General features: G+C 37.1%; 9 protein-coding genes and 2 long non-coding RNA genes across 18 annotated transcripts; 3 read left to right on the top strand and 8 right to left on the bottom strand.

The window, feature by feature from the left end:
- The first annotated feature begins 5,627 nt into the window (after positions 1–5,627).
- Positions 5,628–7,654, top strand: LOC137711012 (uncharacterized). The gene is made up of 5 exons (XM_068450207.2): positions 5,628–6,122; positions 6,237–6,335; positions 6,429–6,470; positions 6,571–6,700; positions 7,299–7,654. The coding sequence occupies exons 1-5, from the start codon at positions 5,640–5,642 to the stop codon at positions 7,475–7,477; spliced, it is 933 nt and encodes a 310-aa protein (XP_068306308.2). The 5' UTR covers positions 5,628–5,639; the 3' UTR covers positions 7,478–7,654.
- Positions 7,655–7,816: 162 nt separating this feature from the next.
- LOC137707900 (pyridoxine/pyridoxamine 5'-phosphate oxidase 1, chloroplastic) lies at positions 7,817–13,530 on the top strand. Its single transcript, XM_068446844.2, has 14 exons — positions 7,817–8,342; positions 8,441–8,638; positions 8,744–8,782; positions 9,116–9,283; positions 9,391–9,496; positions 10,012–10,175; positions 10,324–10,566; positions 10,668–10,756; positions 10,968–11,018; positions 11,129–11,219; positions 11,447–11,551; positions 12,605–12,675; positions 12,896–12,991; positions 13,230–13,530. Exons 1-14 carry the CDS (start codon positions 8,202–8,204, stop codon positions 13,294–13,296), a joined length of 1,629 nt encoding a protein of 542 aa, XP_068302945.2. The 5' UTR covers positions 7,817–8,201; the 3' UTR covers positions 13,297–13,530.
- Positions 13,531–25,556: 12,026 nt separating this feature from the next.
- On the bottom strand, positions 25,557–29,142 carry LOC137707919 (transport inhibitor response 1-like protein). Its single transcript, XM_068446866.2, has 3 exons — positions 28,067–29,142; positions 27,236–27,758; positions 25,557–27,156 (listed from the first exon to the last, which is right to left on the bottom strand). The coding sequence occupies exons 1-3, from the start codon at positions 28,690–28,692 to the stop codon at positions 26,386–26,388; spliced, it is 1,920 nt and encodes a 639-aa protein (XP_068302967.2). The 5' UTR covers positions 28,693–29,142; the 3' UTR covers positions 25,557–26,385.
- Positions 29,143–35,124: 5,982 nt separating this feature from the next.
- On the top strand, positions 35,125–39,771 carry LOC137711162 (GEM-like protein 1). Its single transcript, XM_068450373.2, has 4 exons — positions 35,125–35,691; positions 35,849–35,950; positions 36,907–37,178; positions 39,228–39,771. The coding sequence occupies exons 1-4, from the start codon at positions 35,358–35,360 to the stop codon at positions 39,423–39,425; spliced, it is 906 nt and encodes a 301-aa protein (XP_068306474.2). The 5' UTR covers positions 35,125–35,357; the 3' UTR covers positions 39,426–39,771.
- A 4,432-nt stretch (positions 39,772–44,203) lies between these two features.
- LOC137717101 (zinc-finger homeodomain protein 2) lies at positions 44,204–45,361 on the bottom strand. Its single transcript, XM_068456411.2, has one exon. It carries the CDS (start codon positions 45,147–45,149, stop codon positions 44,331–44,333), a length of 819 nt encoding a protein of 272 aa, XP_068312512.2. The 5' UTR covers positions 45,150–45,361; the 3' UTR covers positions 44,204–44,330.
- A 9,617-nt stretch (positions 45,362–54,978) lies between these two features.
- On the bottom strand, positions 54,979–55,793 carry LOC148690419 (uncharacterized). Its single transcript, XR_015956543.1, has 2 exons — positions 55,360–55,793; positions 54,979–55,234 (listed from the first exon to the last, which is right to left on the bottom strand). It is a non-coding gene; the product is annotated as an uncharacterized LOC148690419 (long non-coding RNA).
- A 5,524-nt stretch (positions 55,794–61,317) lies between these two features.
- On the bottom strand, positions 61,318–63,465 carry LOC137716507 (serine/threonine-protein kinase-like protein At1g28390). The gene has a single exon (XM_068455966.2). It carries the CDS (start codon positions 63,040–63,042, stop codon positions 61,504–61,506), a length of 1,539 nt encoding a protein of 512 aa, XP_068312067.2. The 5' UTR covers positions 63,043–63,465; the 3' UTR covers positions 61,318–61,503.
- Positions 63,466–93,119: 29,654 nt separating this feature from the next.
- LOC137711289 (uncharacterized) lies at positions 93,120–94,252 on the bottom strand. 2 transcript variants are annotated; one of them, XM_088685139.1, is made up of 2 exons: positions 93,996–94,252; positions 93,120–93,866 (listed from the first exon to the last, which is right to left on the bottom strand). In XM_088685139.1, the coding sequence occupies exons 1-2, from the start codon at positions 94,148–94,150 to the stop codon at positions 93,356–93,358; spliced, it is 666 nt and encodes a 221-aa protein (XP_088541265.1). In that variant the 5' UTR covers positions 94,151–94,252; the 3' UTR covers positions 93,120–93,355. The 2 variants fall into 2 exon arrangements, with proteins under 2 accessions (XP_088541265.1, XP_088541266.1); XM_088685140.1 differs by having other exon boundaries at positions 94,022–94,246.
- Positions 94,253–114,147: 19,895 nt separating this feature from the next.
- Positions 114,148–115,790, bottom strand: LOC148690418 (uncharacterized). Its single transcript, XR_015957216.1, has 2 exons — positions 115,285–115,790; positions 114,148–114,481 (listed from the first exon to the last, which is right to left on the bottom strand). It is a non-coding gene; the product is annotated as an uncharacterized LOC148690418 (long non-coding RNA).
- A 1,099-nt stretch (positions 115,791–116,889) lies between these two features.
- Positions 116,890–129,229, bottom strand: LOC137707953 (protein ALTERED SEED GERMINATION 2). 6 transcript variants are annotated; one of them, XM_068446914.2, is made up of 20 exons: positions 128,947–129,229; positions 128,766–128,834; positions 127,291–127,368; positions 126,671–126,805; positions 126,473–126,580; positions 126,197–126,325; positions 124,391–124,506; positions 124,180–124,297; positions 123,581–123,686; positions 123,170–123,315; positions 122,868–123,038; positions 122,664–122,774; positions 121,490–121,601; positions 120,262–120,614; positions 119,362–119,452; positions 118,819–118,914; positions 118,658–118,728; positions 118,433–118,560; positions 118,001–118,105; positions 116,890–117,255 (listed from the first exon to the last, which is right to left on the bottom strand). In XM_068446914.2, the coding sequence occupies exons 1-19, from the start codon at positions 129,016–129,018 to the stop codon at positions 118,024–118,026; spliced, it is 2,292 nt and encodes a 763-aa protein (XP_068303015.2). In that variant the 5' UTR covers positions 129,019–129,229; the 3' UTR covers positions 116,890–117,255; positions 118,001–118,023. The 6 variants fall into 6 exon arrangements, 4 of the variants coding, with proteins under 4 accessions (XP_068303015.2, XP_068303009.2, XP_088542921.1 ...); XM_068446908.2 differs by having other exon boundaries at positions 118,001–118,111; positions 128,947–129,223; XM_088686795.1 differs by having other exon boundaries at positions 127,291–128,101; positions 128,947–129,172.
- Positions 129,230–135,780: 6,551 nt separating this feature from the next.
- On the bottom strand, positions 135,781–139,239 carry LOC137707968 (transcription factor bHLH145). 2 transcript variants are annotated; one of them, XM_088685917.1, is made up of 4 exons: positions 139,001–139,239; positions 138,135–138,839; positions 137,814–137,963; positions 135,781–137,710 (listed from the first exon to the last, which is right to left on the bottom strand). In XM_088685917.1, the coding sequence occupies exon 4, from the start codon at positions 137,691–137,693 to the stop codon at positions 136,614–136,616; it is 1,080 nt and encodes a 359-aa protein (XP_088542043.1). In that variant the 5' UTR covers positions 137,694–137,710; positions 137,814–137,963; positions 138,135–138,839; positions 139,001–139,239; the 3' UTR covers positions 135,781–136,613. The 2 variants fall into 2 exon arrangements, with proteins under 2 accessions (XP_088542043.1, XP_068303027.2); XM_068446926.2 differs by lacking the exon at positions 137,814–137,963 and having other exon boundaries at positions 139,001–139,164.
- Positions 139,240–144,179: the final 4,940 nt, after the last annotated feature.

Below are 144,179 nucleotides of genomic sequence, written 5' to 3'. Positions count from 1 at the left end.
CCCTTTCATATTACCTTCTTATATTTCTTTAAAATGTTCTTAGGGCTTTAAGCCATCTTTCATTGTACTTGTAAGTCCCTCATGTATATAGTGAAATACAATGAAAGCAAACCCCATTGGATGTAGTCGATTTGGCGAACCACTTAAATCATCTTGTGTTGTTTATGCATTTACATTTGGAAATCATTGCAGAAGCACTTCCACCAAACTATCGAAAATCTCTATTTATTTCCCTTGAGAATGATGTACAAAAAGTGTGAGACAAATCTCAGAAAAATACATGAGACCTTACCCAACAAATCTCTCAATCAATCTACCATCATTTTCATTTATCAAAAGAAAGATATCCAAAAACTAGAAATTCGTCCTGCCTATTTAACAGACTAAAACACCATCATCCATGGATTATATCATAGCACTCTACCATGAAATATCCAAATTTCAGGAAAATCCAACGGTGTGATCGTCCAATATATTTGAAATACCAACTCAGTCTCTAATCCCGCAGAAAAACTGGACAGCCATGTTATGAGTACCAAAACCCCATTTTTTAGAGCTCTGATCAAAACACTTCCTTCACAAAAGTTGTTCCTTATCATCTCCTCCATAACATATCCAAAAACCACAGCAATTCAATCTATGTGCTGACTTGTACCCTAGTTTGAACGGCTGATGTTCGGTTAAGCTAGCCTTCTCTGCCAACCTCTTTGCATGGCCAACATCTCCAGTTTCTTTCTCTCCCTTTCATGGAAGTTTTTCAGCAATCTGTCTCCTATTACATATGTAGAATTTCAGCTATTACTCTTGTTACTAATCAAGTTGATTTATGTTGAAACTTGCAGATTTGTTAGATAACATGTGAGTATTGATATCTATATGAACATGACATATACATAAACATTCATGTAAAGAAAAGAGTTGTGTTGTGTCAAGTTCTCACTTGTGTAAGTGTTTGAGTTGTGGAGATACTCAAGGGCTGGAGAATGCCTTGAATATAAATAATGAAATCTTGTATATGTCAGGCATCGGTGGAATGGCTTGCATATACAATTGGGTGTCGGGAGAAGTGCTTGTATAATAAAGTGGAAACTGAGAGTTTAATTACAAAAATTGGGTTTAAGGGATGAACGGGAGTTAACTCATATTATAACGTACTCGGAGCCAAATGGCATAAGCATGGTATGGGACATGCAGGCTTGGGTGCCTTAGGTATATGTTGACGGGATTAAAAGGGGGTGAGTACATTCATGCATCTCATTGCATACATTTTATGTATTTTCAAGAGCTACTCATTTCAATTATTATTTTTGTTGGTACTTTTGTTATGAATTAATTTTGTGCACTATAGTTATTCTGCTACGTATTCGAAAGATTTTATATGTTGTACGGTGAAATCGTTGTAATTTAATTTTATTTTCCCCCATATCTTGGTTGTAGAATTTATTTCTATAGCTAAGATATGGCTTACACCCTAATTCATGGATAATCTTTATTCGTAGGTTGGGGCGTGACAGGTACCCCCACAAGCCGCTGCACGCGCCCTCACGTGCTGTCATGGGGGGACAACTTAGACTGCCACTTGCCGTCACCCACCGAGTTGGGTCACCGGAAAGTTGGCCAAAAAAGTCGCCACAGTACCTCCGGTGGAGGCTCGTGTGCTCCACACACCGAGTTAGGTCACCGGAAAAGTCACCAACGCCGCCATGGATGGCGGATGAGCACAATACCTTTGGTGGAGGCGCATGTGCTCTACACGCCAGCCAAGACATGCTCCTACGCGGAGGTCCACGTGCCGACTGGGTTTTGGGTTTGGGGCCGGTTCAGTTTGAGTTTGGGTTTAGGCTTAGTGGGTTTGTGTTTGGGCTAGGTAGCCTAACCCAAAGGAATCTAGGTTAGGCTGCAAGGTTGGGCCGGGTTTCAACTTGGGTTTAGATATGGGTTTAAGGGTTATTGGGTTGGGTCGACCTGGTTTCAGGCCAAGGATTGGCCGATTTTTGGGCAAGGTTTCAAACGCTCATAACTACTTCGATACTCAACCAAATCGAGTGATTCAAAAATGAAAGTTGTAGTACTCAACGAGATGAAGAGCATGGTGCTTTGCACGATGACTAACTCGTTGTGGTTTGGCCGGAAAATGCCTTGAAAGTGGCGGTGCTTGTCGAAAAATTGGGAAAAGTTACTCCGAGCTATTTTCTGCGTTTAACACGTATGTACAACTTAAAACAAACTTTTATCTAACCTTAAAACATACCCCAAAGGTTTCTAGAAGCTTACCTAAGTCGAAAAATCCTCAAAAGCCACCGGGGTTCACGTGGGGAGTGTGCACTATGACCCCACTGGCTCACCAAACAAGGCAAGAAACGGTGAAATGTAAAATTATCAAATTGCCCTCGACGTTCAAATTGCCCCCAAAGGTTTCTAGAAGCTTACCCCTGCTTGCATTGTCTCCCAACTTTCTCCCTTTTCTTTTCCTTTTCTTTTTCTCTTTTCCTTTTTTCTTTTCCCGTGAACCCTTTCACTCTCCTTCACCTCTCTTCCGTTGACCCTCCCACTCTCAAATCTCCCTCTTTTCTCCTCCCTAGGCAGCTGACAACCACCACTAACATTGGTAGCAACTGCAGCCATCCATCCCAAGCATTGCCATTATGCTTGTGTTTCTCCGGCGAGTTCCCTCCATCTCCGATGAAGGTAAACTCTTTAAAACCCCTTAGATCGTGTTTTAGTATTAGATTAAGGTAGTTTTAAGTGTTGACCACATGTGGACGCAGGGAAGACCCAAAGGAAAGCACTGTTCATTTTTTGGAAAACCCAAACCGTGGCCGTTAGGTTATTTTCCAGTCAATTTTTCGACGAGCTCCTACCTCCGTTGAGTCTCAAAAGGGTATATATCTCTTCCCTACATTTCTAAATTTACATAGGATCTTGAATCACTCGATTTGGAGTTGTATCGAGCTCGAAATGAGTTTTGGAAGTTAGGGGAAAAATCTAGAAAAACTACTAGAATCTTGAGGAAGGCGAGTACACCTGTACTCGCAGTGCGTGGGGGGCTGTTATGCTCAGCGTGTGGAGCACATGTGCCTCTACCGGAGGTACTGTACTCTGCTGCCGTGTTGGCGTTTTTCCAGCCAACTTTCCTACGACCCAACTTGGCGTGCCCTCATGGGGGAACTTAAGGTCCCTCAGGTTTTTCAACATTCCGAATCCGAATCCGCCGTCCGTTTTCTCAAATCCTATCATTTTAGTAGAGTTTTTACAATTGGTCCTTTTATGTGCTTAGGTGCTTTTGTTAGTGGTGACCCCATCTTCTCTAGTTTGCACGGCTCTTCAACGACGGAGTATTTATGAGTGGACCCTTTCTCCAATTGCATGATTTTTATTAAAATACTAAGCTTGCATCCACGAAAAGCATGATTTCATGATTATACGTTTTAGGCATTAGTTATGATTTATCGAACTTACATTTTATGAAAGGTTACGAACTACTGTTTTATGCCCTACGAGATATTATGGATTTACGAGTATGATTTAATGATTTCATATTATTGATTTATGATGATGCTTGAGATAGAAAGTTTCTATGGTTTCAAAATATGATATATATTTTTTGTGCTTACTTAGTGGGTAATCATACAGCAAATACACACAACATGAGTATGTATTTGTCTATGGCCATAGGACACAATTGATGAGTAGTGAGATATTTTATGACATACCCCCAGCTTTACTAGCAACGGCTAGTGTTAGTGTTTTATGTATATTTCTTCTCTGGCGTAACCCAGAGTCGTACAGCTTCACCTTCGGATGATAAGACCTACCATATTTCTTCATTGGCGTAACCTAGTGTCGTACAGCTTCACCCTCGATTGATGGATATACCTTCGGATGATTATGATACCCTTAGTTAAGCACACTATTTTATGAATTTGCCTTTGGGCAACTATGTTACCTTTATTGAGCACTGTTATATATATATATATATATATATATATACACACACATGTTTTACAAAGGTTTTTTATGGCATGTTAGAGTTTTCAGAAAAACCCATTAAGTAGTATTATATGTGTTTTCAAAACAGGGGGTTAGTATGTTCAAAAGAAAAATGATTTTACTTAGTTCTATTATTATAAACTTTGGTCCACTCACCTTTAGTATTGCACCCCCTTCAAGACTTAGAATTGAGGCATACAATCCCAGTGTTGCGGCACTCCCGTTTCAGTATACTCGAGTCCTCTCGGTATAAGACCCATTTCTTTGTAATCATACCTTGTTATAATATTTCTTCCATAGTATTCCTGATTGGTTGTATGCTCTGAATACATTCCCACATTAGCATATTCCATTATATTTAAATTTGCATTTATTTACGTTCGTTTTTTATTCATAACTTGCATGCATGTTAAAATGGTTTCGTCACCCTCAGGTGTCGGCCAACACATGCCCATCCTGGTGTTTGGAGAATGTCGGGATCGAAGCGTGTCGATTTCAGTCCATTATTTGGTGCAACATTATACTAGATGGGATTGGAATGGACTTAAATCTAACTAATTAACAGCTGAATCTTCTTTTCCTCAATTTTCTTCAATTTTCTTCGTAAATAATTAGTTTATCATGATCAAAAGGGGAAATCCATATGAAAAACAAGAATATTACAATATTCACCAATAATTAACAAATTTAATACCTCAAATAAGCATATTTTAGGCTAATTGTAGACCAAATTTTCGGTTAGTATCCTAGATTCAGAAAAATAAAAGAACCCATGTTTCAAATTCGAAGAAAGGAGGGTAATGAGGGAATTACCTTGACCAAAGAAGAGATGATTGAAAAAAAAATGATGAAAAGAGAAAATCAGATGATAAAATCGGCAAAAGAGAGCTGCAGAGAGCTCGCGAACAAGAAAGAAGCTCGACTGCTTTGTAACCCACCTCAAGCGAGAGGTTATGAATCTTGTCCTTTATCGGACTCACATGCCGGATCCAAATCCAATCGATTTTACATTTTAGCGCATCAAATATGGGCTACGTTACAAGTCCAATTTAAAAAAAAATTAAATTTAAAAGGTTAAATTTGTGAATTTCCCTATAGCGATTGTTGGGGTTATGAACCTAATTCAATTGGAAGACGAGCTCTATTATGCCGTCATCGCCTAAAGATTGTTTTTGGAGCATGTTGATTAGAGATTGATTAATGTCGATAAGAAATTAAATAAGATAACAAGTATCACAATTCACAAATCACAAATGAAATAAAATTTTGATTACAAATTATATTGTATACATAAATTTTGAAATCTAAACTATTGCACCTCACAATATAGCAAAAAAGAAAAAAATTTAAAGGGCTAAAGCCGTTTAGTAGGCCAAAATTGCCCCTAGCCATGTCATGGTTTGTGCAACTAGTAAACGACCATGCCGTTGGTTCTATGGACGGGATTGTAAAAATTAGACAACTATAGGGTTCAAAATGTAAAAATGAACTTTAGTTTATGAGTACTTCCATGGAAATCCAACCAAATATTAAGGACCATTTAATAATTTTAAGTTCATCCTTTTCAGTGGCACACATGGGAGAGCGGGCATGTAGTTTTTGGCCACGCGGGGTCAAATCAAAGCTTTTGCGTTCTCTGTCCCTTGACGATGACGTCATCTGGCACATCAAACACCGTGGTCGTTCACATTGAATTTGACCGAGGGAGATTTCCACCCGACGTCGTCAATGTCAAAACTGCCCTCCAACCTGCTCCTTTTAAATCCAGCCAAATTCCACACGCATTCCATCCCTCCTCCCACACTACCGGAGCTGCCGAGAAGAACAACAAAAGCCTCGTCGACCGGTCGGAATATTCTTCCTCTCCTTATTATCTCCGAAAAACAGCAGAAAACATGGGGAGCCAAGGAAGCGGAGAAGGCGGCGGGTGTTCGAGGAAGCCCAGGTTTCTGTGCCTCCATGGGTTCCGAACGAGCGGGGAAATAATGAGGAAGCAAGTGGGCAAGTGGCCGGAATCGGTGCTCGAGAAGCTCGACATGGTTTATCTCGATGGGCCCTTTCCGGCCCAAGGTAAATCCGACGTCGACGGCATTTTCGATCCTCCTTATTACGAGTGGTTCCAATTCAACCAGGTAAAAAACAAAAATTCAGATCCCAGATTCTTGTTCTGCCTTTTTTTTTCTTTTTTTTTTTTTCTTTTAATCTTTTTGTGGAATATAATTTTTTGTTTTTATTTTTTTTTACAGGAATTTTCAGCGTACACGAACTTTGATAAGTGTCTGGAATACATAGAAGATTACATGATTAAACAGGGACCGTTCGACGGCCTTGTTGGTTTTTCCCAGGTATTTATTTTATTAACGCTTTTAGCCACTTGAGCTATAAGTCGGTTATAATTTACAGTAATGTATTAAGTAGGTATTGATGAATCAATGCAGGGAGCAATACTGTCGGCGGGGCTGCCGGGGCTGCAAGCGAAGGTAGATAGAAAAGAAGCAAATAATTCAAGTTTTTAATATAATTTAAAGAAATGAAAGGTGACGAGGGAATTGTGGCGGTGTCGTTTTGGTTTGGTTGCAGGGTGTGGCATTGACTAAAGTTCCCAAAATTAAATTCCTGATAATAATCGGAGGGGCGAAATTCAAGTCACCGGCGGTGGCTGAGGATGCTTATTCGTGTCCTATTCAGTGCCCATCCCTTCACTTTTTAGGTATATTTCGTTTCATTTATTTGCTCAATTTTCGAATGCACAAATAACTTTTGTTAGGTACAAAATCAATCAACGGTTCAAATTCGTTCGAATTTATTGGTTTGATGGGTTTTATATTGTAGGACCTGTTTTAATTAATTATCTAGAATCGGTTAGGCGTGTGGACCCGGATTTTATTAATTTGTCAATTCTTATATTTTATAGGACTTATTTCAATTAACGGTTCAAAATCGTTGGCTTATGCGTACGGTTTTAATTAGTTGGTTGACTGGGTGTGAGTGTGACACATTTCGTTACCCAACAATTAACAGGAGTAACATATTATTGCAAAACGTGGCCAAATTTGTAATGTTATTAAATGAATTTAATTAGTTGGTTGGTCGCATTTTCCGTTTCCATTGTTTCCCTTCATTTATGGGTTCTACATTGTAGGACACTGACTTGTTCTAATCAACGATCCAAAATCATCCGTTAACGTGGACGGTCTATCCTCCACTCGAGAGAATCGCATAGTTAAACCTACTTAATATCTAAAATCATCTACGGCCTTAAGGTGTTCGTCTGTGGATTATTTACGAGTGTGTTATATGTGTTGCAGGGGAGATGGATTTCTTGAAGCCGTACGGGCTTCAACTGTTGGAACACTGTGTAGATGCTTCGGTGATTCATCATCCAAAAGGCCACACTGTTCCGAGACTTGACGAAAAGGGTTTGGATACGATGATGAACTTCATCGACAAGATTCAGAACATATTGGCGGGGAAAGACCAACAGTGACAATAATGTCTTAATCTTTGCAGCAAAACAAAGTCCTACGTATTTTTGTGGATATTATATATTGATTTTAAGCCAAATTAGTTTCTACGTAGAATGTGTGTTATAATTTTTTTGGAAGTGTATCATTGGAGTATCCCCATTTACAATTTATCTCAAATGACCCAATATGTTATAATATGTCATGTTTTGACTCTAAAATTACACAACTATAACTAAGAACTCAATATTCAGGCCACCAACGCTAAAAGAAACACTATAATTTCACAATTACAAACTTTCCAGTAATACAATATAATTGCTTAGCTACAAATAATTGAAATCTAACTGACATAAAAGATTACGTTCACAAGAACTAAAAGACACTGTAGGAAAAATCTCATCACTATGATGATCTTGCAATCGTTGACAAAAAGCATGAAATGTCGAACTTACTATTTATAAGTCCTTTAAAATTACAACATTCAAGGATTCGAGTTTGAGCAACCACTAGGAGGAAAGAAGTAAGAGGGATTGTCGCTGATCCAAGGGGCAAAAGCAAGGGTTTGTTTTAAGATATTAGGTTATTTCCGTTAACTATGTGTCATTTCAGAGATGTTGTGCCCCTAAAACCCGACACTCGCACGCACACTCTCTCCTCTCACCAGCAAGAGCTTGAAGAAGAAGTGGTTGAAGTTCTGCCAAGAAAACAAGCTTTGCTCGCAGGCGCGGTCGCGGTTGCAGTCCAATGTTGTCATTGGCACGCAAAACCAGAATAATGACACGTGTCATCTTCCTAACCCAATTTGGGTTAGTTACCCAATCACTCACTTCCAATCCCATTTCGAACGCTTCCACCTCTTTCTACAACCCTCTCTCCAATGTTTCCGTAAGCTTCTTACTTCTCTGTCTCTGTCTCTCTGTCTCTCTGTCTCTCTCTAGAACCAACAATTCAGTAAATTTATATCTGTATCGTTAAATTTCCAGGCCTTTCTTCAACCAGTGCTGAGCCCTGCAATTCATGCGTTTTGTTCGAACCCCAGCAGCGCAGCGGGAGTTGGGTCTGTAGGCGCAGTACCCAGCATGCAGAATCCGGAGGATATATCCTACCTGACGCAGCGTGAAGCTGCTGAGATCGATGAGATCCTCATGGGTCCTCTCGGCTTCAGCGTCGACCAGTTAATGGTCAGTCACTCTCCCTTTTCCTTTTTAAAGTAATTTTTGTATGATGGGTTGGGTTCATAGTCATTTACTGACAATCCCAATTCTGGGTTTTTGTTAATTTTGTAGGAATTGGCTGGTTTGAGCGTGGCCACTTCCATTGCAGAGGTAAAGCTTTTCACTTTCCTAGCAGTTTTCAATGTATTTTGTGATTAATTGAATGTGAACTCATTGTTTTCGGATATTCGTATGCCTCTTGTTTTTGGGCTTTCTGCACTATTTTGATTGTTCGTATTGTTGTTGATGATCATGTACATTTACCCAGCCGAACTGTGATCGTTAATTTACTTATTTACTTTCTGTTGAGAGATGCAATGAGATTATTTCATCCGGGTATTCTGCAACGCTCCTAGGTGCAAAAAAATGTTCATTCAGGAGTGACTGAGGAACTGCATTTGGGTTATATGGTGCTTCATATTTGTTTCTTAATATATTTGGCAGGTCTATAAACCAAGTGAGTATAATCGAGTCCTTGTGATTTGTGGCCCTGGAAACAATGGTGGTGATGGTCTCGTGGCTGCTCGTCACCTGTATCACCTTGGTTATAAGCTGTCTGTTTGTTATCCAAAGCGTACTGCTAAGCCTCTTTATGCTGGTCTTGTTACGCAAGTATGGAATACAACTCAAAGTTAAAAAACTCTTGAATGTGGGATTATATTATAGATACATGTATATATGGGGGCTGTTGGATTTGTCTCATAATGATTATTTTGCAGCTGGAATCACTGTCAGTCCCCTTCATCTCAGTGGAAGATCTGCCGTTGGACTTGTCAAAGGACTTTGACATTATTGTAGATGCAATGTTCGGTTTCTCATTCCATGGTAATTACTACTTTTTTCATTTTAGGCAAATTGACGTTTCTCTATGTAGCGTGGATGCCAATACAATTTTGTTGATACAATCACTCTGATTCTCCTTCAATTGTTGTCTAAGTATAAGAACTGACATGATAAGTCGGAAATACTTTACATCCTTAACATTCTAAACATATGAACAGTGGAACCTAAGATTACATTGCCCTGCTCTCTGGCAAGATAATGTCTGGGTTGTTATTTCTATCCTAAATTGTCATAGAAAATACCAAATTTGCTCAACTACATAGGAACCTAAGATTAAATCTGACTGCTCAATTTTCTCAGATAAGCCATAGTCCTTCGACAAAATCTCAACTCAACAAATGATTTATCAGTCTTTGCTCCTTTTTATTTATGCAGGACCCTGACATCTAACCACTCAATAATTATCATCCTGATTAGAGATTCTTAACTTGATGTTGTGGTTTATTTTTGGCTGGGTTATATGATATCTCTAACTGCAATACTTTGTAATACTTCAGGTTCCCCAAGGCCTCCCTTTGATAACCTGATCCAAAAGCTTGTTTGTGTAAATAAATATGATCAAACTCGCGAAAAGTCTTCTGTTATTGTCTCCGTAGATATTCCATCTGGGTGGCATGTTGAAAGGGGTGGTGGTGTCGAAGGCATCAAGCCTGACATGTTGGTATGGTTTAGTAGCTCTCAACCTAGTCTTAGCTACAAATGATTGCACTTTGCGATTTGTCTTTAAAATTTATATCTATTTATATGTACATGTGTATTTCTTTATATACAATAAGCCATCCTGTTGATGCAAACTTGCTACTTTCCAGGTTTCTCTGACTGCTCCAAAGTTCTGTGCAAAGAAATTTTTTGGTCCACACCATTTTCTGGGTGGTAGATTTGTCCCACCATCTATTGCCGATAAATATAAGCTTCGCCTTCCACCATATCCAGGCACTTCTATGTGTGTCCGTATTGGAAGGCCCCCACAAGTTGATATATCAGCTCTAAGAGAGAACTATAGTTCTCCTGAGTTTCTTGAGGAACAGGTGGAGGCTGACCCCTTTGATCAGGTACAGGTTCAGTGTCTTAAGTCTAGCTGGTTTCAATTATGTCAGATTTAGTTGCAAAAGGTGCCCCTCATTTTTACAGTAAGCCCTTAATTATTTTACAGTTCCGCAAATGGTTCGACGATGTAGTGGCTGCTGGATTGAGGGAACCAAATGCTATGGCATTGTCAACGGCTACCAAGAATGGAAAAATGTAATATCTGTTTCCTATGTTACTATGTCTCATCTATCAATAGTAACTTATGTTTCATATGTGCTTACATGTTATACATGGCTATTTTATTGCTTTCACCATAGTCCCTAAAGTTTTGTTCTCTGCATTTTTTGTTTTGGATATTAAAATGATTTTTCTCATGCATGTATTATAACCTGTTATAGTTAACATAGATTAGTTTCTTCTACAGCTCATCCCGAATGGTATTGCTCAAAGGATTTGATAAGAACGGTTTTGTCTGGTTAGTATGCATCTGTTATTATTGAGGCTGTACATATATCAACAAGGCAGATTATATTATTAATGAAAATGCTTATAATATTCTTAATTCAATGGTATTAATTTGTGCAGGTACACAAACTATGAAAGTCGAAAGGCACATGAATTGTCTGAAAATCCTCGTGCATCTCTTCTTTTCTACTGGGATGGCCTGAATCGGCAGGTAAACTCTGTTTTTCACTTTGTGGCTAATGCTTTTAGAATACGGAGCCTATAGTGCTTGTATGCATAGGTCAACCTACTTTTGTTTTGGCCTTACATTGGTTTGTACTTTGTAGCTTTCTAATAAATATTTTAGCGATTGACATAAAGAAAAACTGGATGAGGGATTGCTGTTTTGATGATCTGCTTGTATGAAGATTGTCTCATAACACCATCTTTGGCTTACAGGTGAGAGTGGAAGGGTCTGTGCAGAAAGTTTCTGATGAGGAATCTGATCAATACTTCCATAGCCGTCCGCGAGGCAGTCAGATTGGAGCAATAGTTAGCGAGCAGGTTTGTCTCACTCGATCTTCTCTTATATTAATGAATTCACTACTCTTGATAAGACACGTTCTTTCTCGATTGCCGCATAAATTTTATATAGATTTTGAAGGCTCGCAAAATTTCCTCGAGAATCAGTGGCAAGTTATATGTGATAAAGTTTTAATTGATAATATGGGAAGTAATTTCCTCGCACCTATTATCTACCCCTACATACCCTGTATATTTCTGGCCCTTGGATTGAATGAATTAAGGGAGAGTCAAGGGACATAAATAATTAGGAAGATAGACCCTATCGTAAATAAATTAGGAATTAAACCATTGTGGTGGGAACTGTTAGGAATTGTGCCCCAAATTATAATTTTTGTTAAGTCGTCGTCGATATGCTCCCCGTGAGTCTCACATACAAGGCTAAATTAGTCACTTTCCATCTGTTAACGCATTCCACCTCTTTCTGTTTCACATTGGCAAAACGGAGAACTCTCATTTCGCCTCCACTGCTAACCCACATCTCACAGACTTGCAGGCATGTAAAACGATTTTGGCTGCAAATTTTGTCTCTCTGCTGCTGCTCTCTTTATGTTTCTTTGATTTCCTTTTGGGTAGGAGAAATTTGAGTTCAAAACCAAAACATAATTAGGTGGCAATTCTTCCAACTGAATTCATTAATACCCAAAACAAAGAAAGAAAGAAACCCAATTCATCAAATGATCCAAACAATTCAAATTGTAAAGTAACTTCTTTCACTGAGACTCTTCTGTAGGTTTCTTCATTTTTTGTTTTCCATTTTCCAATATAAATTTACCTTACATTATCAAACCAAATTAGTGTAATTGCACGGCCAGTGGTAGATTAGTTGTTTGGTGGAATTTTAAACCTATCAGCAAGACTATATTATAAAATTACTTGAATAGTAGGAAAGATTACTCAATTTATGGGAAGTAAAAGGTGAAAGATTTACGGTTTGATTATTATTCGTACTATTATTCCATTTTCTCTCTCCATTTTACTGATACTATTAATTTTCTCTAAGGAATATAAACAATTGGTATATTCTTATTCCAGAGCACTGTTGTTCCCGGAAGGCATGTTCTGTATGACCAATACAAAGAACTAGAAGAAAAATTCTCTGATGGGTAAGTAATACAGATATCTAATAGCTTTATGCAATTTTCAGTTATAATTGTGCTTGCTCCAGTCCCCTATCACCATCTTATGTGCCGCGTGGATCATAGGTGCTGCTGTTTGCAATAAGTTTAGATTCCTGTCCGAACAACCTAAAAATAGATTGGAAACTAATTTGCATTCTATGTATGTACTCTGAAATTAGATTCCACTTGTTTTTTCTTGGTGCAGAAGTTTAATTCCAAAACCTAAAAACTGGGGAGGATACAGACTTAAGCCAGAGCTGTTTGAGTTTTGGCAAGGCCAAAAATCTCGTTTGCATGACAGGTGGTTTCTATCCACTTTATGATGGCTCGTTCTTTTTCCATTTGTTTTGCTTGAGTGTCGACAGATAGCCTGTAACAAATGCATGGAGCAGTTATGGGCTGACAAAGGAATTACAAAAAGAATTTGTCTTAGCTCTGTTTTAAATAATGATGTGATGGAACAAGAGTTAACTATATTGATGTGCTACTGAAAGGAACAGAACATAGCTCAAATTTTTCATGTTTTTTCTTCTTGATAGGCTGCGATATTCTCCTGAAGAGATCAATGGACAACAAGTGTGGAAAATTGAGCGGTTGGCGCCATGACAACTACTGTCATCATCTTCATTGTGAAGTTCCATCATTCAGGGTATTGTATATTACATAATTACTACCCCTGTTAGTTTATTATTGTTCTCCTTATATTAGAAACCAACATGAACGCTTGAATATATTAAACATGAAACTTGGGTTGGAGAATTGTTTGCCAACGGAGTATAGCTTGTCAGTTGTCACTTGCAATGCAAAATCCATATGCAATTGAATCTTTTTGGATTGTTATACCATGCTTTAGCATAGTGCTTCCCTTGATAGTGAAATAGATTTGTTACGGGGTCAGTATCGAAATTGGTGTCAAAATCTTTGAGATTATGTCATTGCTTTGGCAGCCATTTAGTGTCAAAACGGCCACCCAATTGCAAACTTTCTTTGTAACAATGAATATGATTGGAAGAAACAGCTCAGTTTATGGTCTTCAGATAATCCCTAAATCTTCCAGTCCTAGCTAAAGTTCATGTTTCCTCCTGATAGTCTTTCGTCTAGCGCCTTAAACCAAAGTATTGTGTACTACTTGTTCTACATGTAAACTTTGGATCAGTTTAAGCCGTAGCTCAACTTTTTGTTCCTTTTACATGAAAATTAAAGGGCCGATCCTGCACTTGAATGCAGGAACGGTATCCGAATGCTTGGTGGAACCCTTTTTTTTTTTCCATATAAAGGAGGCCAAAGGGGAAAGAAGAGATTCGAACTTAAGTATAGGGTAAATTGTCACTGTCATCGGAGTTACTGGAACTGTGAGCTCTCGCGCAAGTTGGTGGACTACGTCCACCATGTCTTATGTAGCAATTCTAGGATAAGGCAAGCATGGGCGGCGACAGAAACTGTGAGAGAGTTTCAACTTCCGTTGTCTCCTCACAAAAGTTTGTCGAGGCTTACATGTGGTGGCCATCATTGGACACGGCCACCCTTCATGCGGGCTTGGCCGCATTTCTGTGGTAGGAGTTCGAAGTGTGACAGTTTGTCGCATGCAAAGATAGAAATTGCTTTTGTTAGTGGATCAAAAAGTTGTACTGTTTTCATAATTGGCTAACAAATATTTTGCCCTTGATATCTACAAGTACACAGTCTGGTTAAATTGGAGTCTTAATCTTTCTAGCTTCAGTTTGCACGTTGGAACTGCATAATTAATACAATTGTTGCAAGCGGTCGATAGCCCTGGTGGTTAGGGCCTTCCTCTTCAACCTACCGCTTCTCAAGCTCAATCTAGCCGTCTCATCTTAATGTAGTTTAGAATCAGAATATCACCATTATTAAAAAAAACTTCTTTTTGCTCCTCCGAAATTTTAAAACCCTTCTTAAAATCCCAAACTTTTTATTTGTTTTATGTTTGTTTAACGCATGCTTCTTCTCAATTATTTAATTACTCTTGCTTTTCAAAAGTTGGAGACTTATTTGGCAGAAACTTTTATGGGTACATGAATGTAACATGAAATAGTGGACAATGAATTATTGAGACATTTCCAAGCGTAAACACTTTAAAAATGCTTTAAAGCTTCCTGCCTTTAATTTGTAGGCCTTTTCTTCATTATATTCCTTAGATTTTAGGGTGGTGGTAGTAGTAGTAGTGTGATCATTATTCATGACCAAATCGGGATCCACCGTGAAAAAATTTCAAAAAAGAAACTCAAACTCAAAATTCTTTTCAAGGTTCTTTTGACCAGCTGAAAAAACTGAAGCCTGACGCTTCTTTATCTTTCAAATGCCAATTTGATGGAAGGTGACCACCCCACTCACCATTTCTTTTCTAATATGTACCGGCGTAGAGTATGCACTAGAATAACATTTGTTAGATCCAACTATCCATTGTTCTTGTGCACGTTATAGACCGAAGCAAAACAGGATTTTTCGCTGTCGTGTATATACATTCAACGAATGCAAAACTAACTGTTCAAGGGTGATGTTATCCGTGCTTTTATATCTCACACATCCTTTGTTAAATTATGTCATTTGATCTTCTTTAATTTGTTCGATCTCACGATCAGAATTTGAGAGGAATTTTTGTAGAATGTAAAAGGAGGTGTGGATATCACCACTAGTATCAAAGGTGATTATGACTCCAGAGACAATTTGCCCTTAGTCCAACCCAAAAACAAAAAGGAGACTATGCTGCAACCGGTTGTATACACAAGAGGATATATCTTGGAAACAAAAGGTTTATCGTTCATGTGGCATGTTACACATCGCCAAAATATGAGAAAGATCCTAAAGAAGTGGAGGTAGGGAAATATTTAAAAAGCATTCTAGAGGAGAAATGATTAGAAGATTCCCTCCCTCTCTCTTTCAAATCATGCATCTAAAAAGGCCTGGGCCTCATCTAATATATTCCACAAGTTGGCAAATCTATCTCGTCAAACTCATCGAACGGCCCTTTGAAAAGTTTAATTAAGGCTACAAGATAGATCTATTTGAAGACCATTTGACCCCACGAGAACGTCACTGTTAATGATCCCATGGGCAAGAGAGAAACTGTCTTGCAATTAATATGTTGTTTTAGTGGCAATACCGAAGACATACATGATAGTATTCAAATAGTATATCAATCGTTCCATTAAACGGTTGTCGCGCAGTGTTAGCAGTTGTAAGAGAGAATCCCTCCTCAAGTGACCCATTTATGTTGATCCAATTGGTCCATTTGCAATGCCAGTGGCCACGTCCTTAACCAGTTGATTGGAATTCGAATTGCCGAGAATGATAATTGTGTGTAAGCAAGCACCTATGGGATATGGATAATCCCTTTTATCTAGTTGGGAATTTTTATAAACTTTATGAAGCGTTTTTTAAGCATTTTTCAGTGCCTTTTGGGGCAAAAAGAATTGTTTTAGGCCATGTTTGATTGAGGAACATGGGAAACGATTCCATAAATTATTTTCCGCGTACAAAATGAAACACGAAAAGAGATTAGAAATGTATTATATAATGAATAGAAGACATGTATGATGACTTGTAAACGACTTATTTCAAGTAGTTATTTCCAAATCTCTCTCACATGTTTTTGTAATGTTGAATGCTCATGAAGGACATTTCTAATCTCCTCTGTCTAACATTTTATAGTACATGCCATACTGTATTGGCCTCAATCCCTTAAGAATCCCCCCCCCCAAACATAGTCTTTAGTGTGTTCTTTAAAACATCTATCTCTCATTTGTTATTTTTAAAAAAGATGTTAGCCAAATCAATATGCAAGCACTTGTATTTTGAAGAGTTTTTGCTATATGCTTCTAAGAATTGTTATTAGACAAAAGTGAATCAATCAACAATGGCCAATCTTGTTTTTAGAGAAGCTAAAAATGCTTTCTAACAATTGAAAGTGCTTATGTTACATTTGACTGTAAAAACTTAAATGTGCCTATGGTCATAAAAAGTGTTTTCTTTCATGAATAACTTGGATTTTCAATAAAAAAAATTTGACGTATTCTTAATAAAAGAACTTCAAGTAGAAGCACTTGTGAATAAAAGTGTTTCCTATGCTAATCCCGAACAACCTCTAAGTCTTAATATGAACTCACTCTTAGTTTGGTGGTATTTCTTCTTTGAACTGTAAAAAAAAAATTATCTAAATTGAAACCCCTCCTCCCCTTTTGATAAAAAAAATTATATTGGAGCCTTGAACACAAGTATTATAATAATTTCACTACATATTTATACCACATTTTCAAACTTAGTAAGATTTACCGCAGTAAAAATTAATGAGAATTGAATGGTTTTTATGATTAATATATGGAAAGCCAAATAGAATCCAGATGGATGGTAGTGGCCAATAGCTTAAATCATGATTGATGGGTTGTGGATTTTGTGGATTTTATGGATAGGTACTACCATTTCTTGAGCTTTCAAAGGAGTTGAAACTTTTCCTTTCAAATACCTTTTTGAATGTACAAACCATGACATCCAAAGTGGGGTTCAATCTTATCTCCAATACCAAATTATATGAGGGTGCCCCTCATCAAACACAAAACAAAAGAATTGAAGAGAGGGGAGGGGAGGGGGAGGACCCCCGACCCCCTATTGTTTCTAGAATATATGAGAGATTGCTACGTACCTCGACCTTCTCTACCTCAAGGGGTATTTATCTTCACTTGTAAATGAGAGGTCTTAGGTTCAATTTTTGTTAAAAGCTAATTTGAACTATATTATTACTAACTCATTGTGAGGCTAAACCTACCCCTCCCCTTCAGTGTAAATATATCATGTGTTCACAAAAATGACCACTATATATAATTACACACACATATATATTGTTTATTTTCCCATGTATTATGACCTTTTTGATGAGCAATATAGGAATATTAACAGTGAACAATTTGACTTGGCTTGGTCTTTTTTGGAATTATATTTAGTGACAATGTGTACAAATGCTTGTGAATTATTGCAGGATGTCACTCCACACTTTCTTGCTTCTTCCACAGTCTCTTGTGAGAGAAATATAACTGAAGTTTAATAATAACCCCTTTGCTTTTTGGAAAATCCTACTTTAAATTTGGTGCTTGAACCTCCTTCAAAAGTACATTATTGAGTACGAATACCCACAAATGACTTATCAAATGCATATTTAGATCAATCACATTGTTTAGTAGACTCTCGAAATAATTATGCACCACTCATTGCGTCAAAAATGCACTCACTCGGTGACGATACTGACATTTTATGTTCACATTCAATAGGTTGATATACCGTTCAAATAACTCTCAACATACCTTCAACTTGATTCTCTTTTCGTCATTAACCTAAAAAAATCTCTACAATTAGTCTTTGTGTACATATTCATGAGATAAATTTAAACTTATAACGTTTGAATTAACAGCTCGCTCTATGCTCCCTTTGTTTAAATAAGTCATCCGTGCGGAGGTTTTTTCTTAAGTAGTCTCGATCTAATCAGTAGTTAAGAGCTCCTCCGTATATTGAAGTTTTAGTATCAAAGTGTATGCATATGGGTGCTTGCAAGAAATGCAATATGTTCTAATTACATAAAATTGTAACTAAAATAGTTACATATGATTAATTCTTGCAAATTAATTAAAAGCCAGAAGAAAACTATCAAGTGGAAAAAAAGAAGAAGAAAACTATCAAGTCATTTATATTTTGTTTGTCTGAAATCAAGTCACTTATATACTGTCTCTATAATTAATCTACATCCAAGTGAAGACTGAAGACCTCAGCCAGAAATTAGGTTTACATCAAAACATAGTTTGTATTTGATCGCTACATATGCCCACAGAATTTCAAAGAAAATTGGTTCAACATCCATTCCTTCACTTTGGAGTTTGGATTTGGCTTCCACCATGTTTGGCCACTGTCTGTGTCTTAGCGTTCACCTTTTTATATATACATGTTGCACGTGAATACAGATAGATGTCTCAGAGTTTTTCCTATTCACATGCAACGTTTTTGTATAAAATAGTAACCTCTTAAGTGACAAACAGTGTCCAAACCAAACATGACATATGCTGCTAAATGGTAAGATGTGGAAACCAAATCCAAACTCCAAGTGAGGGAATAGATGTTTAACCAATTCTCTTTTAAATTGTGTGGGCACAACAATCAAATACAAACAAATTTTATGTTTTGATGTAAACCTAATTTCTGGCTGAGGTCTTAAGTCTTCACTTGGATATATATAGATTAACTATAGAGAAAGTATGTAAATGACTTGATAGCTTTCTTCTGGATTTTAATTATTAATTACAGGGAACTTTAACGAAAAGCTTATGGTACTGTTCACTTTAACGAAAAATCATATTTTTACACTAAAAAATCAATCTTTGTATTATTCACTTTACTCTTTATTTTTTCCTTATCGTTAAAACTCAAAATTTTCAAACTATTTTCATTAATTTTCTTTTAATTATATGTAATTTTTTAGATACAATCATATATCTGTAATTAGAACGTATTGCATTAATTGCTTGCATGCAGCCATGCGTGAACACTTTGATACTAAAACTTCAACATACGAATAAGGAGCTCTTAACTACTGATTAGATAGAGACAATTTTAAAAGGATAAATCTCAGTTTACTACTTTTAAATTTCGTGGTTTTTAACATTTGGTATATGAAGTTTTTTTCGTCCTATAGGTATACCTAAAGTGTTAATTTTGGAACAAACTCATACATCCTTTAGTTTGGCTATTAAGTCTCCTGCTAACTAATGATTTGGCGTCCATATGGACAATGATCGGACACCACATGAAAATTAAAAATTCAAAAAATAAAAATAAAAATTTGGTCGTCTTCTACCTCCCCCGACCTTCCCTTCCTCCTTTATCCCTTTATCCCCATTCTCTCCTCTGCACCAACCCATCAAACCCTCCTCACCTCTCCTCTTCGACTCGTCATACATCCACCCTTCCCCCTCCATCTTCGACTCCACCCACCCAACCCTAACTCCTTACCATCTTCCCAAAATCATCTCAGCCAATTTCCTTATCGCCAAAGACAAAAAATTTGGCTCTATCCCATTTGCTAGATTTTCAAGAAAAGCTGATAAAAAAAAAAAAGCTGTATTTGAGTTCTGAAAAATGGCACCAAGATTGCCATTTTTGGAGCTGGAACCTTCGTCAAGACCCAATACGTTCCAAGGCGCTATGAGATCTCCAACCTCCTTGTTCTTCGCAGCTGCCACCCCCTCCCCCACCGCCGCTACATCTCCAGAACCTCGCCAAAACCCACTTCATCTCTCCCAATAAACCTGTTTCTTCCATCGCTTCCAGACTCCAATGTCTTGTGGGTCAAATATTTCGTGTTGCTGGAGAGGGCTTTTGGAGGGTCTTGGCGAGGGTTTTGGTGTCCCGAGCAAAGGCGTCGGAGATCCAGGAGTAGGCGAAGGTGTTGGAGAAGACACCAGAACCAGTTGCAATCGGAGGAGCTCCGGGATCCAGAAGATCGGCGGCGAAGGGGTTGTAGTTTTGGTTAGCACCCTGTGGCTCTCCACCGCTGTTAAATCAGGTAGATAGGGGTCGGAGGTTCGAGCTCATGAAGGCCGTTGAAAAGAAGAGGAGGGTTGGGTGGGTGGGTGGATGGGTGGAGTCGAAGATGGAGGGGGAATGGTGGGTGTATGACGAGTCGAAGAGGAGAGAAGATGAGGGTTTGGTGGGTTGGTGCAGAGGAGAGAATGGAGGGATAGGGGAGGAAGGGAAGATCGAGGGACGTAGAAGATGACCAAAAAAAAAATTCAATTTTTAATTTCTACGTGAACCTCTTAAGGCACGTGGCGTTTAGTTATTGTCCACATAACTATGACGTGATTAGTAAACGAGAGATTTAACAATCAGACTAACGGATGTATGAAACTGTTCCAAAATTAATATTTTAGGTATGACCTGGGACGAAAAAAACTTCATGTACCAAATATTGAAAACCACAAAATTTAAGAGTAGTAAACTGAGATTTACCATTTTAAAAAATATCACAATGAGCAAGCTGTAAATTCAAGCATTATAAATTTAAATTTTGTACCAACCCCTATTAATTTTAGGGGCTTTTCAATCTAAGTCAAAAAACATAGGTAGTTTTTTAACTAAGTCTAGTTATCCAATTACATATTTTTATACCAATTTTGCCCTTTTAGATAAAAATATTTAAATTCTTTAATTTTTGTATCATTTATTCAGTTTTTAATTTTGAATATTTAAATACTAACTAAAATATTATCTAGTAACCACCTAATGATGTTTACCTACAAACCGATATAATTTAGTATCTACCTATTGTATAGGAAGAAAAATACTTTATACCAACAAAACATACGTAATCTACTGCAAAACAAAAATAAACTACCTATTGTATAGGAAGAAAAATGCTTTATACCTACAAAATAGATATAATTTACCAACAAAATAAAAATAAACTACCTATTGTATAGGAAGAAAAATGCTGAACCTTCTTGGCAGAACATTAGAATAGAAATATGATATAATATACCTCCATTAAAGGAACAAATACTAAACAAAAAAAAGGAACAAATACTAAGTTTCAGTTTACCTTTATGATACGCACAAAAATATAATAGAGCAAATATAAATGCATGATACTGTATTATTGCTTGCAATTGATACTGTATTGCCGAACGAATATGTAAAAAAATTGTGAAAGCTATGTAAAAACTGAAATTGTCATGAAGGAATTTGGAGGGAGGAACACAAAATATCACCCATGAAAGATGAGAGAAGAAAGCGGATGATTGATTCCATGATCTAACAAAGGGAATTGTTTAGAAGAAGGAAAAAAAAGGAGGGATAAAACAGACTGGGGGTTGAGATTTTATTGCTATAACTAATCCTACAATTAAGGGATTAGTTAAACCACAAATAATCATATAATTAAGAAATTTTGAATATTTATTACAATTTATAAGTCTAAGGGATAAATATGGTACAAATTATAAATAAGCTTACGTGGAATATCAATTATTGGACCTATTTCAATGCAGTGGACTAATTATAGTAATGGCTCACAAAATTGAATCTATATCAAATTATCCCTTAATTTTAATAATATATAAATATTAGTTTAACTGTCATTCAAATCAATAAATAACCTAGTTGTTGTTCAGGTAAGATGTCGGCAAACGCATTCTTAAATATTATAAAAGAGCATACCCTTTAATCTTATTAAAATTAAATTATCAACTCCATGATCGGATCCAGAGTTCAAGTCTTATTATATTGAAAGTAATTTACAACTGGAAGCCTCTCGGGAACACTCCTAGTTGAATAGCTTAAGTTATCTTAGTAAAACCCTAGCAGACATGATGCTCAAAAATTAGATTGCCATACTTTTACTTAGTACTTTGGATCTTTAATATTAGTCACAAACTCATCTAACTCACGTTTGATAAACTTGGTTAAGTACCAACTCCTCGAAGGTATTGCAAAAGTAGCAGTCGGATGTTTAAGATACTATTTGGTTCTAGACTCCGTCTTATAATTTCTATAAGCCAACACACCTATAAGCCAACACACCGCATGTGGATGTAAATTTCTACTGTCACTTTCTTTGATGAAAATATATCTGTAAAATAATAACACCTTTGATTATGACCAAAAGCCTCCCGTGCCCACGATAAATTGGGGGGAGGGGGAGAAGGGCTTTGGCCGAAGAATCTCCAATGTTAAAGTTAGAATTCTAAAAAGAATGTATTTAAGAGGTTGTGGGTAGCATATAACTTAGCATTTTAATGAGATAAGTGGTGTATTTATAGGAGGGTGGCCGGCCCTTTGGGTGGAGAATGGTCGGACATATATGGTGGAATCAGGTGAATTATTGCAAGATATTATGTGAATCTTGCAATTATCATGGTAATTATTCCCTAATTAAACAGGAAGTTTTGGAGATTACCTTATTGAATAAAATCAACGAGGGAATGATGAGGGGAATTTGAATAAATTCCATAAAAATCACCCTTGACTCTTCCTTGATGAGCCGTTATTATTCATTAAATGCGCGTGGAAAATCCTTCTTGTTCAAAATTCTACGTGTCGCTCGAAAATTTTTGAGATTATTTTTTTATTCACCCCGCACATATATATATATATATATATATATATATATGTCCATGTTAGTAGTGTTGAGACTGTGAATTTCATATCAGAGTGAGTTCCTCTTCATGTGCTTATAAGACTAAGCGTCATCGACGGTGTAAAACTATAACCTTTAATTGATTGTTCTTAAGAGCTTTACTAATTAGGGTTCTGGAACAGGTCCGATCCAGAAGAGCATGGTGGACAAACCATAAAAACAAAAATAAAGTAAGATTAGTTAGAAAGTATAGGGCAAAACTTAATCAAGTGGTGCAAAAAGAACTTTAGTGGTTGACCTCGTGCTTAGTTCAGCAATGAATGTGCTTAACACAAATAAAGTTTTTTATTTTTTATTTTTGAACCGACGGTATTATCTACACTAAAGAAGATAAATGTGTGCTTAATCTTATAATGGAGTAACAATAATGTGATTTAAATTCATCTTTGACGAGAATCGAATCTAAAACCTTTCACTTAAACATAAAATTATCAACAAAAAAATTAAAAACTAAGAAAAACGCTAATTCTTTTGGCTTCACCGACTTTTATTTATTTTTTCTTTTTTCCATCACAAACAGACCAAGAGCACACCCACAATCACATGAGTGTGGAGTGTCGCACACTGGATTCCAACACCTGCCAATTACAATTAGTTGTTTTGTGCGGTAGCTTCTTCTCTGCCTTCCGAGTTCCGACCACTCCCTTAATAACAACAACAATGATATTATTGTTAATAAATGCATGATTATATTAATAACTTGTAACTTTCATTATTTATTGTTGAATTAATTGGTAAAAACATTAATAAATGGTATCCCAGCAAGCTCTCATGCCGTACACATGACCCACATACTCAATCATCAGTTTTGTGGGCCACCCTCTTGTTTAGGTAATTTCCTCACCAATTAGCCTCAAAGAGTCGAGGGAAGCTTACATAAAATTGGGTCATTTTTAGTCAAAGGCTATAGGCCACTTTTAATTTAAATTTGCGGAAAATCCTGTTCCAGCCAATGACGAAAATGAATCTGATAAAAAGAATTAGGAACCCCAACAAGTGCATTCAAACTAAGATGGAAAGATGTAGGCCTACATGGTTGGAGATGGAAAAATTCAGCCTTGTAGTATTCTTTATCTCTCTATAACTGGAGATGGCCTCACAATCATTACGATATTTTGGGACGGCTAATGCATTGTAATGTGAATAAATACTTATACATAATAATGCATTATTAAATTCAAACGTCACGTAACAATGAATTATAAAACATTTACATAATAATACGTTATTAAATCAAAAGCTACTTAACTATAAACTAATTCTACGTAAATATTCTTAAAAAAGAAACGACAAGTCTCGATTGTCCTCGTTGCCAACCCGTACTATTATTTATTTATTTATTTTTGTGTGGGTGTGCTAAGCAAATGGGTTTGTGTGCTTATTTGATCGAGGGCCATTTAATTTGGTGAAGTTTTGTGTCTAAAAAGGTGATGGGGCTTGATGTGTGCAAGTAGGTGAGATGGGTCAATCACAAGGGGTCGTTTAATGCAATGGACGGTTGAGATTGATTGATGTGTCACTCCTCGTCCTTCTGTGAGGTCCCTATCAATTTTTTTTTCTTGTTTTTATTTTTTGGGGTCTTCACTTTTTCTCTGGGGACAAGGATGGTTGATGGAAAAAGGAAAAATAAAGGCAAACTTAGAACGAATGATATAATCAAAAAGCAAAGGTTATCAAAATAAAAGCAAACTTAGAACGAATGACACAATCAAAAAGCAAGGGTTATCATTCTTTCGTTCTTTGGCTGTCACTATTCCCACCATATGCTGCATTGTCTTGTGGATAACCCAATGTACGCAAACTCGATCTTCTTTTATCATTTGCACTGGAGGAAAAGCGTCTATACATGAAACTCGTTTATCCTGAGCAATCTGATCCCAACTGACCGTCATATATTATCGTGATCTATCAGAATGACAACTAATAAAACCAAGAAACCAATTGCCTTTTGTATGAACCCTAAAATAAGTGAGAGTTCAGCTTCAAATGCCTTGACACGAAAGTAAAACAAGCTTTGCTTGGCATCACATTAACTAATTTTTACTATGGGTTTGTCTTTGATAGTTCGGACTATCACTTTTTCAACAATTGAAGTTTACCGTTTAATTTCTTAAAGCTAACGATTCAATTTTCACTGTTTATTTTCTAAACTACTAAGTATTTCCAGAAGAAAAATTGAAGTTTACCAATCACTTGTTCAATTGCAGAGTCAGATTCCAACTTCGCTTTTACCATCTTGCTAGATGGAATACCAACAAAGAAGGCACATAGATTTTTTTTTTTTTTCCTTTTTTCTTTTAATTATGAGATAGAGAAATTAGAGAGGAGTTGGTGAGTAATTAGAGTTGGCTTGCTTTGTAACGTAATCACTGGGGAGTGACAAGTCATCAGATGGAGGGCCCCACTCTTAACTATATACAGGTCAGCGCAAAACTTATTCCTCAGGCAAATTGGAGCAACGAGCAAGTAAAGGTTTCTTGTACGGCAATTTACGGATTAGGGGTTTTTCCTTTGCACCTGAGATCTCAGGACCAGGTTCCCGACCGACGGTAGCCGCCTGATATCACTCGATCTGGGGGTGGGGTTTTAGCCGGAAACTCCCACACCGCGGCGAGTTCCATCGATACACAAATCATTTAGGATTGCGCTGTCAATTGATCATTACACATTCAAGGAAAAAAGAATAGGCAAGACATGGTCCATGCATATTTTGGCATTTATTAACCAGATGATCGACATTTGCTAACAATAACAATAATAAATTCAACAGTCAGGTGCTACAACAACACATCTGAAAGAAACTAACACTTCGAAACTGAGAGAGAGAGAGAGAGAGAGAGAGGGGCAAGAGAGAGAATGAGATAAGATTGTATCAGTCTACAGCTTAAAAACTAAACTACCGTCTGAATCAAAATAAACAGACTAAGCTCTCTCTCTATCCTTTACTTCTCTACCGGCGGGGCACCGGAGAGGAGCACGAAAATTCACTCTTTCCAGTCGTCCGCTTCGAGACCTATCTCCATTTCCTCAACAAAAGATAAACAATATTGTTCATCTGAAGATGGATAGCTTGTCAGTCTCTAATCAGCTTGAAAACCTCCCTTCGCCCCTCCGGCAGCCTTTGTTTATGATCAAATGAATATGGAAGCAAAAACAAACATGAAATTTAGAAGCGTACCAATACAACATTTGGGTAATCCAATACCCAGCAGAGCCATTGATCCTCAGCATCAGCACCCCTCCTCCGAGTTCTCTGGAAGAACCAAAGCAGAGACGAAATGCGGTCGAAAGTGCTTTGAATGCCATTGCAATTGTGGCACCTGATCGTCATTGCAACAGCCCCAGGCCAGGACCGTAAGTTGTTTACTCATCTTCGTTCAAGAGCCACTGCAGGAACCATCTCACGGGTTATATAATAGTCACCCGCAGAACATTTTTCCCCCAACAAACATCCGTTTAACTTGCGCAGAAGCCACCACAGTAGAAGATGAAACAGCTTCAAGCTAAATGCCAGGTCTCAGGATATCAACAAATTGCGGAATATCATCCCTGGGACCCTCAAGGGATCGATACATGTATAGTATATCAAAATTATCACCCATTTCCCCCCCTTCTTCACTCTTCATCACTTCAACCACGAGACGAGGCAGTTCTCGAGCAATCGCCCAACAACCTTGAAGTGTTAACGAACACGAAGACATCCAAAGAAATCTCATATTGTAATAGTGATGTAAACCAGAACGCAATGCTGTATCCCCAAATGGGCTGTCCCTTATTTCAAGCTTTTGCAATTTAGGGCAGCCCTCAAGCAAGTATTTCAGCCCTGAGTCACTATCGCCAGCAAAGGCAACTGAAAGAGTTCGAACCAACTTTCCATATTGTCCAATGTAGCTGAATGCTCGATCGGTCAATAAACCAGACACAGCAAGGCGGGTAAGCTTCTTACAGTTCATAACTATTGCTCCGAAACCTTCATCCATAGATTCACCAGTAACATGGTCAGGCCGGCGGCGCCCCATTATACAAAGACGAAACACCACAAGTTCTGAGCAATTCTTTGACATTGCTATTACAGCTGCATTTGTCATTCGCTGACAGAAATACAAAATAGACCGCAGTTTTCTACAACCCTCAGAAATTGCTTCGAGACCCACCTCAGAAACAGGGCCTTCTGCATCCTCCTGAGCATTAACAGGAAAAACCCGAAGCTCATGCAGTTCCTTGCAAGTTGCAGCCACTGCCTTAAGTCCTTCATCACATATTGAATCGAGTACCTGCACAAAGAAATCAATATTAAAATTCAAAAGTCAATTGTCTCCAGAGTGTTTACATATTATTACACAGAACGCATACCCAGAAAGACTGGAGTTTGTGGCATTGGGATATGACTGGTTTAAGTTGTTCCGCTGTGATGTTTGCATAGCTGAAGTTCAGAGCGGTGAGATTACTACAGACAGGGTAAATTACAGGAATGTAATCCAGCAAGATGTCCCGGAACCCAGATAGACAAACTAACGATTTGCAAGCAGCAAAAGCAGAGACATAATCCAGTTCTTGATCACCCTGATCCAATTCTTGATCACCCTGAGCCATGCCCTCAGCTAAATTGAATGAGCCCGTTCCTAAGTGTGTCAGTTGAGGAGCTCGAACCATCAGGCGGTAAAGCTGCCCAATTGAAACATACCGGTTCAACCTCAGTTTCTTCAGAGAAGGTGACCTAGCCACTAGATTCTCCAATGCCTCAAAATTTACATGGCATTCCACACAATCAAACATCAGGGATTCGAGACAAGTTTGACTCTCCGGAAAACAAGATATCCAATCTACATCATCATCCATAACCTCGGTTTCAGTCAGATCGAGCACTCTAAGCTGTCTGCAAAATACACACACACACACACACACATTAACCTCACTATTCGATTCCCCACTGCAATTTCACATTATTCCACTTCATTGATTCAAATACTTCATATGGAACAACGACAAAGCATAGTATCCAAACAAACCCCGAAACCCGAAATAGATCTAAAAGCATTAATCAGATCCAAACAATAACACCCATTAAAGCTTCAACCTTTCTACTTTAAAACCCATATCACGGATCTAACCCACCATTGTTTACACTAATCAAAACTTAATTAAAATATTGATCTGAAACTAATTAAGATATTAGCAAAGTACCTGCACTTGCTAGCGAGGACGGCGAGCCCACTAGTCCCGAACCCATCGCAGCAAACTAGGACCAGCTCCTTGAACCCAGCAAACGACTCGGCCAAGAGGGCAAGATCGTCATCCGTCACGGACATCCGCTTCAGGCAGAGCTTCTCGAGCCAAGGGTACGCCTTGGCCATGGAGGACACCCACGGTGCCAAGTGAGCCCCCCAATTGGCCGGCATGAGGTTGAAATCGGCGAACCGGGGCTTGCCCTTGATGGTCACGGCCCGGACCCGGGTGAACCGGGCCGTGGCCCGGCGAGGAGAGACAGCGTAGCAGTTGCCGATGAAGAGCTCGGATCGGGTGAGGGCCTCTGCGCGGTACCAGGACTTGCAGACCAATGAGGCGCTACTGCGGTCGCGGCGGGAGGTGAGGAAGCAGAGGACGTTTTCCAGAACATTCTCGAGGACTTGGTCCTGGTAGGGGACGGTATACTCGACAGAGGTACCTACGCCGGAGCCGGATACTCCGGAGCAGTTGCGGGACTTGCTGGAGGGGATTGGACCGTCGATGAGATCCAAGGGGGGAGATCGGTCGTCATCCTCGGACATTTGGGATGAGGAGGATGAAGGTATTGATGGGTCCTCACTCATAAAGCCCTTCCTTCTCACTTCTCTCTCTCCTCTCTCTCCTCTCTCTCCCTCTTAACAGACTCTGAAACTGGGATGGTGATCTGAGTTTTGGGTTTTTGATCAGATAAAAATATCAAAAATCGAATCTTTTTCTTCCTTTTTTTGGTGAACTTTTTAATTCAGATCATGTTAAGGGCTCTCATGAGGGAGTGAATTGGATTTGGGGGTTTTGATTTGATAAGAGAGAGAGAGAGAGAGAGAGAGAGAGGAGGGAGGTGGGTGATATGCAGAAATGGAGATGGTGGGTTGGGATTGGTTTAATTGGTCACAGGCGAGAGTGAACAGTAGGGTTCTGCTGTCTGTGTCTCAGTGTCTATCTGAGCTTTGGGATTCTCCATGCTCTCTCTCTCTCTCTATCTCTATGTCTATCTCTCTCTTCTTTTCTCTCTCTCTCTCTCTCTCTCTCTCTCTATCTCTATGTCTATCTCTCTCTTCTTTTCTCTCTCTCTCTCTCTCTCTCTCTCTCTCTCTCTCTCTTAGTTTTATCTGTAATATCCTTCCCATCCAATGGCTCTCCATACTTCTCCATTATTTGGGGGTTTTCCCTTTACAAACCCTTGTCTTTTTTCTCTCTTTTTCTTCTAATATTTTATATTTTATAATGTTATTTGAGGATATAAAATCGTTTTCAATTATTTAAAAATACTTTTCAAATGAGTTTTTAACTAGTATTGAACTTGCTAATTCTCTTAGAGCTCGCTTAAAATACTTTTAAAATAATTGAAACTGTTTTTAAAGGGAGTGCTTTTTGAAATAAATCATTAGTAAAAATGTAAATGAATATTGAAAAATCACTTGAAGTGCTTCTTGCAAAAAAAACATCAATTACTTTAAGTGTTTTTGGAATTCAAAAACACATTAACCAAAAAGCATCAATTACTTTAAGTTCTTTTGAAATCAATCATTAGTAGAAATGCAAGTGAATCATGGAAAAACACTTGAAGTGTTTCCTGCAAAAGTATAAGTCACTTTAAGTACTTTTGGATTCCAAAATTATTTCACCAAAAAGCATAAGTTACTTTAATTGTTTTTAAAACCAATCATTAGTAGAAATACAAGTTGATCCTGTAAAAGTACTTGCAGTGTTTCCTACAAAAAGCATAAGTTACTTTAAATGTTTTTGGAATCTAAAAACACATTCACCAAAAAGCAGCATTTACTTTAACTGTTTTTGGATTCAATCATTAGTAGAAATACAAGTGAATTCTGAAACAGTACTTTAAGTGCTCATGGAATCCAAAAACACTTTCATAAATTCAATCATTTTAAAAACATTTTCAAACGAACTCTTAAGGAAAAAGAAAAAAAAAATAAGAAAGGTAAAAAAAAAACCCTATGATTTTTGTTGTGACGTTGATATAATGCAAGTACAAATTTCTCATTGGGCCATCTTGACAATGGCCGCGTATTAGTACAAGAGGAGCGTGTTTGAAGATCCATGTTTTCGATTTGGGGTTGAAATGTAAATGTCAATGGTCGTACGTATTATCCTTATCAACACACAACTTTAAGCCCTTGCAATTTGCATGTTGATAATTATCTAATTACCCTTACTATTAATACTTGACAAAAAGGAAAAAACAAAGTCGTGTCGTTTTACATTTAATCGATGAAACGATAAAGTCATTGCATAGATCTTGTTCTATCTTTTTTTTTGTTTTTTTGGTAAAAAATTGAGAGGAAGCATGTGATTTTAGCAGCCAAATCTGACTTCCCGGCATGATTTCTTAGTTAAGATGAATGGATCGTACCAAGAAAATTTGAACATTTAGTTGTTAGTTATATTTGTATTCTAAAAAGGAAGTTCAAAAGTTCAAACCTTTTCTTCACTAAAGTCCGTTTGGTTTGTAGACTTGAGACCAGTGATAGGATATAAATCATTGTTGGGATTATGAAACTAGTGATACGATTATTGAGATCTGTCACCATGTGAAGATGTATCTATCATACTTAAAAATCTTTCCGTCATAAGCAGTTATTTATTGTAACTTGCAAATGCATATACAGTAAAACATCTCTATAGTCACACTCTATAAGGAAATAACCTTCTCATGGTCATAAAAATTTCTGGTCTCAATTTGAGCTAGTTATAATGATTTTGTTGCTCGGAATAATTGTTTTAAAAAATTACCCAAAACTCATGGGTTTGAGTTAGAGTTGTTAAAAATTGCAGAAAATGAAACCAGTCTTGAAATGCATATTTTCCTTCTCAAAATCAAACAATCTACCCGCTCGAATCACACTAATCAAACTAAAAGCTCAAACTGGTTATAAAAAGTATGAGTGGTGGGGATTGGGAGGTTGGAGGCGTCGTCTATCCGATGGGCTAGTTGATCGTGGATGGGGAGAGGAGGAACATGGAGTCGTGATAAGGAGGCTGGGTGGTGGTGCTTAGTGGTGGGCTTTATTGCTTTAAAATAAAAGCATTAAAGTCTCTTAGTACTACGGTTTGGTAATATTCCTCTTCGCTTAGAAGTGAGAGGTCTTAAATTCGAATCTTGTAAATGGCGAATTTGATACCAAATTAGGTTGCCCATTGTGTGGTTTAGCTTAACTCTATCGTTGTATTAAAAAAAAAAAAAGGAATTAAGAATAGTTTAGTGTGTAGACTAGAGGTAAACAAATGTGTTTAAACTAAAATTGTCTAAAATACCCTTACATTTAAAGTTCTTTAACGGAATATGTGCAGTGAGACTAAAACAGTTGAAAATCTTAGTTTCAGGAGGCAAAGTGACACAAAACCAATGTTAGGAGTAAACTGAGACAAAATGGCAGTTTCAGGGAGCATCAATTAATAAGCCTTTTTTTTTAAAGGGTAATGCTATTCACACACATTTTTTACTTCTCACAAACTCTTGTTAACGTTTGTCTATTAATCTTCTTTAATTTATTTTATCCGACGATCGAAAATTAAAAAAGTAGTAAAGGGTAAAAATGGTGTTTAAATAGCATCACCCTTTTAAAGTATAAGCTCGCTCTAATTGTCATTTTTTTTCTAACAAGTAAGATATTAGTATGTATATTTACACATGTGTCATAAAGGGGAAAAAATCCGGTGACTCTTGGATCCTTGGAGGTGATTATTGCACTCATTTCCTTAAAGGCAATACAAGAGCCTCATCAATAGTTAGCTAGACAGTATACATTTCTCATTTGATCATGAAGAAATGTCACAAGCTATATCACTATTCTAATCTGCACCAAGATCATTTCCAATTCTTGAGGATAAAGTTTCAAAATTTAAGCCAAAAAATTTTAGGCCATAACCCAGAAACTGTTTTTCTCCTCCAACCCTTATGGCTTAAAATTTTAGCCCGATATTATTCAACAATGATTTTAGCCTAACTTTATTTTTTCGGTAACTTTTTTAAAAATAAAATTTATGTAAATTATCCTAATTTATTATTATGAACATTGTAATATAAAAATATTTAAATAATGATAAGTAATTAAAATCATATAAACACACATGTATTTATAAAGTTTTAAGTTAAGTTTGATTTAAATAATTTCTTAAATAATTTTAGACGTTAGATTTAATTTTGGACCATCAAATCTATTTTTTATCATTAGATTTGATCTCATTTGATCATAGTCGTTAGATTATAAATAAAAAAACAAAAAAATTGAAATATGACAGTTTGATGTGTCCAAAATAATTTAAGCCAGATTAAAGTCATGGCACAAATCTAGTCTAAAGATATATTTTATCCTCATGGCTTATTTTAGCACATGGTTGAAGATGGTTTAGGAAGTTTTAAAGCTTATTAAGTTTTATTCTATAAGTTGAAGATGGCCTAAAAGAAATAAAAAACAATTTAATACCGTAAATGGAGTTAGTTGAAACAACCTGCTTAATTTGATTTCACAAGGCTCCTATAGGCTGTAGCTACTTCCCCCAATTCCATGTGAGTAGGGGACCCTGCTTAAAGTGCTGTTTTTCGTACATTTACATCTGTATAAAATTAAAAAGGACCACATCATTCTTGGATCTATAAATTCATTGAATTTTGTGCTAAAAATTACAATGAAGGATCATGAAGCTTTAGCTAACTGCAAAACACGAAACAGGCAAACCACTAAACAGCCCATGTGTAGATAAAGCACTGCAGCCGCTGCTTTTGGTAAACATGGTGAATCCAGAACTATTAACATGTTTTTTCAAATTTTTCAATGAGGTATTTGATCAAGCACTTAATGTGCGGAATGTTGACACTTGCCGAATGCGGTTGAGAATCTCTGGTGAGTTCTATTGATACAATTGCTAAATAACGTTGAGACTTCATACCAAATGGTGTCGTCGCATCTTGTTAAGAATGTTGATGCAGCTTGCTGAGATCTGACAAGTAAGTATATCATCGAACACGTAATAATAAGCACAATAAATCTAACGTCAAACATTCAGAAGATCCCAAAAAAATTTCACATGCGCTTTTTACAAGTAGGTCTCGGAACGACTCCGGTACCTCGTAATTCCTTTTGGTCAACTCAGAGGATTTAGGGTATTGATAAGTAAATCTGCGAGCTTACATAACAAAATCATTATTTTTACTTTCTATCTTTTGTCCTGATTAGGAACAGAAACACATTATTTTCTGACATGCACTGTCTAGTTCCAACTCTAAATCATCAATGGTGTACATCTGCAAAATTATATGCTTATGTACTTGAAATATGAACTGCTCACTCGTAATTCCAACGATTCCATTGTACAACTGGGATTCAGGTAAGGATTTTGGGAATGAAATTGAGTAACGATAATCAAATATTTTCACACCAAACCATATCCTTAATTATTATTTTTGGTAATATTGATTTCGATTTTGATTCTTGAAAGTTCATATACATTTCAACATGAATTAACTTCATACTCATTTTAATGGAACGCCTTAAATTTCAATTTCATTTCCAATCATTCTTATTTTGATTCTGGAGATGTAAACGTTCCATCGAGGTTATGTATATAAGTAATTATAGACAAACTTCTAATTACGTATATGCAGGCAATATAACTTGATACATATAAACTGTAATTTGGTTGAAACCATGCACCAATGTAAAAGTCTACGAACAAGTAGAAATTATAATGGCACAAAGTGGCATCATAGGTTTTATCTCTTGGTAAATCTTCTGGGAGGAGATCTTATCCACTAGCAGGTTTCCTTTTTCCCAAAAACCTCATTTTTTTTGTTTTCTGGTGTGGATATGGCAGACAAGCTTCTGTATATATATAGTTGTTTCAATAGGATTATTATGATTATTATTATTTTCACCCAACCAAAGAAGAATCCTACACCAAAAGAGGGGCGCTTCCAATTAATCTGGGTGCAGTGAGATTAAACACGAACTCTCTCGATCACTAAGACAATTAACTACTGGCTAGCTATTTCAATGAGATTACTCGCACGCGAGTATTTTTTCTGTATACCATACAGTTCTAAAAACATTACAGTCGTCGCTGCTGCTGAATACTGATTATTGCACTGGACAAAAGTCAGAAAACCAATAAACGAAACCCTAATCTCTGAGAATTATTGAAGCAGCAATTTTATATTTTATTTTTTGAAAATTGAGGTTGAATAAGACAGCTAATTTTTCTAGTGCTCATCTGCAAACGTTGGCTGGGAAGCATCGTCAAAAGTAGAAGCGAGCTTTTTCTCTTGTAGGTTTAACTTTTACTGATATGTGACTACTTGGATTTACATGGAGCTAGAAGTCATGCTAATCGGACGATCAGCTTTTGGATGAGTAGGCTTTTAGGTGCGCATGGCTACGAAAATGACAGAAGCTGAGCTATGCATGTGTATGAGTCCGTGACGGTGAGGAGGAAAGAGATAGGTCTATGCATGCTGTACGTCCACTTCCGGATATCAGGAAGAAATGCTTCCATTGCTGTCTAGGTTTGGCCTGCATTTGTCCATCTCGATAAACAAAAAAAACCTTGATAGCTCTATTGGTATTTGATATTCTCAATGTTGGAAGAGTTATCATGTTTGAAGTTCCTCCTTCATAATTTAATTTAAGTACATTTCTCTAAAGTGAGGTCAAGTTTGTTTTCGATGACATATCGACCGTATATTATTATAAGCAATTAGAATTTTTAAAGTTTCTAAATCAACAAAATCGACAACATATTCATTTAAAAAAAATAATAGAAAGGGGAGGATGGCGTTAAGGGTTACGGTGGACTTGAAAATCAATGGGGTGAGGCATGTATGGTTTTTCTGTGTCTAGGTCGTACGATTGATGTGATTTGATTGTCTGACACTAGAATTTCTCCTAATTGAGATTGCCTCTACAAAAGGCTAAAAGCGTTTTCAGTCAACATTACTGCTGGTCGTGGCAAAAAAGTTGATGCTCAAGACTCAAAGAGTAGAACCATAAGCATGGAAGATCATTTGGGCCTTGAGATATAAAGCCCAAGATCTATTGACTATTTGACCACACAGATGGACTGTCAAAATTCCGTCTTATGACAGACACTGTCCAAATCCAAGATCCCAAATAAAACGCTCCTCCCCTCAAAACCAAACCAAATCTGGTCGCACCAGTTGTCTTCTCGCAGACGAACAAGCCATTTGAATTCCCAAACAAGACAAAGATTCCATTTTCCCAATCACTACAATATGAGCGACCACAAGGCGGCAGCTGCACCACCTGCACCTGATCACCCACCACCACCATCTCACTCCCAAGACTACGCTCCATACCCTAAGCTTGACCTCAATGACGTCGCTCCGCCTCCCCACTCCGAAACTTGGACCTCCGTCTCCATCGCCTCTGAACCGCCGAAATCGGAGGGTCCGCCGGTGCAGCCGCCTGTGTCTCCACCGGTGTCCGATCCGGTGGTTCACGCCGAGGCTCGCGGTCCGATCCCCGGCGACGCCGCCACCTCCATGCCGGCGGAGTCCAATCCCTACGTTGCCACTCCTGCGCCGCCTCCCCCCTCCTCCGTCAAGAGTGAGTGACCAACCAACACTTGTGTGTTCGATTCTTTGATATGTTAGGGTTTTTGTTGAAGAAATGATGCATTTGTGAGTGTTACTGTGGCAGTTGGAAAATGACGATTGGTTTGTCTCGTATTGTATTATATTGTATCGTTTGTTGTGGTTATTAGAATCGATGGATTCAGTGAAAGATGCGCTTGGAAAATGGGGAAAGAAGGCTGCGGAGGCCACCAAGAAGGCTGAGGATCTTGCTGGCAACATGTGGCAACACTGTAAGTATTCAACTCCTGTTTAATTAACTGGTTATTTTGAGTGTTGTGTTTTTAATGTGAATTTGCAATGATAATGGTTTTGTGCATGCACTAGAATCTGCATTAGCCAATGTGATTGATTGCCACGACCGGAGGTTATGTCTAGGCTGTTAAATTGTGGTCTTTGTGTTTTTACGAAACGATTAAGCAATTGCAAACATTCTAAGCGTAGCACTCTGGTTTGTGCATAGAAGAGGGAATGGTGTCAATATTGCATGTTGGGAATAGGGCATCAGGAATGGTGTCTTAAGTTGAGTGGATGTTAGAGTTAGGAATTTGCCTCTAGATTACGTTTTCACTGACTTCTTGATTGCTACATTATCATCATGAGTCTTCATTTTTGTGACTCTTCTTAATCGGACATTTAGTTCTAATTGCAGTGGTTATAGTAGGAACCAAGGTTTTCTAAAAGATGCTAGGCGCTAGTTGGGCGGCGGACTGGGGCCTAGCGGCTAGGCAAATTTAAGTAAACTTATTATATATCATATAAATAAGTGCTTATTTATACTTTAAAAATAGATAATTGTATTTGGATACATAATAGAATGACATATAGATTAGAAAACATTAGAACAAATTGAAAACATGGAAACCAGAATATAATGTGGGTTCATCCAAGTATTTAACAAGTCTCTTACAATTTATTAAAAAAAATAAAATGCAAAAGGGAAGTTATCTATTTTCTGTTTAAGTGAGAGTTGCGACATAAGTGGGTGCCTAGTCGGGCGCCTAAGTAGGTCTAGGCCCCTTTTCTTAATTTTCAAATGCCTACGGATTAATCGGGATGGTTGCTAGGCGGAGATTTTTAGAACAGTGGCAGGAACCATGAATCTCTTTTGATTTATGGGTTTCATAGTAGTTTTACTACTGTTTTTTTAGTGAGAAATAATGGATGTACTGCTGTTTCCCTGAACTAGTGAAGACAGGACCAAGTTTTGCTGATGCTGCTGTGACAAGAATTGCTCAGAGCACTAAAGTACTGGCAGAAGGTGGTTATGAGAAGATCTTTCGACAAAATTTTGAGACTGTCCCAGAGGAGCAACTTCGAAAGACATTTGCTTGCTACTTATCTACATCTGCTGGTCCAGTAATGGGAACTCTATTTTTGTCATCAGAAAAGCTTGCATTTTGCAGTGACGATCCTCTTTCATACAAAGTAGGTGACGGCACTGAATGGAGCTATTATAAGGTATAGTGGATTACTTTTGTTTGCTCATTGCTATTGCACCGATTGTCACCTTTTTGGAGTTACGACTTAGGAGCCATTTATGCTTCCCAATGGTGATAGTGCAGTTTGAATTCCTCTCAGATTTTCCCCTTGCATAATACATTATTTGTTATTTATAATAGGGAACTATTATTGGCACGCCAAAATTCTCATTTTGTACTCCTAACAAGTGTATACTTCCTTCTAAATATAGAAAGTTTGGAGTGCAAAATGAGAATTTTGAAGTGCCAATAACAATTCCCTTAAAATATAGAGGAAGTTACCTAACTTCTTGAGGTTAGTGATATTAAAGAAACTTCCGCTCTGTTGGAGAAGTTATACCAATCTCGTGTTTTGGTAGGTCTAAAATAAATTTTACCACTGAGGTAGGTTATAATTGAAAATAGAGATTTCACTTCCCTGTTGAGTTTAATCTGAAAGATATAGAGGTGATGATAAACATACAAGTGATCAGCTTTTTCCATAAATCCCTAAGGGAGATTAATTTAATTTCAAAGTAAGAAGGAGGTTTCTGTAATTCCACCTAACCTCAGGGAGAGGTACATGTAATCTATAGGTTTCTTGTTATGTTGTAGTAGTAATTGCCTCCAATTTTGTATTCCAGTTAGGAGCTAGTTGAGTCAAAAGAAGGAAAAAATAAACAAAGCACTTTTTAGGTTTTGAATTTTGTGGTGATTTGGTTCAATCAATGACATCACCTTCTGATTCAATGGTGTATGGCAATGTGCCAGAAATGATTTCAAGTTGAGTGACTCGGTATTTCTTCTGTTTACATTAAGTTCCAAGAGGTGTCATTACATTTCAAGCAGTGTCGACCACGTGTTACACACAGGTAGGTAGTGTCACATACACATTAACATAGCCAGGCCATTCCCCCAACCATATTTTAGCTTAGTGTTTGTGTAACTCTGACCTTGTGAGCAATATATCCCGTTGTTAATATTTAACCCCCAACCTATAGGTGTCAATACAATTCAGTTGTTGGTTTTATCTGAAAAGGAAATCATTGTTGGTTTTACCTGAAAAGGAAATCATGTTTCATGAAGTAATAAGGATCTAACACAACCCTTGACCATGACAATCAAAATCCGGGGTTAGGTAACTCAACCTTGTGCTGCTTTGTATGAACAGTTATTAAAAGAAACATGCTATTTGTATGATGTCACTTTACGTTAATTTGTCATTTTCTGTTCCGACTCTAATCTTTGCTAGATTTTGTTTAGTATTGCTATCACAATACATATTGTCAGGTGTAGCTATTGTTTGATGGTTTTGGTGTGGTGCTGGACTTTAATGGGTCAATCTCGGTGAGGGCTACGAATTTTTTAACTAGATTTTATAGGAACTCTAACTAGTTTAGGAGTATGATATGTTGGATGATCTTTCTTTTTTATTACATTGAAAACTTAGTCGTGAGATACCTAGTTATAACTTATATGTTGAGACTTGAGTGCAGAATTTTTTTGAGGTGGGAAGGCTGCTGCTTGAGAATGATGTAATCATGAAAGGCATTAGGAATACAACTAAAAGGATCCTTCCTTTTTAGGTTAAACTCGAGTGATATTAGTAGGTGGAAAGGCTTAAAGCGTTTGGTGATTGAATTCTTCTTTTAGGTTGAACAGAGGATGAAAGGATTTATATTAATTGAAATTTGAAAGTATTGGCCAAGCAAGTTAATGGGTGAATAGAACATCTTGAAAATCATTTACTGGGATTTGGGAACGATCCTATATTTTAATTTTTCCCTTTAGTTGTCTAATTGCTGCTGAACCTGTGCTTGTTTTGGATAACAATCAAAATCCGGTTATTGTCATTGTTATTGTAGATGGTGCACTTTGACAATCCTTGTAAGAGAGAGGATCTGTTTTTTTGAACACAAATCTTTTTCCAAATATGCTTTTAACAAGCCAACTATTTCTTTGACACATTTTTCAGCGTCAGTTCAACTATTTCTTAGAATGTTATTTGTTAGCTATAACATAATCTGGTATGATTTCCTGTCATATGTAGGTGATTATTCCGTTACATCAACTGAAGGCAGTCAATCCATCAACGAGCAAAGTGAAAGCAGCTGAAAAGTACATCCAGGTCGTCTCTGTTGACAACCATGAGTTTTGGTTCATGAGCTTTGTGCACTACGATAGTGCTGTGAAACATCTTCAAGAAGTAGTGCAGCCTCACCCTCAGAGTGAGCCCCAGAGTGCATAACGAGTGTAAGCCCAATTATTTGCCATGTCACGGAAGAGGCATAATGTTGGAAAAACATCTATGTAGATGTATTATCTCCGGAATACGGAATCCATGAGCTATAATGTGAATGTTGTATGTATTTTTGTTCTGTTCGTGGAATTGCTGTGCTATGTTTCTTGTCGGAACCCGCAGATTACGGCTTTACTTTTCCTTTATAGCGATTAACGGAATTTGGGACGTTGGAGGTTTTAGTCGAGTCTATATGTTGTAAATGACATTTGTGATTATCTACATGATATTTTCAGACTATTATTTGTTGAGAATTCGGTACGAATGAATGAAAACTTGCATATTCTGAATGTAAGCAATTTTGTTTTCTATAGGACTACCAAATGAGGAAGATGACTGTAACTTGGCATTAAATTGTAATGGCTCTCCTTTACCGCTCTTTACCAATTGTGATTAGCATGACGGTTACTATTTACTAATTATTTAATGGACGAGGTTAATTTAGAATAGGTTGCTATGATTCCGTTACTATGGTTGTTACTCTCCATCCATTGTGAATAGTAACTGTCATGGATTTGGATTTGGCTGAAGATAGCTATGCTTCACCACAACATCATGAACCTGACATTACAAGTACATAGATTAGTGATACTAATAGGGGATAAGATAATCAGGAGGAAATAATTTCACTTCATAGACATTCTTCTAATTTTATAACCGTTAAGTTGAGCAACTAAAATAAAATTAACCGTTAAAATTAACAGGGAATATGCGTAGTGTAAAAAATGGCGTGCTGAAATCATTGCCCATGAGATAATGCATTTACACAACTGCATAAACTGCTCTGATTCTCTGAAGACTGAGGCATCGTGGAATTGTGTGGTTATGGAAGGAGCAACCACGTCCAAGGCGGCAGGAAAAAAAAAAGCCCTGAGTTGACATTATTTAGAAAAATGAAAAGGAAAAGGAGAGAGTGATTGAGTGAGTGAGTGAGTTGAGTGAGTGGGTCACTGATCTCTTCTAAGCACCGACAGTCACGGATTATGGAGGCATGTTAAGTTGTCAGTCCAAATGAGGAAATAATAAGTTATTGGACAAATGGACACACTCTCTGTTTTTAGTCTTTCAAATTTGAAGTCACTTGAAACACAAGCTACTTTCTTTCTTTTGTTTTGCCCTCAATTTAATCAAAACCAAATGCAATGCAAGCAAATATGGGCCACTCTACTTCCACTTTCCCTTCCCCAACAACTTACTCCACTTCTCTCTATCTCCGGCTTTATATCTCTTTCTTTTCTTCTGAGAAAAAAGATAATTAGGAGTAGTATGTGTGCATACGATCATTGATCACTTAATAATCAAATCACGATTGAGGCCCTTTGAAATGCACAAGAAAACACTAAGCTTGATATTTAAGTGGTTATGAGTATTTGTCTTTACGCTCGATGTTCTAAATCCGGTTTGTATCTTTTGGGAAGAAATGTGTATATAATATAGGTCTAATTCAATTTAGATTATGTGTATATACGATACATTTCATTGATCACTTAAATAAAAAACTATTTTTATTATGCTTTTAGAATAATCAACTATAAAATATACCAGTCAACTGTTTAATAAACTGTATTTTAAAAACGATGCGGGTATGAATAACAGTGTAAAAGTATTTGATAAATTTTAATATAAAAATGCTATAACTATGTATATGATAACAATGGACATATTGGTAGGGGTGGTGGCTACGATGGTGGTGGTGATGGTACTAATAATGGTGAGAGTGACAATAGGGATTGTGGCGACGCCTGCAGTGACAAACAATGATGGTAAAAGTAATACCAAACGAGGTTTAAGTATGACCTATTACAGATATTAAGAAGTTACTTTATTGAAAATATGTCCATTTCTTACGATAAAAAAAGAAATTGTTTAAACTCATTTTTAACAGTAAATGCATGCAAAGTCTCCCAATCATCAACAATCAGGAATCATAATGAATCGTTCGTGGATGCGCACTTTAGTTACTGGAACACTTTTCTTCTTTTACCACAAACAAAAACACATACAATGATGTTTCTCGTTTATATATAAAACCGATATAAACAAATATATATTAGCTGTAATGTCAGTCCCGTTTGTATTTTGTGATCAGATCCTTGGATAGAGAGGCACACAGATGGAGAGCCCACCTGTTTAGAATAAAGCAGCAGCTGCAAGTAACACGACCTCACACAATTTTTCCAACACCTTCAACCCTCCACTCCACCACTTACGTAACTATTTATTTCTTTAATTAACATATATTTTCACCATTGTATTTTTATACATCAATACGACATGCTTGCATGTTTGATATGTTGGAAATATATAGGATATATATTGTTAGGGTTTGTCGAGAATGTGATTTTCTGGTCCAAATCATTTATTTCTTAGATACAACTTCAAAGATATTTCAATATATCATGTATATATGTGTGTCTTATTCTATATAAATGATTCTTCTACGTTGCAGTTAACTTTACTTGCAAACACAATATCGACAACCATATCCACCACATACTGACAATTTTAAGTTCGTAGGATCAACAATATCAATGACAAATCCGCCTATAAAGAAAATTCAATACTTGTTTGTCTACTAACGATGCATATCTTATTTAAAGGTACATATATGCAGATACTGGAAGTGTGTAATTATTCCACGATATCGTTCAACATAATGATATATTGTGAATCTGACCTAATGATTATGCTGGCTCTTGAGGATGGCGGTGCCCTACATTTATACGTACAGTACTCTCTTTGGTTATAAGTACTCCAAACTGGAAGAGAGCTTGCAGTGAAAACTGTTAAGAAATCGACCACTTATTTAAGAAGAAAGTAATTGTTTCTGTGATTTCTATAAAAAAAAATTTGGAATTAAGAATTTGTTGGTTCATAAATTTTTTGAAAGATTAATTTTTGTCGTGTTAATTGACTGTCAAGAAACTAATTAGGTCTTGGAAACTTATATTGTAGACAGCGTACTCATTCAGTTGTTCATGCAACTTAATTTCGTCGACCAGATTCTTGGTCAGCGTGAACATATCAATTAGGAACTTGAGATTGAACTGCTAAAATTAATCAGAGAAAACATAAAATATCAAAAAAAAAAAAAAAAAAAAAATCATCCATCCTTCATATATTCCAATTCCATAGCTGCTAAAATTAAGGCTTTCCACGATCAACCCTTTACTCTTTTAATTGTTAAAGAACTTTTGCCCTCTTAAAGTAAAAACCAAAATAATTTATGGCTCATTTCCTTCAAAATTATTTATCAATGTGAGTGGGGTATTTAAACTACATACTTCTTCTAATAATGGAAGAAAATAATCACTAGATCAATAATTAGTTGGTTTTTCTTTAATATTTAATTGATTATACTTGTTCGGGCGTAGTCCAAAGACTTGTAAAAAAAACTTTTGTCTAAGTTACTAGCTAAAGAGAATTTTGATAATTAATCGAGACAAGAGAAATATGAATACAATTTTTTTAGTATTAGTGATATTCCACACTAATTTATATTGACCTACATAAGAATGCAATGTATCTTCTCACTAATAAATAAATATATCGATCATTTATGATTAGAAAAAAAGGAAGGCAGTTATAACACTACGCGTAAAAGATAAGCTAAACATTGCTAGAACAAAAATGTGGTCGACTATGCATGTTCTAGTAATGTAGACTTATAACACCACGTCGCACTGTACAACGTCATGTTGCCGTTACATGCATTTAATTAATTTTTGGAAATTACAAAAGCACCAAAAGAAATTCCTTTTTCTTTTGTCAAAAATGAAAATAGAGATATTAAAACAAATCCAATGCATGAGATCACATGTGTCCGGTAAGCTCAGAAATCGGTGAAATTTTATCAGCTTCTTTCAGTTTTCAGCTGGAAGCGTCCAGAGATTAATGCAGTATGAAGGTTGAGCCAAAATTACTAAGAGAGAGAAAGTGATACGAGAGAGAGAGAGAGAGAGAGAGAGAGAGAGAGAGAGAGAGGGTCAAGCTAAGATAAGGCGGTGATCATGGACGAAAATAAGGATAAGATGACAAATGTGGATGAACTTCCGAAAACCCAAACCGCAGAAGTAATCCAGAATAATAAATTTAATTTAATAAACAAAACAAAAACAGAGAGCAGCTTTCAGCTTTGCTGTGCATGCTTATTAGTATTACACGTTTAGACTGCAGTTTTAGGAATTCTCTGGTCTTTAATCATGTGATTAATGAGAGTTCATTAATTAATCACAACCCAGTTTAGCTTAAGTTATATAAGCTTTCCCTCTTATGTTGGTTTTCTCCTCTTCTTTTTTCTGTTGTTTTACTCGAAATTGAAAACTGCCCTAAACGGCATTTCGTTTTGGATTTTTAGGGCAAATGTTATATCACAGTAAGAACATGTGCAATGCGTAAAACATGTCAGAACAAGTTAATGTTGGTCTTAATCAGTACATATATTAGCTAATTAGCACCAAATCCAGATACTAATAACACTAATTAGTTAGACGAAAGGAAATTTAGTTAGAACCAAGTGATGAAACTGTTTTTTTGTTGAAACTAAGTGATGAAACCCTAGCTAACCAAGCTTACCATGTTAATTATTTCAAAAAACAGACAAAAAACAAAAACAAAAACAAAAAGCTTAGCCTGTTAATTAAATCATCATTGATAATCAGCACTAAAGTAAAGAAAATCATCATTCTACTTGCATGATCATGAATTAAGTGTACTAAAGCTAACGATTAATCATAACACGATCATAATTTAATTAATTAACTGGGTAATTAGTACACTGCAAGACCTCTCTTCTCTCTGAGCTAGCTACCTAGCTAAGCTAAGTAGGCATTAAATGGAATAAAATTTGGTTAATTAGGGCACTAATTTCTTACCAAGAGTGTGCTTGTTGTTGTGCATCCAAACCTTGAACACATGGCGCTTCACTCCGTTCTCTGAGCAAAACTCCTCAATCGCTGCTTCGTCATGTTTCTGAATTCTCCACCCAACTTTCTCCGCGAACTCCAGCATCTTCTCCTTCTGCTCCTGCGTGAACTTTGTCCGGTGTCTCTTCTTGCTCATCCCGAATCCTCCTCCGCCTCCACCGCCGCTCGAACTCGGATTCGACACGTCCTCTCCCTCTTCCCTACTATGAGACCCTCCGCCGCCGCCTGATGCGGCAGGCAAGGCCAGTGTCGGCCTTGCGTGCGGCGAGGTGATCAGATAGCCCGAAGGTGGCGGCGGGCGATAGTAGCCTGAGGAGAATTGGTGCGGATGGTGGTGGTGGTGAAGGAGGTGGGACCCACCGGCACCCTGTTGGTGATGAATTAACTCGGCCTCGGGCTCCTTGCGGTGGAAGTTGCGGTGGCAATTGCAGGCGGCGCATTTTAAGGCATCGAGGGTGCCCTCGTCTCCCGCAGCGAGAAACTCCCCACAGCCGTCGAGGGCATGGCCGCCGAGGCCGATGGCGTGGTTCTTGAGGCACTCTCTGTACCTGACCATGGTGGATACGGCAGTGGTGGTCGTGGTGGAGTTGGGTGTTGCGGCGGTTCCCCTTTTTCGAGCGCTGGGGGCAGCCCCCTCGCCTGTGGGCCCCATTTTGGGCCTGGAACTCGCCGCAACAGAGGCGTAACCTGGTGGCGCCGCCTGCAACTCCATCTCCTCGTCTTGCTCTTCGTGCTCGTCAAATTCCATTCTCTCTCTCTCTATGTCCTCTCTCTCTCTCTCTCTCTCTCTCTCTCTCACTCTCTCAGAATTCTTAAGGAGAAGTGAAGATCTACATGGTTGCTGGTGAACCCAATGAACTGATAAAGATGACGATCAACACCAACAACAAAAAAGCTTCCTCAACCGGAGACAGACAAAAGTACATGACTACTGCTAAATGTTGGTTTGTATTACATCCAAGTGTTATGTATGACATATTAGTAAATAATTATTTAGTTTTTTTTTTTTTAATTTCAAATAACTGTTAATTTTTTTTATCTTTTTTTTGTTATCTTGTAAAATGGTTACTTTTTTTAGAGAGGAGAAGATAAGAGGAAGGTGGAGAGTGTGGCCATCAATTCCCCAGTCTTACTCCAAACATTTCCAATTCCCCAGTCTTACTCCAAACATTTCCCTTTCATTCACTTTACCTTCTTTTTCTTTTTGTTTTTTATAAAATGATATAATAATTATATTTAATTTATTTAAGTTATGTAGAAGAGAATTTAAAAGTAAGTAGAGAAAATGAAGCACACTGTTTTAATCAACTTGACAAAACTCAAGTTTGTCTCTTTCATTTACTTTAAGTTGCTTTCATTTTATCCTAACGAGTGGTTAGGCGTTGCACAATAGTTTAAGTGCTTTGATTCTTATATATAAAAATCAGATGGTCTGAGTTTAATTTCTATAACATTATTGTCAGAGTGATGCGAGTTTGCTATATATGAGTTCTATATAATAATCGTGGGACCATTTTTTTTCTTTTTCTTTAATTTATGATTGGTTGTTCTCTTTTTATTTCTCAAATATGTGTCATTTATTACAAATAAATCACGCTATTCATGTGTTTGATATATTGAACCAAAAATAAGAATCACTCACTCGTATATTTTGATCTATTGTATGATTGTGATTTTTATATTATTGACATCACATTCAGTTTTACAGTTACTATGGAAGGCCTTAACTCTTTAAACCTTTCCCAAGGTTATTTTCTTTGGGATTTGTTTGGTAGCCTCTGCTTTTTTTTCTTGTCATTTATTCCTTGGGTAATTGTATTGGTAGGAGCATGGAGTTTGATGGGTTGTTTTGGGTTTTTGCGTTTTCGTTTTTATGTAGAAACAGTCTTTTATTTTGTTCTTTTTTATCTTTGTGGTAAAAGTGAGATTAGGAATCACTTTCTCAGTATTAGCATGAAAATAGAAAAAGGAAATGGCAGAGAGTGGGAATACCCACTTATTAACCAGTATTCTCTCATGGCAGAAACCAGTGATTTAGGTGGCATATGTTGCAAGGTTCATGTTTGGAAACAGGGATAAGATATTTGAAGGGGTTCAATGCAAATTCAACCCTAATGACAGTTCTCTCCACTTTGTTGGAAGGTATTGAGTTTACAAGTGTAATGAAAAAAAATAAATAAGGTTAGCTGTTTATTTTATTTTATTTTTTTCCGAACAAAGGATATTTTCTACACTAAGTTGGGGGGAGAGGGCTAAACTTCATAATGAGCTAGCAATAATGTAGTTCAAATTCTCCTTTAGCGAAAATCGAACTTTAGACCTCTCCCTCAAGTGAAGAGGAATACCACTAGATTGTGGTACTAAATGGCAAACAACAAGTTAGTGAGACTTTTGCACATTCTTCTAATATAGTCTCAGTAACTGTTTGGCTATTATCTTCTCACCAATAAATAAATTTATTCGTTATTTTCAAATTACAACTTGATAAGAAAAAAAAATATAAATTACCTAACAAAAGAAGAAAGATAAATCGATTAACAAAACGTAAAAGATTGACTAGAACGAAGGTGTGTGGTCCACTATGCGTGTTGTAGTATGTGTGGACATATAACACCACGTCGTATATATCAAGTCATGTTGCCGTTACATACATTATACCATTATTTTTTTCAAAATTGAGAAAGCACCAAAGGGAACTACTTTTTCTTAAATAAGAAAATAAAAACAAATCCAGTGCATGACATCACATGAGTACGCTAAGCTTAAATATCAGTGAATTTGAAATGCACTAAAAAAATGACGGAAACAATCGTAACCGAACTAAAGTAATCACTACTGAACTAGTTGGGGTTGATTAAGAATGATTATAAACGTACATAGGACATGTCAATGTAACCAAGCTTGCACATGCTAAAAGAAACACCACAATTTCTCAATTACAAACTCATTAGAAATACAATACAATTTCTCAACCATGAAAGAACCACATCTAATCAACAAGAAAGATAATACTCACGAGTGCTAAACCTTGCAAGTTGTAGAACCATCGTAAACGCATCACGAGGAAAACACTGCACCACCCACTATTGGTCTTGCAATTGTTAGCAAATTAAGAAGCACTTCTATGAATCACCACCAACAAATGTAGCTTCCTCCTCATAGTTCTTCCCATGCACACATACACAAATGCTTGTGATCCAGTATCCTAGTGGATATGGTATTGGGTTCTCACACATACATCCCAGGTTTGAAACTACCCTCCCCCTCCAAATTATTGTAATAATTTCAAACCCTCCCCCTTCCCTTAATAATTTTTTTTTTTTAAATGCACACAAACTCAAAAGAAAAATAGAAACGACCACCTTATAACTCTGAACAACAGTCGCTGCTCAAAAATTCGAGTTTGACTTGTATGTAAGCCGTAAATGCTACAAATTAAATTTCTCATTGACATATTGGAAGAGAGACAACCACAAAGACTCTTTTCGCCAAAGCTAATGACTGACCACAACCGGAAGATGAAAAATTGAAAATGATTTCAAGATAGGACAAACAAGGAGGGGAAGATACCAAAGTGAATCCTAGCTAGTTAGCAACTAGGGTTTTTATGCGACTCATTTAAATCTGAACTAATTTAATCTTCATGCTACAAAGGTTGAATCCGATCAAGATCAAATTGGATCCTAGTTCGAATTGAGTATAATGGGTTAGCCCCTCAATATCTATTGCAACTTGACCAACCACAATATATAGAGCACTAACCATTAAAAAAAAAAGAGTGGGAAAAAAGCTGGCCACATTAATTATGTATATGATGTACTTAGTTAAATTTTCCAATATATATAAAGTTAATCAATGAATTGAAATATAACGGAAGATGAGGCAAATCATATAAGTGATCCAGCTAGGCTGGATGTGGATCAAGAACCAAGGGAGAGGTGGGGTTGCTCCTACAATGCTTACTGCTTTAAAGATTGGCTACAGAGGCTGGTGTGATTTGCTGAGGACACTGATTTTACATGGGAAGATTTAAATTGTCGGCATTTTCGGGAGCTGCCTACGTGCCCTCCATTTTCAGACATTATATTCATGTGACGTCTTCTTCTCCCAACAACTTTTAAAACTTATTCGACCCAGCTTTGATTTCTCACGGACTTTATTTACAGTACTGTACTCTCAAGTTTAGAATTTTTCGGCATGCATGACTGAGTTTAGGGGTTTATAATTTCTTTTTGAAGTAATTAAAGTGAGCTTGAGAACTAAATTGAATAATTCTTGCTTTCCATGGTCATGGCCCCTGCAAATTTCAAATCAATTAACAGTTCGTAGTTAAGGCGAGCCAAAGTTCTTCCATGGAGTCAGCTCATGGTGGAGGAGTGTATGGCAGTTGAAGGTCCCTAACAAATCAAAACACTTTGTGTGGCGGTGCTGCAAAGGAGCTTTAGCGGTGCAACATAATTTAATTAGGAGAAGGATGAGAGTGGAGAATATATATTTGTAGGGTCTGTGGAGAAGAGGATGAGACCCAATTACCGTCCAGACATGTTTAGCTGTCCAACATTGGCCATGGACCCTGCAAATTTCTCAAATGCTCATATAAAAAAAATTGAATAATACTTGCGTTTCCGACATGGGGAATGCACATATTTTATCTTTTACAATAATGTATCTTGGCTGTATAAACTTTATAATTAAGACATCTCAATTTTTTAATCTTCATTTAAAATCATTCATACAAAAAGATTATATAAAGCAGAGAGATCGTTTAATCATTCAAATGTATTAAATAAATGAACGGTTCATCATGAATATGTCACTTAGTAGTTGGTACTCACACGGTTGATTTGTTCCATACATTTGGATGACTAAACGATTTTCTAATTTGAATAATTTTTGGTAAAAATGATCTTCAAATGAAGGTTAAGGAATTAAATTATCCAAATTATAAAATTTATATGGTTAATATACGTTACTCAAAAGAAGAATATTTGCTTTCCCCAAAGAAAACGCAAATATTATTTGAAAAAAAAAAAAAATAGAGAGGACCAATAGAATGGAAGGAAACACGTACATAGACCCACCAAATTCAAAAGAAAATAGACTTTCCCAAAGTTAAAAAAAAAAAAAACTCCTTCACATTTCCTTTTGCATAGTAATGCAGTATAAACTATAAAGTTGAAAACAACCCTTGGGCTGTCTTTGCTAATTTTCTGTATTCCTCTGTTAGCTTTGGCCTAGTTTCCATCCCTCATGTTTTTGTTAGTTTCCTCCAAAGTCAAAGCTAAATAGATTTGGCAAATGCTGTTGTTGAGGTTGAGTCATACTACTAGTGTTTTTCCTGTGGTAATCTGTTCCAATATTAAGATTCCTTTTACGCTTACACTTTATATTTTATGGTCATCCAAACTTCAGATTTTATCCGCTAATTACTGATACATATTTATTAATTCATTGAACTCACACTGGATGCAGTAACATCAATCAACTCATATTATTGAAAGTCTACAAATAATATTGGCTAATCATATTTTAACGCTCATAAGTAAGATTCGAATTTCTGTAGTTTTTCTTTTTTTCCAAAAGTATTGTAAAATATTTAGCTTACAGTGTAGATAACTAAAGCAATGATTATTAATAATCGCAATCCATTAGATTTTGCTCAAAGGACAAAATAATTCAATGTACTCTATAACCATCTTCTGTTTCCTCTCTCTCTCTCTCTCTCTCTCTCTCACACACACACACACACACAGAGTTACTCGGCATTCCTTCAAGATCAAAGAGAATTCTTATGAGATAAACAATCCCGCGAAGTTTTCACAACGATCCTGATGAGATTCCAACTAAAAAAATGACAAAACCATCAGCCTAAGTGGTGTTCAAATCATGTTATGAAGTGAGTTGCTTCTTAACTGTTACTCATAGGCATGCAATGCGTGTTACATGTGAAGAAAGTTAAAAGTTCCACTATAAAATCAATTGGTAATATGGGGAGTAGCTAGTACAATCTCTTATAAGCTCATGCAAGGTCTCTCATCCCATTAACGTGTGACTCATTCTCAACGCATTCCCTCACATGTGGCAAATTTTCAAATCTAACACGTGGACAACATAACGGGATGACGTGAAGTGTGTGTGGTCGTTTGGCTTCACATGTGGGACAACATGTTCTGATATCATGAAGAAAATTGAGATTTCACCATAAAACCAATTGGCAATATGTGAAGTAATCCAACCTCTTATAAGTCTATACAAGATTCTTCCTTCCATCAACGTGAGATTCATTCTCAATAGCATGTGCATGAATATATATAATTCAAGATTGTCGATCATAGCGCAGTTTAGCAGGATAAGAAAGACACAACTTTGGAGTTTGAATAATTGGATTGCATTGGATTGGTTTCTGCAGGATTGGACTCTTCGACCGTCCGTTGCACTTACTCTCAGCATGGGAGTATGAAGAACTACTTTAGGGTTGATGTGGACTTGTCCTCTATAGTCTCACACGTGACACAAACATTTCTCGAGGGTCCATACGCATATAAGAATATATTGTAATACTTCATACATTTATTTATGAACTTATTAAGCTTAAACATTTTAGGTTAAATTGCTTTCAAATCTGTAATCTACCGTCTAAGACCTCGCAAATTTCAAACTATTAATCCCCCAACAAGGGAACAATAAAATCACTTCCAAGTAGAACTATGATAAATACGGTTGAGCATGCAAACCCTGTACGTGGATTAATTTATTTAAAGGTTGTGAAAGCTTTTGAAATATAATTAAGTATCTAATTCGTAATTTATAAGAATCAAACTTCAAACATTTTACTTCAAATATAAGGAAAAGAGACTTAAATGTAAATAAGATGAATTCCTAGCTTTAGGTGACGCAATCGGAGCGTCATGTGATTCCCTCCCGGCCCCCTGAAAGCCAAAGCCAAAGCGTGCGTTGCTAGTTGCTGGTTTGTGCGCATATCTGATGCAATGCCTGTCAGCCACCAGGAAACACCCTCCCACACCTTTCACTACTTTTCAACTTTTGGGCACTTTGAGAGAGAGAGAGAGAGAGAGAGAGAGAGAGAGTGTGTGTGTGTGTGTGTGTGTTAATTATACAAAATATTAGTGAATATGTGTGATGGAGGAGAGAATGCTAGAGTCTAGCCAGCATTTGTCTATTTTGTAGTCGTTGATTAATGTGAACTTGAATGCACTGACTTATATGTATGTTTAAAAGTAATTGTTTGTGTGGAGGGTTGATTTTAACAATTAGTTATTTGTATGTCACTTTATGAGCATAACAACAGAGCAAACTCATTAATTCTAAACATAGTGTAACGCAGGGTAGATTAGTGTTTGGGTCACACCAACCATTTTACAGTGTAATTGTGTGCGTGTGAAGTGGGTGAGAGATATTTGAGTATAAAAAGATGGAGTAAATGAGAGTTTTTTACCGTTAAATCTTTGATTAAAGATTCAGTAACCAAACCGTACGGTTAAAATTTTAATATATGTGATATATAAGGCAATGGTATAATTTTTCGAGAGAATGAAAAAGAGACAAGATGTCTTGAGGAACAGTGACAAGATGGAGAAAAGGAGTGGAGGGGTTAGGGTCTTCATTTCCATTTCCGTACCTTTGGCAGCCTTTTGATATTTTCCTTCTCTAATCAAATCCAGAGAAACATTGCCACATCTTTTTTTTTTCTTTCTAATTGTTTGGGTGATCTTTCTAGCCATTTTTTATTTATGTGATCACAGTTAGGGCACGTAAATATTTTATATTCTTATTATTTTTTATCCTCTTATCTCTATAAAAAAATAATATAAAATATTAACATAACTTAACCGTGACCGGACAAAATAAAAGGAGATTGAAAGAGCATCAGAAGGACAGACAATCTGCTTCCCTCACACACCCATCTCCCCTCTCTCTGTGCCCCTCCCAAATCCCAACTCTCTCTGAGAGGGCCCTCCCCCTCCCTCATTTCATTGTCAAATTTTTATCAAATTTTGATCCACAATTAAGACAATACGTTTACTAATTAATCATCTTTAAAAGAAAAAAAAAAACAAAAAAGAAAGAAAGAAATTAGTTGATGGCTTCTTCACGTCAGTATAACATCATTAGCTTACCAATTAATCATTTTTAATTATCGTAACATTAATTTGTCTCAAATATGTTGTACCATAATTAATCATAACATTAATTTGTCTCAGGTGATTTGTTTGTTCCATGTAAAACAAAAGCTAGCCATGCATAGTTGACGACGAATTTATTATACACGATTTAAGAGTATCATAAGTTTGGTTTGAATCTCATATCCAATGTGTCAAAGTAAATTGAAATGACATCATAAGGAGACATTCTCTAGTGCACATTTAATTCAGTTACACAATAAAATGAGAGTAGTCAGATTATTTGATCTAATGGGGATGAAACTACTTTTGTTTTGTTATGTAATTGAATTAAATTTACAGTTTTGATGTGCATTGAACAAAACACTTTGTGCTTGTTTGGATAGACTTTTAAAATGACTGAAAGTGCTTTTGGTGAAAATGCTTTTGGAACCAATCCTTAGTAAAATGCAAGTAAATTTTGGAAAAGCACTTAAAGTGTTTCTTGGAAGAAGCACATAACTGATGCTTCTTGCATAAAGCACTTTAAGTGCTTTTGGAACCAAAAAACATTTTTTTAAAAAAACGCTTTTAACCATTTTAAAAGCACATCCAAACAAGCTCTTTATCTTTTGTGTATTATTGGACGTTACAAGTCGGTTTGAGATAACTTGACACGACACAAACTCGTTAAAAACTCAATGATAGATAAAAAATTCGTTAGCTTTTGTATGTATGTAAACCCATTCGTCTTTCCACTCCTACACAATTGGGCCTTGCTATTGGGTTCGATTATGTTCCTCTTTATCCTAAAAAAGATTTTGGGTTTAGCCCATGAAGGATTTTAGAACCCTATTTCTTCCCAAACCTAAGCTATACCTAGACAAAAATTGAGCCTCCTTAAATTAAGGGCTACACAACGACACCAACCTCATCCAGTTTTGGTTAAAAGTTCACATTACGTGAGAAAAAGAGTTCGTTGGTCATGTTTTCTGTGTAAAGGATACGATAGATTATTTAGGATTAGGACAGTGAAATTGGTATCGGGCGAAATATCTTGAAAATAAAAATTTAACTTTGCATAGTAGATTAGTCAAATGAACTAGCCAACTAGTTACAAGTTAGTCAATAATATAAAGAGTAGTTGCAATAACAAATCCCAGCTGATTAATACATCCAACTAATCAGAGTCTGCTTAGATTAGTTTCACAATAAAATTCATAAACTTGAACACATTTACATATCAGTTCATTATGCAAACAGCAATGACAAAGTCATTACGAAACAAAGTATGCTGAATTAACTAGTCAAGCTCACCAGTCAACTAAGTACAGATTCGTCAATTAATCAAATTCAAACCTATGAATCAAACTTAGCTCACTACAAGTTATCATAGTTTACAACAATTCAGTTCATTGCTCATAATATGCATTGTAAACTTGGTAGCTAACACATATCAAAGAACAACTCATAGGATGCATGAAACATATGCAAGTAAGTAAGATATGTGGACAAGTTTAAGAGACTTGGAGCGCAAGAAGTTTTTGGTCGGAAAAACCTACCTCTGGGTTAAAAGATCGGGGACTCTCTATTGAGTCCAATCCACTAGTGTAAACAAGGTTTATACAAAGACCACACAAGCTCAATTCCTAGATCCCTATCTATAGAGTAGCTTTACCTTTGTACAAATTTGCCTTACATGAGATGAACTCCTTCGGTCTTTATGAAGTGGCAGCTCCTCTTGAGCTCAATCCTCATCGACGGTGCCAAAAACTTGTTGCTAAAATTAGATTAATCGAAATCAACCCAATTAAGTCCAAAATTTAATGCTCGCAAGTGTGCGAATCGCAGTATAATATAGTAGGCAAGCACAAGATCGTTCCAACTAATATTGAATGTAATTCCAACTATCTAACTAAATTTAAGTTTTACTTGAATTGGAATAGAAAAATTGATGATTTGAATAAGAATTCCGAAATGGTGATTGTAAATAAAATGAAATGAACTTAGCTAAGTGATGATAACGACAAAGTAAACAAATTATAATTCAATTGTGAAAAACACTAGAGCATCCGATTCACCATAACCAATTCTACTTAATTCCAACAATTAATTGTTAATGAATAAACATCCAACTTGACGGTCTAGTTCCTCTAATTCATATAATATCCATGGCATCTAGATTACTACATATACTCATATGTGCTAATAATCTCTGGCATCTAGACTACTAAACACACACAAGTTCATTAACAATTTGGGAACTAACTAAAAGACCGCATGAAACCTAGTGTATGACATTTACAACAAGAAATTCATGGTACCATTTGCAAGACGCTAAACCGAATTAACAACATGGCATCTGTGTTAACTCGCATCAAATAGACTCAACTCAAACCCAAGTGGTAGCTAATCACCAAGATTAAAATTAAGCTCATAAGCATAGCAAAATGATACTCAAAGTGAATGAAAATTCATAAATAATTAAACTGAGAAATTAAGAATTCATAGTTAGGCTACATCGTAGCCCTAGCAAAATGAAATTAGTTCCCAAACATAATCGAAATCGGTACTTAATCCATAAGAAATAAGAAGAAAATTTAGTTTAGAAAAAGCCTCAAAAGTCCCCTGCTTTGCCGCACCTCTAGTCTGCCTTCTTCCTTTTCTCCTTGTTTTTTTTCTTCTTGCTCTGCTGATGCCTTCTTCAATGATCCTTAATGATCAGCAAAAATATTCCAAATTAATGCCAAGCAGCCACTCATTTTCCTTCCTTTCTCTTCCCCCTTCTAATTCATTTACTTTCTGTAACCAACAAAAACTTAATCATCGATTTATTACCTTGTGCCTCTTGGGTTTAATCGCTGCAGATATAGCCTTCATATTGCCCTCTTTGATTCCCTAGTTGTTTCGAAACGGTAATCGTATTTTTCCCAAATGGGCATCCTCTAATTCTAAAAGTGATCAAATCCCTACACCAATTGAACCAACTCAGCATCCAAATTCTCATATTTATACTCTTGGTGAAGACCCCTGACTTGAAGATGGAATTAAGAGATTGATTCTCCATCTTTCTTTGATCTTTGCTCGATTGAAATCTCTTCCTCTACTGCTAGAGTGTCGGCGGCTGGGCTCCAGAAAAATTGGATTAAAGATAGACTTGCCTCTCTTCTGTCGGTTTGAATGAAAAGTAGGCCAGCCCTTACTTGTGCTAATCACATGCTGATGAAAAGAATAAGGAAGAATCCCATGTGAGACAAATGCTCTACTTTTCTCTTAATTTGTCATACTACATAACATTATTATGATAAAAACATATCACAACATGGACAATATGCCTGCCAACATATGTGAAAAACAAGAAAATAATAGGATCTTTCTCATCTCCTTAATTTGGCCGTCAAAACATAAAACCATGAAATTTCTTTCATTTAAGTCCAAAAATACAAACATGTAATGACTTCAACTAAAAGCAAAGATATCACTACAAAATGTCGTTTTTTAGGGATAAAATAAGTAGTACAATTTGTGCTTATCACAACAATTCAGTTCATTGCTCATAATATGCATTGTAAACTTGGTAGCTAACACATATCAAAAAACAACTCATAGGATGCATGAAACATATGCAAGTAAGTAAGATATGTGGACAAGTTTAAGAGACTTGGAGCGCAAGAAGTTTTTGGCTGGAAAAACCCACCTCTGGGTTTAAAGACCGGGGACTCTCCACTAAGTCCAATCCGCTAGTGTAAACAAGGTTTGTACAAAGACCACACAAGCTCAATTCCTAGATCCTTATCTATGGAGTAGCTTTACCTTTGTACAAACTTGCCTTACACGAGATGAAAACTCCTTCGGTCTTCATGAAGTGGCAGCTCCTCCTGAGCTCTTCACCTTGTGGCATTGATATCAACACAACCAATGCAAATGATATGACAATGATGGTTATAAAAAATCTGGATTCAATGACCAATTAGTTTCTCCAAACAAATACTTGAAGGAAGAAACTGATGAGAATCCAAAACGAGTCAGTTTAAAGATTTGAAATTTGAAGAACTTGACCACAAAATTAAAACAAAACCATGAAGAACAATGCAACCCTATTCTACAATGAGTGGGTGTTTAATTCATGAACATGGTTTTGTGGCTAGGGTTTCTAATGAAGAACACAAGAGGCAACCCAAGGTTTAAAAAACACTCTTTGAAAATGTAAAATTTCCTAGCCAAAACAATTGAGCATAAAAGATTTAAACAAGCATTTTTGGAGATATACAAATATTCAAAGAAGAATATTACCCAAAGAAAAGGCTTGATACTCCTAGGGAGATCTGAGATGGCGAGGAAAAACAAACCTTCTTAAAATTATAAACTTTCTTTCCAAAAGAAAAAAAATGAGAGAAGCAGGGTTTTTAAGCAAACAAGGGATGCTTATTTTCAGCAACAAGGACAAGGAACACTTGTCAACACAGAGAACAATCTTTGCAAATCAAAGGCTGAAAATTCAATCTCGTATAAAACCTGTTAGTCAACCCATTTAGGTTATCTTAAATTGTGTGCCCAGCCAGCTGGACATCAGCGAGGAATTTTGACCCAGACAACATAACTAGTCAAAATGTAGCAGAAATGTAGACATGAGATGCACATGCATGAACAAACCTTTTGAAGTGAGATGTGCCACATTCTTGAACATTTCTTCCCAGTAGACATAACCCATAAATAGAGAATAACTTAAACCTAGATTGAGCATGTGTGTGGTTCAATTACAATATTTGACAAGGAAAGCCAAACCTAAAAGTCTTGACTTCATAGACGGGCTTGACATCTACCATACTAGTAAGATTGTTCGTTTCAATTTCGTAAAAGGTTTACGTTTCAATCTCATTCCGTTATTATATGAACGACTAATTAATGTTGTTAATTGCTTAAGCAATAGTGGAGTCGGGAGTTTCTACAAGAGTGAGCTATAATTTTCATTTTCCTTTTATTATGTTTGATTAACTTTGGCAAGTAGCTCTTTATCACATGGTGGAAAGGTGTTGCGCCCTTACATGATGGTGTGGGTTCGAACCCCGTCGGTGGCTAATCTAACATCTAACTTACTAAAACTATCGCTCGACTCATAAAAAAAAAAAAATTGATTAACTTTGTCTTAAGAGTTTTTAAGGTGGCGTGGGCTAATTTTTAGTTGGGAAGAATGGGTTAGTTCACACTAAGTGGATGAACTTATGTTAATTAGCACTAGAAAAAAAAAAAATTCATTTCTCCAAATTTCAAATGAGGCCAAAGCTGTCACACTCGAACTCGGGGTCGAAAAAATATAACACTGCACTCAATGTGTGAAATAAATAAATAAAATAAAATAAAAACCAAAATATGGGTTTTAAAATAAAAGGAAATAAAAAACTTCTCTTGCACAAATCATCTAACTCTTGCTTATATTAAGAAGCGTATTTGGAAACGGTTACAGAGTTGGAATGGGAAGCTTCTAAGTGCGGCTAGAAAGGAACTTCTTGTCAAAGCCGTTGCTCAAGCTATTTCTACATATGTTATGAACTACTCTTTTTTACCAAAAGATTTATGTGATATTTTGAACCGGTTAGTCGCCTCCAACTCATTTTTCATACGATAAGGGCATGGAACGTGGAATTGTTGGGGTCCCTTTTTTTCGAGACCAAAGTGAAGTGATTCGTGCAATACCTCTGAGCTTTTGCCGTGCTGCTGACCATTTAATCTGCCATTTTGAGAAGAGTGGTAATTTCTCAGTGAGAAGTGCTTACCACATCTCTCGGGAATGGTTGAATCCTATAAACAATGAGGCTTCCTTCTCCGCAACCTCGGGTTACAACTCTAAATTCTAGGCTAAGGTTTGGCAGGCTAATGTTCCCCCCAAAGTGAGGATTTGCTTCTGGAAGCTTTGTAAAAACATTATCCCTACTAGGGAAAATCTAGGGAAGCGGCATATTCCTACGGACTCGGCATGTGTGTTGTGCAACCATCATACAAAATCAATTTTTCATCTTTTGAAGGACCGTCTGTTTGCTAAGCGCATAGGGATGTCATCTCATTTAGGGATTTTGTTACGAGGTTCATCCTCCGCATAATTTCTGGATTGTGCTATGAAGATCGCTGATCTACTCCATTTTGCTCACTTCAAATCTGCAATGATGGTTGGTTAGGCAATTTTGGCGCACTCGTAATGGAAAACTTTGGACCGAAGAAGGTGAAATTCCTGATGTCGTGGTGGTGCGCACTCTTCACTGGTGGCACAGTTTCGTGATTGTTAATACAGATATTCACCCCCACCAACCCATCTATGTGCATCACACCGAAATGGAAAGCTCCACCCTCTGGCCACCTGAAATTAAATTTTGACGGCAACTGGAATGGCGAGATGAAATTGGGTTGTTTTGGCCTGATTATCAGAGATGATTCAGGCGTTTTTGTGACAGCATCGTGTGGAAATGAGCCGGATAATTTCACACCCTTACAGGCGTAAGCGGTGGCTGTCAGGTTTGGTTTGATTTGGGCAATGAACAGGGGTTTTACAAACTTCCTTTATGAGAGCAATTGGTTTCAGATTGTGGAAGCTTTGCGTGATTCTTCGACTAAGGAAGACATCAAGTTTCTATATTCCTCAGTCATGGAAGTTCCTTTTACCCACATTCGTTGTTAAGCCAACGTTGCGATTCACAGGGTTGCTCGTTTTGGACTACCTGTGGAACATTCTTGTGAACAGATGACGTCCCCTCATAGTATTATAGTTGATGTACTTTTGGAGGACTATGCCTCATCCTAATGAGCTTTCTTTATATTGTTTCACTGTAATGGTTTTTTGTTATTTTAAAGAAAATTACTATCGATTCCTTAAATAAATTAAACAAAAAAAAAAAAAAAAAAAACTCTTATACACTCTAATAATACAATCTTAGAGTGACCCCGAGTTTGAGGGTGACCGAAGCACTCCTTATCCTAGAGTGGTTATGTTCTAATTGTTTAGTAATGCTAAACTATGCAGAAATGTGTTATGACATTTAGCTTGTTCGTAAGTTAAAGTTCATATTTAATTGCCACAATGAAATTTCATTGTTTCTTAAAAGAATAAAGTGTTCTTTAATTTCTTTAAACTCAATTAGATATCTCAAATATTTTTGATTTGACTAATATTTTGTAAGAATAATCTAAAAGGTACAACTTAAAAAATAGACGATTTGGATCGTAGAAGTTTGATTTGGTGTGAGTTCCACAACTAATCCCTATTTTATAAAATAAAAATAAAAACCTCTTCCCTAAAAAGCTTCATCTGTGAAATGATGGAATGATACGAGGGACCAGTAGATACAATAAGATATACTTGCAATTATCGAACAAATTGGCTCCTAAAAAGTGAGGTCTTGACTAAAAGTTTCTCGAAAATAATATCCTACATACATTTTCGTATTTTCCTTTGGTTATTTGTAATTTTTGTGGACCGTCAAGTAGACATCGACCTGCATTTGGCTAGAAAAACATGAGTAATAACGATCTGGCTTCTCTGCCCTTCCACTTTTCATGTATTTTCATTCCTTTCTATTTGTACGGTCACGGTTAATTCACGTCAATATTTAATATTACTATTACTTTTTATCTTATTATTTCTATAAAAAAAATTACTATAAAATATTAACGTAGTTAAACCGTGGTTACACAAATAAAAAAGCATAAAAAGAGTATAGAAATGGAATGACAAACAATCCATCTCCAAGCGACTTTCCATATTGGCAGGCATTAACAAGCATCCAATGCGGAAGAAGAAGCATTAACTGCGATCAAATCCAACAGACAAAAACAGAATCTTACCTTAGGCATGGCTGACGGGCACTGCATTAAATAGTTTTTGGAGTGGTGCCAACGCTTTTAGATGTGACCGTTGCTTGCATTTGAATGCGGGATGCCTCGATGCCTCGGTGGACCATTTGGCAAGTGATTACTGAGTAGGCAAACGCATGATAGCAGCCACAAATCGGGAAAACTTTCAAGCTATTGCGCCATTGCCTGGTTTTCCGTTTTCAGAGACTGACCTACTCCAGTTACCAAACAGTCAGTCATCTTTCTTGGTTTTGCAGAATGCTGCTGATTAATTTATGCATACAATGCATGTGTTTGCTATGTTCACTTGGGAGTTGTCTCTGTAAATTCATAAGACCTATTAGAAAGAGTAATTCCAAATCTAGAGATTTAATCAATATTAGATAATTAAGTAATTTTCTTGATTGGACCATTAACAATTTTTTGATATTTGAAGTATATACATTGCATCTTGGGGTTTTTATAGTATTTAAAAAAATTGACTATATAATTGTGCAAAACTTTGTCTCCCTACTTGCATTGCTTAGTTTGACTTGGAATATCGACTATATAATTGTGTGGAGCCTACTTATAACTATGATTTAGTTGTTTTCTTATATTCTCAAGTACCTATTAATTCAAAATCTCATGAACTAGTTGTCAAGATAACACAATTTCAATGATTTTTCATGTCCTCATCTTTTGAAAATATTGTATTTGTCTATTTATTTATCATAAACAGATAACTAATTAACTCTCGTTTGAACAATTTTTATAAAAATATGATGTTAGATGTGACAGTTGATGGTTGGATTCATTCTTTACTCGTAAGTGAAACATCTTAAGTTTGATTTTGCCAAAAACGAATATGAATCACATTATTGCTTATTCATTGAGAATTAAGACTCTCCTATCCTTTAGTGCATTTTTAGATATCCGTAACATTTTTCTTCTAATATATACAAGCCAAATACAAAAATGCAACTTGTAAGAGTTTCTTTTTTCTCGTGAGAATAAACTACAAGGATACAACATGATGAGTAAATCAAGAAAGCATGTACCACCACCACATTACCTCTTGGGACTTATTTTACAAACCCTAACTTTTAGTTTGAACAACATTACAATTTCCAACACAAAAATTCATTAAACTATCATCAGTCAGATAGAAACCAGTGGTTTCTCAAGCGTTTTCTCACTGTTATGATTATCCAAACTAATCACCCACTTTGACATATCCAGTTCCACCGAATCAACCTCCCTCCCTCCAAATTCAAACACAAACCCTCTCTTGTGATGACGCACCACCCTCGGACTTCTCAAATTCAATAACCCCGTTGACCTCGACTTGTTCAGCCTCACCACCGACGGCGCCACCCTCACCGCCACCCCACCCCCTGCTCCCTTCCGCCCACGATTCCCGCCTCCTCCCGCCTTAATCTCATTCACCGACCCAATTGACTTTGACCTCGCCACGCGACCACCAATCATCGCGTCCTCCTCACCCTCGCACTCTGCGCCCAACACACTCGATACCTTCCCGTTCAACTTCCTTCTACTCCCTCCTCTCATGCTCTTCACGTTCACAACCTCTTCGTATTCGCCGGAGTGGTGGTCATGACGATCGTTTTTATTCTCCACGCGCTTCGCGTTCACCCGCCGTTTGAATCTGCTCCAGATAGGTGGCGCGTGGACTCTCTTCCTCACGATTTTGAGGCACTCGACCACCTCCGCCATTGTGGGCCGCCTCTCCGCCGAGGATCGCACGCACTTCGCAGCCAACACCGCCACGCGGCGGATCACGGCGGGGTCCAACGGCGGTCCGATTCTGGGGTCCAAGATTCCGGCGAAGTCGCCGCGCTTTATGATCGGCATGGCCCAGTCCACCACCGATGGCGGACTGTAGTTCACGTCAATGGCGTTTCTCCCGCTCAGAATCTCCAACAGGAGTATTCCGAAACTGAAGACGTCGCTCTTGGTGCTCAGATCCCCCGGCGCAAGATAGCCCGGGTCGAGGTATCCTAACGTCCCCGCCGGTGGTGTACACTTAACCCGAACGTCCTCCACGTGTCCCCTCAACGCCAGCCCCAAGTCGCCGAGCCGCGCGTTCCAGTCCTTGTCGATCAAAACGTTGGACGATTTAATGTCGCGGTGGATGACGGGCGGGTTCGACGAGTGGAGCGCCTGAACTGCTCTCGCTACATGTAAACAGAACCGGACTCGCCTGGTCCAACCCGGCGGTTGGGAGTTTAAGTGTAGGAGGTCGTAGAGGGAGCCGTTGGGCATGTACTCAACGACGAGCAACTTAGTGTCGTAATCGTTTCTTCCATCGGCGCAGAATCCGATTAGATTGACGAGCCTGGGGTGGTGAACTCTCGAGAGGATCTCGATCTCGTTCTCCGCGTTGTGAAGACTCGCCGACGACGACGGCTTCGTGGTTTTCGTCTTCTTAACGGCGGCGACGAGGCTGCCGTCGTCTAGGATGGCCTTGTAGACACTTCCGTGGCTTCCTTTGCCCAGAAATCTGTCAGCGGCGAACCCATTGGTGGCGGCGACGAGGTCGTCGTAGTAAAAGTGTCTGATCTTAATGGGCTTGTTGATGTGTTGGGTTTTGTGGGTTCTGGGTTTTCTCTTGCGGTCCCAGTTGTATGGATCGCAGGTGGCGATTGCCGACTCTGCATTGCAAGAGAGGAAACCCATGCTTGCTGTTAATCTCTCAGTGACAAGTAATCAAATACCTGATGGGGCAAAGAATGATGGGCTTATGCTTTTGGTGGGTTTTTCGAGGTAGTGGGGAGGAGGAGAGGGAGGTGATAAAGGTAAAGGTGGGAGGAGAAGGAGGAGGTGGTGGAGAGCGCCAAAAGCCATTACTGCAAAGAGGGATGGGGGTTGCGGTGCTTAAAGTCTTTGACTATGGTTATGTGTTTTACAGCCTTTGGTTTTGGGGTAGAAAGGAAAGATGTGAAAGCAATTCAAACAGGCAGTGTGCAAATTTTGAACTTTTGGCAAGTGGGTTTTTATTATTTTAGGTTTTTTTACATGCAAAAGTGTGCATCTTTGTGAGGAATTTCTTGGGGTTGTTGGTCTTTAACTATTTAAATGAAGAAGTTGGGGAAAATTTTTTAGTTGTAACGGGAACACGGATGATATATCATGTATTTTTATGTAAATAGTGAAATTTTTTAATTTTTAAATTATTAAGCTTTAACACACATAACCTACCATTTCTATAGGAACACGTAATGTACTATCTCGTGTTACCGTCATATTAAAAAATCCCGCGAAGTTGGGGCCTTGTGGGATATGCTTTTTTGCTCCATCTACTTTTCTAAAAGACACCTCATGATGAACTAAAATTTGATGCTTAATTGTTGCCATGCTACATTAACTTAGATTTTAGTCTCAGTTCCCCTAAAATTTAAATTGTTTCATTTTCTTATAGAACTCAATTTTTGTTTCACATTATCTGAATTCTCCTTTATGATAACTTTTCTTATGTGGAAATAATATAGTAATCGCAACATTTAACAAACTTGATAGAATCCAACGTGGGACGAAGATTATTAAGTTCTAGGAGGAAAGTGGAACAATTTTGTTCCGTTGGGGAGAGTGATATTAAAATAACCAAGGTTCTAAAAAGCGTTAGGTACTAATCGGATGATAGGTTGGGGTTTTGCGGCTAGGTGAGGTGAGACGGGGATTTAGGTGGAATAGGCGAATTCAAATAAATTTATTATATATTATATAAATAAGTGCTTATTAATACTCTAAAGAAACATATAATTGTATTGTGATACATAAACTGCAAAAGAAAATGATATATAAATTATAAAGTATTAGAAAATATTGAAAACATAAGAAATAAGCATATAATTAATGCTCATCCAAACATTCAACAAATCTATTACAACTTATTGATAAAATAAAATGCAAAATGAAAGCTATATGATTTTCTGTTTAAGTGAGAGTCGTAGTCTAGGCGGTTAGACCAACGCTTAAGTAGGTCTAGGCACATTTCTTAATTTTCAAACTTTTAAGGATTAATATAGGTGATGCCTAGCCACTTAATGCTTAAGTAGGAATTTTTAGACCAGTGAAAATAACATTTCAAGTCTTTTCAAAAAAGAAGGAAAATTCAAATTTCAAGAAGCCTTGGGAAATGTAAGCCTAAATTTGACTTAATGGTGCCTAGTCTCTATTTTGTAGTTGGTAGTATTTGAATTCCAATAAAAAAGCATGGAGGATTGAAATGCATTTTTCAGTTTACATTTAATAAATTCAGTCATCGGATGATTTGGTAGGTTGGTTTAGGAAAGTAGCACCTTCTATGATTTTAAGAATGATTTGATTGATAATCCATCTTACCCTTTTTTTTTGGTTATATTTTCTTCGAACCACCATCCATAAAAATTCAAGGTTGAAACAAACAAATGCAGCCATCACTTCCAATTCAGCATCTTAATTACTTACTTTGGTATCATTCTTTGCTTTTGTTTGATACTCTCCTAGCATTATCGGCAGCGGTCACGTATTGTTCTGGAGCCTACTCATAAATTAATTGAACTTCCAAACAAATATGTTGTTCAAAATTAACACTATTTCATTTATCATCACATAGCGAGAGCGGTCCAAACAAATATGATTGTAGAATAATGATAAACATATCACATGATGTGTTGTTGATGATTGAAGTATTATAAGTATCGATTAAAGTATTTAATTTTTAATTTGTAACACATCTATAATTAAAAAACGTGATTTTAAAAGTCGGTTTACCTAGCTTTAATCATAAGTTGTGATAATGGTACTACTATTTCCATCCCAAGATATAGGATCGAGAGAAGAAGTCTGGGACCCTGATGTTTTCCGTGCATGATAGGTGAGGCAGAGACAATCACATTGTAATAAATTGTGTTTGTACATTTTCAACATGATATACATGATAGTACGAGACTATGAGTAGTGGATAAAGGGGTGGCGGTGAGACCGTGAGATGAGAGGGCAACTTAATTTATGAGGGAGGTACGGAATAGTGACAAAACGAGGTAATTCATCTCCTACTCATGATTCATTAACTTACTTATTAGAGTCGGCTATGTTTTTCATGAGTCGCTCGTCAATTCAATCACCTTATTTTAGGGACAAAGGAGACCTTTTGTCTTGAGGTATTCTCTCGTTAGTAGGTACCCTTTTATTATGTTCAAGAAAAAATTGTATGAAACTTCATCTTCCTTTGTAAGTGAAAGATTTTAAGTTCGATTGTTGTCAAAAAATGAATTTAAATTCTCACTCCCTTAGTGTAGATAATATCATTTGTTAAAAAAAAAATGGATGAAATTTAACAGAGGTAAGATGCATAAATATAGCTTCACTAATTTGAAGAAATGTTTTGAAATTGTTACTAGCTATCTAAGAATGTGCACGTCTCACACAATTTTGGTGTCTCGTCACTTGTACGTTGGATGAAGATTTTAAGTCTGTGGTTGGAGGGATTTTTCAATGTACAAGTAATACGTTTTGGTACAATAAGTGTCGTAATACAAGTAGTTGGATACTTGAAAATAAAATTTCCAACCATTTATATTATAACATGTAATGTACAAGCCGTGTTCCCAGTACACTAAAAAATGGGTGTGATATCCACACACCCCATTTTACTTCTCACACACCTTTTTAATTTTCGGCCATCGGATCGGATGAATTGAAGAAGATCAACGGACATAAATTATCAAGGGTATATGAGAAGTAAAACGGGGGGTGTGGATAACACATCCCTTAAAAAATTGCTCTCATGGTTGCGTGCTTGTTATCTTCATAGGCATGTAGTTGGTTGAAGGAAATCGTTGTGTGAAAATGAATTCAAAGGAGTAGATCCGTTACAAAGTTGTACGATTTATTTCACAATGTGAGTATCATATATTAAATCAATCAAAATAAGTACTCTTACATAATAATATGCCAAATGAAACGAATCAAAATTATTTGTAAGTTTCTTTTGTCATACAATTCTCATTCCTTTTTTCCAAATGATCAAGAATTATAGTATTCAAAACAAGAATTTACATGAACAATCATGCATTTGATATTCTAACAAAATTAGTGTACCAATTTCTATCATCAATGTATATGCTTTGGTATAGCTAATAACTTTGGTCGGTTTCTCCAACCCAAATTTTTATGTCTTACACGTTCGTTTTTATAATTGTCAGTAACCCCATTTTAACAGAATTTTACTAAACAAGTAAAAATATGTGACCTTCCCTTTGGATTATAACTTGGATCTTTTCAAATAAAGTATGGATAAAAACCCAAATAAAAAAAAATAGAGAACACAACGAAACATAAGCGTGAGTGGGAGGCATGATGAAGTTGGCTTTAACGGCACTCCAAAACGTGGGATGAACTACTTGCGTTTGGGACTTGGGAGTTGGGCCTTATGCGTTTTGACCATGAAACCATTTGTACTTTTCCATCCAAACAACAACAGTAAGTTGGAATTCCAGTCCCGTCCAAGAAAACTAACTTATGGCTTCGTATTTTTCCAACCAAACAACAACAGTAAGTTGGATTTCCAGTCCCGTCCAAGAAAACCAACTTATGACTCGAATCTTTTAGTATGTACGGTTGAACGCTTTATTTATTCTATGCATGTTACATTGTTGACTCTAAATTTTTTTTTAGTTCACATGGTGCGCAACCTGAATAGTTAACAAGCTAACTACTTCTTTTTTATGAATGTGGGTGTGTCAACTCGCTACCGAGCTTGGCTGGCGAGTATAATGAATGTTGTTGTTGTGTCAAACGCACTTATGACTTATGTATCTAAGTGATCATGACCGAGAAAGGAACATGTTTTGGCCTTTAGGTTATAGAGCATGAAGACAAGCCTACTAGTCATTGTGAGGTTCAAATAAGGTTCGGCTTTCAATGTACCAAACATTAAGTAACCTGGTAACACCTCACTTCGTCGAGAGGCTAATGCGATGACCTCTTTCAATAAGAAGGCCAAAAAATCCTTATTGACAGAGACTTTGAGAGATCAGCAGTCGAACTCGAAGCAATGTTGTTGCTCCAAATTGAAGATGCTCATTGATTGCTTGATTCTACGGCTCCAGTGTTGCTAATCCAAATTGAAGATGTCGTTGGTTGTCAACACAATGTTGTTGATCCAAACCAAATGTGTGTTGACGAAGTTAAGGAAGTTAGTGTTTTCTCAAAGGGTTTCGTGTAGATTAAGAATTTGTGCATGGCCTTTGTGTGTAGAGTTCAAGGTCCCTTTGAATGTTGCAGAACCACTTCTATTTATAAGGGTGAATTCCGTGTTGATCACTCACGCTGAAGTGGAATCCTACTTGGATTGTAACTCTTTGACATCTCCTGATCCAACCTCTTTTCAAATAAGACTAATCCACTCACAACCTTCAACCCCTCCTATCAAAATTAGGACTCTGAATTCAGTAATCTTTCAACATTTGATTCACTCTTAAACTGATCAGGCACGAGCCTTGATTCTTCAAATATTATGACTCTTATCAAAACTCATCCTGATCCTTGATAATTTTACTTTCATTAGGACTCGGCCAAATTACTCTTTAGCCTGATCCTTTAAGAGTCCTTCTTTCTCTTAGAACTCGATCGTCATATTATCGACTAGACTCAATCCAATTTAAAGAACTAAGAATTAGACCAAGAATCCCCTACCCGTATTATATTTATAAACTCATTCGACCCAAACTCAATATTTTGGAACCAAACACATACATAGGAGCATATCGAAATTTCGCTTATGGAATTCAATTTTGTATATTTTAGAAGATTTCGTGGTGGGGGCCATGACATGCATTGTAGACCAAACAGGAAATAACATGCCATTCTTTTCTGGACAATGATTGTCTACCCTCCCACTTCTGGTGCCCTCCTGTTTTGTGTGGTCACGGTTAAGTCACGTCAATATTTTATATTGTTTTTTTTTATAGAGATAATAAAACAAAAATGAATAGTAATATAAAACATTGACATGACTTAACCGGGACCACACAAACATAAGGGCACAGGAGGGTATCAGAAGTGAGAGGGCAGACAATCCTTCTCCTTCTTTTCTTGAATTTCAACACCGTCCACTTCAACTATTCCACTAGAATAATATTGCTTTGCTTGATAGAGTCACACTTGGAAATCATGATAATTTCATCTTGACTATATTTCCTCCCAATAATATTCAAATGATTTTGAGGTTTGATCTTATAAAAAACCTGTCACCAAGTGTCATATACTCATAAAAGTTAACAAATGACGCAAAAATAAATCAAAAAAGTTGAGAATTTCAAAAGAAAGGTCAGGGTCCTTTTTAGATTTTCTCATAAAGTGTGTACTTTCAAATGAAAAACCCTAAGTTATAAGCATGCGGTAAACTCACTTTTCTTTATCTTCGATCATCTGATAAAAGAGATATAAAGAAATAAGTATAACCATTAGATGTGTACCTTTGTCTTCTATTTTGTTGCTTAATTGTAATGTCAAATATTTTTTCAAATATAGAGTTATGGTGAAATGTGTCAACCCATGCTTGGACTGGTGATTTGCCCTAACTTGTTTGTTTTATTGTGTATTATCTTGAAAATATCATTAAATGAAAGTAGAAAAATATGCAGTTTGTACTGTAAGCACATCGTCAATCAAATGGATAATATTATTTAAGGAAAACTAATGAAAAGATCTTCAAAATTTTGAATCTTAATAAAAAAAACTATGTTATAACTTTATTTAATGGTTAAGACAAAACCCAACAATAAACCGGTCGAATTTAAATGGCCCAAAAATTGAGTTTCCGATTTTGCCCATGACATTGATTGCAAACTTTTGTCCGTTTAATATATTTCTTCATTTATGGATCTCTCTATTATTTTGTCTCCCTCCCCCATTTCTTCCTAACATTCGAAACCTTCCATTTTTTCTTTTTAATCTTGCATTGCAGCTCCATCTTTGCACTATGCAAAAACTACAGATCAGACCTCCAAACTTCATTTTAAGTTGTCTCCATCTCGGCGGTGAGGCAGTACGGAGTGACCAATATTGACTCCTAGGTTAACGGAATTCGATATTCAGAGGACATTAAAGTTGGTGAAGGTTTGTGACCAGACTTCGTTTGCGCCTTTGCTCAATGGGACCGTTTCATAGGCCCTCTCCTAACTACTTTATGAACTGGGGTTTTCTTTGCTGACATTACCAGGCTACAATTGCAGCAAATTTAATTGCTCATCAAATTAAATTGTATTATGTTTTTTTTTTGGGGGGGGAGGGGGAAGGGAGAGTGATTCTTGTTTTGCAGAGACAAGGTGTTCGAGCTACACAAATTTTAGTCTCCTTTTCAATTTCCCTCTTTCATTTTGATTAATTAAATTTTACACGAATGTGATTTTTTTTTTTTTCAAATTCGACAATCCCGATATACAATCCTATTTGGTGATTTTTGGTTGTTGAAGGTGTTTTCTTGACTTTTATTTAAATTAAAGCTCGAATTTATGGAAGAACATATAGAATTTAGGGAAAATAGTGTGACCAATCTTAGGACTTTGGTTAATCTTGGCTTTGAAGTTCGTGTAAGAGTATAACTTGAACTCATTAAATGATTCAATGTTCTTGTTTTAGGACTATGGCTGAAGAAGATGTGGCATATGGACCTGAAAGTTGTAGACTATGTAGTCCTTTGATCTTGAAAAATTGTAGTTGTACACCCATGGATATATATATATATATATATATATATATATATATATATATATTTCATATTGATCAATTATACTTCCATTGACACGGCTAAACATAATCTTTTCACATTCGGTAAAATTGAATGATGGAATAATCACTACATTATTATTTATCTTAATACACTCATATTTCCATTGACATGGCTAAACATAATCTCGCTTTTCACATTCGGTAAAATTGAATGATGGAATAATCACTACATTGTTATTTATCTTAACACATGATTAGATGATCACCGTATTAAGATGCTTGTAAAAGGATAGAGATCGAAACAAATAATTCTCACAGTCATGCCGAATGTTGCTTGTTGAGATAGGGTTTTCACATTCTTTTTGTCTGATGCACCACGTATGATGTAACATGCCTTTTCAAAAAGATGAGAAACATGTATGTATGTGTGTGTGTGCGCGCAAAGTTGCAAACAAAATTGCAACTTCGTCTGCTAAGGTATAGCCTTCAACCAAATTGATGATTCTCTGGATCTATAATGTTTTTCTTCAACCAAATTGAAGAGTCATCAAATGGTGTAGCACCGTTAAATTTCATAAATAGTGTAGTACCTTTAAGGTTCATAAATAGTGTAGTAAGTTTCATAAACAGTGTCGTAATTTTCCATAAACAGTGTAGTAAGTTTCATAAATAATGTCTAATTCTTGGTCATGTTTTATAAATAGTGCCTAGTTATTGGGTCCAGTTTCATAAATAGTGTCTTTTTCTTGGTCTAGTTTCATAAATAGTGCCTAGTTATTGGTCCATTTTTATAAATAATGCCTAGTTATTTAACATATTTCATAAATAGTGTATAGTTCTTGGTCTAGTTTTCATAAAGAGTGTATAGTTTCATAAACAGTGTATGGATGCATGGTTCCTGCACGTCATATCTTTTTTTTTTAATTTGTTTATATTAAAATTGTGTCATTTTTATTAAAATTTAAGTTCTTTTGTCTTTGTTATTAAAATTTAAGGGGTTTTCATTAATATTTAATTTTTTTCATTAAATAAAGTTATAGCATGATTTTTTTTTTTTTTTTGTTAAAATAGACTTAGTCCAAGTCCTTTTCATAAAAGAGTAAAACAACACTTAATGAAATGAACCAAAATAACCCATACTATGTCTGGAAGGTAACAAAATAAATATTATTTATAGAATTGCAGCAAAATAATCAACATTATTTAAAATAACTCTTACTATTTTTGGAACTATAACAAAAAAACTCACTATTTAGGAAACCGAACCAAAATAGCTCATACTATTTCTGGAATTACAACAAAAAACTATCACTATTTATGAAATCGAACTAAAATAGCTCATACTATTTCTAGAACTACAACAAAAAACTCACACTATTTATGAAACCGAACCAAAGTAACACATAATGTTTATGTAAGGAGCAAAATAAACACTATTTCTTAAACTATAACTGTCACATCCCGGGCCCGCTCCACCACCGTAGCACGATATTGTCCGCTTTGGTCTTACTATTCCCTCACGGTTTTGTTTTTAAGAACTCACGAGCAACTTCCCAGTGGGTCACCCATCATGGGATTGCTTTAGCCCTCTTCTCGCTTAACTTCGGAGTTCCTACGGAACCCGAAGCCAGTGAGCTCCCAAAAGGCCTCGTGCTAGGTAGGGATGAGAATATACATTTAATGATCACTCCATTGGGCGATGTGGGATGTCACAATCCACCCCCCTTAGGGGCCCGACGTCCTCGTCGGCACACACACGGCCAGGGTTAGGCTCTGATACCAATTGTCACATCCCGGCCCGAGGCGGATCACTTCCCAAGCCCGCTTCACCACCGTAGCACTATATTGTCCGCTTTGGGCTTACCATTCCCTCACGGTTTTGTTTTTGGGAACTCACGAGCAACTTCCCAGTGGGTCACCATCATGGGATTGCTCTAGCCCTCTTATCGCTTAACTTTGGAGTTCTTACGGAACCCAAAGCCAGTGAGGTCCCAAAAGGCCTTGTGCTAGGTAGGGATGAGAATATACATTTAAGGATCACTCCCCTGGGCGATGTAGGATGTCACAATAACAAAATAACTCACACTATTTTTGGAAGTGAACCACTATTTCTTGACTACAACAAAATAACCCACACTATTTTTGCAAGTGAACCACTATTTCTTGACTACAACAAAATAAAATAACCCACACTATTTTTGCAAGTGAACCACTATTTCTTGACTACAACAGAATAACCCTCATTATTTTTTAAAGTAAACCACAATAACCCACATTATTTCTGGAACTACAACATTATAACCTACACTATTTCTGAAAGTGAACAAAATAACTCACACTATTTCTATAACTAAAACATAATAACACATACTATTTCTGAAAGTAATCCAAAATAACTCACACTATTTATGAAAAATAACAAAATAAACACTATTTCCGTAACTAGAACAAAATAACTTACACTAATTCTGGATTTGAACCAAAGATAATGTATACTATTGATGGAACTATTACAAAACTATACACTATTTATGAAAATGAAGAAAACGCAAATTATTTCTCATGGTTCTAAAAGACATTAGGCGCAATGTAGAAGAAATATCTAAAAAAATTTGGCAACTTCCAAACATGGCATTCAGAAAAATACAATATCCGGTAAATAGCTCTTTTGCCCTCCCTCGTAGGTGGAACCGCTGAGTTTATGTTTGTTCAACCAATAACAGTATGTATGTATGTATGTATGTATAAATCAAGCAATCCTTATGATTGAGTACACAACAAGGCACAAGAAATTCAATTCAGCAAATTATATAGTTGAATAAATTATCATTAAAATTTTCAAAATCAATGGCAGACCAACATTTCAATTTCCAATTCCAATAAAAAGAAAGAACAAGTAAAAGTGGATCTAATATTTAAATGAAGGAAATGAAGCTTAACTTGGCTTATAGGAGACGGACTTGATCTCCATGACGAGGTGCACGGACACTGAGTTCTCGTAGGTGCCCTTGATCTGGATGATGGTTGGTGCTAATTAGAGCTTATCTTTGGGGCTTAATTTTCTTATATCATTCTTCTCACCAAGAAGAAAAATATATAATGTACAAGAGTGATTTACAAGGAAAGAAATAAACATCAAATAACCTAATTACAATCTGATTATAAGGACTCAAAAAAAGGTAACTAAACTAATTACAAAAAGTTAACTCTCCAACACCCCCCCTCAAGTTGGTGGATAAATGTCGTTCATGCCCAACTTGAGAAGAGAGTTGTAGAACACTTGACTTGCAATAGCTTTAGTTAAGATATCCGCTAATTGATCCTCTGACTTTACGAATGGGAATTGAATAATAATCCCATCCAACTTCTCCTTAATGAAGTGTCTGTCAACATCCACGTGTTTTGTGTGATCATGTTGAATTGGGTTATGTGAGATATCGATAGCTGCTTTATTATCACAAAATAAATCTGAGGCTAAATTCGAAGGATACCCAAGTTCACCAAGTAACCTCTGAAGCCATAATAGTTCACATACTCCTTTTGCCATACCCCTGTATTCCACCTCTGCGCTTGATAAAGCAACCACTTTTTGTTTCTTACTCTGCCAAGTCACTAAGTTTCCTCCCAATATGTAAAGTAACCAGATGTGGTCCGATGATCAGTAACGTTGCCTGCCCAATCTGCATCGGTGTAACTCTCTATTCGGCAATGATCATTCTTGGAAAACATGATACCTCTACCTGGTGAGGACTTCATGTATCGTAGGATGTGGTCAACTGCACCCATATGTGCCTCATTCGGAGAATGCATAAATTGACTAACAATACTTACTGCGTATGCAATATCAGGCCTGGTGTAAGATAAATAAATTAACCTCCTAACTAACCTTTGATAACGATCTCTGTTAGTGGGAACTTGATTAGGGTGCACGGTAAGATGGTGATTTTGGACTATAGGGGTGTCAGCCGGTTTACAATCAAGCATTCTGGTTTCAGCTAACAAGTCAAGAACAAATTTTCTTTGAGATAGAAATATACCCTGTTTAGATTGAGCTACTTCTATACCCAAGAAATATTTCAATCCACCAAGATCTTTCATCTCGAACTCAATTGCTAAGTAATCTTTCAGCCTTGAGATTTCCTCTTTATCATCACTTGTAACAATCATATCATCCACATAAATAATAAGTGCCATCAATTTACCCATTCGACGTTTCAAGAAAAGTGTATGATCGGAATTGCTCTGCCTGAACCCATACTTCTTCATAACCGTCCGGAACCTACCAAACCATGCCCGAGGTGATTGTTTCAATCCATACAATGCCTTATTCAACTTACACACCAGTCTGGTTGTGAAATCGATGCATAACCAGGTGGAATATCCATATACACTTCTTCTTTAAGATTACCATGTAAGAAAACATTTTTCACATCAAATTGCTGTAATGGCCAATCCAAGTTAGCCGCCAACAAAAGTAACACTCTTACCGTATTAATCTTTGCTATGGGCGCAAATGTTTATGTATAATCAACACCATATGTCTGAGTGTATCCTTTGGCCACCAATCGTGTTTTGTATCGTTTAATCGACCCATCAGCTTTGTACTTAATGGTGTACACCCATCGACATCCCACTATTTTCTTTCCTCGGGGTAGCAGAACTAAATCCCATGTTTGATTTTTCTGAAGTGCAGCCACTGCTTCTTTTGGCTGGGCTGGCAGTGCAGCCACTGCATACTCGGCTAATAGTGTCAACAGAAGATCAATGGTAGCAGCAACCATGGTCCAAACCTGCTCGTCATGCAGTGTCTCCCCCTGAAGAGGATGGTTGGAAGAAGCCGAAGAGTAATACATCTCAGACTCGAAAAAAATAACATCCATGTTAGTATACATCTGACATGAAGGATGGTGGTAGCAACAGTACCCTTTATGATGTAATTCATACCCCATGAAAACACACCTGAGAGCACATGGGTCAAGTTTTGTTCGTTGATTTTTATGTAGATGAACAAAGGCAACACATCCAAAAACTGGCGATGGGAGCACCAAAACAGACGGTAGAGGCACGAATGTAGCAAGAACTTGCAAAAGTGTAAGAAAATTCAATACTTTGGATGACATACGGTTGATAAGGTAAGTGGCAGTCTGAAGAGCAACATCCCAAGAGGAGCGGGGAACATCTACCCCAATCAATAACGATCGAGCTATTTCTAATAGATGGCGATTTTTGCCCTCAGCCACCCCATTCTGTTGAGGATTTTGAGGACAAGTAGTCTCGTGGAGGATTCCGTGATTAGTTAAATAATGTGTAAAATCATTATTACCATATTCACCACCATTATCCGAACGCAAAATCCGGATTTTAGTAGAAAACTGTGTCTGAACCATGGTGTGGAATGTCTTAAATGCCAGCAACACATCACCTTTATGCTTAAGAAGGTATAACCATGTCATCCGTGTGCAATCATCTATGAACTTTATAAACCACCTAATACCAGATAAAGTAGTAATTGGAGATGGTCCCCAAACATCCGAATAAACAAGACCAAAAGGAATATCACTTTTATTAGAATTCAACGGATAAGAGACACGGTGACTCTTGGCAAGTACACAAGTGTCACATTTAAAGTATGAAACCGAACAGCTAACAAATAAATCCAGAAACATTTGCTGTAAATAACTGAAAGACGGATGACCCAAACGGTGATGCCATAACCATATCTGATGCCGTTTGTGATCAACGGCTCTTTGGGCGAGATTAACCAGTCCTGTACTAACATCGTCTACAAATAGAGATCCCCTCTCTTAGTACCACGACCAATTATCTCCTTTGTGAGAATATCCTGAATAAGACAAAACTTCGGATACAATAGTACACAACAATTCAATTGCTCAGTAGCTTGGCCAGGAGACATTAATTTATGCTTTAGTGAAGGTACACGTAGTGTATGTGGCAAAGAGAGGGTAGGCGTGAGGCATATAGTGCTAGCACCAGTTATCGGTGAGGTAACACCATTAGCATTAGAAATATTTCATCGAAGTGGAACAGTATCACAAGATAAATCAGTGGGGTCATAGGTTATATGATATGTGGCACTGGAGTCAATAATCCAATCGAACTGAGTATCACAATTATTCATATTAAAAGCATAACCATAGTTACCTGAGTACTCCGGAGACATGTCGGAAGAACTTGAAACAGGAGGATTCATGGTAGGGTCAATTAGGGTAGGAGTGTTTAGTATATGGGTAAGATCGGTTAGGATGAAATTGTTTCCACCGTGGAGTGGTGGTAGGTTCTTCATGGGAGGGCCGATTTTGCTTAAGGGAACAGGCAGAGCAGAAATCCTAGGATCTCTGCTCTGATACCATGCTAATTATAGCTTATCTTTGGGGCTTAATTTTCTGCTATCATTTTTCTCACCAAGGAGGAAAATATATAATGTACAAGAGTGATTTACAAGGAAAGAAATAAACATCAAATAACCTAATTACAATTTGATTATAAGGACTCAAAAAAAGGTAACTAAACTAATTACAAAAAGTCAACTCTCCAACAATTGGGTGCTCGGAGAGGTGGTGCATGATCTGAATCTCCCTCTAGATGCCGTCGTAGTCCCCTTAGCAAAGGAGCTTTCGCTTGGGGATGGACATGCAGTCGAATTGGGTGTCGGTAAGCTTGTGGGTGTAGAAGCAGGTGGCGTCGAATTTGCCTTGGTCCAGTTTCTTGCTGAAGAGGTAATGGTCTTTGAATCATAGCGTTTCGTACGGCAATACGGCAATATTGCATGACTTTTTTGAAGCTTCCTTGCTTGGGAATGCGATCTTCCAATTCGATTTGATTCTCTAATGATGAAGAATTTCTTCTGATTTTATTTTTATTTTTATTTTTGATTTGTGATTCATTCCTTTCCATCCTTCTCCTTCGCTCTATGAAACTGTTGGTCTCTCTCTCTCTCTCTCTCTCTCTCTCTCTCATTATGACAATTATTATTTATTTATGACATAATGATATTTAGGTTTTGATGAGGTAGTGGCATACTTGTAAATAAAGGAAAGTTTATTTAACGGAATTGGACTGACAGAATGAAGTTTCTGTGAAGGGCATGGGTGAAAAAAAAAATTATTGCACATTGGGCTTTTTAATTTAGCTCGTGTCTTTTACTGTTTGTAGGGCCTAATATAAGTTAGTTTGTCCTTATGATTAAATATGAAACCCTTTTGGTTAAATAATAATTTAGGATGGTTTTTGGTTAAGTTAAACTTAGTCCAAACCTTTTTCATTAAAGCTCCCTATTATTTATGATAATACTCTTTGTACTTGAGCCAGGAAGAATAATAACTTTCATCATCTTTGAGAGTTGAGTGTAAAACACTTTTAGAGAGATGATATATACGTTATTTTTAGTCTTTCACACACTCATACTTAATCATATTTTTTGTTTTTATTTAATTTATTCAATCCAAAAAAGTGTGTACAAGAGTGAAAGTCACCTCCCAATCCGAAATTATGTTCACATTCACCTGGGAAATGGCATAGAAAATATGGCCGAAATATTAAAAGAAATTGGGTGGACGAATTTAGTTAGAGCATCAAACATTTCAAAAATTCAAATACACGATGGCCCATGCTCTTTTAAAAAAAAAATTTAAAGGAAAAAAAAAAAAATTACATGTCACAGTCTGTACCACAGACCCAGATTATAAAGAAGAACACATAGAACATAATCTGTATGTCTTTTGTTTGTCCTTGGGTAAATACTGGAAAGTATTCAATCCAACACTGTAGCTCTCCTGAGTAGTTCCTTTTCATGCACGGCTGATACCCACACGCTTGAATGACTAAGATGAACTCACGTACGTGTGTCCGATTGATCCTAACATTTTTGTTCAAGTTTTAGTGCCTTTTTTTTATATTTGCATGATTAAATATGTGAAAGACCTGAACAAGGCTTGATGATAAATGGCGGCTCGATCCTTATGAGGCCCATTTTGCAATCCTGGGCTATGAGTCGTGACAGGTGATCAACCGTAATTTGGGAAAAGTCCTGGGCTATGCCAACTGTAATGTATATGGTCGGAGATTCTTTTGCATCTCGAATATTGCGGGCCGTGCTTTACCCGAGAGCTAGGTTGCATCTAGTAGATCTAAGGCCGACGATAAATTGTACATGCATGTACAATTTTGGAGAGGCGTTCTAGCAGCTCATAATTTTCAACACTTACATTTTTCACAGCTTCTGCATCTAGCTCGACAAGTGTTGAGTTTCTTCCGGAAACAAAATTCTCAGTGTGAGATTTAAACTTGAGAAATTGGATGAATCGTCCCTGAATTTTCACTCAATTGGAGCGTTGATCTCTAAACTAAAAATCCGTGAGTGTTGGTTCAATTGTTATAGTGTGGAGCAATATTCCTTTTCGATAAATCCATTAGAACTTCCATACAAAATAAAGGGTTTAAAGGGCAAAAAGTGGATGGAAGTTCTAACGAAATTAGGCAAAAGGACTATTACTCCACATCATTACAAGTTCAAGGACCAATACTCATAGATTTTTAGTTCATAAACCAAAGATCCAATTGAACAAAAATTGAGGGACCATTGCTCAAATTATCTCTTTTAACACTCTCCAACAATGTACTGACAACCCAACGGTACATGTAGTTTGCTATAAATGTCATATCAATACTGTTATATTAAGTCTATCAGTGTCTTCTTTGAGATTTATAATTTTATTAATTTTTTGCCATACAATGTTAAACTTTGAGGAAGGAAATTAAATATGGACACAAGAAGCGAGTACTTGAAGCCAATTAGCCTAACGAAACTGTTGTGGTTTTGTTTGTTGCAATTTCGTCAAAAGTACTCATTTTCATTGATAATCTAAGCTACTTATGCCTTCCCATTGACAAACATTCGCAATTTCATCCCTTTCTTGCGAGATCTCCTCTTTAAGCTCTGTGCCACCCTTGTTTTCTTATTCCAACAACTGAAATAGGACACTATCTAAAATAAGATATAGTAGAATTCTACAAGAATATCTTAAGATTTATAAGAATTTACATGATCATATTTCTAAATAATTAAAATTGCAACCCTAATTAGTTTTTAACTATTTATGGTAGTAAATTTAGTGAGCCCCCAGCTCAAAAAATCTTAATTCCGCCCTTGTCTGTGTAAGTATCAATAAAGGAGAAGCGACTTGTTTCCTAGAAGGTGAAAATTATTTTTCTTAATTTGTTATGTCAAAAAAGAGTTGCCTTAATTACAGGTTTTTTTTTCTTCTTTTTTTAAACAGACGATATTATTTACACTAAGGAAAGATGGTAGGTTTAGGTTCATAATGGATTAGCAATAATGTGGTCCAAATTCGTTTTTGGCGAAAATCGAATCTAAGACCTCTTACTTACAAGTGAAGAAGAATATCACTAAACTGTAGTACTAAGTGGCATAATATTGACAAATGTTGTAATATAATATGTGGATGGCCCACATGAATAGTTCATTACTATTTATCCAAAGACAATCAGATGGATTATTATTCATATGAAGAAAAACGGATGGGTTACTATTCATGCATATTATTTCACAATTCATTTGAGGAAAGTTTGTAAAGTGAATGGTGTTGTTATAGTAATCTTTTGCCTATAAGATGAGAGCATACAGAGGAAGAAGTGAGAAGAAGAAGAAAGAGATGAGAGAAAAACATACAGAGGAAAGAAAGAGGAGTTATGGAGAAAAAGGAAGAGAAGAGGAAAGAATAGAGATGCCGAAGAAATTACTAGTGAGCCAAGCTAGAGAGAAAAGAGAAAATAGTGAGAGTTATTTTGTATTCCTATTATTTCAGATAATGAAAGAAAATACTACTGATGCCCCAATGATGTAGGCACACTTGCCGAACCTCGTAAATATTGTGTCTTATTTACTTTATTCCACTGCACACATATCGTTGATTTTACAAGAAGTTATCAGCACAAGAAGCTCTCATGTCGGTGGAAAACACACCCTATAATTCGGTGAAACACTACCTATCTCTCAACTCTGTTGGCTGTAACCTCACAGATAAGAAAATCTTTTCATTTCATCTTCATATCTCTGTATGACTATTTTTCTTAAAGTAAATATACATTTGGTTATATAACTATTATCATTATTATTGGCAAAAAATCTGACAGCCATGTAAACAGCCTCTAAACTCCACCTTGATGACCTCAAATTGAGATACTTCCTTCTTCAAAGTTGTTCGTCCGCCCAGTACCTATAATATATCAAATTTTCAGAAAATTCCAACGGTGCGATCATCGCAGATGTTTGAAACATCAACCTAGTTTCCAATTCCGCAGAAAACTAGACAGTCGTCTTATGAGTACTGAAACTCCTTTTTTAGTAGCTCAAATTGAAATTGTTTTATAATAAAAGTTGTTCGGTATCCTTCTATCCATATCATACTAAAATTTGAGCCAAATATAATGGTTTGATAAGTTGCATGCACTACTCTTAACTCCAAAACTTATGGGAACTGTTTCGATTTTTTCGAAACTCACCAGAGGAGGAACACCAATTGGGACTTATTGTTACTATTACTTCCTGGGTAACTAAAAGGATTTAGAACTATGAAATGAAAATAAAATAAAAAGGATGAAACAAAAGAAAGTGGCAGACAAAGAAAAAACAAAAAGATGGAGACTTAATCATTGCCTTTTCTGTTTTGGCGTATTTATGTGAATGATGCTGGTTTAAAGTCCTATCACAAGTTCTATTTATTTACAGTGGGTGGAATTATTGCCCTTTACTTTAAAGCTTTGATATTTATGTGAATGGTGCTTAATCAAAGCCCTTGTCACAAGCTTTTATTTATTTAAAAGCAATTTATTTACCATGACTGTAATTACAGCCTATTGCTTTAATTTATTTAGTGTACTATTGATCCTTATCATATAAAATGATTGGACCTAAAGTTCCACCATTAAAAAAGATTAGACCTGAAGTTCCACCATCATCATTATATAAAAAGGATCGGACCCAAAGTTTCTTGATCAAATCAAAACCTAAAGTTTTTGAATCAACTGAGAGAGCAGCAGTTCCTCAACTAAATTAAAATGACGGCCACAAGTGCCTCAGTCCACAAACTATTAAATGAGGGCCAGAAGTTCCTTGATTCATGTAAATGAGGACCATAAATTCCTTAATCCATGTACAGATTAAGTATGGGCATGAATTCCAAAATATAAACTTAAAGGTTATAATGATGTCGATTTTGAGAATAAATTTAGAGTACATATGAATAATGTTTTGACCTGAAGTTCAAAATATGAATAATATTAAAAACTTGAAGTTCTAACATTTTGTGTAGACATATGTTATATGTGGTATGAGTTAATTATCGTAATTTCTGTCATACCTGAATTTCTTCATTTTGGGAATAAGAAAATGGTGAACTTAGCAAAACCCGATTTTGTGACCATCGATATCTTACACAAGAGATACTTTCATGAATTCGTAATGCCCGATAATTCATGTGCAAGCATATGATATTAGAAAACATCTGTACTTAAAGGCTCATTGAATCATATTCATGGAACCAGAAGTTTCCATCGTCTCTTCATTAATTCATTAATTATGGAACCAAAAGTTTCTATGGGTTCCTATATATAAAAAGCTAAAGTAGAAGCTTTCAGACATGTATAAAATCAAATGGGAGAAAAAAAGATTTATACATACACATGAGTTACAACTACAAAAACAAACAAATGGGGGGGGGGGGGGCCTTCACAAATGTTGCTCATGTGAAGACTCAATACTTGGCACTGCCCCAGAAGGGAGAGGCACTGGAGATTGATCATGTAACGCCCCAGTACTTCGCAAAACACCAGAAAGGGAAGACACCAGTTATCTTCGGAATCTAGCCACGAATATATGGTGATCACTTTGAATCCGACTTTTGGATTCTTACAGCTAGTCGAGCTTTCCTTTCATGCTCGTCGAGTAAATATTTGCAAGTTTGTGCAACTCTTTATTCTCGTGCTTGAGCCCTCTAATTTCTTGTCTAAGACTTGCCACCTCAGCAATTAATGTTTCGACTTGGCGAGTTCGAGCAAGTAGACGTTGGCCCATTTTGGATACAAAACCCGCACATTGAACACTAAAAGCCAAAAAGTCTTGAACATCAAATTCATTAGACCTTTTTGAAAGTATTTTTTTATCTCTAGGAGTGAGAAGGTTCCTAGCTACTACTATAGTCATTATATCATTCCTCATCACAGAGTCTCCAACTATAAGAGGGCCATTAGAAGATAAAAAGGACTGGCATCATATATTATCCTGACGCAGCTCGTGTGTATCCCCTCCGAGACTCAAATCTAAACAAGGGTTGGATGGTCAAGCCATTTTCAGAAATGATGAAAGAAAAAGGCTAGAGTGAAATCTCAGAAATACAACAGAAATAATTTTCATAGGTGGGCAACCTTCAAAGCATGCATTTTGAATACAATTGATACCTCTATACAAAAAGAGGCAACACAGCCACCTGTTCAAAAATTGAAGAGACACTGTTCTCAGAATTTCAAAAGCCGAATTTTCCTAAATAAAGTTTGTCAACATTTCTCAGACGCAATCTCAGCTTTCTGGATATCAAGGACAACTATGTCAAAATATCTCTGGCAAAGTTAAAATGCATAAGGTTCACTATTCCAACTACACCACTGTTGCCAATAAGCGTGGGTGGCAAGGTTACGCACCACTTCTATTGTGCAAGAGATTGAAGCAGAAGGATCAACGATGAGCCCATAGAAGTCTAAATGGAGAAGATTGTGGTTGATTGAGTGAATGGAAGACCAAAGTTCAATTATGGGAATCCTACTCATAGCCCCAACAAACACTATCATTTTATATTTCACATGATGTACAAAAAGATAATGAAAATTACTAATTGATTACAAGTTACGGATTTACCGCATGGATTGAAGTTTAAGTCAAACTATCCATAGACTTGGCACTACTGAACTGTTGCATGCTCAAAGCATGACATTCGCCGCATGGATTCAAGTTCCAAAAGGATAATCCATGGACACGGAAATTTTAATACATCTTATGCCAGAAGCATAATCGATGTGTAGGTTCCAATGATTTAACTCCCCATAATTGGATATTAAAAATCCAAGCTCTATAACGCTCTAAAGGATGTTATGATCCAAATTCTCAAACAAATCATCTAATAAGAGATGACTATCCTAGAAGAGACAATATAAAGCCCCTGAAGAGGCAAGGATATCCAGAGTAATGAAATGCTTATAAATATGCATGTGCATGCACATGAGAATTATGGGATCAAGAATTGATGATTATCAATGTTAATTTTGGTTTTACAGTAGCTACTAAATTCATCAAAGAGTTGTGTTGATATTGAGCTGCGTTCTTTTGTTCAATGACAAAAAGCAAAATTATTGGCCAAAATGGAGAAAGGCAATTCCATTACAATTTATTAAGAACATGGAAAAATGGACCTATAGTACAAATCGCCAAATAATGTTGAACCCAGAAGGTTACATATGGGCATTTGTAATATGGTGAACTACACTCAACATGATATGACACAAGGTTTGCAATTGAAACCTGAAATTGTAATACACTCCTAGAAACATGATTTCTCATTGTGAAGCTTGTTCAATTTAGTAGAGAATTATACATGCCCGAAGCATATCTCCACAAGTAAATCCCTTAAGTATAATGGAATCAAGTTCCTCTGTATAAATTCCAATGGTGAATGTGTCATGAAGTGTAGAAAATCCCTGAAGGATTTAGACTACTTGAAGAAAGCCCAGGAAAGGTAAAGTATAAATTATGTACTTAATACCAATTGATGGTATAAATTGCCTTAGTGAGTACTATCTTTATGATGTTGTTGCAACATACTAAATCCCTTGCAAGAGTTGATAATATTAGAATGGGACTCTTGAAGAGTCTAGAAAGATTATAAAGTGTTGAAAGGAATATTGTCTTGAGCTGCAGATTGAACAATATGCCAACATAAATCTTATCCAAAATGTTTATGATATTAAAAAAATCATATGGATTGAAGATTATGAGTTGAATACTCAAATGATTAACCAATATTTATACACTAAGGAAGATCATTCATCCTTATGAGAGAAATGATGAATTGATATTTAGTCTAGGAGTACCATATCTTAGTGAGGTATGTGTCTTATTGTATTTAGTACAATATACTGAGCCAGATGTTACATTTCCTGTGAAGCATAATACCAACATATGGTATTAGAGTGAAGTAAAGTTTATCTTTTGATAACCCCAGGAAATTATAGACATGTGCTTATTCTATTCCAAAAAACTCACTAATAGCCATGGTCTTATTGGGCAAGCAAAAATTTGAATATCTTTCTAGCTTGCATACAAATTGCTCTCAGAAATTATTTGTATTTACATATGGAAATAAATTGATCATACAATGATCAAGGAAGCAACATTCAGTGCCACATTTTCATATCTCTTAGAAATACAAGAGTTTGGTTAAAACTTGTGGCTATTAAAATTTGGAGCGCATGTGAACCATCTTCAGAAACAAACACTCAAACTATCATGAATGGTATCAAATTACATCAGTATAGTAATCAGTCAAATTAAAGAATTCGAAATCAGGGGGAATGCTTATCAGGGGAAGGCAACCGAAATTGACGTATGACCATCCAAGGGGGAGTGTTGTAATATAATATGTGGATGGCCCACATAAATAGTTTGTTACTATTCATCCAAAGAAAAATCAGATGAATTGTTATTCATATGAAGAAAAACAGATGGATTACTATTTATACACAGTAATACACTATTCATTTTGGGAAAGTTTGTAAAGTGAATAGTGTTGCTATAGTAATCTTTTGCCTATAAGATGAGAGCATACAGAGGAAGGAAGAAGTGAGGAGAAGAAAGAAATGAGAGAAAAACATATAGAGAAAAGAAAAAGGAGTTATGGAGGAAAGAATAGAGATGCGAAAGAAATTACAAGTGAGACAAGCTGGAAAGAAAAGAGAAAATAGTGAGAGTTATTTTGTACCTCTATTATTTTAGATAATGAAAGAAAGTACGACTGCTGCCTCGAGGATGTAGGCACACTTGCCGAACCTCGTAAATATTGTGTTTTATTTACTTTATTCCACTGCATACACATATCGTTGATTTTACAACAACGATGAATTAGTTGTTCGTTATTTTTTTTAACAAATTAACTGTTCATTATTAGTTTCATAATATTTATGATGAATTTATATGATGATTGGTAGAAGTGGTATTATATTCAACATCACCATCATTGGTTTGGAAAATTGCAGATGACCATGATCTAGAAGTTGTTTCAAACTGCCAAGGTTCCCATTACACATCTAAAAGAGGGTAAACCTGTTAAAAATAGTCAATTCATGTAGTTTTGGGGTGAGATTTTCCTTTTCACTTATGGTTAATATATATTACATATAGTTCCATTTAAGTTATTTTTTCCTTCAAGCACACAAACCTAGTCACTAAATGGAGAAGATTTTGGATGTGGTCACCGTTGGTGGTGGGCCCCTTCGTATTGTGTGAAAGGAGGTGAAATACAAATGAGACCGGGTGAACATGAAAAAATTAGAAGAAGTGAGATAGGATTGATTTTGTGTGTGTGTGAGCCGTATGATCACCTGGTCCGATCTTTAGATTCTTCACCAAATGACACTGAAAACACTTCTTTTTATTTATTTATTAAGAGTTTTGAACGTAAAAAGCCACTAATAATAAATTTGAAATTCATATATAGAATTTGCATTTCTCTGACTAATGACTTCATAATCATCCACTAGATGATCAAACCTACATGCGAGTAGTGAACACTTTTCAAACCAACTTTCTACATGGGTTTTCTATTTAATTATAGCATTTCCAATGCAAAGACTCAAATTTTAAATCTATATTATTATATTAGGTACCAAAAAATTTGTAGATTTATGGGCAAAACTTTGGAAGGCAAAGGTTCCCCCAAAAATGAGGATTACTTGTCGGCGTCTATGCAAGAATATTGTCCCCACAAAACACAACTTGGCTACCAAGCATATTACGACGGATCTATCTTGCGTACTATGCCACTCCGCTTTGGAGTCAATATCCCATTTCCTTAAGAACTGCCATTTTGCTCGTAGTGTTTAGCTTTGCTCCCTTTGGGGCCCTTGCCTCGTGGCTAAAACACCAACTGATTCTCAGACCTGTCTCTTTCTCATCCCCTTAACTCTTTTGAAACATTGCTCATGATTTCCTAGGCAATCTAGAATAGTCGTAATTCAATGCTATGGAAGGACACTTGCGAATCCCCGGATCTTATGGTTGCTTACTCGATTGCTTGGTGGTAGGAATACCTGTGCATGCAACCTCGCCCAAGTCAATCCTGCTCTATTGATCTTGGTCCTTGCAAATGGTCTTTACCACTGTCTGGGTGTCTCAGATTAAATTTTGATAGAGCCTGGAACCGTGATTCTCTAGTTGGAGGAGCTGGCATCATCGTTAGGATGAATTTGGAAAGTCGGGGCTCATTGCCGGAATTGGTCGGACGTCTCATCTTTGCTGATGGCAGAAGCTTTGGCAACTTATGAGTACGTGGCTTTCAAAATTTTATTATGGAAGGTGACTCTCTTCAAATTGTGGTTGCTCTTAATCATTCGTTAACTAATGTATCTCCAATCGGCATATTATTGAAGATTCTATGAGTTTCATTATTGACCTCGTTGTGGAGGATGTTATGTAATCCATTTGTACTATTCTTCTCGGCTTTCTTTGGCTTTAGAATCTAAGGGTGGTTTGGTATGGGATCCCAAACAAAAAATGGAATCCCGAATCCTAAACTGAAATTTTTTGGGACAGGAATTTGAAGACCAACCCCGAACTGAAATTTCGGTATTCCTAATTTTTGGGATTCTCAAAAAATTTTCGGTATTTCGGGATGTTCGGTATCCCCAAATTTCATACAAATTGAAATACCAATCATTCATACCAAGTCAAATTAACATGCAACCAAAATAAAATAAGTTACAAACCTAATATGTTCGAAAAGTAACAATACAATTTTTTGATTTCGTGTTGAAGAGATAGACACATTTGGTTGAGAAGCAACAATGCAAGGTGAGTGTGTGTGGGAGGTTTGTACCGGCAATTGTGGTGATAAAGGGTTATGGTTACTACCTTTAGACCAAATGGCAGAGTTAAAATTTTGGAAATCCAAGAGTTGGATGGCTACGTTGAACAAATGAAGTAAAGGGCTATGGTTACTACTTGTAGACCACACCAATTATATTGCTACTAGTAGTTTGAAACAATTCAAATGTCCTTTTTTTTTTTTCAGTACTTGAATTCAACATTCAACTTTAACATGCATGCAACCAAAATAAAACAAGTTAAGTAACAGAACCAAAAGCAAAAAAAAAAAAAAGTTACAAACTATAGTTCCAAAATAAAATAAGTTCCAAACCAAAAGCAAAAAGAAAAGCTTAAATATGCATAATATATATATATATATATATATATAAAATATTCGTTTTTTGTAACATCCCACATCGACCACCGAAGAGGGGGTGATGTGCTTTATATGTACATGCCCACCTCCATATAGCACGAGGCCTTTTGGGAACTCACTAGCTTTGGATTCCATCGGAACTTCGAAGTTAAGCAAGTTTGGGCTAGAGTATTCCTAGGATGGGTGACCCACTGGGAAGTAGCTCGTGAGTTCCTAGAAACAAAACCGTGAGGGAATGGTAAGCCCAAAGCGGACAATATCATGCTGCGGCGGAGTCGAGACTGGGATGCGATAGAATGGTATCAAAGCCACTCTGCCGTGGGGCCCTTAAGAGGGGTGGATTGTAACATCCCACATCGACCAACGAAGAGGGGGTGATGTGCCTTATATGTACATGCTTACCTCCATATAGCACGAGGCCTTTTGGGAACTCACTAGCTTCAGATTCTATCGGAACTCCAAAGTTAAGCGAGTTTGGGCTAGAGCGTTCCCAAGATAGGTGACCCACTGAGAAGTTGCTCGTGAGTTCCCAGAAACAAAACCATGAGGGAATGGTAAGCCCAAAGCGGATAATATCGTGCTACGGCGGAGTCGAGACTAGGATATGACATTTTCGGTTCGATGTGGGATTACCGAAATATTGAGAAGACAATACCGATTCCCATACCAAACTTTCAGGATCGGTTCGGTATGTCATCCCAAAAATTTCGGGAATTTTGGTTTAGGATCAGAATTTTTTTTATTTGGTTTAGGATTTTCGGGAATCTTTTCCAACCCTATTATCGTTTCTCTCAAAAATAAAAAAAGACTCTCAAAACTCATATTTTAATTTTAACAATTTACTTATGTGCATTGGAGATGATTGGATTCAAAACACATATCTCGTTTTTCTTAGTTGAATAATATTTTTCCTAGTTAGCATGGGCTTCCCTTGAACTCAAATTGCATATTGAACCCCAAATTTTGATCTCAACTTCTCGGAAGACTTATATATAGTTTTGATGAGTTTCAAGTCTTTGGTGCATTGGAGAACCTTAAACTCATATCCAAACTCAAATATAAGATTTGTCTTAAGTCTCCGATTATACTTATATGTATAACTTTTCAAAATTATTCTTTAGCCTGTGTGTCACACTCTTAATTAGAATTAGGGGTGGGCACGGGCCGGATCGGGTTGAAATTTAGAGGAACCGGACCCTACCCGTTGTAAATGGTAACGGGGTGGGCCGAGCCGGGTAATGGCATTTCAGAATTTGGAACCAGGCCTAACCCAAATCGTTTGAAACGAGCAAAAACCGGACGGGTCCACAAGTCTAGTTAATTTTTCTTTTTGGCCAACATAGAAGGGACGACCTTGTTGGCGTCGTCTTCCTCAACACATAAGGGAATCGACCGTGGGAGAAGAAGTTTTCCCAGCTGCAATTACCTTCTTCCTCGATCATCATCCTCAAGATACGTGAGTCAAGAGCGCCACATAATCGGCTGAGTCGGACCAGATTGGGTGGACAGCAGGCGAGTTGTTCCCCTTCGTCTTCGCCGATCTATTTGATCCCACAGTCTTCTCCGATTTGGAGCGCCATCAAAGATTCAAACTTTACAACCGCATTACCACAAAAATTGAACATTTCCTTTGTTTTTCTCAACAATCAAAGAGACAATATAAAAATTAAAAATACTTGATGGCTGAGATTCTGAGGGAGAACTGAACAAGGATAAATAGGTGAAAGACTAGCAAGGATAAGTTTAATCTGGATATGGGTATTCCTATATTGGACAACGAATATCAAAGTTATTTTGGGGCCATATTGAAGGTTTCAATCTTCTTCTTCTTGGACAATGACTCAAAATCGAAGAAATAAATTAGGACAGCCCCTCGCAATCTTCGTCTTCTTAGATGGAGAAGATGACTTCGTCGTTCAACTTCATCGTTCATCCTTTCAAGTTTGACACAGAGATACACTGACTTCGTCGTTCGTCCCTTCGAGTTCGACAAAGAGAGATTAAGAATCAATAAGGATGAAAGTTAGTTCGGACTCTGGGAGAGAGAGATCGAGAGGGAGGAGATTGAGATATGAGAAGGAAGACTGAGGATAGAAGATTCAGTCTGAGTTTGAGAAGAATCTTTGAGAAAGTAAACTGAGTGAGGTTAAGCTTCGTGAGACCTGTGTGTTTGTGTGAGATTTGAGCATACAAGTTCAATGGATATGGTCCGGGCCAGGGGCCCGTGTCTTTAGAAATTTAGATTCACCCTGCCCCACTATTTACTTGGAACCGACCCACCCCGCCCTGTTTTGTATATAAATAATATGGACCCGCCTATAACCGCCAGTACCCATCCCTACCCGCAGGCGTTGGACCTGTTTGCCCACCTCTAATTAGAAGAGATAATTATACTATCAGTTGTATGAAATTTATTCTCACACAATTTAGAAAATTTGGAAATCTAAAATTTTTTCATTATATAGTAGAGAGTCTTAATATTTTTAAGCTATAGACTAGTGGTAAAGTATTTATAAATTTCTAACTCATATCTACGTATGTTCTCACATTTTTTCTTTATACTTTTCATTTCATTCAAGCATTCGTTATAAAGTTCAATCAAACATTTTTCTTTTCTAAAAATCTAAATGCTTATCAACCTACATGCGTCAACATTTGCTAAAAATCTTAGCTATATAAAATCTTTCGACATATTGTATGTTTAAAATTCGACTGAAAGTCTCTCAAGACTAAATACAATATTAATATTAGTATTAATGGCTTGGTTCCAAGTTCCTTGTAACTCAAGTTTTGTATTAAAACTCGGCAAATTGAAAGTATGGGACGTTTTCCCATCGCAGATTATGTTCCATGCCTTTTCCTAAGTCAACTTATTCATAGATTTTGCACCTTACTTTATTAGTATTATACACTTACAAATAATTAGACAGAAAAAGACTAATTACATAATATTTTACTACTTGCTGCTAGCATTCTGATCCGATCTTTATCCAAGGGAATCTGTCAAACTTCCCGGTTAAATCCAGAGAGTTCGATATGCTCCTTGTACCTAAGCAATTTGGAATCTCTAGACATCCCACTTTGAGTGGATAAGTGTTAGGTTCCATTTTTTTATTGAAAGAGACATTGAGAAATGTAGCTAGGTTTTAGGTGTACCTATTAATTTGTTCGTTGGTTGTGGCATTACCAACCCATTTCATTTATTTTACGTAGTCGAGAGTTCTAAATGTATCTATTCCTTTTACTGCAATAGGGTACGATATTATATGGTAAATGATACTAATATGGTACAAAAATATGATATTTCTTAGTATTTTTCATTTATTAATAACGCTACTTGTTTGTATGTCAAATAAAACATGAGGAACTTTGTGTTTCTTTTGAAAAAGAATAAGGGATGTATTGTATTAAGATTTATATGGACTTTTGTTGAGCTTTTAAAATGATAGACCTTCACAGATTTAATAGAATTTTATTAATTATTATAAATTTCCTAAAATTTCAGACTTTTAATGATATATATATATATATATATATATTTTTTTTTTTTTTTTGGAAAAACACCATTCCAAAACATGGTGAAGCATTTATTGCAACAACACAAACTTACAACCAAGGCCCAAAACAGATACACAAGGCAAAACAGGGCCAACCAAACACACCAAAATGAGCCCAACCCAAAGTTGGAACCGAAGAAAACATAAAACTAGAAATACCGCTACAACCTTCGCTACAACCACCGCCGCAACCAACACTGCCACATCAGTGCTTGTCAATCCGCCCAAAGCCCATCTCTCAACCGAGCTGCGCCTCAGCAAGCCCGTCAACCAATTCCAATCTTCAGTCCAAACACAGCCACAGATCACCAAGGACCTGCAGCAAAGATAAAAAAGCGCGTGGAAATCCACGAGCAACACTACCAACCAAGGCAGATAGCAAAGAGAATGTTAGGGTGTTTGGAACACCTGACCCAGTGGAAGCACCAGATTAGAGCTCACTGACTCAACAAGCCGCATCTCGTCGTGAAACTTGACCAAAGATCGGAAATTAGAGGAAGGAGGAGGAGAGACAACAGTGGGAGGAGAAGAGGGTAAATCGAAACAGGGGGAAGAAGTAGCATAGAGGAGAAGAGAGGGACACCAAGGCAAAAACAAAAGAACACCCATCAATCCCGACCGCAGCCAGGATCGGCGGCAACAAACGAGAACATGATGGAGAACCACTCACACGAAAGGGTGAGAATCGCTCTCAAAGAGAGGGAAGGTCTCTCACAGGGGAGAGAAAAAGGCTTTATTTTTTCTTACATTTTTTCCTTTTAATGATATACTTTTGTTGACTTACATGATAGACTTTTGCATAATTCTAGAGAGTTCAATACTTTATTTTTACTTTTTTAAAGAATTTTGGAGATTGTCGTAGATGTTTTAACTATTAATTTATTAATAAGCATTATTATTTTTAAGTTTTCATTATTGAGATGGTGATCATGATTTATGACAAAGTGGGCTTATGAGGTGGTGGTAGTGGAAGTGTCACGGGGTGATTGTGGTGTTGGGGTGGTAAAGGAGATGGTGGTAGAGGTGGCGGTCATAGTGATGGTGGTGTAGGTGGTGGTCATAGTAGTGATAGTGATGATGTTCATGGCAATGACAACAGTGGAACCAATGGTGACAGTGGTCGGGTTAGAGGTGAACAAGATGGTTATGGTAAGGTAGTGGTGGTGACATGATGTTGGAAGTGGTGATAGTGATAATTATTGCATTATATTAGATGATGGAGTATTCATCAGAGAATTAAGAAAAATGAAATCCATCAGAATCTTAGAGGAGAGGTTGAATTTGCATTGACAAAATTTTTTCTATAAAAGCATTCAAAGTCCATCAAAATCCATGACTTTCTAAAATCTTTTAAAATAAGTGAAATTTTAAATACACTTGGATCTTTGTAGACTTCATAAATGAATACCACAAGATTTTCATAAACTTTTTAGAGTTATAAAAAAAATTTATTTAATACAGAATAACTTTTATTGACCTCTAAAAGTCTATATTGAATACACTTAAATTTGAAAGTCAACCAAAATCCATCAAACTCCAAAAACAATGAACCCACTGAATCTTTATCAAGTGGTGTTCTTGGTGTGGACTGTGTTTGTTGTTTTGTCCTTGTAGTACAAAAATTAGACTGAGTTGTCTTTGTGTATGTAGTCTCGTTTGGGTTAGTTTTGTGTTCTCTGTATAGGCGAGTCATACTAGTGGCTAAATTATATCAGCTCTTATGTTGAAAGTGGTTACCAAATACTATTTACACATATATGGCATTGAAAGAAAAACACACACACAAATTCATGCGAAGGCTTGTAAGTTGTAACAGTATCGTGATAGAGAACTTGCAGTACTCTTTACTTACGTAAAGCTCTTTCGACCTATCACGTAAAGAGAGAAACAAACATATGATTTACACTATTTCGTAATGAAAGAAATAAACATATGATCATACACAATGAAGTACGCTATTTAACTTAAAAAGAACTTGATTATACAGAATCCACCACAGAGTTCTCTTATTACGTTTCTACATTAACTGAAAATTACAATTTACTATATCATACTAAATTACGCCTGCCACTGGTCTGCTCCATCACATTTATCTGTATTTATATTTGTATGTACAACAAAAAGAAAATAAAAGAGAGAAGAAATTGGAATATATAGCTAGCTGTAGTCAACAAGTCATTGACTTGAAACTTCATCCAAAAGCTTGTACCTTCTGACCTTGTTCCTGAAGACTTGCCTTGTGATCCCAATAGTGCTTGTGTTTTTTATGTTTGATATGCCCTCTGACCTTGTCCTCCTGATCCTCTCAGCCTCCTTTGCCGCATTTGTGATGATCCTCTTTCTGGTAACAACTGGTGCAGATTTTGGAGATGGTGATGGAGATGGAGCTATTGCTGATGATTGACGATGAAGATCAAGTGATCTCTGTTTCTTGATGGGCCCGCTTGGTTGCAGCTGCATAGTGCCCCTCAGACACCCACCATATGGATTATTACTGTTTTTTGATGAAATCTTTTTCTTGATGCTGATCTTGGTAATTGGGTGGTCTTGATCTTGGGATTCCCTTTTGCATGAGGATGAAGAATTTGAGGAGTTCGGGGACTTTTCCTTTGTGTCCTCCTTCTGGGTGAGGCACCAATTGCAGATTCTGTAGGACTCAGCATTCGGGTAAAGATTGCTGCAGTACCTGCACATAGGAAATCTGATTACAATTAAACTTCAGTTTGGTTAGATCATAACCCATAAATTAAAGGATCAACTTAAATATGTTCATATAATTAAACAAAAAGGAGAGTGGTTTTGTTAAATTGGGGACCTGTGCTGAGATCTGAATTGGCAAACCTTGCAAAGAAAGAGCTCATAGGAGAAGCCAAAATCCCCACACATGCAGCACTCATGGCTACCTGCTGCTTGCTCTTGGACTTGGACTACTGATGCTGCGTTGTTGTTTCCTTTGCTACTTGTTGTCATATTGTTGTTGCAGAGGAGAGGGAGAGAGGGAGAGAGGGAGAGATGGATGATGGGGGAGGGATTTTTTTGGGTAGGCCGACGGCCACACAACAAAAGCCACAAAACGTGTAGTGTTTTATGGGGATTCTTAATTAAATAAAGTAATATATAAAATATGCACATCATTTTCATTTTTGGTACGGCCGTGTGTAGAACGTGACACCTTTATTTATTTTTGGTAATAAAGCAAACAAAAACAATGGTAAAGTTAAATGTGAATATGTAAGCACGGTAAACAGAGTGTGGCGAAATCATTTTCTAACTTATACTATCATAATTTGGTTTGTTTAAAAAAACTAATAATATCATGATTTCATTAAAATAAAAAAATTTCGTTGGAGAGAGAATAAAGAATGAGGCTTTACAATTGGTATTGGTGCATATATTTTTCCAGCTATAAATTCTCTATATATATTTTTTTTCTTCTTTAGATATAAAGGTCCTTTTCTTGTACAAAAATAATGGTGATTTTCCATGATTGACAAAAGCTTAAAAAATAAATATAAAATTCATGGTGGCATATGATACTTTGTCAGAATGTTGAAAAACAATAATGTTATATATATGTATATGCACGGTGATGTGAGTTCAATTCTCATCGATATTTCTCCTTCTAACAACTAAATATCTAACTCATTGATAACATTATTGTCCTCAAAAGAGCATTATTTTTACATGAGAAAAGGTTTTACTTCTGACAAGGCTGTCACAAAAGGAGGGGAAAACAAATAATTCCTTTTTCTTGTGTGTGAAATTATCTGTTACTTGCCCTACGGTCATTTTTTATTTGGGATTGCTTTCTAATCTCCTTCTGTTGATTCTGCACTGAAATGGTAAAAGAAAAAGCTTCCGCATGCATCGATTCCATGCGAGGAACGTAGGTTTTCGTAATTCTTTTTCTTTCCTTTTTGTTTCGTCACAAAGAAGAGTTAATAATTATAGATTTTTTGTGGTTCGTCATACATCCTTTTGTGCGATTTACCTATATATTAATTAAATAAATACCAATATTTAATCCACTCAAATTAGGGTTTTTTTTAATACATTTTTTTTTAACAAATAATATTATCTACATTAAGGGTCGGAGGTGAGCTAAGCCTCATAATGATCTAGCAATAATGTGGTTCAAATTCGCCTTTAGCAAGAATCGAACCTAAGATCTCTCACTTACAAGTGAAGAAGAATACCACTAGACCATAATACTAAATGACACTCAAATTAAGGTATTTGATTATCAAGTATCTCTTAATTATCTTTGTGATATTTAAAGAAAATCCTTAAAAAACTATTCTTAGAATTTTCATGGACATATATGTCTTTCTACTATGTTCCCAACTACGGCTTTCAGGAAGAAAGAAGACACAAAGAGAAAATCTCTCTCGGTATTTTTTTAACAAACGATATTATCTACAAGGAAATGGTGGACTTAGCCTCTTAATGGGCTAGCAATAATGTAGTTCAAATTCGTCTTTGGCGCGAATCGAACTCATAACTTCTCACTTACAAGTGAAGCAGAATACCACTAGACCGTAGTACTAATTGGCAAATCTCTCTCAGTATTAGATAGGAGAGATAAAGCTCTCTACTCTTATAGTTCATATATATTTTTTCAGTTTAATCTCTAGGGTTATCATCTCAATCCTAGGACTTGGGAGGCGAAAGTTCAAAGAGACCTCCTTTTACATAGCCAACCCGAGAATCTGCAAGATTGTGGACGTGCCTGAAGGCTGCTTGGTTCGTGTTTGTGTTTCACCATAGAAGCTTGCGGTGTTTGTAGGAACGTGTAGTGATCCAAAATTTTTGGTAAAAAGTTCAGGGAAAGTCTCACTTGAAAATGTCCTCTTAATATTTCTCATCAAAAGGATTAATTCTAAGATACAAGTGACAATAGACTAATTGGCTTTATGTAACCAAGGAGCAGAGTCAGGGATTTTCTTATATTATTAAAGGTAGAGACTGATTAGCTTCTCGAGAACATGGGGTTGGAAAATGCAGTTTGGATGATATAAATAGCTAATTTTAATGGATTGTTGGTGGTATTATAATTAGAATATAATGAATTCGATCTGGAAGGCCTGAAACACTCAACAAAGTCCAGCTGCAATGAAACGTAGTACAGTTCATATTAGAGTGCTCCTACTCCTAGGATGACTTGGCTGAACGTTAAAATATTATTACTTAACTGTTAAAACCAAATTGCAGAAACCCTAATTTTCAACTTTTAAGATCAACTACACTAAATTTCTTCCCCGCCTAATCCTAATTCACAAAATTCAGTCCAATGGCAAGCCGATTACATGTTAAAATCTCTCTTTTTTTAACAATCTTTCGCGATTAAGGTAATATACACGAGGGGATGAAACCTAAAGAGAAATGTTCGTTGGGATTAAAATACATAATCGTAAAGATGTTTTGTGTACAAGCGCTTAGACAATATCATTTCTTCCTCTTCACTGCCGAAAATAATTGAAAGAAATATTTTATTTGGATTATAAAACTAGCAAATTGGGTGTATATATTTGTTGACCCTAAAAACTACCAAACCTACATGGCGCGCAGACCGAGTAATTAATAAGCTAACTACGTCATTCGGTTGTGTGCGGGGCGTGCCAACTCATCGGCTGAGGAGTAAAATGTGTTGATGTTGCGTTATGCGCGCTGCTGACGTCTTGATCTTGCGACTGCAGCCGAGGAAGGAACACATCTCGGTCTTCAGGTTCTAAAGCCTGAATACAAGGCTGCTAGTCTTGCAAAGTTCAATATCAAATTCGGCTTTCAATGTGCCGAATGTGGTAACCTGTAAGACCTCAGTTTGCCGAGAAGACTAACGAGATGACCTCTGCCAATAAGGATTCTAAAATCCTTCTCGACTGAGACTTGGATAGATAACCAGTCACCCTTGACGCAGTGCTGTTTATCCAAACTGAAGGTGCTCCGCAGTCGGCTGATTCTACGGTAACAGTGCTGTTTATCCAAACTGAAGATGTTCGCCGGTTGCCTTCACAGTGCTATTTATCCAAACTAAAGATGTGTCGACGGGAAAAAGAAAATAAAAATCTCAAGGTTGTTGAGAGGTTTCACGTAGAGCGAGAGTTTGCGCATGGCAGTTTATGTGTTGAATTAGAGAGGCTTAGAATGATCCAACCCCTTCTTATTTATAGCAGCCAATTTCCTCATGGCCAAACCAGAACTATACTCGGATTAGGATTCTTTATCCTAATCTAACCAAGTCTCGGCTAATCCTACCTCCATTAGGACTTTGAACCAAACTCTTTATCCGGCCACATTACTTCTCAAATCTCAGCATCCTCATTTCATTAAGACTCCTTATTATGCTAGGATTCGACTTTCCCATCAATCTGTCTCATACTAGGACTCAGCCGATCCTAACCAAGCGGCCCATAATAACTAGAATTTGCGATGAGTCTAGAATCATACTGTCGGGCCGAGAACAACTCCTAACTTGGCCCACACCAATATTTTGGGCCCAAACATTGCCCCCTCGCTTTTGAGGTTCTTGGCCTTCATTCCTAGGCCGAGCCTCGACCTTGAAGAGGCAAAATCGACTCTTATACCTCTATAAAAACTGAAGTGCCTCGAATCACCCAAACATATGCATTTATGGGACACGATCACATGTCCCTGGTTCCTGCCACGTGCCAATCCTTTACTTGCTTGTCCCCTAATGATGACATTTAAAACGTGCAGACGCCAAACAATCTCTTCATCATTAATCCTGCTGTTACACTTAACCACACTTCCTTGAATCACAAACTGCTTGGTTATTGAATCGTCCCCTCATCATAAAAACTTGCTACCACACGTCACCACGTCGCCTCAATCCATAAGTTCTTAGGTCCCTTCATATGGATTCTTTAAATATCTGTGATGATTGCACAACTGTCTAATTGGTCTTACCCTTTCTTTTCAAAAATCAAACGGCCTCCTTCCAAAACCCCTATAAATGTCCGGATCCATTCATTTTTTCCTTTACGCTTTCAGAAATCCTAAACCTCTCTTGCCATTTGCTTTCAAATTCCTAGAAAACCCAGAAACTCTTCGATTCCTCATCAATGGCTTCCTTCATTTCCAAGCTTTCCAATGAATGCAATAAATATCAGGACTTCATCGATCAAAGCGCCATCAAGACTCTGCACTTCGAAGGTGATTTGATTGCTTCCCATCAGATCTTGGGGCCACTCTTCAAGGACGTCGTGCCATCGTCTATCACCATTCTCCTCAAGGCTCATTACCTGGCACCCTTGTTGCAAGGTTTTGATTGGTCGAAGTGGGATCTGACCAAGCCCCAAGGAGCCTGGCCTTCGACCACCGTAGCCTGAGCAGCTTGGGTGGAACGGATGGAAAAAATCTTTGGCCAGGAATGAAAGACTTTTGGCATCTATAATGCCATTAAATTCTCGATCGTGAAAATAGCAATGGACAAAGAACTTCTCATGGCAGTTTTGAGCTTCTGGTGCTTGGCCACTAACACCATGGTCCTCCCCCTTGGCCCTATCAGCCCCATTATCCTCGAAGTTTGAGCTATCCTTGGGACCTCTCATTCGGGCCTCCCAGTTGATGTCGCCCTCTTTGGGTACCCGTTAAATCTCGACCTCAATGCATTATACGACGAACGGGCTGTCGAGACGTTGAACAAAGAAGGACAAGAACCTTCAAGAGAAGAAATTCAGAAGCTACACAAGAATTTCTTCAACTACAACACCCTCATCCTCTATTTTGCTAGCTGAGGGGAAGAAAACCTTCAGAATGGGGAGCATGAGGCCTTCCTATTTTACTAGTATAACAAATTTATTTGTTGTACCAAGTTGAATAAGTGTTTGGTTGAGAATATGCCTGTGGCCGAAGTCTTGGTAAGTGGCCACACCTTAGCCCTCAGTTTGGCCGTCCTCGCCAACCTCTTGCGCTGACTGGCTGAGACGACCATCAACAAAATCGATCCGTACCAAAATGGCCCTCTCTAGGTTTTCCAACTATGGTTGCAGGTCTATTTTGCCACCCTTCGACCAGAGATCCCCAACTTCCAATCCACTGAAACGCTCAGTCTTCAGTTAGCATCTTGACCGGTGCCTCATCATCGAGCTGAAAAAGTTTTCGAATACTTCTTCGGCCTAGAAGATCTCTCTGACGACGAATTTCTAATATGTCATCGTCAAGAGTACCCTTCTTCCCAGCTTGTTCGTGTTAACATGCGACCTTCCTTTCGGCTGCGATGCTCGTCGAGCGAGCTGGGAAGTCTACCACCTTAATTTCACTGCTTGGCAACTCAGTTACCTCCAAGGTTGCCCCGTGCCTCTGCTCACTTCCCGCTCCCTCCTAAGCCGATGATGTCTTTCTGGTTCTTTGGAAAGAGAATGCAAGGAGACAACTTGTGAATTTCAAGGGAAGTGCAAAAAATTCCGTCTCCGGCCGAATGTCCCTGAAACCCTTAGTACCGACACCTTCGCCAACTAGTGGGAAACATACATTCAGGACTTCTTTCACACACCAGTCGAGGACGCCGTCAAAAAGGTTTTCGGCGACCGCCCAAAGGAAGCCCTTGCCCCAAAATCCAAAGAGACGTCTCAAGGTATTTTATCTGTGTCTATCATTTCACTTTTGCCGTTTATTTAAACTTTCTTCTGATTTGATTTTAGCTTTTTCAGGCAGTCATACAAATGCGGCAGCTGTGGCCGTGGCCAAGAAAAAACTTGCCCTTTTGCAAAAGAAAACAGTGACCACACTGCTGACTTTGTAGAGCAAAAGATCTCGCCCAGAGGCCAAAACGGCTGGCGATGCTCCCCGCTCTAAAAAATACGTCAAGAAGTTGGCGAGAAAATAAGAGCGGGAGATTCATGTCATCCCCAGCCAAACCACATGAGCAACCGTTAAGTCTCCTCGCACTCCTATCGTTCAAACCTTGATGAACATGCAACCAAACTTTCCTACTGGTCAAGCACTTGAGGTTCATCTTGTTCACCAAGTCGTGGTCAAGCCAACCGTTGCTCCGGTGGTCAAGGAACCTGCAGCTCCAGGGCCAGCCATTGCTCCTGTCTTGGAGGAAGTGGCTACCTTGGCTGAGAAAAATCTCCCCCCAAATCCAAAAACAAAACCAATGGTTGTTCTGGAGGAAGATGTATGATTATATTTTTGAAATATTATATATATATATATATATATATATATATTTTTTTTTTCTTTTAGATTTCGAATGCTAACAACTCTTATTTTAGGACGACGACAGCGAAGAAATCCTGCTAATGAGTCACCCTCAACCAACTAACCCCCTGCCACTAATCCACCTGTGGTTGAGGCGACTGACCAGGTTGATCCTCCTGCAGCCGACCGTGGAAAAAGGTTTCATGTCGAGCCTGAAGGGACGATGGAGACACCAATCCATCCGCAGGATCAAGACCTTGGCATTCCTCCTCAAAAAGTTACTTCAGCTTTTGTAAGGCATGATCCTTCTTTCTTGTTACTTTTTCGATAACAAGTCTGAATCGAGAAAAATATTAAATGTCAGGTGCCCAATTATTTTATTTCACCAAAAATTCTATGCGCCGAAATATGTTATCTATATTTCCTGGCCACCTCAGTGGCCGTCGAATGTAGATAACCTTCATCAGCCGCGTGAATTGAGAAGTAGTCTTAAACAATGGGCTCAGCCATTAAGCTCTATAGGTTCGAGGAATAAAACAGGGGACATGGCCTAAGTCTCCTATCAGCAGGTCTAAAACAAATTCTCTCTGCTACATTCTTTACGATTTTTCTTTTGCCTAAAATCTTTTCGTGTACAGCCTTTGTGGGAAGTTGAGCTCGACGCTCTCCTCTTGAGTACTTCTGGGACAGTTGGACCCTCAACCACCTTGGCCAAACTTGCTGTAACTGCGACTGAAACTAGCACCTTTGTCAAACTACAAGAGCTCATTTCTCTTTCAGCTTCGTAAGTCCTAAAGTGTAAAGGCCTCGACTCCGTAGGAGAGTGTCTGAACATCCTTGCATCTGAAGGTCAACTGAGCAACAAATCCATTATTCATTTGTCATCAGTCTTGGAGAGAACTCAAGAATATTGTTCTATTTTTCAGAGGGCTCTACGAGTAAAAGATGATCTGAAGGCTGCAATGGTTGCTCAAGAAGTAATTCGACCGGAGCTTAAGGAAATAAAAACTTAGAAGAAACTGTTGGCCGATCTCGACTATCAAATTGCAGAACTTCAACGCCAGAGATCAACCGTTGCTTCTGAACTCGAGAAGAATTTTGAATCGAACAAGGCTAAGTTGACAGAGTTTGCAGCTGATGTGAGGCGGATCGAACAAATAAAACTTGACAAGATGACGCAACAGGCCGAGGTTACAATGGGTGAAGTAAGATGGCTAGAATTAAAAGCCGCTTTCGAGGCCTTCCTTCATTCGACCCCTTAGAACTTTGTATATCTATAGGCTGCTTTAATTTCTTGTCACTTGTATCTTTTTCAAAGTTAATGAAAAGCCTTTATTCCCTCATTTCCTAAGTGATTAGATAGTATGTCTTTAAAAAATTCCCGTTGATTAGCAACTTGTGAATTAAACAAGTCTGATCCTTGAGGTGGTATGCCCCTTTACCAAGAACTTTGTGAATGACGAATGGTCCTTCCCAATTCGGCGACCATTTACCGAACCTAAGGCCTTTAATCCCCACGGGCGGTACAGTTTGCCAAACCAACTCTCCCTCTCCGAATGTTTTTCGTCTAACTCGTTGATTATAGGCTCGTCGGAAATCTTCTTCTGTGCCACCAATAAATTATAAGCGTCAAGCCAAATTTCTTCCAAGTCTTCTAACTCTTGTCTCATGGCCTGACTGTACTCAACACTAAACAAATTACTTTGTTCAATCACTCACAACGAGTTTATACTTAGCTCGATTGGCAACATCGCTTCGTGTCAGTAAGTTAATGCTACGGGGTCGTCCTTGTTGCCGAGCGGAGCGAAGTCCGATATGCCCGTAAAACCTTGTTTAACTTTAAATGCCATATATCACCAGGCTTCTCTTTTATCATTTTTTTTCAAGAATGCTAATCAACACTTTATTGCTTGCTTCGGCCTGTCCATTTGCTTCTGGGTAATAAGGTGTGGACTGTTCGAGCCAAATTTTTAAACTTGTCGTGTACTATTTGAACCTGTCGGACATGAAGATTGTACCATTGTCCGTTATGATTGTTTCTGGTACGCTGAATCTGGTCACGATGTTTTCTTCTATAAAATTGCAAACTTCCTTTGATGTCAATTCGGCGTATGATTTTGCTTCGACCCACTTAGTGAAGTAGTCGGTTGCCACAAGTATCCATGCATGTTTTTCTACTCCAAAAGACGGTGTAATTTTGCGGATTACATCCATGGCCCATCCTTTGAACGGCCAGGGTTTGGTAACCGAGTGAATTACTTCGGCCGGGACTCTTTGTATAGGCCCATGAATTTGACATTGTACACATCTTCGTGCGTACTCGATACAATCTTTCAATATACTTGGCCAAAAATATCCGTGTCGACGGAGCAACCATCGCATCTTGCGTCCAGTTTAATGAGCTCCTGCAGGCCGAGGCATAGTAACAATAAACCATGCGCACCTTTGCGATACAACTCATTTTGGTATGTTACATAGTTTGTGGGGTGAACCCTTGTTTTACGGTCGTGTTTGCCATTGTGATTGTCAAGATACCGTATAACTGACTTTGTCCATCTGGTATTGCCTCGACTGCACAAACCTTTATAGGGTTAATCCGTTCCAACAACGAAGGTAAGGACATGACTCATGTACGGATCATGCAATCGCGTTAAAGAACTTGCTGATTAACCAAGGCTAGGTGTGCTCATCGTGACACATGTATTTCTCAGCCTAGTTTGGCCCCCATGAATTATGCTTCGGAGGTTATTTAAGCTAATTCGTCTGCGTCAGTGTTTCGAACTAGTGAAATGTGTTTGAAGGTAACGTCATCGAAAGACTCAGCCAAATAGGTGGCAACTATGTGATAGGGTGCCATAGTGCAACTCATGTAACGAAAAGTCCTATTAAGTTGGTTAACAAGTTTGAAATCACTGAGAATAAGGACACGAGTTGCCCGCAAATCGTGTAGGACACCAAAGTCGATGATAAAGGCTTCGTATTTGGCCTGATTATTCGTACAATCGAAATCGAGCTTGAGAGAAAAGTCTCAACGGCTGTGATTTGGGGATTGGATAACGATCCCAATGCTAGGCGAGACTGAAGTACTAGAGCCATCAAAGTACATTGTCTAGTAATTATCACGTGTTTCCACCATGCCTATTTCAACATCGTTGCCCCCAAAACCGTATGGTGAGGGATGTTAGGCTAAGAAATTAGCCAACATTTGGCCTTTGATAGCTTTCTGGGGCACATATTGCAAACCAAATTCAGACAGGGCCATTGTCCACTTTCTGATTCAGCCTTTTACTATCGACCGAGTGAATATGTAACGAATGACATCGGTCTGGGCGATGACCTAAGTTACCGACAAGAGCATGTAATGCTTAAGTTTTGATGCAGCGAAAAATAAGGCTAGGCAAAGCTTCTCGATGGTGGAATAATTAGTCTTCGGTGGGTTGAGATTTCGGCTAAGATAAAAAATGGCATGTTCCCGTCCAGCATTATTGTCTTGTGCAAGAAGGCATCCGATGGATTCTTCGACCACTGAGATGTACAGCTTGAGAGGTCTGCTATGTCGTGGTAGGACCATGACAGGTGAAGTCGTGAGGGAGACCTTGATTTGTGTAAACACCTTTTGGTGTTCTGCACGCCATTCGAAGAGGTTAGAATCCTTAAGTTTCAAGAACGTGGAGAAAGCTTTCATTTTTCCCGTCGAATTGGCAATGAATCGACGAAGAAAGTTAATCTTGCCGAGCAACGACTGTAGTTGTTTTTTGTCGTCGAGGATGGAGCATTGATTATTGTGTGAGCCTTATTTTCATTTACCTCAATACCACGATGATGTAAAAGGAATCCTAAAAAATTTCCAACTGATACGCGAAAAGCACATTTGGCAAGATTCATTTTAAGGTTGTGTTGGCGCATAAATAGGAAAGCCTAACGGAGATCATCCAAATGTGTATGCCGACGTTGTGATTTGATTACAACATCGTCAATGTAGACTTTGACGGTGGTACCAATCAAATAATGGAAAATAGTATTCATGGCTCGTTGGTATGTGGCACCGGCATTCTTGAGGCCAAATGGCATGAGGACCCATTCGTATGTGCCGAGTGGTCCTGGGGAACGAAGAGCGATCTTATGGACATCAGCCTTGGCAATGAAAATCTGGTTATAACCAGCATTTCTATACATAAAGGATAAGATGTCGTGGTTTGCTGCCGCATCGATTAACAAATATGAAATTGGCATTAGATATTCATCTTTAGGAGTTGCCAAGTTCAAATTTCTAAAATCAATGCAGATACGTAAGGCACCATTTTTCTTTAAAACTGGGACGATGTTTGCCAACCATTCGACGTATCGAGCTGTCTGAATAAACCCAGCTTTTAAAAGTCGAACGAGTTCGTCTTTTATGCTGAGTTGTACTTCGGTTGAGAAACGTCGAGGTGGTTGGCGGAATGGTTTACACCCAGGTTTGATACGTAATTCGTGTTCGACTAGTGTTCAATCTAAACTAGGCATCTCATGGTAGCTCCAAGCAAAACAATCTTTAAATTCTCTGAGCAAATTACAAAGCTCGGTTTTTACATGTTGGGGGTAACAATGCACTAACGAGTAAAGGTTATGGGTCTTCGGCCGTTCCAACATTTATTTCATCTTAAAGATCTTTGACTAAAGGTTGACTATCCTTAAGCTCGGCTGGTGCAGCCTGAACTTTGTCTAGTGAGAGTACTGAGCCGTTGTCTCATTCGGCCAAAAATTCGACTAAGCTTAAGCCCCAATTTGGTTACTTGGAAATAGCATACCAATGGGCCAGCAGTCATTCCATGGTAGATGAAACTGCGGCTCGGCGTCTATCCTGGTTGTCTTCAAACATCAGTGTCTGCAATCAGATCAGCCAACCCAAGTCTCACCAAATCCTGATGGACAGTATCGACGCCTATATCGATTGCTTTCTGTACCAAAAGTCAAGCCGGCCATCCTTCCTCGTTCAAACCCTGTAGGGTAATATAGCCAACGTGATCATCGTAATACCGTGTCTGAATCATATTGGCTTCAAACGGTTAATTTTCAGCTGGATGAACCACAACTAATTTGTCGTCCCAAAAGATGAGAACCTGATATAATGAAGAGAGAATGAAATGTGTTTGATGAATGCAATCTCGACTGAACAATGCATTATACTCGGTCTTGGAGTTGTCGATAAAGAATGCGATTATGTGATTGTGACCTGCAATGCTTACCTCTAAAGGAAGCACTCATTTGGTCTGGGACTTATCCCCGACGAAGCTATCATGGTTATTCCTGATGGAATGAGTTCGTTGTTAGATCGTTGTAGTGCCTTCATAATGGATACCGGTATGATATTGACCGTAGTCCCACAATCAACGAAGATTTTGGAGATTGGATAACCTTCAATGTGAGTCGTGACATACAACGGCTTCAAATGTTGAAGATTAACGAAGAAGAGAGGCGAAACAGTATGGCCAGAGCTGCTTTAAGTTTGTCATCTTTACTGGCTTTCCCATCTTCCTCGATAGCGATGAAATCGACTTGTGTTGCTTCCTCAACAACCACGTCCCTATCCAAGAAATTTGGTTGGTGTGTGGTTGGTTGAAATTCAGCAGGTAAGACATGGACCATGTTGATTTCCATATTTTCGAGGACTGAAGGGCCCATAGGGTCTTGGTCGTCGTCCTTCAGGTTATCGAGTGCGGTATCATGCTTTGGAGTATCTTCAACCTGATCATATTTCGCCTCATAAGGTACTTGCTCTCGTGGTATGTCGACTAAACTTGTTTTATTCTGGTTGTCATCCTCGAGCTTGTTCGTTACTGAGGTTTGATTTTGTCCCTGCAGTGCTTTACAAGCTTATTCTCATCGGCCGTAAGGCCGAAGAGAGATATTGCTGAAAAAACTTTGAAATGATGTCATAAATACTGAAGGTCTTCAAGAGAAAAATGAAGCTCGTCGGTGACTATGTCTGTGTACGGGTCGACCTCGAAACCGATGACCCAAGCTTCACATATGTGCTGGAACTTGGCCTTTATTGTTGGATCAATAGTTTTCTAGATAATTTGTTCAGCATCAGGTCAAGTTAGGGCCAGGTCGAGGGCTTCTTGACACACTTTAGGTAGGCCGTACAAGTCATTGATAGAATGTTTCTTGTGAAATTCTCGCATGTACTCTAGGGATTCTTTGAGAAATGCAGGGTGTAGATTCCGTCGGACTCTTATTAACGGTTCTTGCGGGGGTAGTGATGGAAGCTTGCTTTCGGCTTCTTTTTTGAAATGCTCGAAACGGGCATTCATCTCCCCAGGCCGAAGAAGGAGTTTGATGCGCTTCTAAGATTCTTCAATGGTGGTTTCAAAGTTGCGATCAATTATCTTTTTCCCTTGAAGTAATTCGGCCATGATTACGGGGGGTTGTCAGTCGTCTCCACTTCCTGCGGCTTCTTTCAGCTACCATTTGGTAGCCGAAGTAGCATGTGTTGCCTATCGTCGAGCCATGCAGTCTATCCGTTGGAGTCGATGTTTCTGAGATTTGGATAATGCAATATACATGCCGGTAGGAGAATTGTAACTTTACCAACGTTGGTCTCATGGCTTAGGTGGCTTGAAGGTTTTTTTATTCGCTGATGAACTCGAGCTGCTGGAGTTATGCGAGTAATAATCCTCATTATAAAACGGTGCGTCGAAATCAAGACGTCGTCTGGCTGAAGTTGGGTTGTCTGTTCGTATTTGATAGCCGAGCCTATCGAACACCTTTTAGCTCTGGCCTGCGCCGAGTACCTTTGGAGATGTTGCTGTGGCCGTGAATGGTTGCCATGGTGTTGGAACCTAAGCTGGTTTCTCCTTTGGTTCAGTTAGAACAACACCTGTTTTACAATGGCTACACAAAACCATCGGTCCGTCAGTTTCTTCTGCACTGGAGTCTGACATAGATTTGATTATGGCCAGTCCCAACAACTCTGTAGGTGGTTCGTTTGAAAATAGATCAAGCTTGAGTCGCGGCCGAGAATTCTGTTTTGGGACTTGTTGCATTGGAACGAACTCAGCCTTCTCATTCCCTTTGTGCTTGAGTAAATGAGCATCTACCATGCCAATTGTCGCTAAAGGGAAAGGATCAACATCGACAATCATCTGTTTTTCAGGAAATTTTAGCTTGCCTTTATCAATCCAACTTTGAATAGCATCAAGAAACACGATGCAGTTGTTTGTGGTATGTTTATTCGAGTTGTGGTACTTACAATACATTTTGCCTTTCAGCTCTTCGGCCTTTGGAATGTTATGTCCTGGCCGAATTTTGATGGTCTTTTCCAATAACAATTGGTCGAAAATTGCATCAGCCTTGGTGATATCAAAGGTCTAAACTTTTGATGTTTTCATTGTCTCTTCAGAGGCTGAGCGGGTTTTGGCCTCCTTGGAATTAATTTGAGCCAAAGCCTTGCATACGTACAGTTTATCTATCATTATCTCGACCACGTCCATACTGGCGTATCGGGAATCTTCACCTTCTGCTGATGCATAGCTAACCGTGGGATTCATGTAAATCGTTCCCCAGGATAAGGACTTCGAGATCTTTACTTCTCGGAGCAAATAATCATATTAGTCGACGTGCTGGGCCAGTTCGTACATATCTCGGAAGTTTGCCCCCAAGAATTTCTTTTTATATTCCACATCCAGGCCGTTCAAAGCGATTCTGACAAATTCAACTTCAGAAAGAGGTACTCGGCACCAATTTCTGGCCGACTTGAACCTCGTTAAGTATTCTATTAGTGATTCGTCAGATGTTTGAGCCATTCTAGCCAGTGATGAACCTGACATTTCCATCCCCGACCGATAGAATTGTTCATGGAATTTTTCAACCAGTTCATCCCAACTTTGTATGGAATTAGGCGGAAGGTTGATGTACCAAGTGAATGCCGAACCTGTTAGCGAGAAGTTGAATAAACGCAGTTTATGGAAGTCGCTATTAACATCTCCACATTGTGCAGTGAAACGAGCCACATGTTCTGATGATGACAGGGACGATTCGCCAGCAAAAAGGATGAAGTCTGGGATTTTGAAACCTTTAGGATATTCGAACTTCTCTACATAAGCTGGGTATGGAAGGATGAACTTTGGGAACTTTGGCCCTTTTTCAAGGCCAAATCAATCATTATTTAGACCTCAATCACATCGACCGATACTGTTTATTCTTTCTGATCGAATCCGTTTGATCTACTGCTTGATCCTCCTCTTTTTTCCAAATCAATCATTTTGAGCCGAGCAGATCCTGTTTCGACCTGTAATGTTGACACCGAATTATCCTTAGGTGGAAGTTGTCGGGAACGATTGGTGGATCCGCCATCGTAAACTTTACTAACCAACAATTCGAGCATTTTGTTATGTGCCTCACCATTACTGCGTATTACTTTAAGTATGCTTTTTACTTCTCGACTGAAAATCTAAGATTGCTTTTCGAGTCTTCTCCAAAAAAAAAGAGATCTAGTCGGTGGATCAGAACCTTCACCACCATCCTCATAGTAATCTTCGATCATTCCTTCCACAAAAATTGCTTTTGTCACTCTGGTGGTGATCTTCGCATAACGAGCCTGTCCACCGAGACTAACTTCCTTTTCTCGACGTGTCACACTCGTGGCTTCGGGTGTGATGGCAACATGAGGATTCTGTGTTTGTGACAGGCCATCATGATTTATATTTTAGACCATAGGTGGAAGGTTAGTCACTGATTTACCCATCCCTATTTTCTTTTTTACTGACCGTGTCTCAATGGTCATGAACTTCGTAGCTTCAGCAATGGGTCCCACTGGGTGTGCCAAAATGTTGACCCTAAAACCTACCAAGCCTACATGGCACGCAGGCTAAGTAATTAATAAGCTAACTACGTCCTTCAGTTGTGTGCGGGGCATGCCAACTCATTGGCCGAGCTCAACCAAGGAGTAAAATGGGTTGATGTTGCGTTGTGCGTGCTGCTAACTTCTTGATCTTACGACTGCGGCCGAGGAAGAAACATGTCGCGGTCTTCGGGTTCTAGAGCCTAAAGACAAGGCTACTAGCCTTGCGAAGTTCAATATCAAATTCGGCTTTCAATGTGCCGAATATAGTAACCCGTAACACCTCACTTCGCTGAGAAGGCTAATGAGATGACCTCTGCCAATAAGGATTCGAAAATCCTTCTCAACCGAGACTTGGATAGATAACCAGTCGACCTCGACGCAATGCTGTTTATCCAAATTAAAGGTGCTTCGCGGTCGGCTAATTCTTCGGCAATAGTGTTGTTTATCCAAACTAAAGATGTTTGCCGGTTGCCTCCACAGTGCTGTTTATCCAAACTAAAGATGTGTCAGCGGGAAAAAGAAAATAAAAATCTCAATGTTGTTGAGAGGTTTCGCGTAAAGCGAGAGTTTGCACAGGGCAGTTTGTGTGTTGAATTGGAGAGGCTTAGAATGATACACCCCTTTCTTATTTATAGCAACCAATCTCATCATGGCCGAACCAGAACTATATTCGGATTAGGATTCTTTATCCTAATCTAACCAAGTCTCGGCCAATCCTACTTCCATTAGGACTTTGAACCAAACTCTTTATCCTGCCACATTCACTTCTCAAATCTCATCATCTTCATCCCATTGAGACTCCTTGTTATGCTAAGATTCGACTTTTCCATCAATCCGTCTCATACTAATAATTTTGGACCCAAACAATATTATACATAAGTTGAATTATATGACCACGTGCTTCGGCTAATGGCAGAACATAAACCCTTGATGGACAATGCAAATGGGATATTTTAGCTTCTTAGAATCTCAAAGCCACATAAAATAATCATTTTCATGGTCCCCTGTCGTAATGTATTGGTTGTACATACATTGAACAACTATATTGTTTTGGTCCTCAGAAATTTAAAATATAAATAACACACCGACTTGGCAAGTGAACAGTCCTTGTCTGTGTGTCATGATGCACGCGGGTTTCTGCATGTGTTCTTATCCAAAAAATTCGGTTGAACTACTCGGATTATACACCGACCAAGTGCAAACCATGTCAGGTTAACATGTTCTCCAAAGATTTAAATGGAAAAACAAGTCAGATGATCAATGTATTTGAGATATATACAAAAATTTATTTTGTCACATAAATTATAGTCACAATATCATAAAATATTTGTTACAACTTGAACTATAAACTCTAAAATCAATATTTTAACTTGGTAAATACGATATATTTGATCTCGGTAAGCCACAAACGACATGATTTTTTCTACTAGTGGCTAGAACTATGAACCCGAACACCATTTTAAATCGGCAGGTAGGTGCTTAGGTTGATGACATTGACCAAAGAAAGTACTGCCAGTCCATATGTTATAAAATAACTAAACAATACGTTTATATCTTAGAGTATGTGATACATAACACGTATGATAATATGAGGAGACCAACACATGTGGCAATTAACCCAATAGAAAATTAGAAATACTCCGAAGAAGACCAGAGTAATGCACATACGCAACAATCGGGCTTTGCACATCAGCTGGTGTTTGTAGACTAACCTCCAATACGAGCCCAAATCCTTGTGCTAGGTTTTATTTCAAAATGGGTCTTGTTTTATTAAAACTTATTTGGCCGACAATACTTTCGAAAAGTTGAAAGAAAGTTGAGGTTTAATTATAAAATTAATTGACAATATAAGAAATAGCTTAACTCCCTAAATGTTCATGCAAGGCCATTTCTCTCATCAACGTGAGATTCATAATTTCTCTTAGACAATCCATAAAAAGATTTGCTTTTACAATCAAACTCAAAACTATATGGTTGCCTACTTGATGTTGCCTGCTCTGGGGCTAAATTTGGCCTGATTCCTTTAGCCCTTAAACCACCTCCAATGGTGGGTTAAATGCTAAATTCCCCCCCCCCCTCCCCCCCAAAAAAAAACCCAAAAATTTCCCCTCACACTCACTCCAACCCAAGGGGAAAATATGGGCAACCATTTTCTACTCCAACCATTCTACTCTAAAATTTTAGCCCCGGATTATTAAAGAATGAATTTAGGCTACTTTTTTTTGTTAAATTAAATTTTTTTAAAAAAAATAAATATGTAGACTATCGTAAATTAATTTTATGAACATTTTAATCTAAAAAACTTTAAATTCCGATAAATATTGGGTATAGTCCACCCCAATTTCTGGGCTAAATTTCGGGGGGAATTTGGCATTGGTTTAGCATTTAGCATTTAGCTCAAAATTTCCCCTTGGGTTGGAGTGCGTTTGGGGGGAAATTTTGGGGGGGGTAATTTGGCTTTTAGCCCACCATTGGAGTTGGTCTAAAAGGGGGAAGCAAGGCTAGAAACCGCCCAAAATTTAGCCCAAAATCAAAGTGGGCCCCATCGAAGAGAGTGGTTTTCAACATTTGGGCTCCAAACCCAGCCCGTGGACTTGCCAAACGCACCTAACACGCATTCCTTTCGACCGATCGGGACCCACCCACCTGGGCCTGTCGACCACGTTCCCCAGAGCTCCAACAGCTCTTTCGATCGAACGGCTGTGATCATCAGGCCGTTGGTTAATCCAACGACCTAGATTCAATTTTTTTTTCTTTTATATTTATATATTATTGAATCCAACGGCTGAAATCGAATATAATCAAATCTAACAGTAAAAAAAAAAAAAAGATCTAACAACCCAAATTTAAATCCAATGGCTAAAATAATTTTAAAAAAGAATATTTAACTCAAAATTCACCCAAAAACTCTATAAATACATATGTATTTGTTCAAACATTCACACAAAACTCAATTTTCTCCTACAATTCTTCCAATTTATCTTTCTACAATTTCTTTCCATTTCCAAATTATTCAACATGGCAAGAGAGCATATTAGAGGTCGTAATTGGACCTGTGAGGAAGATGTTGCTTTATGCTTGGCATGAGTTTGTGTTAGCAAAGATGGTGCAGTTGGCACAAATCAAAATAAGAAGTTGAAGGCTTGCTTTGTGGAAAATTTTGTGATTTTTCAATATTTATCGGAATTTAAATATTTTTAGATTAAAATGTTCATAAAATTAATTTACGATAGTCTACATATTTATTTATTTTTTTAATTAATTTAAGAAAAAAAAAAGCTTAAGTTCATTCTTTAATTATTCCGGGCTGAAATTTTAGTCCAAAATGGTTAGAGCTGAAATGCTGTTTCTAGGCTAAAAGCTAAATTTTTCAGGCTAAAAAATATAGCTTTTAGCTCAATCATTGGAGTTGGTCTTAGGTTGTAGACTAATTTTGTCAACTTTCAATGTTTTTGTTGCACTGGGTCGGCTATCTTGGACTAGACTAACTTCATGAACTAAGTTGTACCAGCTTAGAATAAACTAAGTTGTACTAACTTAAAGAGGTGTTTAGTGGAGTATCGGACTACAAGGAAGATAATAAAAAGTTATTTTTTGTATTTTTTATTTTCCTGTTTTAGAACTCTCTCCCTCTCTCATGAAACCTCTCTCTTCCCTATGACTCCCTTTTTTCCCGTCAAACCCCATCTCCCTCTTCTCACAATTCACAAAACATAAAGCCCAAATTTTACAAGTTTCTCATAGATCAAAATACAAATACTAAATTTCACAACTTTCTCCCTAATTTCACAATTGAAATCGAAATTGCCGCTAGGTCTGTTGTAATCGTGATGGCGACGCTCAGCTTCTTCTCCACCACCAACAAAAACCCCAACTAGTACTTGGGCATTTGGTATGCTCTGGTTCTGGTCCCGACTTAAGTCTAGGTCGTGTTCGAACGCGGAGATTGGCGTCGAGCTTTTGGTGGTGGTGGTCTTGTGGTTATAGTAGAGCAAGACGAGGAGAGAGGGAGAAAGTGGTGATGGTCTAATGCTATTATGTCACCGGAGAGAGGACAAATAGCAAAGAGGGGCCAGAGTAGGAGAGAGGACAAAGAACAAAGAGGGACGCTAGCAGGAGAGCAGAGACGAAGCCAAGGTCTTAGCTAGTCCCATGGTTTTTGGAGGCTCTCGCTAAGAACCACTAGACACATCCTTAGTCTTAGTCTGGGTGAGTCCCGATTAATCTCATTAACGTTTGTCCAGCATGTTAAGAAACACAGGATTAGACTAATAGTTACTCCAGTCTAGTCAAGTGAAAGTTAGTGAGGGCAAACAAACGCCCCTTTTAGGGCTAAATGTGGCCTATGCCTCTTGGCTTGAGGTGACCTTAATAACCTAACTCCTTATAAACCTTGATAGGGTTAGGTCCTTCACCTAAAAAATTTTATTTTATTACTATCTTTAAACTATCACAAAACATGCCACTTAGTACTACGGTCTGATGATATTCCTCGTCATTTGTAAGTGAGTGGTCTTAGGTTCGAATCTCGTGGAGGATGAATTCGATACCAAATTAGGTTGCCTATTGTGTAGTTTAACCGAACTCCCCCCTCCCTTTAGTGTAAAATATATCATTGTACTAAACTATTACAAAACATTACCTCCTCATCACCATGAATAAAAATTACTAATCAAAAGAAACAATTTATTACATATACTTATAAAAGGAAAAATTTATAACTTGTGTGGAGAAATCCTATAAAATGATTAAAAAAAGGGTGTATGTTTGACCAAAGAAACAAATGTGTGCAGTGTGCGTTAGGGAGGTTAGGTGGGTTCATAAGAGTCGTTAAAAGAGGGAGCACACCAGCTTGCTTACCTGACTAATCATTTTTTAATTTTTTTTAGGGGAGGAAAAGTTATACGAAACGAGGAACAAGTAGCACGATGAGACGGATAAAGGCACTAGAGCAATGAAACCGGGATCTGCAAGGTTTTTCTCGGCCGACAAAAGTGTAAGCTTCACGAGAAAGGACATCAAGATACAGGTTGTAATACAAGCGATATCCTTTTTCTGGTCGAAACTCGAAGGTAGAAAACAAGACCACTATGCAGCAGATATTAGATGTTGAGTGACTACATAGACTTCTAAAAAGGCACAAAATGCCAGGTGCATCTCCTAGCAAATAGAGAGGTACAAATTCATCAACGATTCAAAGTATCCATATACTACACTACTGAAGAATTTAACATTTCAAGCAGCAAAGTTAGCACTACGCAGCTGCAGGAATCGTAAAATTCTTGGAAGTTATCAGCCGCATTTCAAACCTGCACCAAGGACGGAGGAATGACATTAACAATTACGCTTCAGCAACGGAGTCCAATAACCAAGGTTCAATGCAGGTATATTCAAAACTTTCATAATTTGAAAAGACACCACGCTACTGTCAAGCAAATATTACATGGTCTACTCTTAAAGACAGCATTGTAGAATGCAGAGTTCCTCAAGATGGCAAATAACACATTTCGGAGTTATCATAAAAAGTATGTCCTCCTTTTCCAAAATTGGCGGTTTTTGAAGTGTCGCTTTATTATTCTACGTCCATTTCATGAGGTTATGTCATGAACATAAATGTAAAATCAGCAACCAATCTACATCACCCTAATAATTCAAGTCACAAATACACATACAAATTTGATCTAGTGCTAAAATTAATGGTCATATCACATGTCACTCGATTGGAGGTAACTGCATTTGAACAAGAAGAAAATGAAAAGCAGAGACAAACAAATGCCCTATCACCGTACCTGTTCTGTCCCTCAGTAAGAAACTGCATCGATATAGTTATAAGAATCAGCAAAGTAATAATCATATTCATGAATTCCATGATGTTTCAATTGTTTGCTCACAAGGTCCAGAGAAACTATCTCATCCCTCTAATTCTGATCATTTCTCCATACAACCCAATAATCTATAAAACCGAGAACCGAGAACAAGAAAAAATCAAGGCAAGTGTTTTAACAGCAGAGTAACATTCATTGAAATTATAAAATAAACAGTAAATTCAAAGCCACCATTGTTATAAGAAATAAGCTCTTAAAAACACCATAAAAGGGCTTCAGAAACTCACAATATATGATGAAACAAAAATGGTGGTGAAAGAGCGAGTATGGTTCTGCTGCTGCGTTGCGAGCTTGAATAGTGGACGCTTTCGGGTTTTAGGGCATTGCTTTTGGTAGGTGATTGTGGTGAGAGAAAGCCTAGCAGTAGTAGGGATCCCCTCTCTCACTGTGTATTTGTTTGCCCGTTGCTACTCACTAAACCAGCTGCGTCCATATTGACCGGTTAAACCTGTTCTTTCCTACTGTCACTTAGTACTAGTCTGGTCGTATTCATCTTTACTTGTAAGTAAGAGGTCTTAAGTTCGAATCTCGTGAATGACGAATTCGATACCAAATTAGGTTGTCCATTGTATGGCTTAATCGAACTCTCCCTCCCCTTAGTGTAAAATATATAATTGTACTAAACCAGCTCATTCGTACTGGCCAGTTAAGTTGATTTACCCTGATTTTGACCATGAAAGAGTTTAATCAGTTCAATCGTACCGGTAGATGGTGCTTTATTGCAGTGGACCAATGGTAAAAACCAATCATAACTATGCAACTTGTTGCTTTTTCCTTAATAACTAACTATTTAATATCGTCCTACTCCAAAAAAAATTACCCGTCTAGAATGAACCGGACTGTCATCATTTTTTGGTTTTGAGAACTTGTAAATCGGCCTAATCAAAGTTAGACCGACGATTCATATGTTTTCACTTATGTTGTTTTACTTTTACACACGTAGTTCTCGTATCAGTTTGTAATTGGAAAGATGTATGAGTAATGCCTAGATGAGGATGTTGATGATGGGGTTATTCATAATTGGGTTGTAACTACATTAGCTATTGACCACGTGGCCCAAATCAAATGTCTAAAATCGGTTTGGTTCGGCTTTCTGTTAAAATCAAACTGAACCAAATCATATAATTATAATTAGTTTGGTTGCGGTTTGGGGGTAAAACCAATTGAATTTAGACCATGGGCGGTTTTCGGATGGATTGGATCGAAACCAGGGTTTCAAATTTTCATACCAAAATTTCAAGTCGGATAGAAATTTGCAAATTCATATTATTCGGAATCCATATAATTTGTAAGCATCAGTGTATAGCAAAGGTGTTTTGGGTAACTCCATACAGTTTCCACCAAAAGTAAGCATTTTATGGGGTAAATAAGAGATGCGAGGTTTAACGGAGTTACACAAAAGTAGCATTGTAGGAAGCACTACGCACTTGAGTTTTTGGTTAGTCGCGCAAAAATCCAAGGACTAATGCTCCAAACCTTTTTCTAATATAATGCACCTACAATTACCATGTAAACAAACCATTTTTTAATTTAAAATGACCAAGTAGGTAAAACATGAGGCTTCTTGTAGTTTATACGAGGGTTCATAAACTACAAGAAGCAACACAGAGAAAGGTAATCATACATCCAGTTTCATTTTCTTCTAATATCGAACTCGAGTAAAGAGACGGCCACATTGCCCTGACTAAAACTTGTGATTCCTCGCCAAAAGATTTTTATAGTTGCTCAATAAAGAAAAAGGAGGTATTCTGTAACTGAAAATAACGAAAGAAAAAGACGTATACAGAAAAACAAAGGCGGCAGGGAATACATCTAATGTCATATGAAAACGGTTGCAGGCAAGGCAGCAGGGAATTATATATTTATCAACTCACAAGACAATAGACCAACTTTCACTTTCTATTCTGTACACGGAAAGGAAAGCAAACGAATACACAAAAATAACATCCTCATTCCTTATCTACAGTCACAAAAACAAAACCAAGAGGGGGAGAAACTACTTTCAGCTGGTACAACTTTACAGTTGAGAACCGGATAATAACATCTCTATGTTTTCAACAAATTTAGGGATTTGATAATGGTTTTGTATGACTTACAAGATTTCTGCCAACAGCAATATCGGTTGCCTCGGATCAACTTCTGGCATTACAGAAAACAAAAACCCGATTGCCCCTCCTTTACAATCTACCATTATGCATCTGTAATAACCCATAAAAATCAGAACTAGACTCATAAGTATCATGTTATGAAATCAGTAACTTCCACCTCCACCGTCCAAAACAAAAACATCACAAGCTTCAGTCACCTATTAGTATTAAAGTAGGTTTAAAATGACAGATAGCACAACCTGTAAACTACTCAAGTGACCAAGATGCACGACGAGAGCATAGTCTGTATAACTATAACGTTTTGCTAATTAACGAAGTGACAGTCGGCGGTAAAATATGGTCACACCAATTTTGCTATTGGGATAAACTAAGGCATTATATCACCCATTACACCACTTCAATCTCAAAGAGTATAATCAAAATCGTCATGCCTTTTGGCAATTGGCAAAAGTTGAGGCAAGCCATACACACGATTGTCCTATACTTCCATTATAATTCTAGTTGAATGTAAGTAATTTCATAATTCAACAATAAGCATAAGTTTTAGTGAAACAGAGTTTACACTTTACATATAAAATTTGTCAATCAAATATGACCAAACCATAGCTGTATGCCTTGAATCAATTTAAGTTTAATTCTAAAATTTGGCAATTGTTTAATCGATTTAAGTTTAAAATTGTGGGTGCATATATAGTCTTGTGCATGTGTAGACGCCTGCGAGTCCCAGGATACCAAATACAGAAGATTCATCGCCCATCATTTAAATGGAGTGCAGGAAGAACAAGAAACAATGGAGTTTGAAAAAAGGAATAAGACAGTAAGACATGATCAGTACCTCCATACTTCCATAAGACTTTGTCAGCTCTGGGCACACTCAAATGGGTGCAAGCTTCCTTCAGCAAACTCGTGCATTCGAAAATGCTCCAAAATTTCAGAATGGCTGTACCTAACATATATGGCATTAGTCAGTGGAAGAAGAGAGGATGCAAAGCCAGGAAATCAACAGTGCATATATAACTGAATACTGAAATGAAATCAAGAAATAGACTAGTTAAAAGATCTAAAATTCCATGTGCACAATCATGGATTCATTTTTCCCAGTACATGCTCGTATTAAATTCAGAATTTAACGCATCATGTTGAGACTATGTTTGGGGATTTCAGGTTAGACAAGTTTGTTATAATTATATTGTTATCACAGAAGCACTTTCAGTCTTTGTAACAAATGGGATAATCATATAGAGTCGGACATTTTCACTAGTCTTACAGGATAGTCTCACGATTATGGCTTAATCTGCGCTGATTGGATTCCATGACTACCGAAATGTCAGCATTTTCTGGTCCAGCGGCTCCACCAGCCACAATAGATGGGACTGAGGCACTGGGGGTCCAAATCTAGAATAATGAACCAAAACAAAATTAAAAATAATTTTGTAATTCCGCACCACAGCCCACCCAAAAAAAAGAAAAGGGTTGACTTCATAATACCCACTTTTATTGTGTTGTCAATTCCACTAGTTGCCACAACACAATCAACCGGATGGCACTGTACACAGTTCACAACTGCACAGAGAAACGTAAATATGTTAGTAAATAAAACTACTAAAGGAAGTTGGTCATCTCATTATTTTCCATGGCAGGGGAAAACAATACCAGTTTCATCTCCTTGAAGCATTTTTATCAGTCTACCAGTTCGCTTTTCCCAGACAAACCATTTGCCATCATCACTTCCGCTAGCAACATATTCACCTGCAAATCAATATAGATAACAGTACAATCATGAAATACAATATTTATGACAACAACCAGTCTGTTCGAAAATCAAACTTGTTCTTTTACTTGAGATAAATGGTATAACTGATAAGTGCACACATAAGTTCCACTAAAATAAATAAGCAAGATGAATTATAAAAAGACATGAAACTGACAAAATTATCGATGCGCCCAAGATCAGATCCCAAACACATATATTTGAGGATGCCATGTACATTTTTATGATGAGGCATTGAGGTAACTCTGCTATGTAGATTCATCTAAAGGAAGTAACCACACACTGCCACAGCGCATAAATATAGAAAAGACGAAGGTTTTTTACCTTTAATACTATCATTCAATGCCAAGAATAACCAAGTCCTAATAATATCAAGACTCAATAGCATTGTATTCTTAAGTAAGATCTACACCAAACAAAAGTACCTCGCTGGCCAAGAAAGCTGGCCTGTTTTATGTCCGTTCCAACATTACAATGGCCAACATATCTCTGTTTCATATCAATAACTGCCTCAGGCTGAAATTTAAGTTTAAAAAAAAAAAAAAAAAAAAAACAAAGAAGAATGTATTAGATTAAAGAGATTATTTTATCGACGCTAAGGAAAAAAACAAGAGGATCTAATTTGGTCCAGCAAAAAGTTAATGCAATTCAACCAATAAAATAAAAGAATCAGTGCATGAAAAAAGGGGACTTTTCTGAGCAAAGGGTGACAGAAACCCTAGATTGATGACAGTCAAAAATGCACCTAGGACTTATTGTGAAAATAAAATAGAGAAAGAACAGAGAATATTAAGATAGAAATAACACTAAACTAAGAACAACTTCCACTCTAATTTTATGTAGGCAATCCCATTCTCCAACATTTCCTCATATAATTGGAATCCTAAATAGTAAGACGCCAAGTTATCATAATTACATTTAAACATATAATTAACCTTTACATTAATTTTCTAAGCTTGTGCTTAAACCTAAAAAGAGAAATTTTCTTCTTGCATCCTTCATTAAAGGGTGTATGAAGACTTATCACAGAAAAAGGCAGAGAAAGAATCAGTGGCTGGGCATTGAATACCTAGAATGAGATATAAAGTATAGAACAAATCACATAGAAGTCAATAACTTTTTTCTACCATCCAACACAGTGAACCTATACTTGGACCAATTACACTAGAGATCAAAGAAGAAATCATAATCAATCCTCTACAGGTAAACAAAGTAGGAACACTATAAGATATAAATCAGCACAATAGCAAAAGATAATGCCAACAACACCATTGCATGTTATCAATCTGAAAACACCAGAGTTTCACATCAAGTATGAAAGCAACCTGATATGGTATTCTTTCATTTTGAGATGACGAAGAAGGGGATCCAGATGGGCCGTTTGCACCACCAACTTCTCTAGCAGAATCACTTCTTCGATGAATTCTCAAGTTTAAGCTTCCTTGTACAATATTGGGCTCGATATCATGCTCTTCATCACCTGAGATCGACGTTTCAAAGTCCAGCTCTAGTTCCTCATCATAATCAGAATCTTCTCTTTCAGATCTTGGACCATCTTGTGAAACATCACTATTACCCTCTGATCGGTAGAGTATGTCACTGAGTGATAGAACTCTTTCACCTCGAGGTTCAGACCTGGGTGCTCCATCATTTGGCTTACTATTTCTTTCAGATTCAACTAGACATTAAAACAAACAATTACAACTGCATAACAATGAATCAATACAAAATATGCCATAAATTGATCTTTGCAAATCATGTTAATTCACAACGTATTCATTTTATAGGATATGTTTGGCTCAGTAATCCAACTACCATCAGCAAAGTACATTGAATCTCTTAAGTCACTAATCCTATTATTAGTCCTCACAAAGTTAACTGAGTTGAATCAAGCAACGCAAAGAATTAGTCCTCGCAAAGTGCTGATCTAAGCTGCACACCGGCCCTCAAGTCGCCATTGATTTGTTCAATTACATGGCAAGAGTGTGCAGGAAGTGAAATAGGGTGTGCAGAAATCAACTCCCCCATTCACATTATTTTAGAATAAATGAAGAAATCAAGGTGTTAACTGTTAAGGATTTCTGTGAAGAAAGCTACAACAGTTTTTATTTTGTCGATTTTACGAAATATGGTTTCCCCAAGTAACGACTAAAATTTATCTTTATGCAGATGAAAAAGGAAAGGAAAAAAATGTCAAATATACTGGTACTCTCACATCGAGGTTTTGGAAGTTGGCATGTCAAAGACCCCATGTGAGCGCTAACTAGAGACACTCATGTATGCATCCACAAATTATACAATATATTGAATTTAAAAAAAAAAAAAATATATATATATATATATATATATATATATTATTGTCATTCCAGTATGCTGTAGTTATTAAAAAAAACTGGAACAAGGCTAAGATGGAAACACAATGCTTTAGTCCTAGTCTACTTAAAATGGTCAAATCAACACTACTGTACTGAATAAAATTAGAAGCTGATCAATTGAAAAACTATTTGGGGACCAGGGGAATGCACAAGACACAAAACACTGAAAATCACAAACCTGCAGCAAGATCCCCTTGTACACGCTCCAATCGTTCTGCTACTTGAGAATTTGATGGAGCCAAAGATTGGGCTGCGATAGCAAATTCCAGAGCTTCTTTATGTTTAGCCAACTGCAAGGAAATAGCAATTACCAACCAAAAAGTGCTTAACAAACACAAAGACAGGTACAAGCTTATAATTTCATTGCATTTCCTTGTTTCAGTCATAAACTAACAAACAGTTCCTCAGGAGAAAAATTTAGGCCCTCAAGAGAACAACATAAGTGAATAGTCTACGACAGATTTCTTAAGTAAATTATCAATAAAAAAAAGTTTAATAAAAAAATTAACAGTAATGGAGCAGATCAAGAAAGAAGTAATAAAACAAATGAAAGTTTAATTAAATTTATTCGATTATAAAAGAGTCACTTTGTAATACTAATATTAGTCTTAGTAAAAAAAATTCATTAAAACCCAGGCCAACAAAGGTTTAGAGTCTAAGAACCATGCCAATTATACCCCTTCTATGTTAAACATGTATAAGAAACTTTTCAAAGAAAGCATAAACAAAGATTTAAAAGCCAAGGTTAATCTAGTATTTTATAATAATTAAACTCAACTTCTATCTACCCATTTCTCTCTACCACACCCTATTTTGTCTCCTGTGCAACTTTCAATATATTGCAGTAACTCCCATCACACTAGTGTTTATAAATATTGGTTATGTCACTCCAGTTCGCTCCCTTCCCCTCTCTCCAAATGAAAAAAAAAAATGATTTGGGAAATTGCACTTGCTGTCAAATCATATTAGGGACCAATAATTTATTAGGTTAAATTTTGAAAATCGGATTTACGATCCTGTCAAGGATATCCCGATTATATAGGAAAGGGCAACAAGTTTAAACACTTTGTTAAAAAACAAAAGGTTCTGTTGCAATATTGCATCTTCTGGATCACATTAACTTGGTAAAAATTCAGTCCTCTTAATCTCAACCCGTCCTGTCCAACAGAAGACTATAACACGACTCTAGACCTAACAAAAGTAAAAAAAAATGTAAATTGGCCAATTGGGAAAGTCAAGATGACTGCAGAGAAGATGGTAAAAGGAGGCTGGATTAGTCCCAACACTTAGTGACAGCAATGTATGACTAAACCAAAATCATAGTCAACTGCAGGAAGCACCACAGAATTTACCTGCGATAAAGCTTCAGACATATAGTAATGAGCTCTGTAAGAGGAGCTAATGAGCCTCCGAGCATTATAACAATCTCTTATAGCCATATGAACATCATTTTTCCACTGGCGCTGGAAAAAAAGAAAAAAAGAAAGAAAGAGTTAAGCGCCCTTCAACTAATGAATATGTTTCCGACCAAGTAACTTCACATGATAAAAAATCACCTTAAGCAACAATGCCGCACGAATACAAAGGCAATCATGCTTTAGTGTAGGCCCAATATCACAACCATTTCCATCCAACACCTCATTGCACGCTTCAATGCCATAAAAATAATCTGTCCCCTCCTCCAAGGACCGCTCAGCAATTTCAATTAGATTCCTGCACTTCTCAAACTGAAACAACTATATTATATTAGATAAGCCACAAATGGATTTGCTAGAGAATACCAGCTACTTCCAATTCCTTTCAGACAAAATAAAAATGACTAGGATACAAGTACAACTAAATAAGAAAAGACGCACACCCTAGCAGCAACGTTGCCTCTTTTGGGAAGACCATTTCTGAACACATTGGATGCTGGTTGATGCAGTTCGACTCCATTGAGTATAGGACTGAAGCTGGTTAGTTTCAAAACATCTCCAGAAGTATACTGCATAGCACTCTCACCAGCTGGAATTGCAAAACCAATATATATTGTTTAGCCGGAATGTACTAATATGATACAACCAGATGAAGAGAAAAATGACAAAATAACAAAGTGAGATCAGAAATTTTTGTTGTCAACTTGTCATAAATAGTCCAAGCATAACTGGACATTCATCCGAATCAATGATAAATTAACCAACAATATTTTTATCCTATAACTACACCCTTGCCACGTAAATCACATCATTTAACTGCATAAGCAAATTATTTTGAAGGATAATTAACATACCATGATTTACATTCATCAAATATATGTGCTCCCCACTATAACTAAGTAGAACCTCTTCTCCGTCTGGACTAAATGCAACATGAGTCAAATGCAAGCTAGCACGTCCCTGAAAAAAAATACTACTTTCCTCAATATATATTTGATAAACCAATTGGTGTATACATTAAACTTGGGCATACAAATCAAACATTCAAAACTTCCGTCAACAGTTTCTTCTTGCCCTCAGGTTGTATGTGGTGGGGGGAGATAATTAGGATAGCATGAAAAAGTTCATCCGTCAAAAGTAAAAAGGAGTAAACAACAACTAAAAGAGTCAAAATGTTCAGGGGTCAGAGAAAAGAAGTTACAACTGAACACTAACAATTTTCCAAATCATATCCACAAAAGCCCGAGCAAAAGTTCCACATAAATTTTTCTGCTAAAAACTGTAACATCGCTGACTGAAAATATAATCCATAAAAGAAAGTACTAAACATCCAAAAGTTGTAGCAAATAGTTTGATGCAAGCACAACCAGCATATATTTTACCAAACAAAAACAGGAATCTGAGTTTTTATGAAGACAGGAAGCAGTTGAGTAATTAAGAACTTTGCACTAACACGTTCGGAGAGATGCATTGGACAAAAATAGTTAACACAAGGAGGTGGCGCTGTCCGTTTCCGACAGGATGTCAGTGGTGGCAGCATCCTTCTATCATATAAACGGGCAAATGCATCACTGCAAACATTCACAACGAGAATCAGTTCAAATTGAAGAGTGGCAGGGATGTTAACAAAGTCATTGCATTAAGAACCAACAACAACAAAATACCTCCCACCAACTAGGAGCAAATGAGGTCTAGTGGAACTGATATCACAAGATTTTAACGAAAAATTTTGCTTGGGGGGATCAGCAAGTGACTTCTTTGCTCCACACCGCAAGTCAAGCTGCCATTAAGAATATATTTGAAAACAATGATTTCCAAAGTATTAGGACACACAGGGAAATAGAAAGCACCTAACGTTCCAGGCTGCAAAAGAATGGTATACTAACAAATCTACACAAGTTTTTTGCTAAAGGAAATTTTAATGTGGACAGATAAAGCTCTCTGGTTACATCAAAGAGGTGAACTACAATTAAGATTCGAGCATATCTCGCAAAGGACAGAACTACACCAATTAATTTGAAAATTGTACAATATTTAGTAATGACCACACAACAGAGCCCCCTTGAAACTTTTTCAAGGATCAAGCTGTTGCCCACTAATTGGGCTCTTTGACTCAGACTTGCCCCAAATAAGATTCCTTAATTTAGGCTTCCCATGTGAGTCTCAATGGAGAAAATTCATCAATACTGTATTGTAAATACATTTTGAGAGTATTAGAGAGAGAAAAAAAAAAAACAAACACTCAAACATGAAGATTTTAAATAGTAGTTCATCAACCTAGACATATTACCAATCAATCATGGACATGGCACATTTGAGAAACAACCCCACAATCAAAAGAACGATTTCACATTCCTACTCTGGTGACAGGTAAAGATAGCTACTATCATGTATTGAAAATATGGAAATAAGGTTTACTTTTTACACAAATAATATATACACATAATACTAAGTCCTATTTTGCAGTAAGTGATGAAACTTGCATTATTTTTCATAGTTACAAGGACACATAAGGAGTTTATACATATCCATTCCTTGCAAATTTGTAATACCAAGTAGTATAGATAAAGTTGGATTCTACAGCTTGTCAATGGCTTTATTTACTGGTTGAGTATCAATTCAAGATGAAATTCCTTAAGAACATTAATCTTCATTATTATAACTTCCTTTTCTGTGGATGCTTGACCAGATGTAAGGAATAATTTACATCTAAAAGTTTGATGAAATTGTCACAAAATAATGAAGTGTCATATTTCCTTGACAACATTAGTTGGATATTCATTTTCAAGAAATCATCACCATAGTAAAATGTTATATGGAGCATGATCAACTGACACAGACACAAAACTAATGATTTTTATTTCTTACAAAATAAAAAGAAAAAAGCTAATGAATTTTATATCACGGAATGAATTTTTAACAAATTTAATTTGTTGATCCAATCTTGGATTTAATTCTTCTGATGATGACCAATTATCAAATTTAAGCCACTTCGATCTAGACTTATTCCAGTAAGAAGTTTCGATTTCTAATATAAAAATGTCATAATATATATGGAATGTTAGTTATTAGAATGACCGAAAATTTGGCATATATAGTGAGCATGACTAAAGCGTTAATCTAACTGTTGAAATTCAATAAAAAAAAACAGTCCTACAGAAACCTATTGAGGGCACAAAAAATATAATGCATGCCTTCTAAACTATCATAGAAAACCAATAGATGTTTTCATCTCCAAATTTAATAGTCTGGTTTTCTCTCATATCCTTTATATTTTCCACCCTCTGTTCTGATACTCGCACTTTTGACTTGCTATTACCTTTTTTATTCATGCAAATAAACCCCAGTTTAACATTCCCTAATCCCATTCAGAGTTCCATTTAATTTTACTATCTGAGTTTACAACATGACAAATTGATGTTTTCATGTTAAATTAGATGAACTAAGATCTAATTAACATAATTATTTACCAAAACATTGCGACATTCTTGATTAGTGGATCCAGCAGGTGGGCAAGAAGTGCCCTCTCGGAAGTCATGCTGTCTCAAAGTTCCATCTTCACTTGCACTCCATACCACATTGGGATTTCCAACTTCAACCTGCCATAAGAAGCAGGCGGAAACTATGAGACAAGTTCGATACTCATAAAACCAAGAACAACCCAAAACATAATTTTCTTTTCTTGTGTCAATATAGATACTACACAAAAATTTGATGTGAAATTTCTCTACAATCTGGAATCTTACAGCTAACTTTTTTACTCTTCTACTATGGCATTGATACACAGCTGATGGAGAAATAGCATTATCATCAGTTCCTCTCCCACTCAAACGAGACAAATTAAATAATCGAACCTGCAAAAAGATAAGTTTAAATTATGTTCAGTATTTAAAGTCTAGGCATAGAGTGTTCACATTCACAGTTTATAAATGTTTAAACATTACTTCTGCATCTCCAGCTCCAGAGACCACAAGCTCATCAGAAGTTTCAGGGACAAATTTTGTACAAAATATGTTCGCACTGTGCCCAGTCTCTATAGAATGCAAAAGCTTCCGACTAGAGTAGCTCCAGATATTTATCTGCAGAATATGGAGGCATTAACAACTTGGTCATGATGCAATACATACACAGCTGCATTTCACAAATATACATCTTCACTTTCCCTTTAAGAAGGGTTACCAAGCTTTTGACTTCAACAACAAAAGCCTATTCCAATGGAAAAGAATGCTTAACTTCTCTTCAAGCACCATATATCTCACCCATATTTCATCTTTGCAGAAGTAGTGACATAGGGAGCAATGTATGCAATGTTAAAACAATTCTCAATGAAGAAATATATGTGATCCACCAGATATATTATCTCAATGGAATTTAACACATGTATCCAAGTCACTAGGATGATTCTGCATCATAACTATGTAGAATAATATTGGACACCATGCTAATATCACATTCCGTAAAATTTTACAATCCCCTTCATGTATGGTGGTTCTATCCCTGTGCTAACTATAAATCATTTGGGAAATGTTATAAGTAATATCATGGAATTAAGTAATTAACATACCCGTGTGTCATCTGATCCAGACATTAAAAGTGAGCCATTCGAATTCCAAGCAATAGAATTAACACAACCTTGATGCCCCTGTAGAGAGAGCGAATCATAAAATGATAATTATAGAAATGTAAACATATTTGTAAATAAAACGTCACCAATTTCTAACTCAGTGGATTTCTTTTCAATAATTACATCCAAAGAAGAAAAGCAAACATAGGAAATAAGCTAAAAGATAAGCTATGACAAGTCTCTTCAAATTGAATATGCAACAGCCAAATTTTTGTACTTCCAAACCATACCTCCGCACTGAAAGCTCAACAGAAATCATACTATGTACCAAAGAAATTTAAGTATCAATCAGAGTTCCACAGTTGTTCATGCACGTAAATGCAAAGAATGAGGTTTCAACAAAATGACACTCCACAGTCTACACTATTTCCATCTGTTTAAACTTTAAAACATTTATGGCACGATATCTCTCATGCTGAAAGTGCACTGGGGGACAATGTCATATGATGAACCTCTCAGTAAGACAACTAGGTGCTCTGAATCATACAAACTGAAAAATCATGACTTCAGCCCATGTGCAGAGGATTGACTGTCAGTTGTTCATCTCCCCACCCCCCCCCCCCCCCCCCAAAAAAAAAAAAAAAAAACCACCACACCACACAACACTCCTAAGTCCAGTGAGCTGCCTGGTGTCGTTACAGTCTCAAACTTGTCCCGAGATAATTAAAGTGAGTCTCTTAAGTAGAGTACAGTTGAGGTAGTGTCTCGCCCAAATAGCAGTTCAATTCAACCTAGTCCATAAACCAAAATCCTGAAAGAAAAATTGATCATATTTCAAATGAAGTGGAGTTACAGTTGTTTAACTAGTTTCTGGTCGAATCACGTTCCCTCTAACTGTTAATACACAAGTAACAGCTGAAGAACCAGAATGGATAATTACAACTAACAAATTTCAATTGCCTTAGAGCATCTCCAAAGGAGTTTGCAAAAAGCTTTTTTAAAAGTGTCATTTGCTAACTCATTTGGCACTTTTATGCTACTTTAAAAATGTGTCACTCCAGCCCACTCTTCAAGGAACTCTTCAAATTTTATCTTTCACTTTAAAATATTAATATATTAACTTTATTTTATCTTGTGAGCACAAACTTTAGTTCTAAACTCTTTACTAAACAATAATTTTAAATAAATATATTGCGGAACCCAATTTGAAGTAGCAATTGATCTTTTACAAGGTGAGTTGCTAATTCTTTCAATTTGCTAATTGGGTTGCTACCCCCGTTGGAGATGCGTTTTTCCTACGTGACATTGCAAATTAGACTTTGCTACCCAATTGCTAACTCCCTTGGAGATGTCCTTAGATCATCACATATTTCACCTCACATCACAAGAATTCACATTTACTACAAACTAGGGCAGAAGAAAACATTAACCGCAAAAGAAATGAAATGCCGAAAATAAAATCGAAGCGAACAAACCTCCAATTCTCTTTCCTGAGAAAGCCTTCGCACCAACGACGAGTGCATCTGCAACCTGTGATTGGCATCCTGCAAACAGCACGCAAAATTATTCACCCAATCTTCACAAAAACAAGAAAATCCATGCGAATTGCGAGCCGAAATTTCCAAAACGCGAAAGAGGGAAAGAGGAAGAACATACGTGCCGAACGTCGACGTATCGTCTTGCAATCAAGTCGTGGATGTTGCCGTCGTGAAAAGGGACGCCTTCCATTGAAGAGAGAAGAGCCGAAAACCCGAAACCAAAAACCGAAACGCGATCGTGTACCAGTCCGATAATCTTCAGTAAGCTACTTGCAGAAGAAGAAGCGCTTCTTGATTCTCCTCCTCGTCCAATTTTCAGGAACACGAAACACTCGCCTTTTCCTACACAATTTTTTTTTATTTTATTAATTTATGTCTTTATATATTTTCTAATCTTTTTTATATTATTATTGTCTAGAAGATTACAGCATGATGCTGTCGTTTGGGAGTGAGATCGACGGCTGTGAGACGTCTGCGAGATGTTTAACCGCCGTTGATCTTCTTTCTATTGGCGGTGATTGATATGGTTGAAACTGGACACGTGGGACCCGCTGTATCGTCATGTATTGTTTTGAAGCGCTAAGTGGGGTCAGGGATACGGCATGTCGTTCCGTGAGTTCTGGTTTCTGGACCCAACGCGACAAGGCTTGGGCTATGTTGGAAACTCGGAGGATGGACCCTTCTCTCTTCCGGGCTAATGAGATTTGGATTTTTAGCAAAGAGGATATGAATTTGAGATTCTAGAGATACCCATGCTTATATGCTACATTGTCATCTTTTTTGTGTACTTGCGACTTGCAATTTGCAGTATTAAAATTTGAGATTTAAGGAGGTTAATTTTTTGTTATCTAATATTTGCAACAACAAACATATTCCCCTATCAAGCCATTTCCTAATAATTCTTCCAAATTGATCTTTTGAATTCCATATATGGAGATTACCCACATATCCCTAGTCCACCGTACCATGATTATTAACCCAAGAACGAAAGCCCCCAAATATGTACCCACTAGCACCTCTCTTTTTTTCACTGCTACAATTGTTAGAAATGTGCTAAAGGTCAATCATAAAATGATACTTTATAGATATTTATGAAACTAATTCAGTTTAATTTAAGGAAAATATTATAGTTTAGAGTCATCTCATTAAATGTTACACGTTTAAACTATATGTTCAAAAAATATGTAATAGAGAGAATGTAATATAAGGAAATTAGATTCATGAGACATTTATTTCTCATACATATATCCTAAACGTTCCTGATTGTAGAATTGTCGATTAGCCATTCACAATCTATAAGATCAGTATATACTATGTCATCCCTTTCCAGCGACATGCCCCTGAGCTCGTTCTCGGCCTTGCCGCACTTCCCCAACCCCGACCAGCCTTTCAATCACACTAGGTTTGAATTGTTGCGATTCATCATGGGTGTTGGTGTGGTGTGGATGGGTAATGATGACGGAGGGGCAGCGCTAGTGGTGGTGGTTCTGCTCAGGGGAAAGGGCACGGGACAACAAAGCCCGTCTCCACAGGCCCCAGGTTTCACAGACTGCAAAGCCCCCACTCTTTGTATGACATTGCAACATTTTAAAGATGATATATAAAGTTACAAAAATGTAATTTATCATTTGTTTTCTTTAATAATGTTTAGTAGTTGTCTTTGATTTTTTTTTTTTTTTTTTTTTTGGGTCAAAGATAAGTTTTATTACCAACGATAACAAATTACACGACAAAGGCCCGATTATAATAAGTAAGCACAAAGTAAAAATGAACCTTCCAAACTAAACAACAAGAGGCCAAACAATGTTGAAGCCCAAAACCAAAAACAAACTGATCTCAGTCACCAATTGAAAGAAGCCAATGGGATCGCCATGAGTGACACTGCCAACAAACGCAAGCAGAGAGAAGGTGGTGGTGTGGACATCCGAGCCAGTGTGAACACTGAAATTCTTCATACGTTTTGTCGGTAAATGTCTTGGTAGAAGATATGATTTCTTGAAATTGAGGTTTATTCGTTTTAAACTAAGTACGTAACTCAACAAGAAAGAGAAGGTAGAACCTAAAGGCATGGTCTAGTAAGACCTACGGCTATTAGGGTTGAAGAACAAGGTAGATCGGGATGGATAACAAGGGAAAAAGAAACAAAGGGAAAGAAAGGAGAAAGCAAATAGAAATAAGAAAGGACTGGCCTCCGACTTTTGCCACAGTTAGGGTCGGTGGCTTCAAATTTTGACGGAAGGGAAACCACTCACACCACTGTGAGTAAAAACTCTCACAAAGAGAGAAAGTCTCTCACACACAGAGAAGGTAGATGTCTTTGACTTTTATGTATTTGGTTTCTTTTACATTTAGGTATTGTTTTTAAATTTTAAGTATTTTAGTATAAAATAGTGGTTTAATTAACAATACATTGTAGTTGAATGTGTAAGTAATGTACTATAGTATTTCTTAGGATGCTAAAGGGTGATAGAATATTGAGAGGAATAAAATGTAGTCCCTACACCACTGGGGATGAACATTATTGTCCGTCAATATTCTTTGAAAATTATCTTTTTGTGTTGTATTTAAGAACGTTGGAAAAATATAGCCAAATCATTAGAGATGGCCTTAGATCTTTGAGTGTTAGTTTGAATTGTTGTGCTTTGAAGGAAAAAAAACCTGCTTATGCTTAGGGGTGGGCACGGGCCCAAATTTAGAGGAATCGGACCTTACCCATTGTAAATAATAACGGGGCGGGCCAAGCTAGGTAATGGATTTTGAGAATTTGGAACCAGACCTAACCCGGCTCGTTTGAAACGGGCCAAAACAGGCTGGGTCCACAGGTCCAATATCGTTGACATCGTCGAAGCTCATCGGATTCTGTGGAGAAGATTTAGAAATTGTCCAAGGTTAGAATCAGCTCTATTCCTTGAAAATTACTTGTCCAAGGTTAGAGATGGCCTTAGATCTTTAAGTATTAGTTTGAATTGTTGTGCTTTGAAGAAAAGAAAAAAAAAACTACTTGTGCTTAGGGGTGGGCACAGGCCTAAATTTAGAGGAACCGGACCTTACCCGTTGTAAATAGTAACGGGGCGGGCCGAGCCAGGTAATGGGTTTTGAGAATTTGGAACCGAACCTAACCCAACTCGTTTGAAACGAGCCAAAACAGGCTGGGTCCACGGGTCCAATATCGTTGAGTCTCTAATATCGTTGACATCACCGAAGCTCACCAGATTCTGCAGAGAAGATCTAGAAATTGTCCAAGGTTAGAATCAACTCTATCCCTTCACCAAATTAAATCAAAACCTTCCATAAATGATGGAAATATTCTATTATGTTCAATCCAAGAAGACTTGGGTTGAAATTGGCTTCGAACTCAATGAAACTCAGCCGGAGTCCGTGATCGATTTCTGGAAAAATGCTCGTAGGCATTCAAAGGTTAAGAATCCCAATTCACACTTAAATTTCACTCAAAATTCATGTAAGAGTCTAGAAACTTACCAACAAGCTCATAATTTCCATAATAGGGGTTTAAATCCGTCTTTGATTCGTCATAATTTGGACAAGTCTCCCAGTCAAATTCTGGAGAAATTAACAATGATGAAATAAGGGTTTAAACCCTCAAATTTCATAGCAAATCTCAACATACATCACTACATAACTCAACCATATAGAAATTGGTACGGATTTGGACGAATGACTCATCAAAATTCGATGAGTTGCCCTAGGGTTCTCGAGATCAAGAGTTTACTACTGTCATAGCTTCAGATCTTCCATGCAAACACACAACATGATCTTCAAGCTACCCAAAAATTGATTTTGGTGGTTCTGATTTGAATCTGACCAGGAAAATGATGGTTGTGGGTGATGGTTTCTTGGTGGAAATAAGCGAGTTTTGCAAAGTGAAGGTTAGAGAGAGAAGGAAATTCAGAAAACGAGGGAAAGAAATTAGACTGAGAGGGTGATAGAATCATAGATGGTAGAGATTTAATAAGGTAGGAAATCAACGATCCAGGCTGGGGGCCCGTTTTCTCCAACTTTTAGAACCGCCTTGCCCCATTATTTACTTGGACCAGTCTCATCCCGCCCTGCCCCGTTATGTATTTATTATTTTTGGACCTTCCCTGTACCACTCCTACTTGTGCTATGCTATGAGAATGAGCAGTTGTAAAATAATATAGTAAAGTGTTGGTAAACTATACTTGTAAAAATGTTTATAATAAAAAATAATAAAATAATAAAAACACTGTTATAGTATTTGGTAAATTTTTATGTAAAACAGTATGAATATGTAAAATGACCAAAAAGTACATAAAGTTTCTAGGCTTTTCTTCCTTTTTCGTCATTTTCCTTCATTTTCTTTATTTCTTTCTTTCTTTCTAGGCTTTTCTTCCTTTTTTTGTCATTTCTCTTTCTTTCTGCCAGAATGTTTCTAAGCTAACGAACATATCAAAAAAAGCGACCGTGATGGATTCATGTGTCATGCCCCGATCCCAACATACGTCCAAGATCGACACATGATGTCACCACATCCCTGTTTATCCATCATGTCTTACCTCCAAAACAACCTAAACACAATCAATAATTCAACTACGCAGTCATTTCCTTTTATTTCATGGCTGCATCTAACCGTAGCGTTAGACTGCCTACGTACCCTAAGAAGGAATCAAGTCATTCGTAGTTCCCTAACATACCTCACATTATCGCAAAGTCTGATCAGAATTCCATCTCATATCAAAGCAAGCCATAATCACACCAATAGACATCCAACAAAAGCAATAATTCAATTACCATCCAAGTCATCCAATTATGCACTTGATCAAGTAACACCCAACAAGAGTAATCAACCAATGAGATAAATAATAATATAACATTCCACGAAGTTTAGTATAATCAAACTCCGTAAATGTCTATCGTATTTCCCCTAACTAGATTCCTAAGCATTGCTCTTAGTTACTAATACACGGATCCTTCAACTTGGCCAATTCCATTTTCACAAATACAAGACATTACTAAATGCATGACATGAACTTTAATTCTAGTCAAAGTACTTGGAATTACAAATTTAACAGCACCCAATTCAAATAACATTTTGGTTGATCTATAGTAACTTCATCACTGCCAATACGTTTGAATGGAAATAATTCTGGACCATAAGGGATTTATGTGTTTAAATAGGTATAATTGCACCAATACATTACGTCATTGAGCTTATAATTGTATAAGAAAATGGTTCTTTGAACCCCAATACATAACCATATAAAGTGGTTTAGTCACAAACTCAATACGGATAAGTAAATTAGAATTAAAACTGAGAGATGAACGAATATTGCAAAAGCAGCAACCTCTTCTCCACAAAAGCTGCAGAAAAGCAATTTCAGTCAACTAAGATTAAACCTGATTTTGAACACCCATAACTATACCGGTTGATGCAAACTTACATGTGTTTGGAAGCTTGTTTTGTGTACTTTAAAAGCATAAAAGATTTGTAGATAACGGGGTTCTAAGTTGAAAATTATGCAAGTTACAAAATAGAGTCTCAAAACTGGAACCCCAGTATTTGCTGCTGTCTGGTAGTTTCGGGACTCAAGTTTGAATATGATTTTGACATATCAACACTCAATGGAATTACGTGAAATTAGATGGGTTTAGATCACGAACATGTCTACTTTTAAACCACGTACTATACGCTAAAAAGGAATTCATAAGGACGTAGAGTTCAATGTAGGCTACTTGAAACATAGTTTTTCTGCAACTTAGAACCTATACTCTTATGATTCAAATTACACTTCCAGAATGCTTCCACACAATTCAGAATTCATGTTTATAACTTTGATTTCAATTATATTCAACAATTAACAAGAATTGACCTTTTAATCCAAATTGTAGGACCAGATATTTTGATCAAAACACCCAAAGTAGAAAATTAAAATCAATAAGAAAGATTGATACAAAGCAGCTATGGAAGGAATAAAGAGAGCTATGCTGCAGCTCGACAAAAACAATCATATTTCTGTTATGATTCAGACAACATGCTTGTACACCTTTCCTTTCAGTTCCTAGGTAACATCTCAATTCCTTATTCCTCTTTGCTTCTCCTAGCATCTTCTTCCATATTTCCATCGACTGCTCTCAAAGATCCAGATATAGTTTCTGTCCTCGTCCCCCTTTTCTTTTCCCGCTCTCTCCCCCCCTTTTCTCTTCCTCCCCTTTCCAGAAACCTCCTTTTCCCCTCTTTGCTTTACTTTAGTTAACATTTTATAATATTATTAGTTTTACTCTTTAAATTTAGAATTACAAGAATACCCTTAACATTTGTGTTTCGTAAAATCTTCATTCTAGCTCTAATTTCCTCTCCACTTGCGCTCGTGCGCTCGTATTGACGAGTACTACGAACATGTGCTAAGACACACATGTCACGAGTTCAATTGTCAACAAAAGTCAACACCTTCTCCTCTAGGAGTATAGTAACTTATAGACAGGTTAAACTTAGAGCCGTATTTTATTGGAGTTTACGGTGATATAGGCACTTACTAGGTCATATTTTATTGGAGTTTCTATATCTTCTCCATATTCACGAAATGACTAAAATAATTTACAATGGAAACTTATGAACCACTTCTATCGATTTCCATTTTCAAAGACCAATATGAAGAGTTATGCAAATCCCAGGAACCATTTCGACTACAAAGAAAGGATCAGTTTGACAAAAATACCTTCAAAAAAAAAAAGTGACCACATGGTTGCTTACTTGTTAATTTGACAATTATGTTGAAAGATTTTTCACAATGACCAAAAATGATTTATGGTGAACAAAATTAAAGATTACTTCTATCAATTTTCAATCTCATAGGCCAAAATTATGTTAAACTTAGAGCCGTACACGTGCCCCTCATTGCACACATATTTCTAATGCAAACTCAGTGGTCCCTCCCCCTCATTTCACAATTACATTATTAAATCAAAGAAAATATTTCTGCAACAACAATACTTCATTCAGCAAAAACAAAGGGAATCACATCACAACACACAAATATTGAAATACACATCGCTGTCCCGTATCATAAAGCTTGCATGCAACGTAAGTACATGGACATCTGGACAATAGTAACCCAACACCCACATGCAATTTACATCCCGCACACCCAAAAACCACACTTAAAAAATAACCATGGTAACATCTTTAACCCCATCATCTCACGGGGTAAGTCTGTCGCCTCACCTCGAGTAACAGTCGCTCCGCTCACATGGCTGTCATGGATTGAACCCTTTTGATCGGCAGAAATTGGTTAGTTTTGGGACCCTCTTTTGGCAAGTTGGTATGATGGGGTTGGTGAAAGCCTTCTTGCTCGTGCAAACTTGCAGAGAGAGAGATGACATGTAAACACAAAAGTGAGAGGAAAGTGAAGTGTTGGGACCCAAAAAAACACAAGGGGCGTGCACTCTTCATCTCTTTTGGTGGGACCTCTCTCCTCCTTCTCTTTGAATTCACCCCATGCCAATATATGACACGCTCTCTTTCTCTCCAGGTGCGCTTGTCACTTTCTCTTTACCCTAAAACAAATCATTCACCATTTCAATCATTTAACACAAATGCTTCAAGAGGGTTTCATGCTCGATTCATCCTCTCCGGAGCCGATCCCGTTTTCGCCACCATAGCTGGAACCTACTTCATGCCGTACTATATCCGCAAGCAACACGTATGTACACCGACTTATTCTCCAATATTACTAAATCGACGATAACTGATAATGAGTAATACAAGGTGCCTACTAGAGGCACTACTGGAACTGACATATTGAGGACTCAGAGGGAGTCAAGTCCGAAAGCCTTGGCTTTGAGCTTCAACGATTTCAAGTAGTGGATTGCTTCATCGAGCACCACAATCGCATCCTTTCCCTTTCCATCGGGAATTATGTTCTGCAGAATGTTTATGGTTTCGCGGATTTTCTCCTTTCTCATCTTCTTGTTGCTGGTCAAGGAATCCACTTCTCTTAATCCAGAACTTCGGTTGCAGGCACAACTGGATTCTGCATCATCCTCCAACTCCAGCGATCGGTTGTGTTTCATGGGACTAGCAGTGTCCATTACGGATGGCACGTCATCATTACCTCCATCAAATAGCTTCCGCTTTTTATTCATTCCATCAGAACTGGCAACTTCTTCAAACCAATTTTGCTTATCATGAACTGTCATTGTACTCGGAGAATGGCCGGTGCTAGTAACTTCATCGTCGTCAGTATAATCGCTATCACCATCTGAATAGAGCAAGGCATTCAGTTCTTCTGTGTCTTCATGCATCTCACTTTCAGCACCACATTCATCATTCCCTTTGAATTCATCTGTCAAAACTGCTCCAGATAGATTTTTAAAATCTCTTTCATTTCGAGGATCATCCCCATCCAAATAATAAGCACCTTGTTGGTATGGATTCCAAGAAGTATGGCACTGCAATGGATTCACTATCTCAGAACTAAAGACCAAAGTTGTCTGATACCCTGACGGATTGTTAACAAGGAGTCTCTTCTGTTCAAAGGCACTGTCTGTGTACGGTATGAATGTCCCCCCAGTACTTTCATGACAGGCAGAAGAAACTTTCTCTTTGAGACCATTGTCTGTGGCAGGCATGAAGGCCTGTCTGATACGGGGTAAGCAATAGAACCAACCTTTAGGTTCATTTGGTCTGCCGACTTGTGGTTGCGGCAACTCGGAGGATGCATATGGCGGCATAGTACCATTTGTCAAAAGCATATTAGTGCCTGGTTTCCCATAAGCAGTAATGAAATTTTGTTGCCCCAAGCCATGTTGAGCACCCATCGCATTCGGATCGGGTGGTTGCCAGCCCAGATGCTGCTGAGGAATCCAGGCTCCAAAATCTTCACCCATCCAACCAAAACAACTACCTACAAGTTCAATCACAAATAATTAAACTTCTAATAACTTAGAAAAACAAAAAAACCAAAAACAATAAACTACAATTCATCCAATCGGAAATGTAAAACGTACCAGAAGGACGTATGTACAACTAGAAATAGTTTGTTTATGTCTCTCTTTCAGCAAGAATGAAATAAACTAAAAACTCCAGCTTAACTTGAACACAAAAGCACTGAAATCTTCCTACGTTACAGGTTTCAACAAATGTCGAAAATATTCAGCCTGGAAAATACCCAAGAATCATATATTAGGAATCATCAACCATTATCCAGCACAATAAAAAGAACATGGAATCTACCGAAAATGAACGAATAAAGCCGAAATATCGAATAGGGGCATCTGATTCTTCTTTTTTAGAAGTGATAACAACAAGTAGTAAATTCAATTACTAACCTGGCAATCCTGGAGAGGTTGAAAGCATGCTATTACTCTAACAATTATGGTGGCGCCCCCATCAATCCCATTTTCGTGTTTCAATGCCCGAAATCTTGTTTGGCCCGCTGCTTGGCACACCATAACTAAACAACTTCCCGGCACTTGAATTTTTTTGGAATGACAACTTCCAAACAACAAACAATTTCAACACAGAGCAATACACTAAAACTCAAATAGAGTATGAGAAAGTCTGAGCAGATTGATTGACAAGAAAGTGAGATCGAACCCGAAAATCGAAGGAATGAAGGCAGATCAACAAGAACCAAATGGAGAAAATATGAAAAGTGTAGATGAATTTAAGCTAAATTACCCAAATACAAGCAAATGAGAGTGAATTGAAATAGAATTTCAGATAAAGATTTAGGCTTTTTGGATTCAAATCAACTAATCTGACGAACATAACAAGGAACGACGATGAAAAAAGTGGATCCCATGGAAAATTTTTAGGGTAAAAAAGGGTAAGAAAATTGAAGGGTTATATCAGAATTTCAATATTGTTCACTGCTCATTAAAAAGAAGAATTACAGAATTACTCTGCAATAAAGGTTCAAAGAGATGGCTTTGCGAACAACATCAACAGAGAGACTCAGCCACCACCGCATGCTGTTCTGGTCTTACCCACAGTACGAATCTACAGATCTCCAACGCCTTTTCCTCAATCCCCTGCAATGGAAAACAGATCAAAATGTTAGCTCTTCTTTTTTTTTTTCTCGGAAATTTTCCAATTCAATTTCTCGGGAAACAAACAGAAAGTCGAAGTCCAAAAACATGAATAAATCGACAAATCCGCCATTAAAAGCCGGGAAATCGAAGAGAAAACTTACAGTGGAGAAAACCCAATTTGAGAGCGAGATTGCTTGAGGGAACGAGATCGAATTGCAGCTCCGGAAGCTTTCAGAACAAGCAGAGGGCAGAGCGAGAGAGAGAGAGAGAGAGAGAGAGAGAGAGAGAGAGTGGAGATTGCAGATACAGCCGGAAGACTAAACGTGATGAGAGAACGGAGGGTGAGATTATATAGAAACGGATTTTACAGAAATGTCCCTGGTTGGGGGTCGAATGACTCGAATTCTTTCTTTTTTTCTTATTTCTTTTTATATATTTATTTTTATCCGGGGTGGACCCGTCACCGGTGGGTGATTATATTGGAATACTATTCGCTCTTTTTCTATTTTTTTTCGAACTGTTATGATTTAATCACGTTAATATTTTATATCGGCATTGGAGTTTAAGTCAAATAATCAAAGATGTTATTTGCGTGGTATGTTGACGACGTCATTGGGTTCCCTACGCGAGTAACTCTGGTTGGCTTGCAGTCTTAGAGTCGAGACTCTTCTTCTGTATTGCACACGAGTCACTCTATATTCAAAATTGCCGACATACCCTCCTAATTTTAATTATATTGGAGCTTTGCCCGTCTCTTTTTCATTTTTATCATAAACCGATTGCTTTTTAGTTTTCTTGTCATGTTTAGTTATAATTTTAAATTTTTAGTTGCTTAAAAAATAGTCATCTTGCACTACTATCTTGTAGAAACATAAGCAAAAAAATGCGTATGAAAAAAATGCATGGTAATTTTTGCTAATAGTCGTTGTTAAGAACATTTTTCGTTATCCTAAAAACACTTTTAAATTGATGTTAAAGTAGTTTAACTGAAAATCACCTTATTACAGCATGACACACTAGCATCTGGCCTAATAATACTTTCATTCTTAATTATGAGATTATTTGATACCCACATGTTACCATGTATTAGCTCTAGCATATTAAATTCTGTTAGAATTATGTACTAGTCTTAAAAATTTCTTAATCCAAACACAAAGAAAAGAAAACATTAGCAATTGCTCTTATTGTAAGCACCAATAACTTTATGATTAGTCGTAACAAGACGTGATAAATAAGATTTTACATCAACAGCGACCAACTGCTATATCTTTACATATGTGTGAAAGTTGATTCAATTGCACCAATAAAAATCGATAAAATTAAGTTCAATTTAACCGCACATTATGAGAGTGAGAAGCACTAGCTATTTTAGATGGCAACATGATTCAAACTTAGTTGCTTCTCACTTTTATGCTACAAACCGTGGAAATGATGGAGAAAGGGCAATAGATATGGTAAAAACTAAAAGAAGAAGGAAAGGCAAAATTTGGCAAATGTATATGCAAGATTATAAGGTAGAAGGAGATGGTATCCAATGTTTTACATAAACACTAATTATTTGGAGCTTGACCATTCAAACCATTGAACTGTATACATGCATTTTTGGGGTCCCACTGATCTTTGATTGGGTAATGTGATTTCACAAACTCACACTCCACCTGACAATTGTATCTCTTTCCATCGGTGGCCTACTACTTTAGGGTTAGGAGGTTAAAAGGCCAATAGGTCTACGGCTATCCCGCCATATATAGGGTACAAGAATACTTTTGGTTGATGTGATATATGGATGTATCTCGACCTCCAAAGTAGCCATCAATGGTTGGCCCGAACCAAGAGTGAAGAGTCGGGTGCATTTGATTAAGCTTAATCAGCAAATGATTTAGAAGAAGATGGTTGTTTCCAAGGATTTCTTTGGCACCCGCATTAAACAATGATAATAAGATAACATTATAGTAATTTTAGTACAACATAGAGAGAAATATTACTTAACCGTAATATTAAATGATAATAAAATCAAAATAATCGTCTTATAAAATCTATATTCTCATAGTTGATATTATAATATTTGTAAACTAAGAACCCTAATACACTTTTATCTTTTCTATCTCTCACAATCTTCGTTTCTCGTTTTGTAACTTCTATCGCATGCATCGGATGTGTAATATCCTCTAGTATCAGTATAACAAAAGTAAAAAAATGCGATCATAAAAAAACAACAAAATTACTTACTAGATAAATGATCGAGACAGCCGTACAAATAATAAATCAAAGTATTGCCTTATTTAATAAACTGCAAATTTATCATAGGATTCTAATTTGATATGTAACTCACTTTAAACAACCAGAACAAACAGGGCCTGGATTAAAAAAATATGGAATAAAAAATCAGTGGATCGAGCAAAAGAGAACTTCTGCCCTAGACTTTAGTGCCGGCCGACTGTGGGGAGCTAGGGCATGGCATATGGTCGTACCCAAAATATAATATATAAGGTAGACCCATGATTTGATAACCTGAAAGAGATCTAATGCACAGGTAAGAAGATCCATATTACCTAATTATATATGTATTAAGCTTATTTAATTGTCAATTATATACATGCTTTCATGCTCTCTTGTTTGGAGTGGAGGGAACAAATGGCCACGCCCAATCAAGTCCTTCCTTCCCCCTCCAATCTCATTGGGTCGACCCTTTTGGTGGCACCTAAACACTCTCCCATGTATAAACTACAATGTGAGATGTAAAGCAAACCCTAATTAATAATTAAATATAAAAGCAAGGTTTCTTTTGTCCAGCGTATATCTATAAACGTTGAGTCTGATAGAGCGAGTTTGTAATTAAACTGGGCATTTAATGATTGATTGAAGATGAAACCTAAGCTAAGTGAGTATTGGTATTTAAAGTCTATTCACCAACTCGTCTTAAGCTCTCATGTTACTAGAGCACCTCACTCGACTTTGAGCGGATAGCTAATAACACAGTTGAGAATATACAGTATTTTTTTAAAAAGGAAAAGGAAATATTTGCTTTCCTCCGCACGTCTTATGTGTTATTTAATCATCATAGCCACTTTAGTATCATAGAATTTAAAACTTTATAATTTAAAAGTAAAATGTTGAATGGTCCAATTAAAAATGTAACAATGACACAAGAACGGTGGTTGTTGTGGATTGACCACTTGACTAAAGCCTCTTGGAACACAAGTGTTTTCCCTTTTCTTTTCTTTTTTATTTCGTTTTTAAAGTTGAAGCTTATATGGATGTTTCTGTGTAACGCACAAATACAAAAAAATTTTCACTATTTGAGCTCTCTCATCCTGATAGTGGACCCTCCATATTCTATGGATGTTCATCATGTTTTCTTCCTTTTTCTAAAAACAACCGGATATGTTATCTTAATCGAGTGTGTGTGTGTGTGTGTATTCTGTGAAATTAACACCTATCACTTCCCTTTTGATCCAAAAGTTGTTCAGCTAGGAGCTCACGGGTGAACACCCAACGGAATCATGGATGTTTGAATGTAGGGTTAATTGGTTAAATACCTTTTTCTTTTTGGTGTTTTAGTCGGACTCCACCGGTATCAATCTCACAGTACTCACAGTCGCACGTACTAGGCTGAAAATATGAGTTCGATAAGGATGAGTTCAATTGTTGAGCTTAAAATATGAGTTCGGTTTTAAAAAAAATATATGAATCTCAAAATTATTAAACTCACACCGGTATAAAAATTGTGTTTTTAAAATAAAAACTCAGGCAGTTCGATTATTATATATATACAAAACTCAAACTTACATAAACTATTGTAAAAGACTTTAAGTTTATGTTCGTTTAAGTGTTTGTCACGTGCAAAATTTAAAGCCAAATTAGAAGAAATTGACCAAATTTACTGAAGGATTTAAAGTTAAAACTTAAAACACATGTTGTAATATCTCATATTGCCCAGGGGAGTGGATCATGTAAGCATTATATGTATATTATCATCTCTACCTAGCAGAGACCTTTTGGGAGCTCATTGACTTTGGGTTCCGTAGGAACTTCGAAGTTAAGCGAGAAAGGGACCAGAGCATTCCTAAGATGGGTGACCCACTAGGAAGTTCTGCTCGCGTGAATTCCCAGAAACAAAACCGTGAAGGCGTGGTCGGGGCTTAAAGCGGACAATATCGTGCTATGGCAGAGTCGAGCTCGGGATGTGATGGGGGCCCGGACCGGGATGTGACATCTGTACCAAAACGTATTACAAGCAAAACACAAAGACTAAAAATGTCTTAACAGTCGAATGCAAAGTCTTGACTAGCATTCTAACAAAAATATATTTATTTATAATTAATTTCATATGTAAAGTTTGTGTTGGTGTACATGGTTTTATGATTGACATGAATGATTTGTTTCAACAGTTCATCATATGCATATACTTTTAGGTTTAACTTGCCTTCATATCATATATCAAAAGCTCATAGTTATGGTGAAAGCAGTGGCAAGTCTGTCATACATGATAGATGCACATTTGTATATCAGATCAGTAGTAAGCATTGGTTAAGAGATTTAATTTGATCTTGAATTGTGGAGCAAATGATTTTTCAGGAGGCACTTGTATTTTTTTTAGAACTTTGATGTTCTTTTAATATATGCAATTTTAATACATGTATTATTGAGCATACTGAAAGAAATTATTAAAGAAGAGCGATCCAACCCATCGAACACTTGAAAACATAATATGTGTCGTTCTGCAATTGATCGTTTTTTATTTATTTTCTTTAATAGGAGATGGATAGTTTTTGAAGACGCCATTAATCGGCAGATTAACATAATAAGGTACATTTGAGTCTGGTGGGGGAGCGTGGGACATGAGACCATGGAGCCATTTGGTTGTGGATTCTCCAACAAACACATCCCACGCTTGGAAAGCAAAAACAATACTCTCTCCACCAGCCCGCACTAAAAGAATCATATGCCCTTCTTTTTCATAAAAATAAGAACCAAAACCCAAAAAAATAATAAAGGAAGAAGAAAAGGCGGGAATCCATGCCGATTGGCTATTGCTATTGCCTTCCTCTCTTCCTCCCATATTTTACGGCAACGTACCGCCCACTTTCTTAGACTTTTCCCATTCTTACTTTATAGTAATGCCCTAATTATTTTACCAAGAGAAATTGGCCCATTATATTTAGAAAGTGTCAACCCTCTCCATCTCTCTTTGTTTAAGTTGATGTTTTTGCAAGTTAATATAAGTAGACAACGAAGGTTGGTTGAGTTGGTAATGATCGTTTTCTTCATTAAATTAAGGTTTAGATTCAAGTCCCACTGTCGACAATCATTCTCGGTGGACATCTGTAAAAACCAAAA

This window comes from Pyrus communis, chromosome 15 (assembly GCF_041283825.1).
Source record: "Pyrus communis isolate YQ-2024b chromosome 15, ASM4128382v1, whole genome shotgun sequence".
Taxonomy (NCBI): domain Eukaryota; kingdom Viridiplantae; phylum Streptophyta; class Magnoliopsida; order Rosales; family Rosaceae; genus Pyrus; species Pyrus communis.
The sequence above is the reverse complement of the archived record's forward strand: the minus strand, read 5'-3'. Positions and strand labels throughout refer to the sequence as shown.

What these genes read in the sequence shown, in the direction of transcription:
- LOC137711012 (XM_068450207.2), top strand. Translation starts at nt 5,640, where the DNA reads ATGACGTCATCTGGCACATCAAACACCGTGGTCGTTCACATTGAATTT. An exon ending in AGTGGTTCCAATTCAACCAG is followed by an intron (nt 6,123 to 6,236) that starts GTAAAAAACAAA and finishes TTTTTTTTACAG; the next exon opens with GAATTTTCAGCGTACACGAA. An exon ending in GCCTTGTTGGTTTTTCCCAG is followed by an intron (nt 6,336 to 6,428) that starts GTATTTATTTTA and finishes GAATCAATGCAG; the next exon opens with GGAGCAATACTGTCGGCGGG.
- LOC137707900 (XM_068446844.2), top strand. Translation starts at nt 8,202, where the DNA reads ATGTTGTCATTGGCACGCAAAACCAGAATAATGACACGTGTCATCTTC. An exon ending in ACCCTCTCTCCAATGTTTCC is followed by an intron (nt 8,343 to 8,440) that starts GTAAGCTTCTTA and finishes TTAAATTTCCAG; the next exon opens with GCCTTTCTTCAACCAGTGCT. An exon ending in TGGCCACTTCCATTGCAGAG is followed by an intron (nt 8,783 to 9,115) that starts GTAAAGCTTTTC and finishes TATATTTGGCAG; the next exon opens with GTCTATAAACCAAGTGAGTA.
- LOC137707919 (XM_068446866.2), bottom strand. Translation starts at nt 28,692, where the DNA reads ATGAGTGAGGACCCATCAATACCTTCATCCTCCTCATCCCAAATGTCC. An exon ending in GTCCTCGCTAGCAAGTGCAG is followed by an intron (nt 27,759 to 28,066) that starts GTACTTTGCTAA and finishes TGTATTTTGCAG; the next exon opens with ACAGCTTAGAGTGCTCGATC. An exon ending in ACAAACTCCAGTCTTTCTGG is followed by an intron (nt 27,157 to 27,235) that starts GTATGCGTTCTG and finishes TTCTTTGTGCAG; the next exon opens with GTACTCGATTCAATATGTGA.
- LOC137711162 (XM_068450373.2), top strand. Translation starts at nt 35,358, where the DNA reads ATGAGCGACCACAAGGCGGCAGCTGCACCACCTGCACCTGATCACCCA. An exon ending in TCCCCCCTCCTCCGTCAAGA is followed by an intron (nt 35,692 to 35,848) that starts GTGAGTGACCAA and finishes TGTGGTTATTAG; the next exon opens with AATCGATGGATTCAGTGAAA. An exon ending in CTGAATGGAGCTATTATAAG is followed by an intron (nt 37,179 to 39,227) that starts GTATAGTGGATT and finishes TGTCATATGTAG; the next exon opens with GTGATTATTCCGTTACATCA.
- LOC137717101 (XM_068456411.2), bottom strand. Translation starts at nt 45,149, where the DNA reads ATGGAATTTGACGAGCACGAAGAGCAAGACGAGGAGATGGAGTTGCAG.
- LOC137716507 (XM_068455966.2), bottom strand. Translation starts at nt 63,042, where the DNA reads ATGGGTTTCCTCTCTTGCAATGCAGAGTCGGCAATCGCCACCTGCGAT.
- LOC137711289 (XM_088685139.1), bottom strand. Translation starts at nt 94,150, where the DNA reads ATGACAACAAGTAGCAAAGGAAACAACAACGCAGCATCAGTAGTCCAA. An exon ending in CAATTCAGATCTCAGCACAG is followed by an intron (nt 93,867 to 93,995) that starts GTCCCCAATTTA and finishes TCCTATGTGCAG; the next exon opens with GTACTGCAGCAATCTTTACC.
- LOC137707953 (XM_068446908.2), bottom strand. Translation starts at nt 129,018, where the DNA reads ATGGAAGGCGTCCCTTTTCACGACGGCAACATCCACGACTTGATTGCA. An exon ending in CTGGAGCTGGAGATGCAGAA is followed by an intron (nt 126,581 to 126,670) that starts GTAATGTTTAAA and finishes ATCTTTTTGCAG; the next exon opens with GTTCGATTATTTAATTTGTC. An exon ending in GAAGAGTAAAAAAGTTAGCT is followed by an intron (nt 126,326 to 126,472) that starts GTAAGATTCCAG and finishes TTCTTATGGCAG; the next exon opens with GTTGAAGTTGGAAATCCCAA.
- LOC137707968 (XM_068446926.2), bottom strand. Translation starts at nt 138,162, where the DNA reads ATGCTTTCAACCTCTCCAGGATTGCCAG. An exon ending in AACCTCTCCAGGATTGCCAG is followed by an intron (nt 137,711 to 138,134) that starts GTTAGTAATTGA and finishes TTGAACTTGTAG; the next exon opens with GTAGTTGTTTTGGTTGGATG.